Raw genomic sequence first — 125,720 nt, 5'->3', positions numbered from 1 at the left:
CAGGGACGTAGCCAGGATTTTATTTCGGAGGGGGTCAAACCAAAAAAAATAAAAAAATAAAAATAATAATAACTAATTTTAACCATTCTATTATTAATCAATCAAAAATTAAATTCGTAATGACTTACTAGTTACTATATTATGCTAGCTATGTTATGTACATACTACATATTGTAAAAAAAGTATCGTATAAATAAAAAAAATGTAGGTATAAATATAACATAGATATAATAAAATTTATAATAATAATTTTCTTTTTGATTTTGCCATTATATTCAACACTTCTTTTTCTTTCTTTCTTTCTTTTCAGTGCTGCACACTGGTTGATTATGTTCTTGACTTTCATGTTGATTTAAAAGCGCACCAGTAAATGGTTTTTTTGGTTTAGGTTTAAAAAAATTGTCAAGTGCTCCTCTCTTCATATTTGATTATTATAAAACAAAAAACGAAACAGAAACGAGCACAGAAATAAAACGAAATAAAATTTACCGTAGGTACGTTTATATGAAAGTAGACAAACATCGACTGACGACAGACGAGTATGGTATAATATATTTTGCTTTAAATTGTATACACGATACGATTAGTATAACAATAAAAGATAAAGTTTACGATCTAGTCAGTTGATAAAGGACAATCATGATTATTATATTACAAATCTATCTTAACTTAGGTACCTACTAATTAGTACTGTGTCATTTCTTATCAACATGGTTATTATAGAGATTATAGTTTATACGATTATACGTGGGTTTATAGTCATCTACCTCATACCCAGCTATTTGGTATACGTTTAAAAAAAATTTCGTCGATGACATTTCGGGGGGGGTCCGGACCCCGTGGACCCCCCCTCTGGCTACGTCCCTGCATATAGATAAACTGATACAAGGGGGTAGAGTTCAGACCTCCCCAAAATTAACAAATTACGTTTGAAATTTGAATGCTTGCTTGCAAAAAATTATATATATATATATATATGCTATAAGCCCCCACGAATTATTTTTATAGCTAAGGGTTACGGCCTTAAATTAATATAAATACTTATAAATTATTAATATCTTATAATATAAGTACACAAATAAATTTTCTTTGGTCTTCTATAAACTCAATGGGATAAGTACCCTTTTTACTAAATATTTATTTAAATGTTTGTAGTTAGATATGCAAAAATAGATAGTGAAGTGAATTTAGCAGTCTGAGTTAGTTTCAAAGTTATGACAGTATGACATTCTAAAGTTGCCTATGTTAAATACTTCAAATTTCAATGACAGGTTACGAGTTCAAAGATGGGCAGTAACTAGTTAAAAAGTTTAAAGTTACTTTTTTGATAACTTTTAACTTAACTAATTAAAAAATAAATAAAACAACTAAGTAAGTAACTAAGTTATTTATAAAAAGTTATTTACGAGTTTTCCTATTATGAACTGTACCTATATGATTTGAATTGAATTTCTGGGAACTGCCAGGACGGAGGGATATCTACCAACGATTATAGGTACCTACATTTCTATTTATTACTATATTATCGCTTTTGAAATAAAACCAAATATAAAAAATAGATTAATGGGAATTCGTTAATTTACCGCTAAAAATCACATATCGTGAATATTTTAAACTCAAACTCATAAAAAAAACTTTAGGGTAAACTTTTGTTATGTTTAAGGTAGAAAAACTTGAGGGGATACTTCTCCCCCCCCCTTTTAGTATTTTTTCAGTTTACGTAATTACGTAAAAATGTATTATAAAAATGATGACAATTTAAAAAAAAAATTAATAGTACTAATAAAAATAAATACAAAATTAAATTAAGGGAATTTCAGTGTTACCGTCACAATCGAGTTTCGATTAACAATGTACGGCGAGAGGACCGTCGTCACCGAAGTTATTATTTAATAATAATTATTATTAGATATAGGATATTCCAAATTATACTCCATTATATTATAAACTGAAAAATAATTATTTACACAGGACAGATTAAATGGATTGACCATGTTGTCGGTATACCGTGATATTAATTTAACTCCTGAAGAAGTCATTGATGAGTTGGGACAAAAACCCAGGAAAATAGACATAGTTTTATTATGAAAATAAATATTAGTTAAACAACATATTATTTTGATTTATCAATGTATAATATATAAATGTATATAATTTTTTATATGTAAGCCCCCCCCCCCCATTGAAAATAGCTGTGTACGCCACTGCTTAGCATGGAAGTTTTTGAATTGGGTTTTTATCCAGGTACTTATTAAGGGTATTCCAGTGTCGTTATGGATTTGGCGATTCCTCATGAACCATGGTGATTTTAGGGAGATCCTGAAGAATTTGTTTTGGAGAGTTTGGATTTTTTTAATTTTTGTGGGTGAGGCTGCCGCCCAAACAGGGCATGCATATGTTATCAACGGTCTGATTATTGAGGTAAATAGAAGGAGTGATGACTTGATTTGTAGTGTTGATTTGTAGTTTAATAGAGGGTAAAGAGTTCTCATCCTTGTATAGCCCTGTACGAGTTTTCCAAGTAAGTTTTTCATCTAGGTGGACACCCAAGTATTTGACTGCGTTGTCTTTTTTATTCCATTGGATGGTCTGGTTGTTTATGTGGATATCTTTAGGGTTGTTATATCTCTTAAGAGTGAATATTTTAACCTCACTTTTTATTGGATTTAGATTCAGTTTCCATTTCTGGAACCAGGTAGTTGCTTCATTTAGTGAGATTTGTAGGTTTTGGATTGCTAAATCTAAGGAGCTGTCTTGTGTGAGAATTGTCGTGTCATCCGCAAACATTGCTAATTGAGAGTTTAGGGGAATTGGGATGTCATGGCAATATATATTAAACAGAGTAGGTCCCAAGACTGATCCTTGGGGGACTCCAGCTTTGATGTGGTGTAATTGTGAGAAGTCTGATCCTACTCTAATTTTGAAAGATCCAGTATAACGATTGGCTGGACTTAAAGGCGGAATATAATAAGCTCCAATAATACATATAAAATGATTGCATTACGGAATAAAAATTCCCGGGTAAGATTTTTTTAGGTGTTATGGCAGATTGTGTGGCGTAATTTATAATATCAGCAAAGATGGAATAGGAATCTATTGAGGCAAGGTCCTCGGTTAACGAGGAAATCGTTTATTAGATATTAAATGTATAATTACCAGCTTGCCTTATTGGAGTTGAAGTGTATGGGGCATAAGGGCTGGAGGGTTATTATTAAATAGGTGGTGGGAACGATTAAAATTCGAGACTGTTGTTGATAACTGTTATGATATTGGAAATATGGTCACTACCACGAGGTTCGCACAGGCGAATTACGACGAACTCAAATCTTATGTATACCTATCATTCTAAATAAATAATTCTTATTAATCATTAGCAGTACCTAGTAGTATAATAATATAGTAATTTGTACCAGACTCATTTCGATGAAATCAAACATAAACTAGTTGAATATTTGCAAAAACATATTATTTTTATTACTATGCAACTTATTATTTTATTTAATATATATACATCGGATATTCCGAAAACAGCAAACACGACCATAGCAACTTATGCAGGTGATACAGCTTTAGTCCCTTTCAATTCAGACCCCATTCTGTCTCCAAAATCACCTCAATTTAACAAACACCTGGTTGCCGAGTGGAGAATTTTGATAAATCCCAATAAATCTTTCCATGTGCCATTTACACTGCGAAAAACAACCTCCCCTCGCTTCAACTTCAAGGAGCCGATATTCCTACATCGAATCAGGTAAAATATTTGGGAAGTTTACTAGACAAAAGATTGACACGGGGACCACATTTATAATTCAAACGTAAAATCCTTAACAACCACCTTCATCTACTTAGGCCGATTCTTAAATCTAAACTATCAATAAACACAGTCTATATTCTACAAATCTCTACTCAGACCCATTTGGGCATACGGTATGCAAATCTTGGGTTGTGTTTAACCTTCTCAAGTCCACACTATCCAAGCTTCCCAGTCCATCACTCTCCGGCTAATAGCCTCGGCCCCTTGGTGTGTAACAAATGAAACCCTACACTAAGACCAAAGAATTCCGACAGTTGACCAACTAGCTAAATTGAGAGGCGACATTTCAAAATGTACTATTTCCATTTTACACTTTTTTCAGAAAACACGATTTTCTGTTCCGAATTACTAGAAACTCGTGGAAATATCGCAAAAACATCATACAATTTTAATTTTAATGTAGCTATTCATAATTTTAATTACTAAATTGCATCATAACGTCCTATTTCCGACAAATAGTACGTTTTGGTCTGATTTATGGAAATAGTTACCTCCTGTATTGCTCGATGCACAAGGCATTTAGTTCTTGATTTATACATTATAATTATATTATATTATACTATTACAAAGTCTAAGGCCGTGGTTTGAGGTTTTTGAGATGAATAAAATGAATATGATAGATGTTATCACTGACCATCAACACTTTTGGCGCAATTTACTATCAATAATCAATGCTTGGTGTATGATGATAATGTTTTTAGATGTAGAAATAAATAAATAAACCATTCAAATTAATTTTGACAGTTAATTTATATAAATGAATTAATTATAAAAAATCTACAAAAAATATTTTATGTATTTTCAAACAACTGGAAATAGTACGTTTTGTGTTTACTTCAATTACGTTTCCTATCTTTATAAAATAGAACATAGTACGTTTTAAAGTAATTTGGAAATAGTTAGTTTTGTAAAAATATTTGGAATTAGTACGTTTTGCCGCATATTTCTAAACCAAACTCCTATTTAACACAGGAAATAGAACGTTTTGATGCAATTTGTAAATAGTTCGTTTTGACCTAATATTTGACATGGAAATAGTACGTTGTGCCACAATAACAGATTAACAACTTCAATTTAACAAGGGAAATAGTACGTTTTGGTTCAATTTGACCATTCCATTCGATTTCCCGCCTTTTTTCCATAAGAATCAATATATAACTCAATTTCTTAAATTTTGGAAATAGTACGTTCTGAAATGTCGCCCCTCAATTGTACTATAACAGATTTCACTCTAAGCTGCAACACCATCCTAATCCTTACGTCTCTCACCTAGCATCACATACTTTTCCTGACAACCCACTACGCGCCGATTCAAAATAAATTGTTGCCATGACCTATTAAATTAATGAATAAAAAAAAATTACTGGAGGGTACCATCGCTGAATGATTTCCCTCATCTTGTGCTTCATGTGTTACTTTTATTATGTGTGTAGTGCTATGTCAGTCATCTTTTTTACTTATTGTATTATGTATTACAGATTGTACATTTTCTATTAAATAAAAAAAAAATTAGATCAATTTTCAGCTATTTATACCACAATACTGCCCACATAATTCTAAGATTTATTTGCATTGATTTATAATTGAAGTAATAATAGCCATGCATTCAATGAATTTGGCAAAAATTAATTCAATATACCGAATAAATAATAGAAAAATAAATATTAGCAATAGTAATATAAATAAATTATAAAATTAAAAATATAGGCTGTCATACAGTTTCTACTAAGAATCATTTTTCATATGCAATTATGTACCATTGGTTTAAAATTATATTACTACCATTACATTGGCTTACTACTGATGAGGTATAATAAAATCTTACTATACAGCAGAACCAAAACTCCAGTTTTTTTGATAACTAAAGTAAAAGTGTACAACATTTAAAGATTCATCGTTCAAATGCACGCAAGTTTTCAATTTAATATTTAAAAATAAATTATACCTGGTGTTGTTTTTTTATAAAAAAATTATATATTTTACTAATTCTTAATTATATTTATTAATATTTTATGGTTAATTACAATAATAGTTTAAATAACGGATTTTAGAAATGGATTTTAGGTCAATTTGTACAGTTAACGAAAAAAATCATTGTTAACATTACATGCAAGCATTTGTACAAAATGTATGACAACATTAATTTAAAAATTAACAATAGTATAATTATTAATTTTAAATATTTACATTTAAAAATAATAATAAAAAGAAATTAATTAATTTAAATATATATATTTATCAAATAAAAAAAAGTATTTTCAACGAGAAACATGGACATATTTAATACTTAAATAAAGATTGTTTTCTTTAATTTTCAAGGCCTAAATCGTTCCTAAAAAAACCAAGATTACATAAAACGAGCTGATATGTTATCACTTATATGATCACTCCTATTCGCCAAGATCAAGTTCACCGACATTGATACGTTCCGAAGCGACCACATTAAAGCCAAGTACTTTATTATCTAGTGGCACCATCTTATTCCGTTTTTTGTTTTTACTCTGTAAAAATAAACATAACATTTAATTCAATTCTATAGAAAATAAACATTTAATAATAAACTTAAAAGAGTATTCTAGAACAGAGGTTCCCAAACTTCTTATTGTGCGACCCATTTTGAATTTTTTTTAAAATATAGCGACCCACAATATCAATGAATGACCTTTTTTTTTTTTACCATACAACAGAAAATTAAACTATTTTATTACATTTTATGTAATTACGAAAAAAATGTATAATAAGTATAATATATAGTATTTGACACGGCCGCTGGTAAACTCGTAATTGTCATACTCACAGATAAGGATTGACGATAAAACTGAATTTGAACTTTGAACATCAACGAAAAGTAATAGATGATTATATTTTTGTATTATTTAAAAAAATAGTGCGACCCACCAAAAGTATAATCGCGACCCACTTTTGGGTCGCGACCCACAGTTTGGGAACCTCTGTTCTAGAAGGCTTCAAACATTTCAGAATAATTCTCTTAATATTTAAACTCAACAACACTGTAAATTTATTTTTGACACCTTTGGCCTTAACCCACATAACTCCAGGAAACCTCAAATCTTAAAAATATAATTTCAATTTCTAGTAAGTGTTAAAGCAAATGTAATTGCTATTAGTTAACCAAATGTCTAAATTGATTGGACTAATATAACCCAGTTACACATAACCAATACTGAATACTATGAATATAATAACATAATATCTAACAGAAAAATACATTTTACCAATTAGAATTAGATAAATGTACACACAATTTAATGAAAAAAAAAAATAGTTTATTTTAATACTAAATTATTCATAAATAGTGTGTGGTATTTATGTAAAAACATAATTTTATGTAATGTTGATTTCTTAATCATGATTAAAAATGAATACGTTTCATAATAACCCAAATGAAATAAAACATATTTATTTTGACAAATTTTTAATGCATTTCACCTATACAAACTTTTCGGGGAGAGATTTATTCAGAAATGAAAACTGAAGTTACAATTGCGTTATAAACTAGTTCTACAAAAATTAAAAGTACTTTTAATGTGAGGATTTGAAGAAACTTGGGTCATACTAACAAAAAAGCATGGCCATTATACAAAAATTTATTTTTTATCCAGTTATTATTTAATTTTGGGGCATTTTTTAATTTATCAAGGCAGAGAGAAATTTGCTTTTAGGAAACCCCTAAATTAGCTCATAGATATTCAAAATATAATATAATATGTATGCATACATTGAATAAAAGCATAACATTTAATTTAAAAAATAAAACAACATTTATCAGTGTGATGGTTAATTTCATATAGAAATGAGATTTAAAATAGGAATATTATAAAACCAAAGATATCTCATAACTTAAAATATTCAAAAGAATGATTTGTATGAGCACAAATTAAAAAAATAATAACTTACTTTCATTTCCACAAAATCAGAACTTCTTTGTTTATTTTGTATTTTTAAGCGTTTGTCAAAGAATTGTTTACTGAATTCTCGAACTTCTTTATTATCACCCAGATAACTCTGAATGTAGTCCTTTACTTCATACTCAGATTCAACATCTTTTAAAAACGTCACAAATGTTGGTACTAAAAACAAATAATGTTAAGTTAAAACAGATTAAAATGAATAAATTGAATTAATACTCACTGTCAATAGTATTTTTATTGAGAGTTGCTAAATGTTTACAACACCACTGGCTAAATTCGTCAGTACAATTATTATTTTCACCTCTACTTTCTATAGCTTTCTTCATTGCATTTGTTTGCTGTACAGTTTGATTTACAGTTTTTGATACATTCTTTACATTACTTTTATTATTAACTGTCACAGCGGGGGTTTTATTAGATTTTTGAACCATTGGTTTATCAGTATCTGGAAAAAATAAATCATAGATTATAAAATCTATAGAAGATAAAACTAATTCAATGCCAATTTTAAGATTTGGGTTTTTCTTTTGAATTGAATGAGTTATAATAAAAATAAAAATACATAAACATATTTTTTTTTATTTTTAAGAAAAAAACAAGGATAAGGACTCATACACCAATCGTTTTTTAAGTAAAGAAAATTGTTAAATGCAAGTAGACATACTCATTTGATTGGATGATCCCCAAACAGAATTGTTAGCCACGGGAGTAGACTGAGGAACATTTTTAGTGATTACAGTAGACCAAGACTGCATTTTAACTGCAGATCTTGCTTTTTCTTGTTTGGCCTGTTCAATTGCTACCATAGATATCTCTCGCTCAGTGCGTTCACGTTCTTTTTGTTTCATCAGTTGTTCACGTTTTTGTTCTTCAGCTTGAATTTCAGCCATTGACTTTACTTGCACTTGTTTTTTTTGATCCGCAGCAGCCCATGGTGCAGATGCTTCTACACCATTATGTGCCACTGTTTGAGGGTCTTTTTTCTTTTTCTATACAAAACAAAACAGATATAATTTATTCAAAATATAGCAAAAAACCAGTCATATTATAAAAATTATTTTCTTTTTTTTATCTTTGCAATGCTTATTTTCTAAAGCAGTTTTTTTTAAATCAATTAAATTGTTACGTTTATCTGATGATATTATAATAATAATTTTTTATTTATGGTTTTATATAAAATTTAGAAAATTGCTATGGAAGTGTTTGTCATGTTACAACACGTTCAATTATGAAATTTTAAAGTGCTTGTTTTGTTTATTTCAACGATTTTTTTAAAAAAATGAAAATTTCTAGTTTTTCCAATTAAATTTTCTTTTATGCTTATCTCTGATGACATGTTCGATATAAGTCCTAACCAGTGTTTGGAAAGAACGTCGTTCATGAACGCACATTCACGCGTTCACGTTTATAAATTGTGAATGATACGTGAACGTCACTCGTATTTTTAAAATAGAACGTGAACGACGTTTATATTTTGAATGAACTTGATCGATTTTAAAGACGTTTAATTTATTTACCATTTAATAAATATATTTTAAAAATATTTTAATTAATCATATTATAATAATATTTTCCATTATAGTTCCTATAATATCGAATTTAAATTTAATTAGTAATTACTGGGAAAAAAAATTAAATGAACGCCCAATAAACGTGTTTATTTTTTGAATGAACGTGAAAGCGTTCGTTTGAATAAAACAGGAACGTGAACGAGTTCCATTTTTAAATACTGAACGTTCAATTTTTTAGTGAATATTCCGAACACTGGTCCTCACATACATATAGATAGGTGCCACTGACAAAAACCTAAATATTTTTGTTAATTACTGCTTTTCTTCACTTAAAACCAAGAACTAAAAATCATTTTTCTCCTTTGAATCATATTTCCTAATAATAAACACCAGAACTAGTATTTGCTTATCGACTATTCGGTCAAATTAATACATTTTTTCCGTTTTTCAGAAAATATAAAAGAAGTTTAGTTAAAATATTTTCAAAAACTCTTAAAGGATTAAAGTTTTAATTATTTTTATGTTTCTAAGTATATAAATTAAACCAATAAAAATTGTTTTGATAGTTTTTGTCATGCTTTTTTAAATTATTTTAATATTTTGAAGTGCTTATAATGAAGTATTTAAATGCTTTCTTCAACGATTATTTGGATGATCAATCATAATAATAAGCGCCATAAGTCTAGAACCCTGATTATAAATATTAAATTGAAGCAAAGAAGTGTAATCTACAAATGAAGACATTTTTATCACCTACAACCAAAATTCAAATTTTCAGAACATAACTTGATTGTTAGTGTCTATTATGTATGGTGAAGATAGGAATGCTGCATCTGCATGTTTAACTCCAAGTAACACGCAGCACAGTATTGCATTAGAGTTAAGAGCGAGGGGAAATTGTTTAAAGCTTGAGATATGTTGAAACATTTAATAATTGAAATAACTTTTATTTTAAATGAAAGTTGATATAGTGATTTTAAATATAAATACTACAAGAGGGTTAGCAGAACGACAAATTAAATATTCCCCACAAAAAAATTAAATGCCTCTTCTTCCCCCGGTCATATTAAAAAGCAAATTATACCCAAGGATATAAAATACAATTATATAAAAAAAAATTAAATATGTGTAACAACTTACAAGTTTCTAAAGGCTTATTTAATTTTACATTAAAATAATTAGTCTAAACATGAGTTGCAATACCTTTTGTGGCTCAGTAACTATGGGAACAGAACTTGATCTGGAGGTATCTTGTTTTTTTTTATTTTCATCTTCTTTTTTCTTCAGGTCTTGTTTTTTAGTATCTTCCTTTCGTTTTAAATCATCCTTCTTTTTTTGATCATCTTTTTTCTTCTGTTCTTCCTTTTTTTTCAAATCAGATTTTCTAAAATAAGAAAATCAATTGATTGCGTTTTTTTTTTTTTGGTTTTAGCTTTTCTTATACAGAGTAACCAGGGAGGATTTATCTATTGCTATATCTCCTGAGATAATAAATATATCATTAATCTGTGTTTTTCGACTCCCAAAAACAAAGTGTACATATACATTATTTTTAAATTTAATTAATTTTTCTAAAAATTTTGACCTTTCAACATTTTTATTTTCATTAATTTCATGATTTTAAATAATTTTTATAGTTTATAAGTAAAACAGCAAAATAACGGTTTTTCGTATGAGTGCCCCCTCCCCCACCCTCGGCTAATGGGAATATTTTCACAGGCGCCATAAGAACGAAAAAATATTTAAAATTTAAAGTTTTTAATTTATCATAATGCAATAAATCTAACCTTTTTTTTTCTTCTTCAAGAAGTCGTTTTTCTTCCTCTTTCTTCTTTTCTTCCAACAGTCTTTTTTCTTTCTCCTCTTTTATTTTTTTTTCATACTCACGTTTTTTTGTTTGTTCCTCTTCTAATTTTCTTTTCTCATTTCTTTTCTTTTCTGCCTCTTCTTTTAACTTTTTTTCATGCTCTTTGATTCTACGAGCTTCTTCCTGAAATTATGTATCATATTATACAAACATTATATAAGTAAATGTATTGATATTAGCCAAGGGATTAATAATTTGTAATATCTATGAGAACTTATTTTCTACTCCATTTACAATAAAATATCGAATTATGAAAATAAGATTGAATTTGTTATACAGTTAATAAAACATTAAATTGATTATTATATCATCATCCCCCAAAAATAAAATTAAGTCAATTAGAATTTAATCAATGTATGTCAAATAATGTTTCCTAAATTCTGATTACCTTATCATAAGTAAACTTAATTTATCACTTTCAACAACATAATACAATCATAAAAAGGATATGCAAAATACTAAATGTTGCTAGTACCAGTTTCTAAAACGTTTAAAAATTATTTAGTTGAAAGGTTTATCAAGAATGCACACCTTTTTTTTTTCTTCTTCCAGTTGAGCTTTTTCAAGTTCTTGTTTTTTTTTTAACTCTTTTTGTAATCTAGACTTCTCTGCTTCTCTTTTTTTTATCTGTTCGTTTTGTTTACTGTAAATTAAAACAAATTTGAATAGTAAATAGTAATAATTTTAAGATATAAATTTGTAAATAATAATCGAATACATTTCTTGTTTTCTAGCTTCTTGACTTCGTCTTGCTTCTTCTTTTATTGTTTCTTCCTACATGTATATAAATAAATGAGTGAAATACAGGAATGATAAAAAATTCAACGGTCACTAAAATAATTTTTAAATGGTTAACACAAAGATGTTACTTACAATAGCTTTATGGTCAGCCCCAATAATTTTAGTATACTCTCCAGATCCCCACAAAACACCAGGTGTTTGTTGAGATGTTTCATTTGAAGGCCCGGTTTGCCAACCACTAATTCCGATTGGACCATTCATTTTAGGTTTACTGTCTGGACCAGAAAAATCCATACCCCATACACTCGTTTCAGTTATCTGATGATTAACCTTACATTAATAACAATAAACTAACTTATCTAATATCAAAATAAATAAATAATTACTTTGAGAGGTTTATCTTGAGGTGCACCCAATTGCCTTAAAAGATCTGATATAGGATTGTTTTCTGGCTGAGCGCTACTTGGTCGAATAATATTGGAACTTTGATGGTGGTGACTTGAATTTACTGGTGGTGGTGTGGATGTTTTTAGACCTCCCATACTCTGTACTAACGAATGGAGAGGGTCGAGTTGTTGTGTCATTGGTTGAGAGGGTGGTACAGAATGAATGTGTTTAGGATCAATTTGCTATAATGCATAACAATATTATTTCATATTTGTTGGTTTTTTTTTAAAAAATTTGTATCTTACATGGTTGAAATGTTGTTGCTGCTGTTGTTGTTGTTGTTGTTGCATATGGGATAACATCACCATTAAATTGTTATTAGGCGGTTGATTCATGGGATGTATATTAGGTGTCGGCTGTGGTTGTGGAAGAATGGGAGGTGCAAACATCGGAGGAATTCCTGTGTTAGCTTCTACATTTCGAATATGATGCATTATCAACTAAATATAATTCACACAAATATATAATATTATACAATTCAATCAAAAAAAATGTTTTCAATTTAATTATTACCTGTTGTTGTTCAATGGGCGACAGAGTATTCCACCTTTCAGATTGTGATAGTTGATGAACTGCACTTTGAATAGCTAATTCTCTTTGCCTAAAAATAAATAATTCTTATAAAACAACATATTATACTCAATGAGGCACATCCAAACAGAGTAATTTTTGAAGCGCGGCACAAGTTTTATGTCACAAATTCGTTTTTTTGTGACTTTTAAGAATGCTGGGTGGAAAAATTATCTATTGTCTACTACATCAAAAAAAGTCGCATAGCATCAATACTTATTTTTAAACATTTAATTATTTTTTAAATTATTATAATCAAAAAACAAATGTTTCATCATCTGGTTACATATTTGTCACATAGAAAATATCATTTTGTTTTATAATTGCATAAAATAATGAATAATATTAGAACGAATACAAACTTATATTTTTTTTATGAAATATATAATCTACACAATCAAACACAATAGTATTTTTGAGGATAATAACATAATCGGGGTTGCGTGGTTATTGAGCTGTCCATTAAACACACTTTTCTTGGGATTTATGTTAGAGGATCAAGTAAGGTTTTTAAGACCTATTTTTTTAAGCATATGATAAGGGATTTCTTAGGAGTGACGAGATAAAAACATTTTTAATCATTGGATTAATTAAGGTTTTTCAATCTAGTATAGAAACCTTAACAGAAAAATGTAAGTAGCTTCTTGCTCTACAGTTTTAAAGTCTCTGTAAATGGTCGGGTAAAAACAAAGGATGAAGTATTGTTATTTTGCAGAGTTAAATATTTGTTAAGCTTATATTTTGTTTAAATTAAATTTTTTCCCGATCATTTAAGTTGAATACCATCATCCATATGGGCTTTAGGAGTGATTTATATATATTAATAGTTTTCTTTTTCAGGTAGTGAATTTATTAGTTTGAGTATTATTTAATGTGCTTAGGAACAAGCATTGAGTATTAATTGTTTTATCTTAATACCATTTTGCTAAGTTAATCTTTTTTGGAGGTACATAAGTGTTAAACAGTGTCAAGAGAAAGTATAGTGGATTATTTATGATAATATTAGGCAGAATCCATATTTAAAGGTGAAAGTCGTATGAACAGATTTCATTAGCCTTTTCACATAATATTCACAAAAAAAATTTAAATGACTAAATTTGCCAAGGCAGTAAACTTACTTTAAAAATAATTGTCTATATTGGTATTGTTGCTGTTGCTGTTGTTGTTGAAGAACCAAAGATTCATTCATTGTGTATGGGTTGTGTGTTGGAGGAGGTTGTACTCCTATTCGGCTGCTAATTTTTACATCATGTTCCTAAAAATATCAAATACTATATAATATAATATATTAATATAAATTAAGAATAAACAACAAATTTAATACCGAAAATGGAGTGTCTGAAAATGGTACATTTCCTTTTAATCGCACAAGATCACCCAAGGAATAAAAATGTTCATCGCATGCTCTCTTCACCATTAACATGTTGTCATGAAAATATCCCAAGCTATACCATTCTGCCATTTCAGTTGTCAAGAAAGGACCTAAAATGTTTTAACTGTTATCATTGAACTTAACTTTGTTGCATATTATTTACCTTGAACTTCGCCTTGGGGATCTCTATAATACCATTTGTTGTTAGTAAGAGGAGCGAGTGGAGAATGTGAAGAAGGTCCTATTTTGAAGTTATCACTGGTTAATCTAGACACCATTGATTCAGCCTCAGCATCCAATGAATCAATTCGATGGTGAGCATTAGCATTTAAACCTAAAAGCAGTTATACTAGTACTAAATCAAATTTAAATATTAACTTAACAGTATATGCAATAAATTCAACATTTAAACCATAACCTAATTCCAGTTTAAATTGGTATATATTGGGTTTAAAAATAAACCAAGTCAGTAACTAATGGAAGTAAAAAACAATCAACAAATTTATGTAACTAAATTTAATTGTAGTCAATATTTTCTCTTCTTTTAGAACTCTTTTTTAGTCTGTTATAAATGTTTTCTGTAAATAAATACTCACTTGTTGATCGATGGATGGGGTTAATATTAGTATTCTCAATATGATTCCCTATACCAGGCATTTCTCTCAAGTTTTTGATATTTTCAATTTTATTAGGTTGACAGTCAGACATAAGTGGAATTGCTGGACTGCTTTTGCTATGAATAACTGGAATATCTGGAACCTGCTGGATTCTTACAGGTTCAGGATGATTTATCATTACTTGTTCATTTTGTATAAATACATCTTTAGTTATTTGAGCATTTATTTTATGTTGATGCTGTTGTCTCATGGATTTAAAACGTTCAGGGGAAGAAATTGCTTCTTCATTATGCGACGGTGAAGTAGATATTGAAGATGATACAACTTCTAAATAATTAAAAAAATTAGATTAATTGTTATTTCTTACAATGTAATTTGGTGTTATTAATAATTTAATTTGGATATTAAATACCATCATCAAGAAAATATTAAAATATAAATACTTAAAATCAATTTAACCTTTTAGTTTAACTTAATTAAGATTTATGAAAATATAATATTTCATGTTTGATACCTAGTAAAAAAAAAATAAATAAATAAATAGGTATTCAATTGTTTAGTTTATTTTTTTAGTATTTTCAAAACTTCAATTTTGTTGAAGGATGAAGTAGTACTTAATATTATTAAAAGTCAAAAGGATTACAAACTAACTAGTTACCAAAAGATTTCCGTTTGTTTTTTTGTCAAACAAATTTATTGACCTAGCAAGAGGAAAAGACTTACAAAAAACAATTCAAATTAGCCATGCAATTTATTTAAAATCAGCTTCTTGCTTTTTTAATATAGATTCATAAAACACCTAATTGTCTATAAATTATTTAATAAAACACGGGAAAGTTGATCTTATGAGAACTAAGTTGAATATTATATTTACCATTATAAGAAATTCAAATCAAAGAACGTTTTCAGTTTTTTTTTTTTTTTTTTGATTTAAGCTTCGGCAACTGAGGCCATTAGCTGTAGGTTGTGGTACTGTAGGGTTTGGAACTGTAGGGGGGGGGGACACGTGTGTGTTTTTGTTTTGGCAAAATTTTTTTTGGTCACCCGTAGGTTTCTGCCATGCCCGGTTGGGGGATGGCGGCACTTGTTCTCTGGTCACCGCGACTTGTCCGGAGAAAAATGCCGCCCGGTGGCTGAGGCTTGAACCGCGACTGGCTGCGTTGCAGCAGACACGTCAGACCACTTGGTCACCTCGTCCCTCTTTCAGTTTCTTATTGTATACTTTTAGTAAAAAAAAATACTTGTTTACGTGCTACACCTATGCAGTTGTAACATGAATGTGCACGAGCATAAACATAGCACATACTATAATAATTTAGAATTTAAGCACAAACTAAACATATTGCTTATATGTAACTTCTCTAAAACTAGCTGGCCTTTAATTTAATTTTAGGTAATATATATGAAGACATTGAACACACCTTCTTTTTCTCGGCCATTTAACTGTTTATCGTCTATAGGTGAGATATTTGAGCTTTCTACATTATTAACATTTGTATCCCCATTATCATTGTTTTCTTCATATTCTCGTCCCTCCTAAAATTAAATTTTGAATACCAATTGTGTCATTATGAATTAGAACTTTAAAATGTATTTAATTTATCATACTTCTCGAGACAGTTCATCTCCCATATTATAGTGGTGTTCGTCTTCATAATGATTATCATGGAAGGCACCAGATGAATCAAAACTTCCACCTTTTTCACCGGGATTATCAACAGCCCTAAAATATTGTTATTTAATAAAATTACCAAAAAAAATCTCCAATAATAGTTACCATTCCGGCAAGGTTTCTCCCCAATCAAGTTTTCGGCGTTCGTGAGTTGTGGCATTATTAGACCATCTAGATTCACCACGATCCCATCCTTCATCTTCATCATATTTTGATGTAGGCCGTCCTGCAGGCCATCTATCATTGTTATAAGAATCTGTACGAGTTCGTCCCCAACGACCATTAGATTCGTCAGATTGGCCTTGATGTGCTCCACCTCTATTTTTCCTCCACCAATTTGATTCATCTCTTCCTCTCCAATCATTGGAATACTCACCATTGCGATTCATATTTCTTTCATTCTAAATATAATAGTTCATTTATACACTTCAATTGTTTAAGTTTAGTATCAAGCCACATTTCCTGTTTTTTTTAACCAGTATTAATTTCCTAATGCAACCAAGTTGACAGATCAACAGAATATTGTGTACTAGACATTATACAAAACTACATTCATATCAATGTGTTTTGTTCTAGTTAGCTAATGGAACTGATTTCATTGGTTAAAATTGATAGTGTGGCTAATAGCCAGAAATCACAGAAAAAGAGTTAATATTCATAAAGTAAAATTTCAATATGGAATATAGAGGTTGTAGTTGTATGAATTAGCATACAGTTTAGAAGCAAGTTTTTTTGAACATCTATTAGAGTACCTATACGCAATTTTCAACATTTTTACAAAAAGCATATCAGTGTAAGATATTATTAGCAGTAAATGTTTGAGGGGAGTTGCTCCACAGCAGTAACACTCCACAAGATAATTTGTTAGGTTATTTTACATGTTAAGAATTTTTTTTGTTTTATTAAATATTAAATTAAAATACCAGTTTAGTTCAGTCAGTGTCTTTTAAGTCTTCACGGTGAATTACTAGTAACGTCGGCCAAATTAAGTGCAAGAATTAGTGGGTGTGGATGGTTTGTAAGAAGAAGTACTGAAGTAGCCACATTGGTGACAGTCGGTAGTAACTTTTTGTTGTAGTTCCAATATTGAAAAATTAAAAACGATATTCCAAAAACAAAGTTCTTTATATGTGGTGAAAATGTCATTTCTTAGTTATGACTGTAGAGTTCTAAGTTCTTTTCCCGCGCAAACAGTTTTAGGTATGTTTTACATTTGTAAAACAAAAAAGCCAAGTCTGGGTGAAGTGTCCTCTATACGTTATCAGTGTTATCACTTAGCAACTATATTGAAACTATAAGTTAGGCAATAATGGTTTTCAGTAAAATTTAATAACACCTACAAACTTAAGTGAACTATTAATATCAAATACCTATTAGCATTAATTACATTTGAGTGAAAAAAATAATATTTTACCGAGTTAAGTCTTTCAAAAGGTCTGTGAGGACCTCGGTTCATTGGTGAGCCTCCACCTTCTGGGCCTTCTTCATAACCTGGCCGTGTAGTATTATAATAATAACCACCACGACCACCTCGTCCTCTGGCACTTGTACTACCTCCACGAACTTCAATATTAGCAGTACCTCTACCACCAGTTGTTCGAACAGATGCCCTGATAACGGTATCACTATTTATACCTCGATTCCAAAGTCTCTAAAAAATTTAAATTATAGTTTAGTGTTAAATTTAAGTTTTGTACATATATTTAGTATAATAATTATAACATACAGTTTCTTCTTCAGACATTTGTTGTAGAGACAATGGATTTTGAGGTTTGTCATTATACACCATAGACAGTTCCTTAAGCGATTCTGGTGGAATATTACACGACGAGATATCAAATAAGGCTAACATTTCTTCTCGACCATAACGATGTTCAGCAAGCTGAGGTTTTGATATGCCTTGAGACATATTTCTTAACCTATTTCATAAATAGTTACATATGTTAATACTTAATACAATCAAAAAAAAAAAAAAAAAAAATGAACATTAATGAAATACATTTAAAATAAATTGAATTATTCACCAATTTCAACAAATCAACAATAACATAAAAACTATTTTAATCATCTAACAATCTTAAAATTAGTTGCATAATTATGTACTAATTTCAATGAATATTTGTGTTCGTATTTATATATTGATATCAATGAAAAATGTTGTTCATATTTATACCACATATCACTATTTTTTAATTTGATAAACTTGCAAGGGGAGATATCAAATGGTGAATGGTAATCACTGAGATGATTAAGTAAGATTCAGAAAGTGTACATAATTTATTAGATATTTCTGTTAAGAATGAATTAACATGGAAAATACAATAATGTATTTTTAAATATTATTGACACATTGAGTCATAACTCAATGATACAAATATATAACAAACATAAATATGAATACGAATTGAATAATTATAAAATATGGAATATACTAGAAGTTTTAATAAAATGTACCTAATTATGAAGAAGGTAACTAAACATTGAAGCAGAATAATACAATTTATTTCTTATGGTTATTGTTTTTATAGCTTAAAGAAATAAAAATAAAAATATTAAATACTTAAAAAAAATATCAAAGAATGTACAGTAAGCAAATAACAATTAATTGTTTGACATAACAAAACAAATAAAAGGTAAAAAATATATTATTACATTAGCATTACACTTGAAGAAATTAAATAGATGGTTAAAACAAGTTTAATGAATATATAACTATTATGGATTTTTATCAGTAAAGATTTAAATATTTTACCATTGTATACAACTACAAGGTATGATATAGTTTCATAATACTTAAAGATGTATATGACAAACAATGAGACATGAAATGTATAAAATGAAGGTTCTGAATGTTTGCCAAAGAATTACTATTTCCTACCTATAGCCAACTAGTTTTGATAAAATAAAAATCAATTTTGTTACAAATTCTATACTGTGAATATCATAGATGGAGATAGTACCTTTTAGATTTTTTTTAATTTTCAACCTCGAGCAGGTACCTAAGTCCATTGGCATAATAGGAAGATCCGGATAACAGAAAGTGTTTGAACACTAGTCAATTTTTATAGTAGGTTCTTTCATAGAATGAATAAACTAGGTAATATTCAAATAATTAAAAAACCTAATTTTAGAATGATGACTTGTATGCAAGGTAATTAGTTATTATAACAGTTATAGAATGAATCAAATTAACACTAAATAATATTTTAATAAACTAACAAATGAAAAATTACTAAGGGAAACAGTGATTGAGATTGTTACATCAAAATAAAAGTAAGAGCCACATGCACTTCAATAGAATTCGTACTGTGCAATTAATAAAACATTGATTTGTTGAGGGCAATCAACGTGCACAATTGCAAGTGTTGAGAAAATAGAAGATGAAATAAATAAAATAAAAAGAAAACATTAAACATAAAAACCTAGACGTGCTTACCACTCTGGACCAAACTTTATGGAATCTGTCATGATTTCACCTTTTTTTTTAAATTAAAAAAAAAAGTAGTATGAACGCAAAACGCTGGAACAGAAAAAAGGAGGATTCGAACATTAATTAAGAGTTAAGTAACACCAAACCCACACTAAACCTGTTGATCGTTTTTGACACGGCAATAGAGGACAGAGGTATAACACACACACACACACACACGAGTCTAGTCTCTAAAATTCAAGTGGTGTGTAATTCGAGAAAAAGAGAAATTATACGACGAATGGTTTCCAACAAAAGGAAATTAAAATATCACAAGGAAACAACTAGGACACAGTGAACGGCAATAATTAATATTGACGGGTTGCCCACAATAAATTATTATAATATATTATTATCAAAAACGAAAAACGGAGCGTGTAAGGGGGGCGGGGGATTAGAAAAATGGAAAAGTTGACCGTCTAACCTTTGGCTGAGTGCGGCAAAGACGGCGACGGCTGCACGAGAAAAACGATCGGCGAGACGGGTTGCGTACAGGACACTCGGGAAAACAGCGCTGATGTCTGATGGACATTCAAGAACTCATATACAGGTAATGCGGTTGCAACGGCGGAGAGCGCAGTGGAAAAATAAATAATAATAATAATAATAGTAACACACTACACGCAGCACACAAAAACGTACATGTATATACATAGAATATCGAGTGACAACAAAGCAAACATAACCTCACAAACGCGCGCGGTACGGGAAACAGAACGGATCCACATCCACCGCACTTGCGCTCGCCGCCGCCGAAATCTCTTCCCGTTAACCGAGTAACCGACAACCGTTGCAACTTGCAGCCTGCATTCTGCAGTCGGTCATCCGCGACTCGCGAATCGCGAATCGCGATGGCGGGGTACGGCCACTATGGCCGATCGAGAGTCGAGAAGACGGATATCCTGGTCCCTAAACGGCGCGTGTCGAGGACAATAATCCACAATATTAACGAGTAACGACAGTATTCGCGCCTTACGGCAGCGGATCCGATTCGTTTTGATTGCTGGTGTCTCGTCGGTAATCGGTCAATCCAACATTACGACTAGCGACCGCGTCCGTTACTCCCTTGTTTGTTATAATTATTAATTATTATTAATATTATTATTATTATTATCTACACTGCTGTTATTATCGCAAATAATTATGCATTTATGCGTGCAAACGGTAAATATTATACAAGCCGTACCTGAATTAATATAATCCGAAAACGGGACAAATGACAACAATATGACTGACGTAGGTGCACAGCGGTAAAGCGTGTAGAGAGGAAAAAAAACGATTTCGTATTCCCTCTGTGCTTAGTGCCAGCGTATTATGTAAAATAAAAAAAAAAACAAAAAGTTCATCCACGTACGAGATGTATACACATGTATTTACCTACATGTATATATATATGTGTATATGTATTATGTATATTACACGTCCTATATATAAATTGATACTTTTGTAGATCTAGGATGGGATCATGATACGCGAGCGCGTGTGTGATACGTAAAAGGTGCAAATCGTTGGAGAATATCGCGCTAGTGGTTGGTGGGAGGAAAAGCGGAAGGGTCGAAATCATACGACGATGATCTCGTCCTCCAATCGACGCGCGGTCCTTTTGTTTACGTTATAACAGCTGCTCGTGCTGCTGCTGTTCGTCTGCTGACCAGCTCGTGTAGATCGCGCCCCGAGCCGTCGACCATCTACCGAAGAACCACTACAGGATAGAATAGATAATAGGTATAACATTAAGATTGTCCTGTGATAATAATAATAATATTATTGTCGCTGCCGCTGTGGCTGCCCACGGTTGAGGTACTAACCGCGGTATTAATTCAAAATTATTACTCCGTGATACCATGCAGATAATCACAGGAAATATATAATTCTTTATGCAATGGGCATACCTACTACCCTGTGCCTTGATAATGTAAACACCGCAAGCCGTCGTGGACCTGAATGTCTAATCGTATTTTGTGTTTTTGAGGTTAACTCGAACTGCTCGTCGACCGTCGTGTTCTCGCTTGACGGCTCTCTCATTTGTGCGGGTACGTAAGTACCATCCGCATCCAGGCAGTGAGCTTCAGCTTCCACTGTTATTGTTTCATGATTAATAGGTGCATACCTATCTCATCCCGAAGTCCGAACTAGTTGGTGCTGTTCGTTCGTTTTGTCGTGTGCTTAGGTTTTTTGATTGTCAGACTTCGTTCCACAGACCGGTGATACACCATGGCTTTGCCTAAAAAGAGTAAGTTCTACCCAAAGAGCTATAACTTGTTAACTAAAGATTTTGTTTTTCATTACACAATTTTAAAATCTGCCTGTAGGGAAACAGTCCAAACGTTTGAAATGCAGGACCAAGTACAAGGTTGCCAAGAAAGTAAGGGAACACAATCGAAAACTGAAACGAGTCGCTAAGAAAAATCCAAAAAAAAGTGAGTTCCAGGTCAAATAATTAATTGCAGAACATACGTAGAGTACGTAGGTGTATCATATTTTGTAGCTCATGTTTGCTATTTCTGGGGCCTCGATTTGAGTGCTACTTAGTTAAGCGTCGTGAATTACCTTGTGTTAGCTGAAACATTTAACAAATCATACAGTATTTATTTTTTTTGTTTTTAAACTTGCATAATATACTTGTTTTTATTTTTAACAAAATATTTATGTTACATAGGTAATACCTATTTTTTTTTTTTTTGATGAATCAATAATTATGCAGTATTAACTTGAATTATTTGTTATGGTAGAGACCAAAAATAGTATGATAATTGCTCCAAACATGTGTCCATTCAAAGAAGAAATCATTGAGCAACTTAATGAAGCTAAAAGAAAAGAACGAGAGATACGTTTGGCAAATTTTAATTCAATGGAAACAGAACCAGAAGAAGAAACTAAAAAAAGTGCTGAATCAAAATTGCCTTTTAGACAACAGTGGCTTTTAAAAGAAACTAGAGCAGATCGATACATTGAACACAATTATAAAAATGTAAGACTAGTTGTATAAATTCCAACTACCGATATGTATAGTTAATTAATACCTATGAATAAATAATATTTGTTTCAGATAATTTCAATGTGTGATGTAGTTCTAGAAGTTCTGGATATTCGTGATCCATTGGCCACTCGTTCTAAGGAAATAGATGATTATTTAAAAGCCAATCCAGATAAAAAACGTATTATTTTGTTAAATAAAATTGATTTAGTGCCTAAATCAATAGTAACTGAGTGGGTAGAATATTTTAACAAAGTAGCACCAACAGTGCCATTCAGAGCCAGTCGTGAAGTACGAAATACACCAAAAACTAGTGCAAAAGATCCAAATTTTATAGCAAGGATAAAAAAAAAAGTAGCCAACAGATGTTTTGGTGAATCTGTTGTGTTGAACTATTTACAAAGTTGTATAGATGCACCAATTTTAGGTATAACAGTTGGTGTGGTTGGTATGCCCAAGGTGGGAAAATCTTGTGTTGTAGATACCATTAAATGGAAATATACAGTTGGTGATGAACCTGTTCCATCAAAAAAAAACCAGTGAGTTAAAAATTAATTTTTTTATGGTAATAAAAATTAATGGAAATATGTTAACAGGTCTGTTGGAGTATTTCCTTTCAATAATATAAAAATTGAACTATTACCATGGAAATGTACTGGAGCTAGTACTATATTGGAGAAGCCCAGTGATAGTCGTTTATTATTGAGACATGCATTACAAGTAGATCTTCAAAATGTAGTCCCAGCCAAGATATGTGCTTTAATATTACCTTACATAAAAAAAAATCAGGTTTGTGATTATAAATTAATTTGTCTATAACTGATTTCTGTTATATGAAATTTTTTTTCATTTAGTTAAAGTTATTGTATGACATGACTGTAGAAAATACTGAAGATTATACACACGTACTTGAAATGAAAGCAAGGCGACATAGCTTAATAAATAGACAAGGAAAACCAGACCAACTCAATGCAGCTAAATCTTTCATGAAAGATCTAAAGGAGTAAGTGTTATTCTTAATTTGAATAATTTTACTTAAAAATAATACTTGATTACTCTGAGATTTAATAATAATTTATTATTAAAAATAACCTAAAACCGAAAATCACTGATTTATGGTCTTTGATGTTAGACCCATTATTTGTCGTTGATTTAAAACTATAGCAGAAACAATAATTGTTTTGATTACAATGATTATGAAACACTACTGATATAATCTTAGGGTTTTGAAGATCACATAATATGTTGTGTTAATCTTAATGATTTTTGTTGTGTACATTCTGTATTTATTTACTTTGAATTTTTCACTCACACTAGATAAGTGTAATAGCCTTTATTAGAATTCAAGAACATTAATGTTTGTTAATTGTTCTACAAATTTTTTACATACTAAATTTACCTAAGCTGTTAAAGTTTTGTTTCATTTATTTGAGAGAGTTTGATATTGTCTTAAGTCTGGGTAAAGCGTTTTTTTTTTATAATATTTTGATTGTGAAGCAAGTTATAAGCATTTTTAAATTTTATTATCTTTGCTATTACTTGTTTTTCAAACTGCTATTTTTTGGGGAGGGGGACAAAGTAAGAACTGAACCCCTTGAATATCAGATAAAATTTCAGTGCCCATGAGTGGTCTGATATATTGAGGTTTCACTGTATAGAAAACTGCTAATAAAGTGAATCCCCTAACAGACACCTCCCAATAGCAGACATGGTACTAGAAAATAGAGTACCCCCTATGTACAAATCCTTATATATTATTGAAATAATGATAACAAACTAACTGGTAATAATTCATATTTTTTTAGCGGAACATTACTGTATTATACTCGACCACCTGTTAAAGAAGCCTCAGGAACACCAATGTCTATAGACCAGGAAACAAAATTCAATGTTGAAGATATGAGCACAAAAATTAGCAAAGGCCTATCTCATTGCAGAGATAGAGCTAGAACTCTTTATTTTGATATGACCGATTCATAATAGTAATTTTTTGTTAAAATAATTTTTTCATTTTTTGTTATTTTATTATCAATATTTTCAAAATACACATATATATTTTAATAAAGTAACAAATATCTAGACATTTCTTAATTATTTATAAAATTAAACTACATACATGAGCGGAATATTTTCTCCTATATTTTTTATCATTGGAAATTGTATACTATTGGTTGCTGGTTACTAGCCATAATTAATTATTATATAATAATATACTCGTCAGTCTTATAGCTATTTAACATTCTTATTGAATTATTTAAACTAAATCTTCACTAATGATAATTTAAAAAAAACTACAATTTTTCAACTAGATTAAATAAAATAAAACAAGTTCCATAGGACCTACAATTTGTAATTAACATACAAGTCAATATGTATAATAAACATTATTCAAATAATATTAAATGGTAAAATAAATGTTGGCACAACAATGTGTAAATAGGTGGTTATTTTTATCAAAAACTTATTACAATAATCTTAACTATTCTTAATGTTCTAATGTTCACTACACGTCATTGGTTCAAAATATCTACATTAATAAAACTAATAAAATGAAAATAATTGATGTTCCTAGTTACTGTATTTTGTACAGTGTACATAAATATTGTAAACATTTTCTTAAAACTAAAATGCATGACATTTAATTCGACAACAATTAAAAGTGATAACTAATGAATGAATATTATATTCTAACTAGTGTCTATCCAATACTAACATTGCCCAATTTCTGCTCGTTTCACAACATTAAGGCCGCTTATTATGAATATTGTTATGATACAAATATGGCCTATAAGACATATAATACCAAACGTCTTATACATTTTGAATCCATTCGCAGCAGCTGCGATGTTCAGCACGATCACACTGATGATCAAACATATACAGTTAAAAAATAAATCGTTGGTTTCCATCAAGATCGGTCCACCGTTCATGGAGATCGGCATAAGACTTTTGATGAACCACGGCAAGCCCAAGCATAATAGTATGTCCAATGTGTTGGCACCTAACGCGTTGCTGATGCTCATCGATCCCTCGCCTAGTGCATTTAGTACAATATAAAACAACAATGAATACATAATAATATGACTAAACAGTTTGTGGTGGTAAGTCTTACCGTTTCGGGCATTTATTATACCCGAAGTGGCTTCAGGTATACTGCCACCAGCCGCCAAAACCGCTATTCCCATCACAATGTCGCTAATATGAAATGTGTCTCCTGTTTAAAAACAACGGAAAGGGCACGGTGAATTATTATTACTGCGACCAAAACCGTCAGCATACGACTCTAATATTCAATTAAAATAATATGATAACAGTAAAGTGATGTAATTCGGTCAGGTTAAGGAGACATGTCCATTGCCATTGGATACGTCACCAAAATGCCCACCCTCTGCAGTTACCTACGCCACTGCTACTGACACCGTGTACTCACCGCATATCGACAACATCCAAGACACTATGTACGAACTGATGCCTATCCAAATTATGCACATGATGAACGTGTACGGGTACACCTTACGCCTTGTCCGGCAATCCGGCACTGTTACCGACAACATGAATGCCACTGGTAAGGAAAATGCCCACCACATGATAGGCAACACACCAGTGGGTACTTTCCATATGGGGGAGACTGCAAGTATAAGTTTGAATGTTATTTTTATTATAGATAGACAAGCTCGTTATTAGGTACTCAATATCTACTTATTAGTAAGGATACCTAACTAGGTAAAGTAGGTACCTTTGATAAACAACACTCAAGACTACGGTTAAGGGCCAGTGTTATTCAGGGGCGTCATTTATAGATGTTGAGTGGAATAAGTCACATGAGTGGTCTAAGGCTCGGAACTTAATGATCTTAAATAGGTACAAATAAGCTTAAAAAATTATGAATATGCAATTAATTTTGTTTTTTAATCACAATTTTCATGAATACAAATATTTTTATAATTTTAATAAATATTTATTAATCAAAACGGTAAATGGAATGTTAACATCGTTAACTAGGAATTTTAAAATCACGATACAATAATATATAGGTACCTAGTGAAAACTCAAAAACAGGTATTTTTTTTTTTATTACCACATTTTCGGTTATCGACTTTTAAACTTAATATCACACAAAACACGAGTTACAACGCACCATCTATATATTATGTGCTGCACTGCTGTTATGCCTATAGCATTTAAATTAAAGTTTCCTCCGCAGGGGATTGCCTGCCTGTTTTGGTTTTCAATCGAATACGATTTGCCAAAAATAAATTCTGAATATAATTCAAGATACATAGGTACCTAGTTAATATCAAAGTAGGTATAGGTAATTATTACTTTCTATATCAAGTAGTGAGGGGAATTTACATTTTCAAAAAACAGATCGTTTATCATAAAAAATGTCCAAAACTAATAAAATATTATTGTGTAAAATATAAAGAGCACCCGTGAGATGCAAATGCAATAGCATATGCTAGCATCCAGAAAATCGAAAATGACGCCCCTGTTTGAATTATGACGATAATTTTATCACCGTTATCTTAAACTACTAGTAATAATTACTCGGTTCCTCGTTGTCCGTTATTTCGTTGGGATCCTTGCTCGTCTGGCACTTCTTTGCCGGCGGAGGCGGCACGTACTCCGTGAAGTAGAATGAACGGTAAACGCCATATCCAATATCGAACGCCGGTGGTTTCATCGAGTTCGTAGCTATAATATTCAAACATAGGCATACAAGTGAGACGTGAGTCCTAAAGCGTGTAGTCTTCATAATACCAAAACTTGAAGTAGCTCTGTTGTGTAGAATATATGTAAATATATGTATAGAAACTGAAGTGAAGACTTATAATTATTATTAATAGTGGTTAGGAAGGTAAAAAGTTTAACCTATATTAAACATACATTATAAGTAAATAAGAATAATGGAGCTTTCTTCAAATTTTGATATGCATAACTCATGCGCATGCATATTGTTGTCGTTATTCAAAGCGTAATCTTTTAACCAACCCGTTCCGTATTGACATGCTTTTGCACCACTTTCAGGCAATGAAATGCTTCGAGATTCATTCGAAGTAAATTTCCCGTAAAACAATGCATTGATTAACAGCCGTTGAACATAATCGAAAACTATAGACCCTGTAACAATGAATAGGTGTGTTGCTAGGTAGGTAGATTACCTCCTTACCTACTAATACTAACTATACAAGAAGTAGATACGGGAATCTAAAGTTATTTTATTAACTACAGGTGGTATATGCACCTACCTACGTGTTTATATTCGAACTCATGAGTCAAAATATTATACTCTGTAAGTTTTATTGTAGAATTTACTAATTTAGTATGTACCAAAGTGCCTATAAGTTGTAAAATATACCTAAACATTTATATTTAAGTAACAATTTTTAGTTCGAAATATAGGCTGTGCTATTTGAAGAGATAATGATCTTAAAATGTGTATAAAATTTCGTAAAAAAATTTAATTAAAAATAAGGGATTACATTAGAAAATTCTATATATTGGATATTGTACTGTCTATACCAACCTCTTTGTCTTTATCTCTAATTTGATACTGAGTACATTGGACCTCTATATTATGGAATCCCGGAAAAAAAACCAAGGAAAAAAAAACCAAAATGATAATAATATAATCAGAGAATTAGTATAATCACAAAATATAATATTATACAATCTATTGCTGTGTTATCAATATTACAACGAATACAATTTATATATAAATTAATTATACATTCAAATATTATATAATTAATTATATTATGTTTATTTTATCCAATTTTCAAAGCTGAGCAAGTTAGTCACTTTGTGGTGTTACACTTACCCAACTTTACAAGTATCGATTTTATGAGTGATATATCGACTGTAATATAATAATAGAGATAATAATAATACAAAACTGAAAACACTATGTATGCTATTACATACATTTTAGTTTAAGAAATTCCCTGTAGATCATAGACCTATTACCCTATCCTGTAGATATACTATTGGTTTCGAAAATTAAAAATAACTCAACAATATAATCAGACAAGTCTGACAAGTGACAAGTTAATCTGTCAAGATTTATAGTTGAAATTTGGGGAATATGAAGATCATATAAAAATACACTATTGATCATTGTGCTGACTGTGACTTTACTCATTACTGTATTGTGTCTTGTGTCTTGCAAATTGTTTTTTTTTAAGCTCAGGATTTAATACTTTAAAATATGGAAATTATTAAATCAAATAAGGGTGCAGATAAGCTTTGTCACAAAGGTTATATGTATACCTTAAAATATGCGGGAAAACAATATTATACATGGAGATGTACAAATTGATGTACAATATCGATTATATTATCATTTTGGTTTTTTTTCTTTTGGTTTTTTTCCGTTGGTTTTTTTCTTTTGGTTTTTTTTCCCGTGGTTTTTTTCCGTATACCATCATATTATGACAAATGGTGTATTATAGATTATTAACCAATTTAAACCAAATCATACAAACATGATGTTTATATTTAAATTATCATTTACCAAAAGCGGAAGATTCTTATGTTAAAAAATGTTGCTTGCTTGAATTCAAATACAGCTATCTATAATAAGTGCTCGTTTAATCAATAGAATAATATACAGAGTGATTCAACAAGCACGCTCAATCCCCATTTTTCCTTTAATAATGTATATTTAAATAAATGTAAAGACAATAATTTAAAATGTTTAACATTTTTTGTACTACTTAAGAATTGTCCTGTGGGAATAAGAAGTTTGATTTTTTATTGAGAACCTTAATTTTTTTTACTGTTAGTTATTTAGTGGTTAATTTTTTTAAAATATTTTGGTGTAGCCGGTGTAGGTACCTATAATTTCAACGAGTAAAGCAGTTTAGTTAATGATAATAGTCCTTAAATGTATAAAATACATGTAATACTGGATCTAGTATTTATAAACCTCGGGGCATCTTTACAAATTATGAAATATGTTGATAGTAATGATAGATTAATATCCCTGTAGATTACCTATAGTAGTATAGTAGGTAAGTTACGTATCTATGTCCAAAGACACGTGTCTTAAGAAGTCTATATTAAGTTATAATCACATTACATATACCTACCTAACAATGATATTATAATTTTCAGGTTTACCTGTATAATTTTTCATATTAAATTACTGTAGACACCACGGGTATTTTTTCAACTATTATTAAATTACAATAATAACTAATAACTTGATAAGTAATTTACTAAAAACAATATTATATATGAGTATTATGAGTATAGCATATTATATTACTTATAGAGCCACCAATGTATAGGTAGGTAGCATGAAATAATAAGTAATATACTAAAACCTAACTCCTTAAAGAGTAAGGCCAGATTACACAACAGTTATTGGTATTGTACTAGATTAACTCAGGGATTGGCAAACCTACCGCTACTCGCGACTACTGCAGCGTCAATGCAGCCCGTGGGCGCCGTGATCCGTGTGATGAAATACAAACATAATAATTTAAATAATAAATGATAATTATTATAAATAATAATACCTAACCTAACGAATTTAAGTAATGGAAAAATTTGAAGCACCTTAACAAATTCCAACTATCGAGGACCAGTGGCGTCGCCCCCCCCCCTGGACCCCCTTAAACCGGGCTCAGTAATATAATGAAATAATGATATTTTAATTGAAATCTATTTACAAATGTTTTTTGAGTGCAATGGCTTACTTATATTTACCATTGCTTTCAAATGAATGATAACACATTTACACAATATGTCACTGTATTATGCTGGGGTAAAAGAAGCGAGACTATTAATATTGCTTTAAGTTCTGGTCTCTAGATATTGTTTAAGAGTTTAATTTGGCCAATAGGCCATTGGAATTTTACTTTAGTAGTTTACACAATAACTCAATAAAAAAAAATAAAATTAAAACTAAGTACAGAAATCATCCATAACACTTATTATTACCACTGACTATTCAATTAAACTAAACAAAGCCATTGAGGTACAACTGCACAAGGGTATATTAGGGGCCATTAGTAGGTAAGTGAGATACCTATTCAAAATTGTTTTATCAAATGAAGTATTAAAATCAATATACAATAGAATACGTGTTATAATTATTATATAATATAAATTTAAATGTGTTTTACTTATTTACATTTTACAAGGTCATAAATTGTTTGTTTACTTGGTCGTGAAAACATGTAGTGACCTACCTATTCGGACAGGCTGAGTTATAAAAAACAAATACAATAATAAAAAAATTATTATTATAGCCATTGATTTCCTATGGTTGACACGTATTTTCAATGGCACATAGATATATCTACATAATTTAGATTGTATCACAATAACATCATATTATTAATTATTATCTTACCTATACCTAATATACTGAATTCTAATGTAAACTAGTTTATTTCTTTGCGAGGAAATATTTAGAAAGACGTTCAAATGTACAATCATTAATTGATACAAGTTGTTGAATAATACATTATAAGTTATTTATTTACTATTCTACCTGTGTTAATTGAATATTGTGTCTACATGGTATCTATCTACCTATTTTAAATTTACAATCTGTTTTTATAATCACCTTTATAAAGGAATACATTTTTTTCTCGATTTAAAAAAATGAACCCATAGTATATAGTTTAGTATTTTAATATAATATGGGTAGCATGTACAGACAAATCAATCTATAACGAACAAAGAATTGTTTAAAAAAAATTTATTGTTTAGGTATGACAAAGAAAAATCAATGACTGTTAAATTATACTGAAATAACTGCAGATAAGTATAGGACATATGTATATATTTTAATGTAAAGATATAATATTATTATAGTAATAAGTAGTAAATATGCCTATCTCACATTATATTAATGATTCATCTATGTATCTAGGCTTGTGAAAACAAAATATACAGGTAAAAATTAGGTACGCTTATATTTTATTTTGCCTAGTTAGGTATCTACACATATTACAACATATTAAATTATACAATAAACATCGAACAAAGATCTGAATAGGTTATAACTTATAAGTACCTATAGTACCCAATTAATAATAGGTATACCTATGTGGCTATGTATCTAATAACCTATAATATGTGGCTAATAAGGTACTTATGCATGCTGTTTCGATGGTATAAAATATAACCTTATTTTTTTGTTATTATATATACAGGGTGATGTGCATACACCACGTTTTTACTAAGGATAATAGTCCTTAAAAATAGTTGCACAAAAATATAAAATAAATGTAGGTAATATCGGATCTGGTATTTATTATTATTAATTTTTGGACTTACCCCCCCCCCCCTCCCACCGAGGATTTTATCGGAACTGGACATTTCACTTCTGAATCAATACATATTGTTTATACACATAATAATAGTTTGGAAAATAGGTTCTTTTGATTTACCCAAAAAATATGATCATCTATCGACTATCATCATTCAAGTTATGGATTTATTATCCAATTTAATGGGTTATAAACAATGATTGGTAAACCAACATTTTTAAAAGTACCTATTATTGAATTATATATTTTATACATTACCTAATATAACAATCAGTATAATTATTTTAAAAAAATCTCGTAAATATAGAGCATAGACCAACATTTATTAATTATTTGTTTTTGTAAAATGTTTATTATTTTATATTTTTAACATTTATTTTAGTGAATTTTGTATTGGCTGCAATAGTGTTATTTTAACGTATTATATTGAATTATATTAATGTATTAATATTTATTTATATAAATAATCATTAGTAAATTTATTGATTTGAATTGCATATTATTATTTAATATTTTACTTGGTATAATTTTTTGTCCATTGGGGAATCGTCCCGATTTTGGGCCGCGTAGGTGAGAATGTCCGTGGCACGGGGGAGAGGGGAAGGTCCTAGGTTCATTATTCTTGGACTACTTTTACAGATTATAAATGTTAGCAGATTAATATAAATTATTACTAAAATGTTCAAACCACCATAACCTCCATATATCCTAAACACATAATCTTGGACCTATTATCCTCGGTTGTTACTACAAGTTAAACAACTCAAAAACTACTAGTTCGAATTGTGATGTTCAATAAGTTCACATTTTCAGGGAAATTATGCGCTAAATAATTTACAATAAAAAGGAGGACTTTTATTTGAAAAACAGAAGTTGGTTTCTTGACAAAATACTCCTTGAGTATACGTAGATGTACATATGTAGTATGTAGATTTTGAATATTTATTGAAGAAAAAGGGTTGAGCATACTTGATGAATCACCCTGTATTATATGTATATGTATAGTGTATATAAATCTACTAAAGCCCCTAGGCCCCTCAAGGTTATCTAGAAATCTGCCTACCTGCAGTGTCGGTGACTACGATGGTAAACTGTGCTCGAAACTCTCTAATTGTCCAAGTCGTCGCCGACGGTTATAAGTTATAAATTATAATAGGTACATTAGTTATAGTAATAAAACATTACGAATGCCAAAAAATTCGCGTTTCTATCAACTACATCATAAACATAAGGTAGTATAGCCTATAGGCATATAGTTTGCCATTATAATGTACTGTGTAGGTAGGCGGGTACCTATAAATTAGTACCTACCACAAAACGCGTCAGAACTGTCTATTCAATGATCGCGAATCATGTTATTGACCCTTGTTACAATATTTTGACGTAGCTTATACGTATGCTGTATAGCTCACGTATATAAAAACCCAATAATATAGGTATTGCGTATTTTTAAGCCAACTATACCTACTGACAATATATTTTATAGTTCTTCTAGTCTCGCCATTTTGGGTCGGCATAATATTATGATGTTTTTAACTATTATTTTGTAATTATTATCTTGTATTTATTTAGGTCTATGTTATTAAATTTATCGAAATCAATACGAATTACGTTGCAAAAAGGATAACGTACATGGGCAATATATATTACGCCCATTCAATAATAATAATTATAATAACTTATAAAACGTCGGTATTTAAATATTAAAGTCAATCTAATGGCGTCTAGGTACTCGTGTACCAGTTGTATTTACCCGGGTATTTTTTTTTCGATAATTTATTTTAGGAGTTTTTCGCTGACTCGATATGCACTTACTCGCACATCGTTCTCATCAGAATGATCAAAATCGGTGGTCATTAAAAATACTGAGTAATAACATTTTGTATAAATTTCAGTAGAAATAAGACAGCAAATATCCACGGAAAAAAGAACTTTTAGTTGCTGCTCGGATATGCGATCTACAATCAAATACTTATACATCATATCTGAGCAGCAACAAAACCAATTTAAGGGTCAGATAAAACTTTGCCAAAAATCATATATGGAGCATTTTGCATTATGGTCTTAAAACTAGACGCGTTAATTAAACTATGTAATGCAACCAGTAAGTAGGTTGAGATGGGTAATGAAAATGGTGAAACGGACGTTTCACACCCTATCAAAAAATGAGTTTTCGTTTACGTTTTGTCCCCTGAAATTGTTAAGATAGGACTGAAAAGTCCCCGGGAGTTATTAGTCATAACACTCATAACCCATAGGAAGTTTGGCCTTCGGCATATTTTGATTATTATAGGACACTCAGATTTTTAAATAATTATTATTTATTTATTTTTTCAAAAGTTCAATATTTCACTAGCAATTAACACAATGTGTTTTTAATAACTATTTTATAAGAAAGCAATAAATGGTGGTCTGTATTTATTATGCGAATTGAAAGGGTATAGTCTTTAGAAAAATTAAAATAATATAACTCTCGATTAACTATCCAAATCAAATGTCTCTAGATCATTTTATGCAGGATGAGATGTTTAAAAAACTATTGAGTCAAATATTCGACATCGAATGTTGGAAAATAAGTTATTGTCAGCGCGCTACCAATTACCATGTATTTATGGCAGGTACGTAATATTGTTATGTATTATTATTATTATGATAGTGAGCTTATAGATTTGAAGCCGGTCTGTGATACTTATGAGTTAATAGTTTAATACTATGACAAGCGTGATGTTAAATATGCCTATTTAGACCTACATAAAGCTAATTAAAATATACCCAGGATGATTATTTTATCGGTTACTAATTATTATTTATTATCTATTTATTTTGAAAAATATTTATTTTTTTTAGTTATATTTTTGGAAAATATATGATGCGTGCAGCTCTAGCATTTTATGTACCTATAGTGTCTTAGTCCCTATTTATGATACTCTTACAGTCTTACCTATGTGTTATAGTGAAACCAGTACTAAATTTTCATTTTTAAATGGAAATATTATTTTCCTTTCAAGATTTGAAACAGAATGATATAGTATATATTTTAGATATCAAACGATTAATTTTCTTTATTTTCAAGCAATACTTATTTGTTAAGCATTTAAATTTAAGGCAAGTGCAACTTTTCATAGGTACCAACTTATTACTTAAATAAATATTTTATTAATTCTTTCCATTAAAACATCGAGAAAAGTTAATCCTTTGCGAAATGATGAGTGTTCTTTAACATAATCACTCTGTATATTATATTAAATAAAAGAATCATATTGCGTGATGAATGGAATGATGAGGAATAAGGATGGATGATGTATTGATGTATACCGATCACCAAATTGTGTATAAATATATTATATAATATGTAGCTGCGGCTGCGGCTGATGACGAGGCGAGGGCGATGCGGCGGCGATGGAAGTATAATTTTTACAAGTAAAATTAAAATTCAAGCATATTGAAGCATGTCTATATTTTCCCATTTTATCCTTAAATAGAAGTATTTGTTTAAGTTCTACTATAACTCGGAAATTTTTTACAAGTTAAATAATAATTTATTTTATGTTCATGTATACTTAAGGGTATATACCACAGGTTCTAAAATTATACATTCATATAAGTTTACTCAACCATTCTATGTACATATATATTATCGTTGTGCTTACAGTATAATTACTCAGAAACATTATCATTAGTTGTATGTACTTCAATTTCACGATAAATCCAACCAAATTTCCTATTGACAGAAAAATCATTTATTCAACATATTTTATATTCGTGGTTAAAAAGCTTCTCTTTACAAAAATTCAGTGTGTTTGATACTCTTAAACTCACCGTGAAAGTATGGTATACCCATATGTTGATACTCGTATTAAAAGCTTAACATTTCCAAAAATCAGAATTTAAACATTTTAAACAATGTCTACATTAAATTAAAGGATAAAATGGGAACGAGCGACATTTTCGAATTTTCCTGTCCATAATATTATTATGGATAGGTATGTTTAACACGTTAAAGTATGACTGCTGCAGCGGAATTGAAAATACTTACAAGACCGGAACGAATTTTTGTTTTTCAACTTTTTGGCGGCGGTCTTGAGCTTTCCTTGGGTGAACATCAGTAGGAAGTACCCAAAGTACATGCACAGCAGAAACAGTGCCTCGTACCACATGACCACGTCGTCGACTACGATGATGGCCAGCGCAATGATGGACACCAAGTACACGCCGCTATCCCGAAGTAGCGGCCACTTTTCCAACGTGATGGCTTTCCTGGCGGCGAGGCCCGCACATGCCGACACGCCCAGTGTATTGTATATGGCACTGCCTACCACCGTGCCCACCCCGAGGTCAGACTCTGTCAGGAATGTTCCGATGACGCTGACGAAAAGTTCCGGCGCGCACGTGGCCGTCGCCATGAACGTCGCTCCCGCCACGTCCGGCGAGATGCCCAAGTCTGCGAAAAACACGTTTACAGAACAATGAGTAAATAATATTACTAGTTTTACTTTAACTTTCCCCCTATAGAATTTAGACTACAGAGTAGACATTTCGAGTTGCCGATTTTACATTATTTGTCGAGTTCAAATTGTCAGTAATGAAGTTAAAATTCTTAGTTGGCAAGACAAAATTGGCGCTATAAACAGTAACTACAAAAATTAAACTAGCTATTGAAGCTGTACTCTAAGTAATTAGCGTAAAAGTAGCAAACTTCAAATTGTCATAACTTCTTAACTCCTCGACCATAACCTAACAGAAAATGTCGAAAAAAAATGACATAGTCCCCCCCAAAAAAGGCCAAAAAAGAGGTGTCTGGTAAAGTAGAAAAGTTACATACATACATACACATATACATGCACACATACATATTACACAGGTACTAACATACGGAATACTGTCTACAAACTATAATATTGTTATAATGTGTAACTTATAGTGGATACCTAACCTACTTACCAATGTTGAAATATAAACAGTAGGTAACAATATATTGAGAGTCAAGACGCAATGAAATAGATACTACAAAAAATAAAATAATATCTGTTTCATTAGCGTATTGTGTAGGTACCAGGTACCTATATATTATTGTAACTGTCTGTAGCAGACGATTTGTATAGTACAGTTTGGACAATTCATCTAATTCTAATACAAAACAATAAGCAGAATTTTGAACATATATAACTACGTTTGTCTGGAATTTTCTACGGGATAATATTTATAATGATAAGTACGTATAAGAACATTAAGAACTAAGAAGAACTATAAAAACATAAATGGCGGGAGTGAAATCTATTTGTATAATACCGGGTCATTTTTATTGCGTAATGAGTACCTAGGTGTATTGTATATATTTAATAGGTGTTATTTAACATATTACATAAAATAACAGAGGAATCTTAACTGAGACTTTTTTTAAAATTAAGTAGTAATCAATAACCTTAAAAACTTTTTTATATATTTTTTTGTCGATTATTTTGACAACAAGACCTACTGCATACGTCTTATAACATTAAGTTTGGTACCTATTGAAAATCTGCATATTATTATAATCCATTTTTTTATTATTGTGTATAAATATGACATACCTAAGCATATGCAAAACACCGACGGTAGGAAATAATCATTGCAGACGAACGCTATGAAAACGAATCCATAAAAAGCCACCAAGAAGTGAAAGACAACAGCGCCGTGACGTCTTTGATCGTCAGTGAAAAAGTCCGGAGGAAAGTCATCAATAGAACGACTGACATTTTCACATGCGACAGTACTGCTATTACTGAACTCGATGTTGGAACTCGTATCATTCCCTAAAAAAAATTAAGATTTTACTTGGTACAAAAGAAAAATATGCTATTTCCTTGTATTTTGCGTTTTTTTTTTATATTTTATTGTATTTCGTCAATATAATGGTATATTTATTACGTTCTTATATTGTATACAAATTTATTCTTCTACTGTACATACATAATCATAATAATTCATATTGTACCTACAACTGTTTTTCAGTAAATAAATAATTATAGCCAGGCATGTCAAACTCAAAGTATCAAAATGGACCAAAATATTTTGATAGGAGTGCTATGTGGCCGTCTAGTGAGCGAAATACAAACAATAACTTAATTAAATTTTTTTTTGATACTTATATTTACATAAAATAATTATTTAATTGTTATCACGTTTATATCATAAACCTTTTAGTAACCGAACCTCAGTAAACCATCTTACGAAGTCGAAATTTCAGCTTACAAAATTCACGAAAACGATATCAGTTAACAGTTTATTAGCGGTTAGCACCAGTTACTCTGCCAAAACACTGCTAATTTAACAATCATTTTTAATTATGATGTTATTTTGGTATAAGATATTACTTAAATTAAAAATTGTTCCATCATTTTATTTATTTCTGATCCAATTTTTCAATATCTAACATTTATTTTCTGATACTAACTTTTGTATGTCTGAAGAAGTTGGATGAAATCATTTTTATAACCGAATTGAGATGAATGTCAGTTAACCTAGATCTGACTGTAGAATTACTACTATTCATTAGTGTGTATAATAAAATTGGTAAGTACTATAACGAGCGTCTTTATAACTTTGTGTCTTTACGTGTAAATCTATGAGTAGAAACGCAGCACACTTGTAAAAATCAGGTATACCAACCTAATAGAATTTGTTTTTTAAATTTTAATCGCATTGAATGTAAAAAAGAAAAAGTTCTATTTTTATAGGCACTATAATATTTAAAGTAGAAAATGTGTTCATTTTTATTGGTTTAATACGGAAAACGATTTATGGAAAGTGCGTTAAGAAATGTATTTTCTAACAGTTTTCCAAAGACCTAACTGAAAGGTCTTGACATAGTCATTAATGTTTAATACTGTTTGAACTTTTCCTTGTGAATTTGTATTTTAATTTGAAAATTGCTTTGTCCGACCATGAATCATATATCTTGTAACCACACTGGATCCTACAATAGGCTAATGCCATATGATTGAGAGTCCAAAATTATTTTTATTGCAACTTTTAACATTCAGGATCTTTTTAAAACTCCGGAACATGATATACATCGTACTTAATTGATATAATATGATAAACCCGAATACTCGCTCTCTAAATTTTACTACAGTGGATCTTATAAAATTGACTTTATTTTGTTTTATATTTTTGATTATAAGTGTCTTAGCTCATATATTGATCATTTTTTAACAATAGTATACAATATTATATATTATAGCACTATCCCTATTATGATGGGCGTAACTAGTCTTTAATGTTAGGGGGAGGGGAGCTGGAGTTCTAAAAATGTTTTATAGCAAAATAAGGTACTTACGGGAACATAATTTCCCCCACACAGTTAAGAAATTCTGGGAGAAGCTGAAGCCCACCCAAGCCCCCCTAGTCACACCTGTGCCTATTATGTATAATTATTGTATATATGCTTAATCATAACTCGTTTTCTTAAGTGTAAGTATAACTTTAATAATCAAAAAAAAGTCGTAACATAAAAATACAAGATACAACCGATGTATTAATCAAAATATAAACCTAGTTGGTTATTGATTTGGTGCAAACTTCGCATTAAAATGTACCCACTTAGATTCATACTAAAAACCAGGTTAAGTGGTGTTTATGTTTAATAAGTTACGAAAAAAAACGAGTTTTTTAAACGATTTTACTTATAGCATATGACAGACGTACCTAAATACCCGCGTTCATGATCTTAATTAAATACGCCTGTGTATTGATATATTATAAACTATAAATCTTTAAAGCGACACGACAGCCTTCAATCACTATTCGCAAATTATTAAAATAATGTTACGTATGTAGAGAGTTAGGTTCTTACATGTTGTACGCAAATTAAAATACCTACATAAAGTTCAACAATATATACAGTATAAACCCTTAAACTTTATACTTTGGGATTGAAAGTTGAAATAGGTAGTAGGTAAACTCGATAGTAATACGCGTAATATGGTTTAGAAAATTTGAAAAAAAACCAAGACTTAAGTACATAACGATGAAAAATGGTAAACAATATAATTTTGTTTTATAATGACTTCAAATCATGTAAAAAAAATATGTATTTTCAAAAACGTTAATACTTTTAAGTTTTAACAATAATGACTGTTAAGTGTTAACTGTTAAAAAACCACCCAGTACAATATAAAATATATACTATAATATTATTTTACGTACAGACTAATATTTTTTTAAGGTCATATGCATGACAATAATATCAGAATTTTCAAGTTTATTTGTAGCATTAATACTTAATTATATATTATTATAATATCAAGTATGTTGTATGCATTTCAAATGGTCGATAATATTTGCAGGACCAACAATGATTGTGGGTATCTAAATTGCATATTTATTACAATAATAATTAATCTTACTGTAGGTACCAGGTACCTATATACATATCGTAAAGTTTATACTTTATATCTATGACTAATGTCGTACTTGGGTAGGAGAATTTAATTTATTTTAGACAGTGAAATCATTAAATAATACCTATTATAAATTTAAAATTATAACGATTGATTTTCAAGACTCTTCATGTGCCAGTGTACGAGTGGAGGTCAAACTCAAAAAATATTAGTTATACTATTTAACAAAATAATGAAACTGACAATCACGTACTGTTAATAGAATATAGAGTAATAAATAAAATATTATTTGAGAATTCATGAGTAAGTAGGTATTTAAAATCATATGAAATTATTTTTTTTTAATATTCTTATTCGGTAACTTAAAATCTGATTTCTAATAATACTTCAATATTATCTATTATTTTTTTAATTATTTTTTTATTATTTGGTGTATTATTGTAATATGGAATTGAAACTTGTATACAATGACAGATGTATTATTATTATTATGTTCCTTTAATTTATAACTATTTTATGCAAAGAGTTGAGAGTTCTATGAAATATTTTCACGACCAGACATTAAATTTAAAGAAACATTTTGATTATTATTTGATTTTGCTATAAATTTTAAGTTATTAAACTTCGTCTGCTTCATAAATATGAAATAAACTACATAACATGAGATCATTATATTTTTAATACTAGTCTAAGAGCCAATAAAGAAGAACACAATTTCATCATCATAAAAGTTGTCTTATAAAACTAAATTTTTCGTCAAAGTATATTATATACCGTATGTATGTACACTATATTTACAGATCTAGTTATTAATTATTATTGATATTGAATTGCATTCTTCGGTTTGATATTTATATCGTCATACTGCAGGTTTTTTTTATATTATATACAATTAAGTCGAAAACATATAAGTATCAAGTTTAAAAGTATGATTTATTATATTGTTTGTGCATTGAAATTCACAATAAAAAATCTATAATATTGTAATAATAAATATATGTGCCTATTTAATGATATAATATCAATATGTCTTATGTAACTATGTAAGTATAGTTACATATATGTATACGTACTAGTATATATACGTATATGCTTACATATCATATGTGTTTATTATGCAGAGCTGTCATCGCCCATGCGCAAGAAAACATTACTAATAATAATATGATGTACTGCAGGTTATGGGATTATTAAGAAACAATATATTATCATAAATTATAATTTATACATTTGTTATTATTAATTTGTAATTATAATTAATATTTTGAAGAAAGATCATACAATATTATTTTTTGGGTATTTTTTGACAACACATTAGTATTTTTATTAAATTAATAGTGTTTTTATATTTAATACAATTATTAGTAAAATCCTTAAGAATTAGACACAAAAAAAATTTAATTTAAAAAAAAATATGATATTTTATTCCAAATTGCTTTGATGCCGGTTTTTTTATTTATACTCTTAATTGTTAGTTCATTTTTCTAATAACAGTTTTTTGCTTGGTTTAATTAGGTATTTTAATTTTACTCTTAGTTGTTTTATTGGAATAAAGTTGTGTTGTTAATAACTCAATTTATTTCTTGGTTCTACTACAGTAGGTACCTTGGGTTTTGGTTTTTTTATTTTGGTTTTTCTTATGGCTAGATTTAAATGATTTTAAACCATTTTAATGATCGTTTCTTCTGTACCTTCAAACAATGTTTTTTATATTTGTTATTTCTAATTATTTTGTGTAGATTATTTAAATTTAAAGTCTGCGAAGATGTCTTTTTATTTTAGGTTTTTACAATTTAATTTATCGTCGCGAGTTTGCAGGACTGCTATCATTAATTGAGCCATTACTCATTAAGGTATAAAATTAGGAAAATTATACGAAAGTGATCACTGGTAATAATAAATTTTGTTAAGACTGTTCAACTAAGTCTGTAGGCTAGAGACTGGTTGTAAAATGTGGTTAATATTGGAAAACTGTCGTTTTATGATAGTGGGTTCGGAATTATTAAGTAGAATAGGGTTTGAGAAATAGTTTAATTATATTTTGTGTTATTGATTTCGTGGAAGTGTGAAGAAATATTAGAGAAGTCAGTTGGACAAAAAATGTGATAGATGTTTGAATTGGTTTGTTTGTTAAATTACCTATATTATATTTCTGGGTTTCGGTCATATGATATTTTGGATTAGTAGCTGTTTTGTTAGATGGAAACAATTATTATTGAATGGAAGTTTTGAGATGAGTGCCTGTCTTAAAGGTTTTTACTCATATCGATAAATATGTAAATTATATTAATTATGATACATTTATTTGATTATACGAGTATAACGGGTTTATTGTAACAATAAAAGTGCACTCGTGAAATAAAGACGGGTGTTGTTCAATCGTTGGTCTAATACGTACTGCCCACAATAATATTATGACAGCTCAATCAAATAGTAAAAAATATGATTACTTACGTGCATTTTATGAATGAAAATCTACTGGTTATAATAAATGTAATTTATAAACACATTAGCTACTTATTTATATAAACATTCAACATAATACTATCGAACATACACAGGTGCTTAAATAATTACCATTCTATTAAAATTCAAAAAACTAGTTAGGTCAATATTTCTTAATGATTTATATCTTATTATCAGACGTAATATATTATGTACCGTAGTGTCGTTTACCTTGTACGTATTGTGGCATATGTGTTAGTATTATTAAAATATGATTCATAATGGCTAATGGCTAAGGAATAGATTAATAATAATGAATAATGATTGTCTGAACTTAATTATGTATAACAATAAATAATGAAAAAAATTTTTTTGGTGTTGGTAATAATAGTTTGCACGATTTTATTTTCTTAAACATTTTGTGGCAGGTACCTAGGTAGATAAGAAGATTTTGAGAGGAATTAGGAAGTTATCAGTTAAACAAAATGATAAACGAATGTTTTTTTAACAGCTTTTAAAGTTATTTTTGGAAAGTTAGTTAATTTCATGCTGGTGATTGGGTGGTATCTCATTACTTTGAAGTAATACTTCAAGTTATTTTTTTAAATCAATTAACCATTTTAAGATTTGATGGTTTTCTTATACTAGGTACCTACTATATTATCATAGAACAATCAAGTCCTATGAAATTAGTAATGATAATTTTTATACATAGTTAACGATAAACCTAAACTCGTAATAGTGTAACTTTGTAAATTAATACTCTCATAGTCTCGAATATAAATACGGATTCTAAATAGTGTAACCATAATCACTTAAGTTATATAATATCGTACCTGTTTAGTGTTTATTGTACCGGTACAGAATACATATATTTCTAAGAAGCTAAATGTTTCAGAACAAGTAAACTACTTTAATGTTCATTGTTGATAAAGAGTAAAGGTTTCATCACCACTAAAATATTTAAATATGTGTAAATAATATTTCAATATTTGATAGGCATTAATATAATGATATTGAACTAAATAAAAGCAACATGTGTTGCTTTTTAAATAGTATCAATAGTGATGATTGATGTCGGTGAATTTCAAAGTATTTTAAAATTAAATTGGATAGGGTATTCATTTTCAAGTTTTATTTTATTGACACGTAAGTGCATTTTATTTTATAGATATCTCCACGTAAAGTATAAGTACCTATATAACATGATTGTAGTCATATATACAAAGGTGTATGTTCTCATCCAATACGGTAATAAGGCTTATAATAACTATTCAGTATCCAATATAACTTAAAGACTTAAAATAATACAATTTTTAACCGATTGATTCTAGCTTAACATTATTTTGAGAATAAATTGATAACATATTTTGATGACGAGGACATAGTTTCTATTTCATGGTTCTTGATTTTAAATGTATTTTTAAATTGTTTTCCTTTTGTGTTATTATTTAAAATATTTTATTTTAATATAATTAATATCACTGAAACAATTAGGAAAAAAGCCATCATAATAGACTAAAAAGTATATTTAAATGATGATGTATTTTTTATAAAATCAACAATGTACTCACTACAATCATGTAAAGTAGGTAACTAACTATGGCCAGTGCGGGGGCTAGGTATTGCGGGGCCCTGGCATGGATTAATATACTAATTAATATATTAATTCGTATGCCCTGGACAAGGTATTAGCTATTAGGTATCCCAGAGGAGGGTACAATTCTAGCTTTTTTTATATCAGGATTTAGAAAAAAAATATTGTTTTTCTTCGAATTTTAAACATTAAAAATAATAATATTAGGGTATTCTTACCCTTTATTTTTATTATAAGTGTTAACACAAAATTATTTACAAATAATAAAATAATAAATAATTAGGTTCCTACGTACAACATCAATATTATATAAAATTGAAGTAAGAACATTAAGAACCTATGAAGTTTAGATACCCAATCAAATAAATATTTTAAGAATATAGCTTTTGGCCCTTCTATAATGCTGCCATACTGACATACGGCAATACGCAGAAAGCCTTTCCAAATAAAGAACACTAAACAGAGAAAACAATAATTATAGTGATAATAAATATTTATTGTAGGGATCCCATCCGACGGGTATCGTCAAAATATCTTTCGTCGTATCGATAACGATTTACTTTCTAGTTAAAATTAAGCTTGGTTTTTTTTTAGCTAGATTTAAATATCATTTTCCAAATAACTGGTGATAGGAATAATATTAATATAATACGTATTGTGTGATGTGTAGAATAGATTAATACATTTATAGATTTATAATTGTTTAATGTAATTATGTAAAATGTCAATGTGTCTTACGGTAATAAGATGAAAATTAAATATCGAGGGGCCATTTAACAAGCGCGGGGCCCTGGACAAATGTCCCATTTGTCCTCCCCTAGCGCCGGCACTGACTATGGCAACGAAATACGAGAAGAACAGGCACAATGGATATTATGCCTATTCAATAAGTACTGCAGAAAGCTCAAAGCAAATTATCTAATAAAACAAAAGTTTTATCATATGACATAATTGGAATAAAACAAAAAGAAATAAAAATGTACGTATAAGGTTCATAATCAAATTAAACAAATGCTTAATAATAATTAACATACGTGATATTTATTATGTACTTTATACATACAGTGTACTTCATACTTTAACGGTAAACAGTAAAATATGAATAACTCTTAACGGTACTTAATTTAAAAAAACTATAAATCAAATTAAACAATTACTTTTAGTGATTTTATTATATTCTAATTAATTATTACGCATGAAATAATTTTTTTTTTTTTGTTACATAAATAGGTAAGTCTTAATTTATACTTAAATATTTATTCCCAAGTACAAATTTTTCATTTGAAAGACTGAAAAAGTTTTTAATTTATTATGAGTACTTGTATATATATATATTTACCATTATTTTTTAAGTAACTAGTTAGTTATATTTTTAGATTAAAAAAATTATGCTATCAAAAACAAAATATTGATTTTATGTGATAAAAATTAAGTTAATTATTTAAATAAAAACATGTTTTAATCCAATAAACTTCAAAATTTCACGACAAAAAATGTAAAACTATCTCTAAAATGTCTAACAGAATAGAATAAAAACGAGTAGTTTAATTATTATTAAATTCTACATAAATTGTCTTACAAAATAAATAAATATACTTAGGAGTTGGGAGCACAGCACCCAAAGGTTTCATGGTTCAGCATATGTTAAAAATTAAAACTGCATACCTCCAAAATTTAACAACAAAATAATATATAGCTTCAAACTGTAACGTGTGTACATTATTACATTATTACATTAATTACAAATCATAAAACATATTGAATATTTATTTAGTAGGTAATATTACAAAACCATCGAAGCTATGACGTAAAACCAATTGCATCATATAATAATATACAGTATTACAAATAATTTAATTAAAGAGTTAATTAAATACAATCAACATTTTATTGCTCCACTCTAATTCCTTCTAAAGTTGACCAAAATACACGGTTATAACAAAGTCTGTATCTTCAAAAGTATACAAACATTATAAGTTCCGATCCATACCTAATATTTGTAATTAAGTTCGGAGATTCCTTTAAATAATATGATCACTGGTTGTTATATAATATAAAAATCTAGATTATTATTATTCTCATATTTCAGTATTTATTCAATACTTGTTTGAATTGAAGTATAGTTAGGATTTATATTACCATAAACTACAACATATGGACCTGAATGTTACCAAGTGACAAGTTTTGAATAAGTTCAAAAACTTAATAATAAATGAAAAAATAATATTAGCTTTATTCGTAATAAGAAACTTGATGATACATTATTTTATTTTATAGAAAGTACTTATCATCAAGAAATGTATTACAAGTGCTATCCTAGTTTTCATTTTAGAACATTAAACTATTACGAACAAAGAAAAAAATATTGAATAAAGAGAACAAAACAATAATATATGTAGTACCACTAGTACCTACTATTGATATTTCTGTGAACACTCAAAGATAAAAGGTTTTTAGGTAATGCATTCAAATAAAGTTTTAACTTAGGTTTATTTGTATTTCAAAAATGATACTTATATGTATTTTTCCATGCGAATATTTAACGTACCATGAAATTTAAAAAAAATTACTCTTTAATTTTTAATTGTAGCTTCCATTGAAAACTTACACAATGTCACCTATGTGTCGGTAAAACATTACATAATTATTATTAACATGTCCCAGTGGTGACATTATTCAAAAATGACAATATGAAAAAATTAGCACAAATAAGCCGTACTCGCGAAGACGTGTAATTTGTTCCAGAAGAGTATAAATTAGCCGCTTTTGGTTGTACGTATATTATATTATTATGTCGTCCTTGCAATAATGGCTCTAGTTTCCGTAAATGAAAAGTATATTATACGCTTTTACTGTGGCCACCACAATCTTAAAACTTAACAAATCAATTGTCTGCACATTGTTTTTGTGTATTTTTGTACACACCTATAAAGTAATTGAGTTGTTTAAAATGGTAATGAAACAGAGGAGGGTCACATAATTCGTTGCGGTGGCCATGGCCGGTGGGAAAACCAGCAGAAGTAAGTATCACTATAACTGTAGTGTGCACACTGCACATCGATATTTGAAGATCGCAATTACAGTATTGGATTCAAGAAGTAACGAAAATGAATTACAAAAGTACAGAAGTGCAATGATTGGTAAAAAAATTACATTATCACCGAGGAGTGATGACGATGATAATGAAGTGTAGAATAATAAAATAGGTACAATGTACATACATACAAAATAATATATATAATGAGCTTATTCACTTGAAAAACGCTATGAATAATAGATTTTCAATTACTTATATAATGAAAACAAAATAACAGTTTACCTAGTTTATTGGTACATACTATATATTTTTAAATATAGTTTCAAATAATAACAACGTGCAGTCAATAATAAAATAGATGGAAAACAGCATCAAGTACCGCTTTGCCGTAATAGTTACTGTATAATAGCTGGGTTAAATTAAGATTCAATTCCAAATTATTGCAAATATTGAAAAGCTACGATTGCCGATTGGTGAGAACGGTGTAACTACTGTAACTTTTTGGTAACTATGGTTACCAAATAATTATTTCACTCTATTATATATATATTTTGTATATAAATTGCCTCGGAAATCAATAAATAAATAATAGTTATTATTAATTAAATACTTGTTATTAAAAAAAATGTTTGTATATTTTATCTTTTCCAATTTCAAGATGTAAAGGGGCGAAGCCCTAGGGGGTTAGCGTAGGACACAGGGGTTCTCGGCCCTCTATGTGATTATAGCCCCCTAGTAATTAATATTAAAATTTTAATATATTTTCGTAATTTTTTTTAGTTTTTTTTTTTATTAAAAAGTGCTGGGAATGTCTACTTTTGTTTACCCAATGTACAAACTATATTCAATTTTCTACCTCCCTCGAAGTTGATGATTGCAGAATTTTTCTCACTAGAAAAAATTTCTTTAGATAAATAATAAAATAAAAATATGCATCATTGTAAAACCGATGTTATGTTCATCGCTAGAAACAAAAAAATTGGTTGTATAAAAATTATCTTGGGAAAAATGTAATAAAAAAAATATTAAGATTTAATTGAACTAAATATTTTATGAAAGTGAGATTGTAAGTATCTTATCCATACACATTCTCTTCCATGTATTTCTTTCTCCTCTATCCCCCTCTGTCTGTCTCTCTCGTAGATAAAGCAAACATTTTCAAAAATATGAAAGTTGTAAATATTAAAAGTATTCAATATTATACTTTAGAAAGCATTACCTTTTTCAGTTATGCTCAGTATTCTAAAAATTGATCTAAAGATTTTTATGTAGGTATGTGCAAATTATTTAATCACACATTAGTGATAACCGACAATTCATTTAATAAATATTTAAAATACTATGTTCAAACTACAAACCGTAACCTTGTTCTACCCACAGTTGTATTTCTGTATTTTGAAATAAAATATTGAAAATGATGGATAATAATATGGTACTTACCTATTATTATTAACTCAATTCATAGAGTATTTTGTTTAATTTTTTAAATTCTGAATGGAACAATGAATGTGTAGGTATTCATTTTATAATGGTTTGGTTTATTTTTATTTTGACTATGTACTTATGACTATGTGTTCTGGATAATTAAAAATGTTTTATTTTAAAGATGGTTTCTAGTAGAAATTTGGATCTAGTTTATGGTAAGTTGTTTATTTACGGGGTCAAAAGTGAAAATCCCTTGTGGGTACTTTTCTTAATAATCGGAAAAACTAAAAAAAATATATATTTCCGCATACGACATGCCAAATTTATTTTCTAATTGAATTTTCAGAACTTGGTATAACTTTCAAACTATTTTGCTTTTGATTTATAATGAAGATTAAAATTGTCGACGGTTTTTATGAAATGACTAGTACTTGATCAAAGGGCTTGACCATTTAATACAGGGATCCTCATGAGTTCTTATTACTGAAATCAATTAACAGATTTTAGCTTAATTTGGTAAGAGATTTTCAAAATATTTTTATTAATTTTAAGTTGTTTATTACTAAGTACTGCAAATCTATTCACATCGTTTTACGGTAGCTGGCAGGTAACCCAGTATTGACTTATACGCTATAATAACAGCTAACAATACATTAATATAAGGTACTATACATAATATTATAATATGCGATTTGTCGTAGATACATATTAGTTCAACTCATACTATCAATACAAATATAAATAACTTACGTAGTTATGTATAAATAAATAATAAAATGCCCTCAGAAAGTCGGGAATACAGACTGCAGCAGACACACCGTCTCCAGTCATCACAATCGTTTTCCGTATGCAATGATTTATCAATAAATTCAAATTTATTCATTATGAAACTATAGGTTCAACAACTTAATACGAGGTGACACGCAACACCTAGATACTTTATATCAGATAAATTGTTTTGTTATTTTAACTTGTAGCTTATTATATAATACGTATACCTGGACCAATTAAGATGTAGACAGTTGTAAACGTTATTTTTTTACTATACAAAGTTGCTGATGTTTTCATTGGTTAAGTTATTCCATGAAAACTTTCGATTGTACCTAGGTAATGTTGTATAGTTCGATTGGCAGATCACAGCGATTGCTTTGAATTTGAGAAACAAAATTACTTGAAGTAGGGTAGGTACCTACCTACTATCCAATTTTCAATTATTCTTTCTGTGAATTATTATTGTAATATGATTTTTCCAAGCAAACAAAACATTTGATTATATAAAATTCATAAAATATGCATTCAAGTATTAAACTTAACATAATTGTCATACATTAATGATTATATGTTCGAGTTTAAGGTGCAACTTTTCAAGTATCAAGTATTCAAGTGGAACTGTGCATTTTTACCTTCTAAGTTATAGAAAAACGTTCTTTACAGAAGAATTGAATTAAGTAACAACAAATTCAATTTTGAAACATTTATATTGCATTATTTATTTTTAGGTCATTTTTTGCCTGTTTTGGTCATTATATTTTCCTTTTTATTACACTTAACAGTATCAATATTTTTTCAATTGCTCTCAATTAACATTTTTCTTAACACATATTATGAATTGTTTTTTTATTTACACATGCTCTATCTATATACATCTCAGTTAATAAATATAAAGGTCTATGAGTTTGTATAGGGAAGCTCATTTTTTTTTAACATATTGTTAAATGTAAAGCTACGTAAGTTTTTAAAGTAAGTTTGAATTATGAAACAATAATTTGAATTTTACTTATTTTGGATTTTAAAAACAATGGTCTATTATGTATGTATTGCACATCATACACATTATATATAAATATAATTGTTAAGTAATAAGTATCCTGGTTTTTCTGAATCAATGGAACAAGATAAAGAAAGCTATCAATAGCCTTAACAAAATTGTATACAATAAAAAATATTCATAAATTGATTATTTGAGTACTAGCTATTTATGTTTCGTAAATCATAATATTTTAACTATTTTAATTTGAAGGGTGCCAAATTTTTTGAATTAATTTCAAACTAATTGGCTTATTATTAGTGTAATTTGAGTTTATTCAACACTTATACAATATAATGTTAATAAGCACCTAATACTTTTTTTTTTGATGTTAAACCAATGTATCTACGTCATAAATTATAATATAATATAGGTATATACATAATTTATAATCTTACTGATCAAAACCATCTAAACTCTTTGATAGAGATGTTTTTTACGATCTTAACTAGTATGTTTATTTTACAGTATTGCGTAAAATACATGAATTCAGTGCAATAAGGTTTCATTGATTTTCTTTACAAATGAAAATTTTGTTTTTACACACTTTTACAAACGACTTACAGATGCAAAGTAATGTTTAATACACGTTTTTTTAAATTAAGAGGGTTGTGGAAATATGTATTTCATACGAATAAAGGGGCATTTTAAATTATACTTGGTATTTTAGACTTGAATAGTTTAATCTGGAAAATAGATTTATTAACAGTATTACTGCAAAATTAATTAAAATATGTATTTGAAATAATATTTACGAAATTATCATAAAATGTTTATATTTTTCTTACAAAAATTGATTTACAGCAATTACAATATTATTAACCATACAATTAGTAGTCAATGGTACACAGTAGTACGTATTCAAATAACGCGTAGGCCTAAACATTTCTTTGTATATATCGATGTTGGTAAGAAAAAAATGACATAAAACTATAAAATATTTATTAATATCTGCTTCGAACAAACCCTGATATCGTTTATTATTTTAAAACCTCTTGAATCATTATTACAAACATTGTAATTGTTTAAACTTTTGCGTCACACAAATCACACATGTACTTTTTAAGGGTAATCTAATAAAGTTTTTACATTTTACACTTGTAGACTGTGACTATAGATAAGACTATAGAGTATAAGACGGTTCAGTTAACAATTAATATATTATTATATTGATCTATTTTTTTTTTATTTATTATTTCAATTATAAATTAAGACACACGTCATATACCAATATGGCTATACATTATTAATACTAATCTACTTCCAATTTCGAAAAATGCTTATTTCAAACTCTTATCATTGAAAATAGTGACTATAGAGTTTCGATTTTTTTTTTACTGTTGTAATATGTTCAAAGTTTTTTACTTAGAAATAAAAATGGTATCAACATAAAATGAAAAAAAAAGTTAAACATTTCAACTATTGAAACGTTTATATAGCTCTAGAATAATGTATATCATGCAGTAATGAATAGTATGTGGGAATTAATAATAGTTATCTACCCCTGGGTACCTAAACGGTAGGGCGAAAACCTCAAAAAAGATCCGTTTGATGCATAACAGTTGTGGAATACTAAAAATGTCCAAACATTGCTACCACATAAAATAAGCACTTAATTAAAAAGTAAATGTATCACACCCAGCCTAGTAAAGACTTGAATAGTTGTGAAACGTAGGTTAATTTTACGAAAAAATTAAAGATAACATTTCATAAAGAAAAAATGTATTTATATTCTCATAATATTTGCCAATGTACCATTCACATATTTTTTGTCAATGGAAATATTGTATGGACTTAAACATTCGATGAGTTTAAAATGTTATAATGTAACTTATGTAAATTGGCACTAAGCTTCAAAAAGATTATAAAATCGTCTGCACTAGTGTCTGCTATAAGTAGCCTACAACTAAAACTGTACAATAAAATACACTTATTTGTCTTAGTAAGTATTGTTTTATGTACCTATCGCAGTTTATTGGATGTGGTATCTCAACATCGTGTAAGTTTAACTTTTAATTACAATAACTTATACAAGCCCGTTAAATGTGTAATATTCACCAATAATAGAATACATAGTATTTTAATTTTAATAGCTTACTGATTTATTCTTCACCTTAAGTACAATAATTTCCATAAATTATTTGAACAATGAAGTCTTATTTTTGAACTCAGTTCAATTTCAGATGATTTGTTATATTTTAATGCTTTCTAAAATAATGAACTACTTATATAATAATAAATCAAGTTTTTACTATTTTGAGTAAATGAGTAGTTTATCCACTGAATAAAATGGTTCAAATTGTTCAAATGTTTAAAAAAAAAAATCCAAGCATTTAAAAATATCACACTTTGTAAATTGGGCCAGAAGTATAATATACTCGTTCTTCATAAAAAATGTAAAATTCAATACAAAGTCATCTATTTAGAATACTTCACTTTACTATTTATGTGAAACATACTGTATATAACTCGTGTGACGATTTAAGATATTTGTGAATTTGTAATCTGAAAATATTATTTAAGGTTTTTATTTAATTTAAAATATTAATTCATACGCATATAAATTAAGTGAATTATGGATTTTAATATACTTCCCAATACTATGTATTGACGTAAAAACGTAGGTTGATTTATTTTTTCAACCCATGCCTCACGAGTGTTTTCAAACACACTGTTAAAAAGTTTAACTACATTTTTGTAAACGTCAACATAACGGTGTGGTATACAATATTAAAAATTAATGTTGTGTAAATATAATAACTTAAAACGGTTATTGTTTTCCCCAAACGCACCAATTACATTTATTTCATATTAATGATATACAAATACAAATTACAAATAATAATAAAATATATACCGAATTTTTTTTTATTGATTCAAAGCCCGGTAACTATATGAAAATTATCTGCTTGTAAGTGGGGGAGGTTCCGTTGGTTTGGAATACGTTTATGTGTTACAAGGATTTGTCACTAAAAACCCGGGTGGTCACCCCTTCTGGAACTGGTGACACCTGCCGATGCTTGCAATCACGTTTAGTGACTGAATACAACCACCGCGACACACTAGGATACTAATATTTTTATTAAACTACGGGTGAACTGTTTGATTAATGTATCCGAATACTTAAGGTAGTTTTTATTTTAGTTTTGGTACTTAATCTAAAAAAGTATGTTAAAATGCTATTGCAAATTAAAAATATAAGTATAATATACCTAATATTATTTATTTATTTTTATTTTACAAAATATTAAGCAATAATGACTAGGTACCTAATATTATAATATCCACAAATAAGAAAATAACTATATCTAAAAATTTTATTTTAATAAGTGTGATATTTATATTTGAAAGTTGTTAATTATTGTACTTCGTAACTTACATAAAAATAACATATATATAGAGTGATTCACCAAGCATACTCACCCCCTTATTCTTTTTGAACGATGCAGTTATTTAAAATCTGATTTTCGGAATTTTTAAATATACTTAATTAGATCATATTTTTAAACTATTGAGATTTATTGTACCAGGTACTTAGGGAATTTCCTGCGGAGAAACAAACTTCTATTTTTAGAATGAGAACCCTCTTTTTTATTGTAAATTATTTAGTGGATAATTATTTTGAATATTTGTATGGTAGTTACCTAGGTTCAAATTCGAACGAGTAGTTTTTCAGTTATTAAAATGGTAATAATCCTTAAAAATGTGTACAAAAGTATAATGTATAATATGTAATATTGGATCTAGTATACTTACTATCCTTGTCCATTTTTACAAATTAAGAATGTTGATAGATTAATATTAAACACTAAAACAAATCACCATAGAGTCATAGCCCCCATATTGCTCAAGCCAATTATCACGGACCTAATAATCCTTGGTACACAAAAATAAATAACTTAAAAACTATTCGTTCTAATTTTTATTCTGATACTTCAAAAATGTTCAAAACAATTATCAGTTAATAATTTACAGTAAAAAAGTGGGCTCTCATTTTAAAAATAGAAGTGTGTATATCTACAGACCACAGTACACTCCTTAAGTAATACAAAATATCTCAAGCATTTGAAAATATGGTAAATTGTATAATTAAAAATTATTGAAGTAAAAAGAGGTGAGCATGATTAGTGAATTGACTTGTATAATATAATACATAAATAAATATAAGTACTGTGCAAGAAAGAATACAATAAAAAAAATAATGTTCTTAAAGTAATGCACTTCAAAAACCACAGATAAAAATATCATTTATAGGTATCATACGAATTCAAGAGGATAAGACTTATTAATAAATCTATTAGTAGTAAATTCCTGCATATCAGATTATCACATAATGCATAGGTAGTGAATGTACGGGGAATATATTGCATATTATATGACATTGCACTGTTGTAGACTAAATATGTAAAACAGGATTTTTAACAGACAGACAAACAAACCCTGTATTAATGAACATTTTAAATATTCACGTCAAGTTATCAAAATTAATTAGGTGTAATATACAATGGCTTCGTATTCTATTTCAGTCCAGATATTAGTGAATAGAGATTTAAAATTATATTTTATTATAAGAAAACCTCGAACGATCAAAAATAACTACCTATATACTTTTTATTATGTTCTTGAATTTTAAATAAAAATAATAGTGACAAGTGATTAGATAGTGAATAGCATTAAATACGTTTAAAATCGCAATATTATATAATCTGATTAATAATATTGATTTATATTACAGGAACAAGCGTTCTGTGTCTCGGGATTCATATATTTAAAGTTATACTAGTGAACTTTAATTTTTTGATGATAATTTGACTAGGTATTTGTTTTCTTTGGCTCTTTACGAGATTTGTATTGGAAATACAATGTGTACACTTTACATACCTTACATATATGGGGTAATTCACCAAGCATGCTCACCCTCATTTTTTTCTTTCAATAAATAAATAATTTTAAAATTCTGTTTTGGAAATTTTAATTATACTTAGAGACTATATTTATTTATAAATACTTACTTAGAATTGCTTTCATCATTTAAAGAGAATACTATGGCAAATAGCAGTACAAACTTATTTGAAAATCACCCATTTTTTACTTTAAATTGTTACTTAGATAATTTAAATTATTTTGATGGAGTCTAAATCGAGATTTGAACAAGTAGTTTCTGAGTTATTTAACTTTATGTACTAACTAAGAATAATAGTTCTAAATTATAGTTTCACTTAGAATTTAAAGTATATTCTGTAATATTTAGCCTAGCACTTGACACAAAATGTTATTAAATTAATGTTAATTACCGTAATAACATTTTAAAATTATAATCTTAGCCCCATATATCGTCTAACCCTATTATCATGGAGTATTATCCATAGTACCTACACAAAGTTATATTACTCAAGAACTAACTTTCGAATTTTGATTTAGATCATCATATTTTCAAAAAAAAAAGCAAAACAGTAAAAAGGTTAGGATACTCATCTGAAAGTAAGTTTCTATTGTCATATGATTTTCCTTGATTGGCAAAGGAATTTCAAATATATTTGAAAAGGTTGTATAATATAATATGATACTTAAGCATATTTAAAAATTCCAAAAATCATATTTTGAATAAAATTTATTATTATGGGGGAAAATGAGGGCGACCATGCTTAATGAACCACCGTGTATATCCATCGACCACCACCAGCCACAGCCCACGGTTACATATCAAACTGGTACTGGTATTTTGTTTACAATACCTATACATTATTCGTTTGTACTACATTCGAGTATATTACTCATACAGTCATACCCTGACATTATATTAACTACATAGTACATACCTACTTCCAGATATTAAACCGGAAAGAATTTCCAAGGTTTTTAACCTCAAGAAACATAATACTATTTTAATATATCTGACATAAAATGTTTAATTTAATGGTAATCGTTTTCCATCAACACTAATAATAACAATAATTAAATCACAAATGGTATATTTTAAAAGTATAGCTCTACATACATATTAGATAGGTACCTCTCTATGTAGGCAGTACAGTACTACACAGATAAACGTCAAGTATGTAGGTTTTTTATTTCATATTAAATACTCTTTAATTTTTAAATATAAACCCAATGAAATTCCCGTGAATAAAATTAAATTCTATACATTTTACAATTCAACAGTCAAATATCGAATGTTATGTTCAATTTTTTTTCAGTAACTTTTTTACCTATTAAATTTAGGTATCTATACGTATATTTACTTTAAATTAAATATTAAAACAATATATAGGTACTTTCTAAGAAACCTAAATATGCCATACAAATAATTATCCGTCGGTAATTAATTATTATTTGTACTGATACGTTTTCCTATGAACTTTATTTGACATTATTTTCGTTGAATTTATTAACATAAGTACTCTTAAGAAAGCACTTTTTCATGAATGGAACAAGGGTAATATTTTGGGGGTCTCGAACAAATCTTTAAATTTTTTTACGGTTATAATAATTACAAAAGGTGGCTGGATAATAATTATTAATCATTAACATATATATATTATTTTTTACTTTTAAAATTCATTTCTCGCCATTTAAATATGGGTGAATCGTGAATAGGCGATAAAAGTTAATAAAATATGCAAATTAATGCAATCGTAGATACCAGTATTTGTTGTGCACCGTTTACGAGTATTCGATATGAAAACATCGAGGGACGCTCTACAAGAGGTCTAAAGTGCCAATAGTCAATACAATTAATAATATCGATAAGTTTTTATTATTTTTTTTCAATACTTTGCCCCAGGCCGATTTTAAAGGAAGTCGATTTTCTGACTGGTTTTTATTACGTTCTACTATTAAATATTGTTATATGATAGATTTTATGCTAAATCGATACATATAATATAATATACCTACGCATACATAAAATACGGTTGCAAATCTAAAAATGATAAAAAGGTGGGAAGGGCTATAGGATCTAAATAAAAACTATTCACATACATAGACAATAGCCATATAATAAAAAAAAGTCGGTACCTACACAGAGTTTTAAAAAATGATAATCCATAAACATTTAAATTACTGTAAGTTCTGGTTTAGATTAAAGTATTGTATATTTTTATAAATTAACTCATAAACGAGAAAGGTATTTTTGAATGATTATTTAAGGGATGGAAGCACCGATATCGTGCCATACTGTCATAGCACTTATATTTATAAATAAAATAAAATTGTGCTTAGGGACATACAGTAGTACTATGTATATTACAGACCTACTCATACATGTCAGTTTCACTAAAAATGTTTGAACGCTATAGGTGTTGCATAGAATGATTACATGTAACATGTGTCAAAAAAGAAAGCATTGCTCGTTAAAAATTATTATTATTCATTTTTAATAACTCCACCTATGCATTAGATGGAACAACGGAAGATATTTTTACTTATTAAACCCAAGCTACTAAATTGCTGTTTGGTCAAAAAGTTATTACACAAGTAATCACTAGCCTCTACAATTGTATAGACTATACACAAAATTGTGTAGAAACAATAATATTATAATATTATAATGAACAATTTAACAATGATATTATGATGCATGGCACACTAATTTGTTTTATAACTGTAAAAATTTAATAGCCCCTAGCTCATAATAGGATATTAATATACTTTAAATTGTTTTTTAATTTAAATTAGTTTATCCTAAAATATTCTAAAAATATTTGTAACTGTGGTTAGTGGTAGCTAGTAGGTAGGTACGTATTGTAGTAATGTGTATTACAATATCTGTTGATATCATTGCAATCATACTTATCAATTATCATTTATCACCACTAAACAATTCAAAATAATTAGTCTGTGTAAGTAATAAGTAATAAACATAATAAATAATTAACTATAGTTTTTATGCACTCTGTCATAATTTGTAAGTATTAATTCCGTTCTAAATTTATAATTTATACAAACGTACCTATATCAAATATTATTTCGTTTGTTTTTAATAAATATGTTGTTGTGCTAGTTTACTTAATTGAGTGTTACCTAATTGAAAAAGAATATAATTATTTGAACGATATTAATTTTTAAGTTATAATGACTCATGGCCTAAAATCATATTTTTGTTAAACTTCTGTTCAGAAGCTTTTATATATTCAAGATGATGCGAAAAAGTATCGATTCATAAATAGATATTCTATTATTTGCTGCTGAAAAATTAAAATATCAGAAGCGTACGTATATTCGTATACGTATTTATAATATGGTCCAAATTCAACTATACATATTGATAGGTACACAGATGTAAAATAATATGAATGACTATAAAATATCTATGGAAATAAATGTCTTGTAGGTACATATTATATAATTGCACAATTTGTTGCGCATACAATACCTACGCCATTCGTTTAAGACGAGCGTGCGATAATCAAACGTTCTGTGGAAGCGTGAATATTCAATGCTAATCTGGGAGGCGGAACTAAACCTCCGGAATTATAATTCATTTTTTATAGGCATGAATCGACAAAAAAAAAAACACTCCAGTTTGGTTTTTATTATTTTATCGTATTTCAAATGCACACAAAATAATAATGACTTGGTTTATGATTGATATTAAAACAACGAAGTGCATATTATAAATTAGAATCATAGATTGGTAGTGTTTAAAGATGAATGATGCATGATCAAGGGGTATATTTTTACGGTGATCAAAAACAATAAGCAATAAATTACAGTATTTTCCGAAAAATCGGTTAATATAAATAATTATAACATTTTATACTGCATAAATTATCTCAATGTAGTTAATTATACAAATTTTTACCTGAGGACTGTGCTATAATAAATATTGCAATAAAATGATATTATTTCTAAACACATTGCGTGGGATGGACAAACAAATTAAAAAAGGAACAAAATCTTATATGCTGAAGAATAAAAAGGTGGCCAACTAATTGCGTCCCGCGGTAAAAATTACTTCCGAATTGAAGTCTCGATTTTTTAACGTATATATACGAGTTGTAGCTCATACTTTTTCGGAGAAACATACTAATTAAAAATATAAAATATGAAAATAAACATCATATTATATAAGTACTATAGAAATGCATTTTCCTTCCCATTTTCACAAGCTGCCGTCATTATATGGATTAAAAATTATTAGTTTTTCAGTTTTTATTTAAATTGTTGTCATATTTTTTTTGGAAAAAAAATAATATTGCACTGTTAAGAACTGCTAACCCTGTATACCCTTTTAACTGTTAAAAACCCCCAGCCGCAATTCGGATGATACCTTTTTTGGGACACAACTACTACCTATTATAGTATGCAGCCGGAAAATAATATGCTTACCGAGTGGCGACTGACGATCAAAATCAAATCGTGATACACCAATACCTACTCGTCTACCTACTCGTCGTGTAGTAAAACTTTTCATATTATCTAGGTACCTATGGGTCATAGACCATAATATGGTCGTATTGTGAACACATTATATTATTGTAATATACTTGTAAATTAAAAAAAAAACCTAACGTATGACTACAACTGTATAATAACTGTATAATATTGGAAAAAATAATATGATTTGAGAAATTGGCCGATTACCCGATCGGACCACACATCGAATAAGCACCGACGTTGGTGACAACAGAATTTTTTTTTTTTTTGCACGTACCTCGGACTTCGTCGTGTGCCGTGGAATTGTCGGCGGGCGACGCGACGGCAGTATCGGCAGTGGCTGCGGTGGCGTCGTCGTCGGACGACCACGCTGGATGTGCCGAAAACGCGACGAGAACGAACACGATACCCAACACCGGTTTGAACATAATCGCACGTTGGCACAGACTACCGCGCACGATAGTGGCGGCGCAATAATATCGCGTACCTATCGCCGTCGCGACGTTGTTGTTGTTTCGGCCAGTCTCATTAATAACGACGCCTTCCGCCGCACCGTCGCCGTCGTCGCGTCGGGTCGCGCGCGCCGCCGAATCGCCGTGGCAGACCGGTAGGCGCTGTGTCGTCGCGCCCCGCGGTCCCTCTGGCGTTGAGGGTGCCCCCCCCCCCCCCCCCCCCTCGACAGACCACTGCAGTCCGGGGGTCGTTGGCGCACATACGGGGGTGCTTGGCCGACATCCAAGTCCTTAATTAGCACCCCCAGCTTTATTTGAAATTAAATTAATTTATACCCGGTGTACATAACCATGTACGGAGCGAAGGCGAAGGTCCCAAAAGTCACTTTGGGGTACAACATTCTAGCACTCTGGAGTTTAAGTCTCAATGTGCGCCTATGCCGGAGAGCTGTCGCCAATTATGAGCCATCATCGGAACAACTGCATAACTGCAGTCTGCATTGCATGCAGGGGCGCACGCGTCAGCGGAAACTTTGAGACGGCGTCTCCCCGATAATATTACAACACGGAAAAAACAAAATATTTTCAATCACTTATGTAATCTATGTGTTAGGTGTAAATCCAGATTTGTCAAATATATTTAATAATATTATATTTATGAATGTGTGTATATAGATAATCTCTCAATCGTGGTGTGTGTATACTGTATAGTGTAAACGTAGGTACTTATGAATTAACATACGTAAACGTTCCGAGCTATTTTCGGAATTAACCACAACGACGGACAAAGTGGTCGTAAAACGATTGAGACGGTCGTTCGATAGTCTCTGTTCTAACATTATGGGTGGTATATAAAAGTTCAGGGGGGCGGGGGAATCGCAGCAATTATGACTGGTGTTGGCTTTTGTATGGAGCCGTTGAGACTATATTATTATAGTCTCCTCGTAGATTGTATTCACTCACATCTATACTGATCATATGGCTGAGTATATGTGGTATAAACGATAATTAGCATATTATTATAATATGTATAGCCTATATTGGCTATATTATTATATTATGGGTGGGTATGAGTGGTATAATGTACTATATTGCAGGCGTGTATGTTTATTGTTGATATTGCCGGTCATGACACGTGCAGCCACGTGCGGACTGCAGAGACGCCTGCACAAGATCACAGTTGAAGTGGGAAGGGTGGGAGGGGGGTGATAGTCGCTGATGGGTATTATTATTCTCATTTTCTAGTGACTTTAGTGTACTAAACGGAATGCCCGAGTTGTTTTTTTTTCTGCAGATTCACGACCACAATAACATTAACATGTTATTTATGTTATATATTGCGCCGTCCGCATTCTCGTGCCGTGAACGAGTTTTCTGTGTTCTCGTTCAATTCGCATCACAACATACACAAGTTCACAACAATATTATGCGTTATGCATATGGTAATTTAATGTCATGTTCCATTCAGTGGTAGACGACCTTCCTCGCCACCCACACGAGTTATACTGTTGTCTCTACTGCTCGCACCTGTATCACTGCAGTAATAATAGACGACGCTATATCGCGTACCTACTTGGTACCTATCTAGCACTGGATTTTATTTCGGATTTTTACGGTACGAGACTACTTATTTTTCCGGATATGCGGTCCATGAGGTTACGTCTTAATGGGCCTACCGTACAAATTGTGTCGACGAGATCGTATTGAACGCTATTAACCGTTGTCATTTTAAGTGCTTCTATAAGTTCGAAAGATTGAGAAACATACAGCTAGATGCCAGGGTTACTTACGAAACATATAATATTTATTCAAAAATCAACTCTAGTAATTCTCATCAGTTATCATGGAGGGGGTTGTTTTGAACTTTGTTTTTTTATACAACTCTAGCCCCTGTAATTATTAAATCCTAGTTACGCACATTCACAGAGGTATAGGTACATGATGTATAAAATATAATATATATGTATATAAGTGTATATATATGTATAAAATATAAATAAGCCATGTAGGTTTATTATGTATCATACTTATATTACACTATTACAGTAGTTAATACGAATAAAATAAAGAAAAGTTATTAAGATTATAATAATGTATATAATGTACATAATACAACAATGTTGTAAGTATGAAAATGTCCTGCCTTCAAAAAGTGCCAATACTCAACATTAAAAATGCAAATTATTGGCGAATTTGCAAATTGTTGTTAAAAGAAAAATCAATAAATCAATTTCATAAAAACACACACCACGTTCAATCTTTTTGATCTTATTTGTACGTTCTTCAAAATAATGGTTAACTACGAACACTTGTTGCGTTCCAAACTTAATAGATTGTATCTATGGATCTATGATAGACTTTTGTTTGTATTCAAAATTAAAAAAAAAATAAACGTTAATATTTGCTTTGTAATAATATTCTCATTTATTAGATTTAATAGATGCAGCATTCATATGCGTGTGTTTATATTAATTGCTCGTATAATAATGTTCATGTTTATTATTAAACATTTCTCAAATATAAATGAGATTACATAATTAAGTAAAGAGTAATTGATTTAACTAAGTATTTAACTCATTATCGAGGTAAAAAATGTATAAAACTTTTATATTATTATTGGTAAATTATAAAAAATATCTTAGTTCATTTTTTCATGTTTAACTATAACAGTAAATACAATATACATGGGATATTGGATATAAATATAACTTAAAATTATTATACTTAAAGTCACCATCAATGAGATTATGAATACACATGATGGTAAAGTTATGTATTATATACATACACATGAATTTCGGAAATTTATCGTGGAATGAAAATAAATCAATCTTAAAAGTTAAAATAAGTGATAAGCAACAATATAAGAAGAAAAATAAACGATACTAATGTTAAAAAATAAATTTTCCTTATGAATGAAATATATTTACATGTTTTGTCTTAGGTAGGGAGGGAGAGAATTTAATTGGTTCTATACTTAGGGTCTGCTAGTTTCTTTAGTATTAAATGTATTTATAAAACAAATTACAGATTAAATGATTATTTTATTTATATTTTTAATCGAAACATTAATAAATAAATTTATGAAAGTAGTGGCTGAGGATTAAAGTTATTTTTACAAATTAAACAATTAGGTATGTATAATATATATATAAGGTATATTGAATTAAAAAAATATTGTGTTTCTCGAATTTCCATAAAAATTGTCAACTATAATTTATAATACATAAATACTTATTTATTTTCTTTTAATTATACAAATAATGTGTTTTCTGCACAGTACTACTCACTAGCCTATTATTACTTTATTCTAGTTATTTGTTACGAGCTTTGTAGTACTTACTCTTAAGTTGAATTACCATATACATATTAATGGTATTTCCTATTAATTATATTATTATAAATAATAACATCGCAGTATAATACACTATTTAAAATAACAGTTTGAAGCTAATTAAAAATGGTTAGCTAAAGAAAAATATTATTAAGACGTATTAAATGACCATTAACGTAAATGATATACATATAGGAGGTTGGCCATGTTAATGGTGGCCAAATTTTATCACCCAAAACCAAGTATCTGACGCTCAAATAAATTATCTAGCCAATATCCTCTCTCAGCTTACATCTAGAAATCGATCATAGTTTTTTAACTAAATAAACTTTTTTAACTTAATAAACATTTTATATATTATATTCAATATCATAATATTAATTTAATTACATGTATATTATGCAATTACATTGTTTAAAATATGATGTAAGGTGTCAGGTATATATTATAATATTATTTGCTCTGATTACTATGCATAATCAAGGTTAGAAAAAACACTAAAATACATTGATGTAATAATCATACTACAGAAAGTATGTTGTCCTGAAATTACCAAAATCTTTTCTTTTTATTTTAAACATGTTTAATTTTAATTGTACTACCATACTACTCTAATTTGTCTACACGACTACACATACAATTATAGTTTATTTTATGTGGATATGTACGTAGGTGTAAGGTTTTATATTTGTGTAAATAACAATCTTTGGACATGGTTAGTAAGATTATTTATAGTAGTAACTTGTTTTCAATTCTTATAGCATAAATATTATAGTATTTTCGTATTTGCATACAGTTAATAATGAAAATTATATCTATAAACAATTTTATTCCTGAAAAAAATTGCAAAATAAATACATTTTGCATTTGGCATGATAGGTAATGGATTTTTACGGAAATATTAAAAACATAATATTATGTTATATGTAAGTTAACTATTAACTTTATATTTTTATGTCGAAAAATAAAATAAATTTGTTTTAGTTTATACTTTATAGTGGTTAAAATATAATCTATTTTTGTGCACATTAACCATTCTTTATTAAGTCTTAAGTTTAAGATTACTTATTAAACTATGAAAAAAAGAATTACCTAATATGGGTTTTATTTTATGACTTTAAAAAGCTTAATGCATTGATGCTTACTTAAATATTTTAAGAGGTAGCTATTTTTTTGTACATATTTATTTGTGTAGTTAATCTTTATACGACTCGCACAAATACACAGTATGAAAAACGGCACACAAATCTTTAGAGCTCAAGCCATATATCTAGGTATTTTCAAGAACTTTTCTCGCGACATAGTAAAATGTGTTCGACAATCATTTCAAAATTCAGGAAAAGATTAACGATTTTCTCATATGTTTTCATTAGTCAACAGTCGTGACATTACCTATTAATTATGTTTCACAAGATCCAACGAAGACTGCCGTTTTATAGAAAAACATTGCTTAAAAAAACCGTTTTATTTTTAACTATTAATATATGGCAACAGACAATGATCAGAATATTAATGTCTCCGAACAATGCGATTTTACGTACGTTTCTAGGATACCTAATCGGTATTCGTAATCCTCAAAATAATGTAATAGACAGATGACGAAAACCTTTATTTTTAATAAGATAGTAATATCGTCACTATAATAATTATCCCAATCTCCTGACAAACTAAGTGAACTTATGTTTTGGGATGTAAACGGATGTTTTACATTTGAAGATACCTACTTCATATGTTATTTTATAATTTTTTTATTCTCTTTTGAAACCGATTAAATTTGAAGACGTGAAGTGATTACATACACATTTAAAGCAACTAATCGGCACTAGACGCTATATTAGGTGATTAGAAGGATGTCACAGTAGAATTTTTTTTATTAAATAGATTTCAAATTAAATATAAAAATAATTTAAACTTAAAAGGTATTAAAAAACATTTTTAGGTGTTTTCAAGCTTATTGGCAATAACTGTACACATGTTTTGGCACTATCGTCGACTTGCAATGCAAAACCTCCTCAAGTAGGTGACAGGGTCAATAAAAACGTAAATATGTTCAAATTAAAATTATTACAAACAATGCGAGTGGTATTCATTATGATGAGATTAGGTACGTAATACGCGGCCAGGTTACTCATGTTATAGTATTGCTACAATCGGGATGTTTAATCTTATCTTCTACCAAATCTTCTACTTCCCGATTTCTTGTTTTTACCAATCTATTGAGCTTTTGACTCACAAAACTACACATTTGGGGAAAAAAATTCAAAAATATTCTAACTATTTTTTTATTATAAGTTTTGACGGAATCAATTTTTTCGTTCAAGATTTTGACGTTGAAAGTTTTGACGGTAACAATTTTTGTGTTCAATATTTTGACGTTCAAGTTTTTGAATATTCAAGATATTAACATGATTATATATTCAAGATTTTATTGTTCAAGATTTTGACATTCAATTATTTGACATTCAATGTTCTGAAGGCCTCCGACAGAAGAGCGTTATCCGCTATTTAATTTAAAAATGTATAGGTAGAGGTGAAGTATTTATCAATACAAAAAATGTTATTAATAATATTTTATATTATATTTAAATAACCTTGATAACAATAAAAAACAATCATTAAAAAAATAAGTTTTTAAAATTAATTAACTGAAAATAAATTTTAAAACATATCTTAAATGTAAATATTCAATATTATATATAGGAACAATTACCGTTGAGGTACGAAATCCGTTATTTTTTAATGCTTAAAACCTATCTTATTTAATGTATTTACATTAAAATTAAATTAACTCTGTATCTATAAACATTTTATAGAATAACCAGACTATAACCTAACTATTCTTCACATTCCTCACAATCGAGAATATTTAATCATCACACATATAATTAACTAGTTGAAAATTAGATTTACAATTATTTATTGATAGAAAAAAATATTGATTATAATCAATAATAATACTACATTTTATACTTGAAATATTTTGTACATACCTACAACCTACATGTAGAACAAAATGGGAAATCTGGAGATAAAAGTGTTGAAATGTCAGTATGAATAGGAGGTATATGCAATTATTATAAACAATATAAATTATAAAAAAATATTTACAGCAAATTCTACATTTTGTATATTATAAAAATTAAGATTGTTAAGTTTAAATTTGAAACGTGGAATATGTAGAATACCTATTGACTCAGGGGCGGACTGGCCTGGTGGCACATCAGATTTACATTGACTAGGAGAGAACGCGCAGTGAAGAATTTCAGAACTTTATTTTTAATAGTTGATTCACTACTGAACTTTCAAAAAAATCAAAATACATTTTATTGGTGATTTTTTGATGTTTTAAGCTTTAAACCTTTGTAGTGAATTAACCGTTGAAGATAAAGTTCTGAAAATCTTCACTGCACTTTTCCTAGTCAATATGAATCCAACAAGACCCCAAACAACAAAATCTGTTCTCCAGTTTCGAAAGTTGAGGAATACCTCATTTTTTAAAAATTTTATATATGCTCGATAATCTTTTTTAATGAGCTATTGCCTATCAGCTAACTTTCTAGCTATTATAGTTTAGGTCTTTAGGAGAAAAGTAAAAAAATAGAAGTTTTAGGACTGTTCAAGTCAATGTTTTTTTCAAGCAAGGGTTCATCAGAAGATCTCAACTTATGTGACAAATTAGTGTTTTTATAATTTTATGTAATGCTCAAAATTAGGGTCATAATTCTTTTTTTTTCTTTTATTGATTAAGCATCTGCATCACACACAGGTTATTAGCTTTATAAGTGTTACATTTTAACATTTTAATATTGAAGGTTATATGCTACTCTACAATTTAATTTTTTTTTAAATTATATTTTGAAAGTTTGAAAATGAACCAATTGCTTTGTACAGGTTGTCTGGTATGTTGAAATCTTTTCTGGCTTCATTGAAGTTAGGGCAGTGGCCAGTGGGTGATGATATGTTTGATGGAGTAGTTTCTATTACATGTTGGGCATAGGGGTGAATCTATTTTTGCCATAAAATGTCCGTGTGTGAGTTTCGTGTGAATAAGGTCATAACTCATAATTCTATCACCTAGGAAACCGGCGAAACCGCCATTATTTTATTTTTCTCGAATACAAAAAACGCCAAAATTACGATTTCTCTAAGATTATAAGAATCTATTTTTTTTAATTTGGGTTTTCTAGCCGAGGGCACCCTGAAGTCAAGCTCTGCGCAACATCAGTGGCGTGGTGAAAGTATTATATTTTGGAGCAATTTTTCCTTGAAAATTCGAAGGGTGGGTTGGTACTAGATTTAGTGTAATATTGTAAGACAAGATTACATTATCATCAGAATACCTACCATATATTTGATAAGATAACTGAATAATAATCGTTGAACGATTATTCAAATAAAAGCTATTTACCGCAAGCCTTGGGCTAACGTCCCGTGTACGGTTCGTTATAAATTATAATACACTATGACAATTAACAGCCATAGTTCTTTTAAACTCTGAGCGCAAAATGCGATAATTCAGATTCTGATTTTTTGAATTATTAAGTACACTTAAGGATCCACTGAGAACACCCTTTAAAACATTTTTCTACTGAATTTGAAGGTTTCCTAATGATGCTGTGACTACATTTTAAAATTGACCAACGGTAAATCTTAAATATCACGAGTAAACTTTAATAGATGGATAATTTTTTATTTAATTAACACAACCTTTGTATAGTTATTTGCTTTTTGATTTCGTATCGTTTGTTCCTAACCTTATTATCCCCTAAATTGTAAAATATGTTAAGCAATAAAAATTAAACTTTGTTGAAAGACGTTTTGTTAAATTGTCATGTAGGTACGAGGTACTTAAATATTGCATAATATTATTATTTGCAACACATAAATGTTCCAAATAATTTGTTAAATAAATATTGTTTGTTCGTACACGTTGATTGTTATCTAATTGAATTATCACACTTATTAAATTGTACCATTGAATAAAATGATTATATTTTATCATATATATTTAATATTATATTATTTGTTATACCACCGACGCATGAGATAGGTAATTAAATTTTAAGATCGACTGAGGAAGCTATATAATGAGTGATGTAAGATAAAAACTATAGCGTCAAAGCAAACAAAAACTAGGTACTTTTATTATAGGTTTATTATTTTATTGGTAGGTGAAAATTGCGAATTCTGCATATTTTATTTATAACATCAAAAAATGTCTCAGTATATACTTATGATAATAACTGTTATACACTTATTATACCCATTACTCAGGTCTCAGTTTTTTTCACTTCAGAGTTCAGAAACATCAAGGAACATTATATAACTAATTGTTTAGAGCACTTATGCCAAGTTTATGCGTGTGTGGTCATGTAATCCACATGATATATTTATTATAACTCTGTTATACATAATATCCAATATTCAAGTTTCAACATTTAAAGCTAGCTACCTAACATAACTAGGTATGTATTTGAAAATAATATTAATAATAAATAATAAGTAACACCAAATGGATCACATAGGATTATTTTAATTATTTAATTAATTAATACATTTTTAGTTATTGTTGAATCAGTATATTTTGTGATTGGTCCATAAATAAATGATTGTTTTGATGACGTCAAATCCGTCTTATTGATGAATAAGACAACAATTTTTACCTTAAGAAGATTTCAATTTACTCTTTAACATTACAGTGAATCGAATATAATGGTAAGAATATTATCCAGGTCTCTACATAGAATTATTTACATTTTTTAAATTAGAAACAAGTTTTGAGCATTTTTTAATTAAAATGTTTGTAAATTTTAAAATGTTTATAACTTGATTTAAATTTAAAATAATAAAAAAATAAGTGGAGCCCTGGATAATATACTTAACTTTAAATTTGATAAATGATAATTAATCGATTCTCTCTAATATTAAAAATAACAGAGCAAAATGAATTCTTCTTAACGTATAATTTGTTGTCTTAATGATCTATTAACTCATAGTTAGTTAGATATAGAGACAAGCGACAACACATGCTAGTAAGCCGTCCTCCACTACTATAAGAGAAGACGAAGAGATTTTTTTGAAAATAAATAACATATTGTGTGTACCAATACATTTATTTGAACTCCTTTTTAGTTTTACCTTAAAATTCATCACAAGACTATTCATCATATAAAATAAATTGATTTCATTCATTCAGAATATCTTGAAATGATGACACATTATTCAAAAAATAAATTCTCTGGATTTTAAGACCATTGTGTATCAACCAGGACGGCTCTAGATACATCCTCAAGAGGAGGGGACCTAAGTCATAATTTTTAGAAAACTTTCAAAATTATAGTATGTTTTTTCATTTTGTTTTTAACATTATACAATTTTTTCATAAATACGATTTTAGGAGGGGGCCACCCTTAGGGCCCCTTGGAGATACCTCTGGTATCACTGTATCTCAAAGTTCAAACATCATCCTTACAATAATCAAGAAAGTTTATTGGATATTATAATACAATAAAATAAACAGTCATCCACATCATATTATTAAAATATTTTTTTTTTTTTATTTATTTATTTTAAAGAATAACGCCAACCGACTTAACAAAAGAGTGAAAAGATAGATAATATATATGATAATAAACATTACTATACAATGTGGTAACAACATCAACTCAACAATTATGAACATACCTAGATTATCTCGATGATTGCATTCATTCGTTTTTTTATTTTTAAATTGTTTTTTAACGATTTATTTATCACAAGACTTCCGTATTATTTAATGCCTGAACATTACTTATTCTTGCATTAGATACATCTGAAAGTTGGAAATATGCCTACCTAATCACAAAAAAGAACCGCATACTTGATTTAGTGACTAGTGTAAGCAATTGGCAATACACGCTGTTACGAAACTATCTGTTTTTCTTTTACGCGTATTATTGTACTTCCATTTCATAATACATTTTTATTATAAGTTTTATTTTTCTTTTATAAATAATTCTATAGTTCTATACATATGTATAGCTTAGCAAACTATAACATATAACGTAATACTTGTATATTAGTCATATCATACTCGTACCTATACGCATATATAGTTTATTTTAATAAAATATGCTCAGTAGTTGTGTAGAAAATAATATCAAAATAACAAATCGAATAGGTAGGAAGTTTTAATTATTTATTTATCATTTAATCACTGATATTTAGTATTGGAACATGCATTAAAATATGTGAATCAAACACCACCAAACTAACTTGAACACCTATTGGTACATTCCACAAGCGCTTCCAATATTTTAAAAACAAAAATAACTAGATAACCTATAGTGTGTTGATATTACTTATAAGTAATTGGTTTCAAAAGTATAACCGCACCTTCAAGTCAGGTCAGGGTTTATAAGTTTATAATAACAGTAATTTGTTAAAGATTTAATAATTTCTAAAAAACGATGAATAGAAAAAATATAGGCAACTATATCAATTACTATTTACCATAAATATTCAATAATATGTTATCAAAGTTATGAGACGCGCATAATAAAAATAATAATAATATGTTTTTTTTTACTTAACTGAGATTATTTTTTCACCAACCAAATATAGTATAAATGTATAGTACTAAAAAATAAATTATTATATTGTTCTATATTTTCATTGACAATGGAACAAATTTTTTTTTCATATTTTATGAGTAATATTATCATTGTAAAATCAATACATCCATCTCTCTGCTAAGCATCTAAAATAATAAAATATTTTTTACTAGATATAGAATAAATTATATACACATTTATACAGACGTATTATTGTCCATGTTACAACTTAAAATTTAGTCTTACTAAATTGTTGAAAGTTGAAACTTGATTTGATCGATTTCTTGGATTCATTGAACGTATAAAAAATAATAACACGCTATTTAGTGTTGAAAAAAATTAAATGTTTAAATAACCTTACCCTGAGATGAATACGTTCATGTTTCTTTTTGTGAAATGGTAACTTGTAAGTATAATAACTTCGCAAATAATAGGAAAAAAATTGATAAAGCCATTTTTATATTTTGAAACAATATTGTTTTTTTTTTTAATAGATAGGTACTTTTAATTTTAATACGTGTTTGAATACTTAAATAATTTTATCACGTGTATCTATACCAAACGGCAAACTTATATGTGATGACATCGACATAAACAATAATGTTACGTCACAATTAAATATATATGGCTTATATAATATATTATATGTATTATATTATATCATATATGTCATATTATGTCCATGTGTTATGTGTATCTTTAAACTATGTACCAAAATATTGTTTGGTGCAATCAAAGTAGGTATAACCTTTTTGAATCCCATATTTTTTTACCAGAGATTTTGTTATGTAGTTTGATTTAGTTGCTTTGATGTTATCGTACAATATTTACAATTTTTTTATAATTTCAAATTTTTTAAAACTCGTTTAAATTACGAAATTTAATTTTAAGCATTTATATCATGGTCCTATTCACTACCCCGTTCCAACGTACATCGGGATCGATTTACAACTTAACAGCTAATAATATTCTACGAAATTCAATTATAATATGTTTATTGTTCTATAATATACATATGCGATTTGTTTTTAGCAAAAATTAATTCAACCTAATTTGTTAGTTATGTGTGTCTTATACTCTTATTACTTATACTTAGCTCTCGACACCAAAAACTATGAACAGCAGAGCAACATCCCCTGTTTTGTACTATCACAATTTTCTTATTATATGTGTGCATTTAAACAAGTTGAAAGTGTCATCAGTGGGTGGCTTCTTTCCTCAAATTTATGTATCATGTTATTGTTTGTTTCCTTCTTATAGCACATATACTTATTATGTCTTAGTTAGGTATAGATTGTATATTTTCTTCTAAAAATAAAAAAAAAATAAAAAATATGTGTGCATATAAGACATAGATTGCACATTGTTCATTTTCAATAAAAATACTGTATAAAATGTTTCTATATAAATCAAATTTTAAAATGTGTATTGATCAACATGCTAGCTATGCATGCTACTTAAAATTTTTCTTTAACATGTATGTTAATGTAGTTATATGGTAGCGACTAAACGACTAACTACTAGGTATTATATGTCTAATAATCTGTAAGGCATCTAATGTTTTAAATTGTTGTATAAAAAGGTTCTATTTCCTTATGAAGTCCCTAGACATATAGATTATCGCCAGTTTTTGTTTTAAATATAATATTTGTTATTATTTATTAGCTTACCTATTTTTATTAAGGATATTACTTATTATATCATCAGTCTTAATATGAGACAAAAAATGATTATAATCTTAAATAATTAACCTAATTTGGATCACAATAAATTAATATACCACTAAATAAAATGAGTCCTATCATAGTTTACACTAGAAACTAATGATAAGAAAAAATACTATTTATTATATTCTCTTTTTCTATACAAATATTTTTATTTTTATTATGTGTATTCATCATGCAAAGAAATGTAGCACTGCAGGTTCCCTGCTTATATAATAATAATGACAATTATAGACATTTTATTAGATATATTGCCATATTGGTTCCCTGTTTTTGTCTAAATATAACTTATAAGTACCTACTAAGTGGTAGTTGCCACTTTAGTACTATACCTAAGTACAATTGAAAAATACTTTCAACTATCTTAATTGTTTTAGGGTTATTGAATGTTATAACTAATAAACTAATTTGTCACCATTAACCAATTTTAACAGTTCCCACAGTTTCATTATATATTTAAAAAATAAACATTATATATTGGATACAACACTAAATTATATACACAATCTGCGTTATTTAATTTTAATTGAAAATTCTAAAACTGATAATAATAATAATAATGAGTTTAGTTAAAAGTGTGCAAAAATACACAATAGTAGAGTAAAATTTAACCAAGTACTCAAATAACTCTTTTTACAAAACCAGGGAGTTGATAAAAACCACACAAACAAATATGGTATTGAATAAGCAATTATTAGTGTTGCCTATAGTTAACTTAAACGTATTTGTTAAATCATTATTATAACAAAAAACGTGAAGATTGAATACAGCAATTATAATTTTATGTAATAAAATTGTTGCAGGCTGCGACTCTGCGAGCCAGACAAAGTTTATCCACATTCTGTAATTTGATGACCAGTGACCACATATCAATTCTAAAGCGCAAAGATATATCTCCTATGACCTATATAACCACAACTATTTGAAAACATTGAGATACCTATTATGAAAGAAAATAATCAAAAACATATAATAGGAACAATTCAAGGGTATAAATCATTAGGTAAATGGCTACTTGTCTAATAATGTAATCGTTCATTGCAAATAATTTATTTTAGCTGAATAGAAATAGGTAACACAGAAGTATAGAATACACACATTATTGTTACTACTAACTAACAAAATTGAGAACTTAAAAATAATACAATTTATAGCTAAATAAACATAATAGGTTATTATCTATTTATATTTGATATTATATTTAGTTATTATTAACATTGACAAATTATTCTATGAGTATCCAACGGATTATTAAATATTAAAAACATAATTGGGTGGGAAGAGGAAAAGTAGAACGCATTCTACAGACATCAAGATTAACATTCATATAGGTGTTTTCATTACAGTGAAGGTCAATTGATAGTACTATTAATTTGTATATTGTATAAAATTAAATTAAAATATACAACAAAATGTATGATACCTAAATGTCGCTTATTCGATAATAGTTAATACAATCTGGTCTAATTACTTAATTTTAAATCTATAAGCAACTATACACGGGTATCATTAAGAGAGAGGTTAAAAGGTTATGAATAATTTGACTTAAGTATTTAATACATAAGTAACCTCTGTATTTCATTATAATGAGTTAAATTAAAACTGATTTCTAATTTTAAAACATTCACAAAAAAAAATGTTGCACACAAAATTATTCAACATTAAAAATAAAAATATAATCTTTTTAAATATAATAACTTTAATATGAACCTAGGTACATAATAAAAGCTTTATTTAATATTTATTAAAGTTTCTTTCAATAATTTGTGCCCAACACAAGACGTATAACATATTAATATGTCTAATCACAGCACATTATTATATATTATTAAATAGCGTAAACGATCGTATACTAGACACTTATTTATACCAGACATTAAAATTGTCTTAAAAGTATATTTTAAAGATAAGACGGGTCTGTCCTTTTGACGTATAATCAGAGATCCTGACATTTCAGTCTTCAGAACCTAAATCAATATTCCGTGGTCATTTCAACGATGGCATTAGCCATTTACAAATCATCGTTCATCAACTCACGCAAAATGATTGAGCAATTATGCTACATGAATTGTTCTCATTTTGTTGCATACTCATTGTACACCATGGCTGAACAAATGAATAACCATATGAAAACAATAAATCCACCTGACTGTATACGAAAAAAAACTGTTATTAAATCATCTGAGAAGTATTTATTTGTTTATTAAATATTAGGATAATATAATATAAATTCCAATATAATAAGAGTCTTCTCAAAAGACAATTTCGTAAATGTTTCAAATCAAATAAATACCCGTGAGTTGAAGTCGCAGTTCCTAGATACGATTTAGTTGGCAACAGGAGTATTAATGTAACTACGGTGTGCGACATGATAAAAGAGGTTTATATAAATAGTTTCTCGAGGAATATATGGTGATAAAGTGAAAAGTTCATTTAATCTGGCGAGTAAGCGTCTCGGAAATCAATTTGAGCGAAGATTCAAGATGAGGCTATTTCATCGGACAAGAGTTTGGAAAATACAATATAGTTAAATTATAGTACTTTCGTTGTAATGTTTTTTATCAACAAGGTTACTTAAATAAAATTGTATTTATCCTTTTATGGTTTCAAACATTTTTCATTTTTAGATAAAACTAATTGCACGTTTCAATCATTCAAATAGGCAATAAAAAATTGTTTTTCAATCAATGCTATAGGTAGGTACTATTTGTAATTGCATACAACTATAATACCAAGTTGACATTTTTTAGTCTATTTTTGGGTTAGATAGTTTTATAAAAATATTCCTCAAAAAATGTATAGAAAACCTATTAAATTTGTATATAAAATTAAGTTTTTCTTGCAGCGTCTAGCGTCAGCTATTGGTTCTGACACAGATTCGGCGCTCAGTGTCTAGACGCAGCGTCATGACTCCTTGCCATAGGCGGAGATCTTGTGAAATATTGAGGGGGCTCAAATATTTGATGGTAAACAGACCCGCGGGGGCGTTGCCCCCACTCCCCCAACAAACTAATTTTTATATTAAATCACTCTTAAAAAATTGTTCTCGTTAACTCATTATCATAACAACTTAAATAATTACAGACATAAAAAAAAGAATAATTAATAAAAGATTTTTATTTAAATATTTAAAACCTATTTGAACTAAATTATTTATTAAAAATCTAAATCACAATCTCAAAAGAAACTTATTCCCAAGAACATCAAACAATAAGTAAAATATAATTTAGTAAAAAATACGGTAACGGTACGAATACGAATGTACGATACCCATTACAATGTACGAATACGATTTATTCAATCACGATAACTTTACGATAGGTTTAATGGAGCTATTATAGCGATAGTCCTGTAATAGTTATCGCTTCTTGTCTCTTGAGAATTAACAAAAATTAGAAAAGAAATAATTAATTTTCCCATCTATAAATAGAACGGTATAATATGTTATTCAATATTGATGGCCAATTGATACAAAATATGTACAATATTAGGTATATAAACACAATATAATATTATTGTGAATTGCGTCTTAATTGTTCAGTATGTTACCGTAAATAATAAATTGGTAAATAGATGTATGTAATGGACTAGGTACACTTTTATAATTGTAGATATAAGAATATAAAATAATGAAAAAAATTCTACAAACTGTACAAAATTACGGTATTGTTTGTTTAATATTTTTAGGGGGGCTTTAACTTCAAATTATTTATTTGAGAGGGGGGGGCTAAGCCTCCGTAATCCCCCCCCCAATATCCACCTATGCTCCTTGCTATTCCACAGGTAATTTATTTGTGAAACAAAGTAGATGGGCGTGTAAAAGAGTAAAAATATGTGTGTACCTGAATATTTAAATGCCTCATTCATTATGATATAATTAGTAAAAGTACGCATAAATATTTTTTAAAAGAAGAGCATCTCCATACCCCTCGCCCCCTCAATGCAGGCACTATGTTTCTCTTTTTAACGCTACAGGAAAAACGTACCCCGAAGTTATACAAATATAAATCACATATATGAATAAATATTATACTTACTCTTTTAGTTAATACAAATGATTTGGCACACATCAATACCATAAAACCAATTGTACTTAACATTACAGCAATCGCACTGTCGTCGAGACTTTTCGAGTGAATATTTATAGATGCGCTTGAGTTTTCTTTATGGAACCACATACCTTTTATAAACCACGGAACACCCAAACAAATTAAAACATCAAATGTTGACGAACTTAGTGCGGTACATAGAGCCATAGTACCTTGTCCTAAAATTCAAATAAAACATTTATTTTTTGCCGTTTATATTCTATATTTCACAATTTATTGAACCTTGTCTTGCAACTGCTATACTAGACACCATTTCGGGTACACTCATACCAATCGCTAATAGTGTAATTCCCATAACTGAATCAGGAATTGAGAATTCATTTCCTAAAAATGATTCCAATATTCATTATACATTTATACTAATAATTAATATGGTTAATAATATTTATAAAATTAAGTTTGTTAACTGTTATAATTGTTTACTGGTATAGCTTTATAGTGTTGTCGAGCACCTATTCTAACCCAATTCAAATTAGTTATTACAAATTGCCTGCATATTTAGTAATGACAAGTCATTTCTGAAAACAATTAAACCACAAGTACCTTCATTTAATCGTCTTGCAATGGCTCTCGTTACTTTCAAATCAAATGTATAAATTAAACAGTATGATATGATAAACTATACTGTGCCAATAATAACGGACCTATTCAAGATTTATTTATTTCTATGATGGTTTCATTTTGTAATTTTATCATTAAGAGCTGAAAAATTCATTCAAGGTTATCGATAGTTAAAAAACCTCTAATATCGCTGGTCTCAACATGTTTTTTGGAAGTAAAAATTTTAAATTACAAAGAATTAGGGAAAATATTCAATATGGCAGTAATTCAATATACATATTACTCCAAAAATCGTTATAGCAATAATTTATCACCTGACAGTTTTCCAGTATTGTAAACCTATAATTTTTTAGCTACTTAGTATAATTTATTTCAAACATATATTACTATACAATACGCACTAATTTAATAAGAAGTGATTATTTTTTGAGAATTTTTGACTTTCGTATTATTTGTATAGTTTTGATGCTGAAAAGAAGGTAAAATAAATTATGGTAGTCGAATTTGGTTTTGTGAAAAAATTATTTTTGAAACACCAGTACACCACAATATTGTGGTATATGGTACTTAGACCAAAATTATGTGGTTTTTGATTTCGGAAACATGCGTAAGAGGTATGTATTGTCTAATCACCGTTTGTTTATGCATTACGTCCATATAAAGTATAATATTATAGACCCCAATTATACCTTCTACTAACTACCAATATATTTCTTCTATTATTCTAACTTTAAATTGTTTGTACTAAAAATTAGCAGTAACAAAGTATTGCTTTTTATATAGACATATCATGCTTTGGGTTAAGGTTAATACTTCAATAAATAAATAACATTTTAAAAGAGGCTTTTTACTTATACTAGTTATTAACCAGCTAACTCTTTAATAATTAAATGTAATCGGTTTTTTATTATTTATGAAATAATAATACCGATGTTCAATGATATTATTAATTAAATATATCAATATAATATGTATATTTTAAGCGGTTTCTTTATAAAATGCTCACCTATAATAGTAATCAATTCTACAATGATAAATGATCCACATCCAATCCAAAATATACACATAAACATGGTAATCGGTACCCAAAAAACTCTATCTTGACTATTGCAGCTCGGAACAGTCACTTTTAAGATTAAGACTATAGGCCATACTAGTATTTCTTTGATATTTAATAGCTGATCACGAAGTCTATCCTTCCATTTGGGCAAAATAATCTGGTCTTGCACTATAAATCCATTTTCTACAACTCCTAAAGGGTTTTAAAATGTATATATATATATATCTATATTTATACCAATTTACATAGTATTACTGTTTGTCTGTTCATCTACAAACTTCACATGCCAATTTACCATTTAGAGGAAGAATCGGCTGACTCTCACTGCACCCCTCGAAAACTTTGTTGTCTTGTCGAGAAATATATTTAAATATTTTTTCAAGATATGAGCTGTAAGAGAGAACTGTTGGGAATTATTGACAGCCATGAAAATAAGAAACAATAGATTACTTACTTAATAGGTATACCATGTAAACTATAATTAATGTCAACGCTTCGTAAGCATAAACCTTGTTATCAGCCAATGACCAAACTAATAATGATATAGTTAAAAGATACATCGATACATCACGAGTGATGGGCCAGCTTTCCAGGTGTATGGCCTAAAAAATTTTTCATTATGTTGCATTAACAGTTAACATTAATGATCTTGTATTGTCGTTAATTCTAATTTGTATCTATTTTAACGTACTTAGTGCATTATTAAATTGTATATATTAATATATATCGTATCGAGGTATTAGAATTCAAAATGTATGGTTGTGCGTAGCCCATGGGGCATAGGCTATATTTAAAAAAAATGTATACCTTTTGATCAGCCATAAGTATGCAAAGTCCAGGAACTAATAGTATATTAAATAAGCCAGTGCCGACCACTGTGCCGACTCCGACATCGCCCTCTGTAAAAAATGTAGCTAGTATATTGACGAATAGTTCGGGACATGCCACGGCTGCAGCCATTACAGACGCTCCTGCAACATCTTGACTCAACTTCATCCCTTAAAAATTATTGAAAATTATGTCAACATACACGATACAAACACTATTATATCTAAATAACGTATTTAGAATAATTATTTCACAATGAACACTACCAAAGACCAAAATTATTTTATTGTTCATAAGAGCCTATTTGTTCAATTGACAATTGTATATACTTGTACATAAATGTTTATAAACAATTAATCTTCCTCAGACTATTTAATATGAAATATATTTGAATAGGTATGTATTTAAAAATCAAACATTGATAGTGACGTAACAATTTATTTACATTGTCAGGTTGTCTTATGGTAAAGATGACGTGTACGCGTGTGCGTGTGTGCGTGTGTGCGTGTGTGCGTATGTGTGTATTATATTTATATAGTTGTGGTGAATGATATACAATTAATGATGACGTATGAATTTAGGAAACAACTTTAATGGTAGCCATGACCCAACATTTTCAACTATTTTATAGTAATTATTCATATAATAATTATAACAATAGAATTGTCAAGAAAATTTCATATAATTTCTAACTGATTTAACATAAATTTGTTTATTTGTAATATATTTTAGATTCTGAGCAGAGCAATGCTCTTAAACGGAACAACAATATTGCAATAGTGTGTTAAAAAAATCAAGATCAATAAAAAAAACTAAAGAGCAACGAAACTATGAAAATATTTACACCAAATTTAAGCCAATGCACGAGCCTTTTTACACCATTATAATACACTAGTATTAATCTATAAGTTAACAACAATTATTATATATTATAGGTACCTATTAAAAATATATAATAAATAATTAATGATAAAATGTATGCGATGTTTTTGGAAAAATTATTTCAGCCTATCGTATAAGTGTGTGACTAATAAATAAATAATTTACTTATAGGAATATTAAATATTAGTATATTACCTTTGAAAATATTAAAATATACTTAAAAATAAAGGTTGAAATATCAACTCCGCACAGAACTATTTTCGTAAGCAATGGTCTAACAATGAATTCAATTGAATGCATAAATTACAGCGACCTACTCAATATTGAGGTATATATTATACTTTCCAAACATACTAACGGCAAAGTTACTCTTTTGAAGAAAAAACGTATAGATTTTACTTTAAACCCCGCTTTATTATGAAACATAAAGCCAAAAATGGCATTAGTTATTTGTACCACTGTTTGTTCTTCTAAAGTTCTAACCAAAGCCAAGACTATTAACTAATACCGTCATACCAATATAATTTGGCATTATATTAATTAATCTCAGTTTGAGAACTTTTTCGTCTGCTATATTGTAAACTGTCTGAATTGTAAACTTTAAATAATGATTAACTATCGTAAAAAAACGTTAGCGTCATATTTTGATTTGTTCTGTTTGACGAATGCGGGAATGATCAATCAATGAATCTCTCAGAAGTGTAAATGTATATGTACAATATACATATTTATAAAAAATATGAATTTTCATAGTATGTAAAGATTTAAGATACAGTTTTTTTACGATATATCATCATTAATTACAAATAACTTCTTTATAGTATTTAAGTATTTTACATATGAAACCAATGATATCGTTATACCGATATTATATTTTGGTTTTATTTCTTGTATTGTAATTTTTATCAAAAGTACATAATAGTGTTATAAACTTATTTTATTTTATAATAATACCTATAATAAGAAAAGAAAATTGTAACTAATAAATTATTGTAATTATTGAAATGAATAGACAACTACAAAATGTATTGTCTAGAAATCTACATTATTAGAACTTATGAGTTTGTGTTTTTATCTATTTTAGTACATGTTTCATAATCACGATCACGTGATTTTATATAAAGAATTAAGTAGATTATTATTATAGCTTTAAATACCTACAATAGTTTAATAAGTATTAGGTACAGTATAATAGTCAATATCTATTCTATTATTAAAATATAATTATTGCTTAAATTTATAAATAAATGATCATAATTATTTAATAAATATTAACTTCTATTGTTGTTTAGGATGAAAAATAAGTGAAACCATTTTGAACTCCTTTAAAAAAACTATTGTTATCAGTTATGCAATATAACAAACATAGAGTAGGTATCTACCTACTGAGTGATCTTTAATTGCTTTATAAATTGTATAGTCAAAGTCTAAATAAATTGATACCTTCACGTTTAATGTTTTGTTATATATAATAAGACAACAGAAGTACCTACAATCTGTTACTGATTTCAGTTATTACATTATTGTTCAGAATTAATAACAAAAAAATATTTCGGTTTTTACTGCAATGATTTAGCAACAACAAACATAAATAATTTTATCAAGCAGGTAAGAACTCTCATGCAATAGTTTATTTATAGAAATGTGTAATGTTATATTGTGAAGATGAATTTCGAAAACTCAAAATTTAATGTATTTGTACTTTTTTATTGAGAAAGTTAAATAATTTATAATATTTTATATTCTATAGTATAAAAAAATGTGATTATAGGTATTTACTTACTGTGAGAAATTATATGAATGCATGGTACCAAATAACGATTGCATACTACTCCTAAAAATAAGAATAAGTATAAAGCAACAACGGACGTACACAATATAGTAAAAGTGCGTTCCTCGAAAATGAAAATCTCTTCAAACAACGATTTTTTATTTTGACTTTTTGTATTATTGATACTTGATAATAGGACTCTCCCGACGTGTTTAATATCTGAAATTTATAACAAACAATTAATATCCATGTTTATTGTATTTTCATGTTCGTAATTTAGTAAGAATAGATACTTTTTCATTATATCATACATTTTATACCATACCTGATTCGTGTGGAATTCGAGTATATGACTTCAAACAATAAAATATAAGCATAAACAACGCTAAACTAATTGAATATAATTTTGCTTTCCAATTTTTTTGATTTATTACTCGTAAATATTTTCCATATACCACCATATTCATTTATGTTTCTAAATTAAAAAAAAAAATATTTCAAATATTTTAATTTAAATTGTAAAATTCAAGAGTAACATTATTTCTATTTAAATATGTAGCAGTTAACAATGATCAAATGATTATTGCATTAATACATGTTTAAGATTAAGCTAACTATTTTTAATAATTATAAAGGTGCTTAAAGCTTTAGTTATAATTTGTTGTATAACTTTTGTGTTAATTTTCTGTAAAAAAACAATATACGTATTCTAAATTTAGTTGATGAAGTAAGTTTTAGCTTAATATCGAATAATGAATAATTAATCAAAGATAAATACTACAGTCTACAGCTAAGCATGCAACTCAAAAAAATATAATTATTTAACACTATGATAAAAAAAAATTGGCAGTTTTTCAGGTAGGTACATATTTTTACCAAATAAGTTATTTAAATTTTGATATTAATACATATTGTTTCTGCATTACTTTCATTTTAAGATTTGTTTGCTTCTATGAAAATTCTATTGATCTGTCTAAATCGATTTATCAAACGTGATTAAATTTAATAATATATTCAAAAATATGATTTTTAAGAATAATGCATCTATAACAAATTTAAATAGACATACCTAATATAATAATTAATATGGTATCGATTCCAATTAAATAAAATACTTATAAGCACAATATTACTATTTATTAGGCTAAGAACATTTTTCGTTAAAAATACATGAAATGCATATGTTTATTATAGTCCTTTAATAATAATAAATCTTAAAATCTTACCTATATTTCTGATAGTAAATAAAGCTGTCTTAAAAATGCAGGTGGTTAGGTCAAAGCGCAGATCGTCACTGGTTTAATTGCTAATATGAATAATCTATATAAATAATAGAAATCAGTGTCTAACATGCTATCATAACAGAATATACGTCATAACTTGATAACAAATCGTAAATACAATAAACATTAATCAACTATATAAAAAATGTAATAGGGGAACTTATTCACTTGCAATTCATATTTTATAATATGTAAGTGTAATGATAAAAAATATAATTTAAATATATTGTAATTGGTATGATTTCAAATTTAAAAAAGATTAAAAACTTTATAATATATAGCCTAGTCATATAAATAAAAAACCCAACGCATATAAGTATATTATTATTAATTATAATGATTATTTACGTATTGAGAATAAGATAAGGTCTGTTACTACGACGATCAATGGTCATTTTATGGAATTAACAATAGATAAACAAAGAAAATGTTATTATATCATATTAATTGTATTCCGATAAAACATTGTGTTTTGATAATTTATAATAAAAATAATAATTATTGTTGTGTTTTTAGGTGTGTCCTGTATTGTATAACGTGATAGTATATTGGGCAATCTTTTTGGACCTTGTGAGAGCACGCGCTGCAGAGCACGAATTCATATTTTATTGCAGTAACATGTAAGTGCTAATTCGAGGCTGTTAATATATACCTACAAAAATATCACTGATAATAAACACTTGTCTTAAAAATATGTATATATTTTTAGAAATAATTATAATTAGGTGTTGTATTACTTGCAAAAATCATTCATGAATAAAATATAATTTTTAAGCTTATTTTCTCTAAATGCATAAAAAAACAATTATATGTCTACTGCAGTACATTAAATTACATTCATGTTTAATAATATGCAATATCTTCTTTAGACCTTTAGACCTTTTCTTCTAACAGTGGACAATGCAATAATTCTGTAACTATAATGTGGTATAAACAATTAATTTAATATATATATACACAAGATTATGTGTTTTTGGTGTTCATAAATTTAGACAACCAACTGAACTAACAAGATTAATCGCAGTAAGAATTAAAAAGGTAATAAAATTAGTCAGATAGACAATAGTTATTGATTTGATGATCCATTAATTTTTTTTACATTTTAAATAATATCAAAAACATAATTTTAATTTCTTTCAATTAATTTTTATCAAATTTAAATCATAAATTATAATTTGAATGGATGTTAATTAATTTTTATTCAAATAGATATTAAGCAACGATACCAATTATAATTTATCTGTAGTATAATATACAATTCGATGAGGATAACCAAACAATTATAATTTATATCTGTTCAAGCTATCGAAAGTAAATTGAATCATAAAAGGTCTATTTTAAAGCCAATTTACCTGTTTGTTGCTCTATAATCAAGCACAATTGTAAGTGTAGGTTAATAACAATCAATAATCACTGTTTTAATAGCTTGACATTTAGTATTAAGTATGTTGAGGTGTAGATACCTAAAAACTGGTATATGTTAATATGTTACAATGTGCAGCTGTATTATGATTTATATGTTTTATCTAAGTTTAGCTATGGCGTATTTACTATTGATTTATGGTGGAACTTCCTAAAGCCACCTTAAGACCTTTTTTAGCTTGTACGAGTACTACAGTCTTATAAGTGTACATTATTTATTTTAGCATGCTTGATTAAGCGAATGAACAAAATTAATTACGAATGTTCGGTTTTTAATGCACAAAAAAAATTTCATTTATGACCTAAAAAATTCATAATAATCACTTAAAATGATATCTTTTTTTAATATTTTATAATACAATTCAATTATTATTCAATAATCATTTTATTAAATAAATGGGTTGGCATTAATACAATTTACATATTATTATGTATGTAATCGGCTGTTGTACTCATGTGACGATCCGTTAGGTAATTAAATTAAAAATCCGAGACTCGTGTTATTTTATTACCTAATTACTCGAGTTTTAGTATAGAAATAAAATACAATAAATAGAACAAATACATCTTTTTATAAGATCAAAGTCGATTTGTTTTTGTTTTTGTCATTTTCTAAATATAAGTCAAAACATACCTAGTAAATAATACACAGTAGGTAATTAAAGTGAAACGACATATGGCTTTCGTCCTAGTAAATCGACAAATACATACAACTTGGTATTAATAATTATGTTATGGACATTTTCATCATCACTAACACGTCGATGGTAATATTATACTGACTATTCAAAGTCTCAAAATCATTTGACCTTATGACCTATTCTTTCCTTTCTTGGTTGTCTTCCTACTTACACAATCGCCCAAAATGAGTGCAATTACATAGTATTACCTCCAGGCTCCAACATTGTGACTCCGTCTTCGGGTGTTCTTCAAAGATCTATTCATTACTATATAGTTTTATTGCGTGCTAACAATGCAGATGCTATGAAACTCTTTATGGCTCGAGATTTTGCTCTTAATAGGTTTACTAGCTAGAGTCCTCAGTACTTAGGTATAACTCTATAAATATTTTTAAAAATGCAAAACATAATAACCACGTTTTTTAGAATTTTGACCCCGTTATATTTTCAAACACTAGGATCAAAAGAACAACAATTCCGGATTAAAAATTTAATTACCTTTGAAAACTCTATTTTGCTCCTTACTTCACTAGTTCCTCAATTATAGAACTATCTTCTACTTATGTCGACTTTATCAAATCTATCAACTATATTATGTTTGAAAGCGTTCAACGAAAATCTTATGCTGTGTTTCTTACTCACTAAATATACCTTCCCCTCACATAACCATACGTCGGTTCTACACTATCTAAAATTTTCTATATCCTTACTGACTGTAGGAGAACAGAAAATCTCACATTTCAGGCAGGGCGCTGGGGATAATGTAATAAAACAATGTTTAATTTCTGAATAAAAATTTGAAGTTAGTAATAATAATACCTTAGGTGCTTGTGATAATCCAGAAACACATTAATTTATCACTGTAGAGTGTAGACGTTGGTTCCATAGTTTCTTTAGCACGTGACTTATATACTGTAGTACTATAACATTTTCAACTTTGGAAGTATCAGAATCAAATTCATGACTTATGATCATTATTATTTATACGCTCAGCAATAATGAAGACGGTTTTAGCAATATGTTAAAGATTTTTGCATTGTTTTTCATATCAGCATCGTAAAAACTATTTAAACCATCCGAACGAAAAGTATCAAATAAGTGAAACAGTCATCAAAAAAAAAAAATATCACAGTCGCGATTCGAGTCAATTAACTCAATTTTACTCAAACACAACTAACACGATTAACTATTACAAGTGTTCTTTCATATATTCCCGTGTTGCGATAAAGTGTAATATAAATGATTGTAATAGGTAACCAAAAAGGTATGCCTACATTCATAACAACCTTAAAATGTGGTAGGTGTTTATCTACTATACGTAATATATAATAATAAGTAATTACGTACGATACAACAAGATACGATTTTGATACCTATTTTAATAAATATATAAAATATAGGTATATTATATAGGTATATTAAACCTAATTTTGATACCTATTTCACTTATCTAATTAATATTATAATACCTATCAATTATATTATTTTTATCATTTTTAACATTTTAGTTTCTGAGCGGAGAGATGTATGTATTGATTTTACAATGATGTGTGTTTTAATATAAATATATTTTTTTTTTTTAGTTTTGTGTCTGTTTTCACGGTTTGGACAGTAAAAGTGCTTCCATTTTCTTCAACAACAATTTTCCAGGTAGGAAAATAAATTTAGTTTGTGCATTCAGGAGGACAAAATTTGAAATTCCAAATAGTTTTCAAAAGTGACAGGAAAAGCGAAAATTTTTACACAAAACCAGTTTTTGAAAGAGTCGATTTTGGTTTTTAGTATAATTCTAAAAAAAAGTGGCATAACATTTTCACTGATTGTTTGTGTTAGCATTTTCTATATATCATAATATTTTCAAAATATTTATACTAGTGTTGAACTATTTATAGGCATATAAAATGTTCGGTTATTATTTGTTTTTTTTTAAAACTAATGTCGATAAAAAAATTTTCGCTCCATCAAAAAACTTGTAAATATAATACAAGGTTCCTCTTTAGTGGAAATTAAAAAAAAAGTTGAGCGTAAATCCTCAATGGTTTTTTATGAGCGTTTAAATTTTGACAAAATTTGTAAAAACCATAAGAATGTGCAAATTATATTAAGTTAGAAATACAATTTTTTCTTTTTATATCTAAGATTTGAATATGAATACAATATTTCTAATAATTTTATCTACTTTCATGAAAAAAAATTTCTACCCGTAAGTCAAATTAAATTTTCATGGGCGTTTTAAAAATATTTTGTTTTGTTTTAACCTGTTGAAGGATATTTTCAATTTTCATTTTGTTTAGTTTTTTTTCATACATTTCAAAAAAATTTTATTTGTTGGGTCAAAAAACATGAAAATGTAATACAAGGATTTTGATATTTTGTTAAAATTTCAATTGAAAAATATTTAAAATACATAGTCACGTTTTTTTTTATAATCATTTTAAGTTCAAATTTTTACAACATTTCTAAAATTGAAAATTGAAAAACAATTTTGTAATTAAAAATGTATTAAATGTTCAACTTCTATTTCTAAGAATTGAAAATTTAAAATAAAGTTCTACGTAAGTGGTTAATTCTGTAACCAAAAAATCTAAAAACAAACATAAACACAGCTTTTTTTAATAATTATTTACCTAACCTTACCCAAAGAATAACCGATTTTAGTAATTTTGTTGTAATTTGGTTCCAAAATAGCCCAATTTTACAAAGTATATTTAATATTTTCCCACCATCACTGATAATCTAAGAATAATATTATGAATAATACTAATTTACTTAATTTAAACTTAAACTGGCTACCGCATTAATAATAACTGATAACAATATAAAATATCATAGACTTACATACCGTCTTCGCTTAGAATCGTTTTCCGTATACAATAGTATCATATCATTGAATTCTAATTGAATACCATCCATTACAGCTACCTTCTAGGCACCTAATGTACAGCAAAGCTATCCACTTACCCGCTTTTTAATTTGAATAACTAATATTTTTTCAAACGTCCTCATCCAATTAGGCAATAAGCTACGTTCATTTAACCCTATTCAGTTTACATTTATCCTTCAGGTAGTACCAAACTATTTCATAAGTTCAGGAAGAGTTTTAAGTCAATAAAATCTGGAGAGCTTACAACTGCCGGGATTAAACATAGAGAAAATAAAATTATTTTTAAGCTCCATGACACTATTTATTCTTTATAAAGAAAATAACAATAAGCTTCCATGGCTAAAATTATTTTTTCATGAGTTATTACATTTATGAGTACATTGATTTTGATTTTATACAATCTATTCATATTCCGGATATTTTACATACCAATAAAATATCGTTATGTCATAGTTCTAAATTTATACATTTCACATTTTCACGTAGGTAAGCAAATTTAAATTTGATAGCTACTTAAAATATTTTACATTAATACAGTAATAATTTTCTTTTAAAATATTTTATTTTACAGTTGTATCTACAATTATTTGTATAATTATTACCTTATTTACACTACCTATCTGGTAGGAAATTGGAATATTTTATGTAATAAAAATAAAATCATAATTTGGTAGCTATAAACATATTTTAACTTAATTTTATGTAGTATTACCTACGTGCATATATTTTGTTCAAATTTGTACCTATTCTTAATCAATATTTGTCGGTACCTACCACCTGCGCTACCAAATTTTTAAATAATTAGTATAATTTTGAATAAGTTGTATAATATAGTTAATTATAGTCTCAATTTTATATCCATTAAATTAATTTGATTTAAAAGATAAAAACGAAGTTGTTTTACAAGTTAATGTAGTTATACGAAGTTGTTTTATTTTAAGAATTTCATTTTTAAATTAAATCACTTAGTTTTGATAATATTTACATAGGATTTAAAAATTTTATCAGGTATAATTTTAGTTTCTGAACAATTGTTTAATGTTATGCAAAAAATAGTATCACTGCTGCAGGGTGGTTTCTCCTTATCAGTTAATTAATTCATGCTAACGCCTACAGTATAAAAAAATAAATAAAATAATAAATAAATAATAACAAATATTATAATAATTAATAATAATAATAAAAATTAATAATAATAATATAATAATAATAATATATAAATATAAATATAATAATATATAATAATATAATATAATATAATATAATATAATATAATAATATATAATATAATATAATAATATATAATATATAAATATAATAATAATAATTTATAATAAATAATAATAAATAACGCCACTCATACGGTTGTTGTGAAAAAAAAGCATTTACATATTGTGTATATTCTATTTAAAAAAAAGAGATTCTGAACAGAGAGATGAATCATGAATGTATTGATGCAGATATTAATTTTACAATTATGTGAGTTTTTGTGTCTGTCATCACTTTGTTTTTAAAAAACAAAGAACCGTAGATGATTGAAAACTATATAAATTATATTTTATATTATAATTTTATATATTATTTGGTTGTATAACTATGGCTCTTTTTGATATATTTATAAACATTTGAAGTTTTCTTTTTTTTTAGTTTTTCTAAAAATGTCGATAAAAAATGATTTGATTAGTCAAAAAGCTTAAAAACGTAATATAAGGTTCCTCATAAGTTGTGGTTAAAGCTATTAGCAAATATTTAAATATTAAGATACATAGGCATGGTTTTTTTTTTTAAGCAATTGAAGTTCAAATTTAAACAAAATCACCAAAACAATAATAATAAATGATTTATATATATACTTTTAAAATAATTAAATTATATTCTGGCAATCTGTCACATTAATCACTTATACATTTAATCCATACCTAATAATTGATACAATTTACATTTACAGGAGTTGTATACAAATATATTTTATAAAAAAAACTACACAAATGAAATATTAAGGAGAAGATATGATTCCTATCTCGTCATTCGATGTTATAGCAAAATCGTTTAAAGTACGCAATTACAGACCTGTGATTGACGATTGTATATTCCAATGTCATTATAAACTAACCACAAATATTTTATTAACGTTCTGTTTATTGGTTTCATCAATCAATTTAATAGGTTAGTACCTACTTATTTTTAAATTATTAAATTGAATATTTGAATTATTGATTGATGATTTTATTACCAAAATAACTGTTTAATTATTCAGAATAGATAAATATCATATGGGTAATATTCATTTTGTGCTTAATATTTATGTTTATGAAGGAAATCCGATAGAATGCATAACAAACTCAGCAAAAAAAACAGAAATGCATAAAGTTATAAATAGTTATTGCTGGATGTCGAATTTATACACATCTAATGTGAAACAAGGATTCGGTCTTCCTTATACAGGAAATAATGAACGAAATATTAGATCCCATTCATACTATAAATGGGTACCATTTATGTTGTTCTTCCAGGCTATGACATTTTATGTGCCCCATTGGATATGGAAAATATGGGAAGGAGGAAAAATACGAATGATCACAAATGGTATGCGTGGATTTTGTGAGGGACCTGCTAAGTCACGACGTATAAAACAAGATAGATTGGTTTGTATTTCAAATTTTGTAAATAAAAAAGTAAAAAATAAATTAAAACTTTAATCATTAATATATTAAAGTCATAAGTATAACGTATCAAACATTAGGTATTACATTAATTTATTGCTCTATATTTTCTTAAATGTACCTACCTAATATTTTACCCTACCTACCATTTAGTTATATTATCAAGCCTTAAAAATTATATAATTATTACAATGCCTACATTGCTATTTTGTATTTATAAAGGTATAATATAATAATTAATAATTTTAATTCAATCATAATTTTTACTATGGAGGATCTTAAATACATACCTTTCACATTAATAATATTATATAGACATCATTTCTTTACGGGATTACGGTTTATGGCGGATAGTGATAACAATTCAATTCCAAATCAATTTTTAATACTGTACAATTAATTTTTTAAAATAGCCTTATGCCCTAAGCCTAACCTTAATTTTTATTTCATTGTTCAGAAAACAATAAATACATTAATTAGTGAATATTTAAATGTACACAATTTTAAATTATGTATTTTTATAAAACATTACAGTGATTTTTTAATTACAGGTACAATATTTCATTGAAAGCTTTCATACTCATAGTACTTACGGATTTGGTTATATTTTGTGTGAAATAATGAATATATTCAACGTTGGTTTCAATATTTACATTACTCATAAATTTCTTGGTGAAACATTTTTAACCTACGGAATTGAAGTGTTAAAATATTATCAACATCCTAATTATTTTAACCCAATGGAAGATATCTTTCCTCGACTTACAAAATGTAATTTTTTCAAGTATGGATCATCTGGCACTATTCAAAACATAGATGCTATGTGCATTCTCGCTCAAAATGTCTTAAACGAAAAAATATACTTATTTATATGGATTTGGTTCTTAATGCTTGCTATTATATCCATATTTACATTGGTCTATAGAATCACTATTATTATGCAAATAGTTTTGAAGAGAACATTATTGATAAACATGTCCAAATTCACAAATAGTAAACGAATCATTTCAATGTTAGTTCGTAAATTTCAAGTACGTATAATCTTAAATTATAGTCTATTTTTTTAGACTTAAGGTGTAGTAGTAGTATTATATTTCATTTTTTTAGACCTTGGACATCATAATTGTTAGAAAATGTAGATTTCTTTTTTTAGTTATATGGGTTGAGGGAAGCAGAAAAGCAATTTAAAACCACGTTATTTATGGCCATCTGTTATTTGTATGAATATCTATCTATATACATACTATAAACGGGTGGCTTATGTTTGATCGAGTTTGTAATAATTGCAATATACTTAGGAGAGTTGAGAAGATGTTGTCAAGTGGTTAGATTCGCCAAAAACATAATTTTCCATCAAAATGCATCGTTTATTTCATTTTGTAGTAAAAATATTTTCAATGTTGAGATCTATATTATTTGGCATACTATATATACGTAGTAACCAATAACTAACACTAACTCCCAAAACTTGTCTCAATAATTGGAAAACAATTGAGAAAAAACAAGAGTTTTTATGCAAAGCTGGTTTTTTGCAAAATCAATATTTGTATTTTGTTGTAATTCAAAAACGAATAACTATGTATAGGTCAATAAATTTACAAGTGAATTAGATTAATCAAAACATTCAGATAAATTTTAAGTTATTGCCTATTTATACCATACACATATATTCACACTGTTCTATGGTAAGTCGGTATGACTCAACAGTTAATAACAATTATACATGATATAAATATCTATATTATTAAAATATTAAAATAATATTAATATATTCAATGCAATAATGTTAAAATTTTTTAAAAATTATATTAAATCAACTTATCATAATACTGATACCGAGATAAATTAGTTTAATAGTTTAATTTCAATATAAATAATTATATTTTAAAACACATTTAATAATATAGGCTGACTCGCCCAAAATTGTTTTTCGTGTTTAATGATTTATCATTGAATTTGAATTTGACAAGTCATGCATTACAGTGGCTTACTCCAAATTTAACAGATTATTATTAAAATTTCAACCTAATCATTTTACATGTAATCTATATTTTTAGGTAGGAGATTATATACTCCTTAATTTCATTGAGAAGAATGTACATTGTGTTCAATTTAAAGAAATAGTAGAAGAAATATGTACTCAAGTTTGAATGTATAAAACTACAACAAAATTCACTTATTTTCAAATAACTTAAATTTTAAATAAATAATCATAAGTTATTATCAGATAATTTTTAAATTTTTAATTAGAGGTATAGATGTTACATTCGTATTTACACATACATTAATATTTATGTATGATACTAGGATGAATCAGTTTTCATACCTGGAATACCGCTGTTTCCATCAGATTATCTTTCTAGTTTAAAAGACTACAGTTTTCTCTTAAGTTATATTTTGATAAAGTATCAACAAATCGCAAGGACAGACTTGACAATTTGCAGGGTTGATAAAGAAAAAAAAACTCTTGTAGGTATTTGTTTTAAGAAAATATCTTTATTTGAAACCACAAACTTCACTATTTGATGCATTTTTCTACCTCATATGCCCGAGTAAGCAATGTCACCAAATACTAATTTCTTCTATTTCTAATTTAATCTGTAAACTGTGATAAATAGCAGCCATTTATTATCAAAAATATCCATCGTAAATCAAAAAAACCTTTTCTTAAATTATAAATAAAATATTGTATTCAATGATAGGTATGATATACATATCATTGAAATATTGAGTTCTAATTTAACACATCCAATCACTGTGACCCACGTGAAACCCAATGTACAGCAGAGCGATATCCACCTTGATTTAATTTGTGATTTTTCATTGGCTTTTTTCAGACGCTTTGTACATATAATGGTTATAATCCACAATATGCGACTTCTGTAAGTGTTAGTTAGATAAAAAATGTACTTACACTCACATTTTATTAAATTACAAGTTAGAGAATTCTTAAAAAAAAAAATGTTTTCTGTCGAAAATAATTATTATGATTTTATATTCATGGTAAGGCCTGTCACAGAATATAATTTTCCGAGCCAAATTGCATGGCCGACCCGCCACTGGTAATATAATAGGTAATTAATAACTAAAAGTTATATATACCTGCACCTGCACATAGCCACTATGTACTCGTATGTTAATTTATTATTTAATTAATTAAAAGGGGGTAGATGGGTAATTGTCAGTTGTGTATGTTAATTACCTAACTTACCTATAAGTAATAGTGGTATTGTACAATTGTAACATCTCATTGATAAGTGATGGTTAGGTGATTTTCTAGGTCAATGAAATCCAATTCTCCAACAATCAGTATTCACATTGTTTTAATGCAATTAATAAAACAATTTATTTATATACATAAACATAATACTAATCTGACATAATAAAAAATAAAAATAAATATAATAATACAAACTTAATCCAGTTAATAATAAACTAATCCAATATTATTATCGTTGTCAGCTTACTGGGACTTTTTTAAAAGCCACTATTTTTTTGATCGAAAAATCGGGTATCGACAAATGGGAGTCGGTAAACTGGGAACAAATCGATGATTGTCGGTTTATGAGTGTTCTGTAAGGATACAAACTTCTGTGTTTTCGAATGAAAGCTTCCTTTTCTACTTAAAATTATTTAATGGATAATATTTTTGAAAATTTTTATGCACCCAATTCAAAATCTGAACGAGTAGTTTCTGAATTAATAAAATGTTTATTGGTACTAATGATACTAGTTCTTAAAAATAGTTTTATAAAAATATGAAACACATGTAATATTGGATCCAGTATTTATTACACTTGGACATTTTTTATAAATTATCAATGTTGATGGATTAATATCTATCACAACATTTTTCAAACCACCATAGATAACCTCCATATCTCCTAAACACATTATTATAGACCTATCATCCTTAGTACACAAGGTCAAAAATAACTCAAAAACTACACTTTCGAATTTTGAGTTTGGTACATTAAAATTTTCAGAATAAATATCAGCTCAATAATATCTTCAGTAGAAAAGGGATGAGGGATCTCATTTGAAAAACAGAAATTTGTATCTCCACAGGACACTACTTTATAGTAGTACCTAGACAAAATCACAAGAATTTGAAACTGGTCTTTAATTCTATTTTTTAAAAATTCTAATAATCAGACTATGAATAAATGCATTATTAAAGAAAAATAGGTGAGCCTGTTTGATGGTATACCCTGTATATATTTTAATTTTTTTTATTAGCTTTCAACAAAAAATTAATTATAATTTATTATAATTAGGGTCAGGATTTTTATGACCTCAAAAACTCTAAACAAATGCATGCAAATTTGCCCAATAAAAATCAAATACGACATTTTAAAACTTTATTAAAAATATACTCTAAATTAGTACAAAAAACCTTCAACTAAAAAAATACAAATATGCAAAAACAATATGAACTTGCACTTGTAATAATAATATATTGTGTAATGTGCATTTTTTTCAAATGTAAGTTTTACTCCACATAGGTACTTTACAGAATGGTATTAAAACATCTGTTGAAAATACATCCTCCCCTAACTCTAAAAACAACTTTGTGTAGTCAAGCAGCGGTAGTGCGGGATAGCAGGGTAAGATGTATACACAGATATTCTATATAATATAGATATATGTGGATGTATACTATATAAGTATATAGAATATTGTATTTTTTTCTTAAAGAAAGCCTACATCACTGCGAGATGTTCTTACGCCGCTCGTAATGCTATAATTGTTATACACAGTTCTTATCTAGTAGTATAAGGTATCGTCCATGTAATAAAAGCATAGGTAGTAAAAATTACTGATAAATGAGTAGTAAAGATAAGGTTATTAAGAACTACACGTTTCATATTTTCTAGTTTACGTTAGCTGTGAAACCAACAATCTGAACAATGCCTATACCTATGGGTACCTATTTGTTTTTCTGATTTATATTATGTACATTTATTTATTTTTGATCAAAACATGCATTTATTTATAAAAATCCTTAAATACAAAAAATAAAATGTAATGTATCTGATTCTATGTCATACGAAACGAATAATAATAAATAATAATAAATTAAAACTTTTTCTGCAACACTAAAAGAAAAAATATAACAAAGTCATAAGCATCCTAACACTAAGTTTATATTATATTATTATTATTGGTATATATTTATTAAGGTATATATTTTGGTAGTTTAGTTTGAATATTTTGATTGTTGGATATTTTGACCTAGATTCGCCGAAATGGACTAGTCGTTGATAAGACGCAATTTGCCTGAGTGGCTTAGTAGTAAGTTATAGTACCAAGTGTGAATAGTTTTTTCACGTCATTGCTAAAGTATGTATCAATTAAATTGTTCATTTTAACAATTAGTGTAACAGCGTAACACATCCAAAGCGAACCGACAACATAAATGTAAAAATACGTTGTTGACAAACCAGTGTTCACTTATTTAACTCATTGAAGACAAATAACAATATAGTTATGTATTGTATCAATTTTCAAAAATAATCATCTCAAAATCTGAAAATCAAATTAAAATATCCCATAAATTGCATACTATAACTCAATCAATCAATAGGAAATATTGTACTTATTATAAATAAAAAAATGGATTTAATCTACGCGGAGATATTTTCGTATAACTGGACTGTAATTTAATATTTATACAGAATAATCATTAGGTATCAAAAAAAAAATAATCATTTTATAGTCGATTATTTGTACTTTTGAATTTTTTAGACTTGCTTGTCAGCAGTACTTTTATGAACAGATTAATCTAAATTTTTCTTAAAATTAGATGACACATTTACTAAAGCCTATGGGCCGCAAAAAACTTATTCTGGCTTTTTAGTATGGGTACCTACCTAGTGTTTACTCTTAACTGTTTAGGCGTTAGGTCACAATATCGTTCGTATACAGCAGATATAATATTATTATTCTTCAAAAATCGTGGTTTAGGGAATGTTGTATGAAGAAATCTATGACAGGTTTATAGAATGTAGCTGATAATTTTATTTTGTTTGGCTAGCTCTTGGATTGCTACCATAGAATAACACGTTGGTCGCGCGGCCATTCACCTTCGCAGCACAGTACAAATGACAAATTGCCATTATCAACTAATATTGTGAAGTACTTAAGTGTATATTATGATTAATAATTATTATTAACACTAAAGTATTTGCAACTATTTACCTACAATGGAAGATGTACACATGGCTATACGAACAATTATTTGAAATAGAATAATTTTTTCGAGGTTGAAATACAATTATAGGTAGGGGCTAGATAGGGTAAACGGACTTTACGTGCCGGCATATTTTGATTCTAAGACATTTTATGCTCATGTTTTTTAAAATCACTATTATTTATTAATTTCTTCAAAAGTTAATTATACTACTAACAATATTTGCCCGTTGTCGGGAAAAATGGTATGGAATCCTGGAATCCTGGAATCCTGGAATCATTTTTCAGCCTCTCTAAATTGTTTTTTCTTGTTTGCATCAAACAACTAAACCCAAATCTTGAACTTTTATCATTAAATGTTCGAAACTGATTCAAATTTTTATTTTATAGCGGTCAATAATTCAATATAAGTTTCTAAAATAATTATTTTAACTCTAGAGAAAAGCATACAGGTATATAGGTAGTAGGTACACCTCATGGGAATAATAAATAATAATATTTTTTATACTTGAGTGTACACTTGATACAATTTGGAGGGGCAAGTAGAAAATGTTCCGTCCATATAATTAATTTTGTTTCTAGTCAATTCACGTTTGTGAAGAGAAAATTATAATACGTTTTTCATTATTTTTATTGCAGTCATAAAATAAAAATGGTTCTGAATTTTCTTCACCGGTCATACTCCCTCCAATGTGTCTACCAGTAAAATGTCATCTATTTTCCAAATTTTTGGATAATTTATTTATATAAATATAAATAATATAAATAATATGTAATATAATAGGTCTTATAATCAAAATATGCCGGGGACCAAACGTCTTTTCTTAATTATTTCTGGGAACGAAACGTTCGTAAACTCATTTTTGACGTTTTGGCGATTCACTAGACATAATCTGTAATCCACCTATATGTCTATAGGCTATAATCGTGGCCCGTGGATTAAAAACTTGTAACCACGTTTATGGAGAAGTGAAGAACTAAAGTTGTAAGCTTTTGTGGTGGTTCGACGGTTACATTATTACCGTGCTCGTTTGCGCCGACATTTCGGTCACGTCACAGTGGTCACACCGACACCGGGATCGCGGCGACTCGTGACGTCATCGTTGTGTCATTTTTGCGTGTGGATGATGTGTCGGCCGCACCGGACCGCGGGGAAGGGCATCCGCCGAGCTACCAGCTCGTTCGCCGACGCCGCCGCCGCCGCCAGGTCGCCAGGATCGTACTCCTACTCCAACTCCGTCCGACCGCCGCCGTTGCCGACGTTTCCGTTTGGCGTTCGGCGTATGGCTCTTTTCACGACCGACCCGCTCCGCAGCTCAACGCCTATTTACCGCCCGCTCTTACGACTGGTGCGCATGTTCGAAATCAAACACGCTTAAACGCTTTGATTACAGTTTTCTGTACGTAAGGTTTTGGAGAGCGAACGAAAACGGCAGTTTTCGACGCACGTTTTACCGTGGTTTTTATTGATTTGTCTTTTGCAATTCGTTTTTCTAGCTTGTTCGACATCACCCAGCCGCAAAAATGAGCCTGTTCCGTTCGACCGCCTCCAAACTCTTGGAAATCAACCAGGTACGTTTTGAAACTTTCAAAGGTTTCGTTTTCGGTTTCCCCCCCTCCCACCACCACTCGCGTTGTTCGGGTGTTTTACACGGAGTAACGACTTACCAGATTTTCAATTTGTCAACGTTTTGTGAACTTTGCTGGACATATCTGTTTATGTAATAATGCATACGCGGATGTACATCTCTACATTTTACCTTAAGACAACTTATTATTTCCGTAAAATGATGTGTCAGTCGTTGGATAGGTAACCTTACCTACCGAATACTCGGTAATAGTGTAATACTGTAGGTATAATACTGTAGGTTGTGCATGTGTGAGTCAAGATGTGGTGGGGTAGAGTACTATTTTTATGTCAGTTTGTTCAAATATTTATTTTCTACAACCTGCGTTATCAATACACCTATCTTAACCTAGCAGTTTTGAGTTATTAGGTAATAACCAATTTCATAAATGACCTCCATCAACCTTGAGGTGGTTCCCTTCAAACGGCATTAAAAAATTGGCAACATATGCTAATTTATTTTTTATTTTAATTTGATGAATGGAAATTACTTACATTTTTGGGACCATATCCAAATTTTATTTTTTAAGTATTGGGTCATGGTTGATTTATTATTTATTAAGTGGTAAAAACTAATCAATTTGTCAATAACTTAATTTTAGTTGATGTGGATCTAGGCAGGTATATATTCTGTTTCTAGTCATTTTTTATTACTATAAAAAGCTTATAGCTTTGGTAATAATCAGCTTCAGATAGGCAAGGGATCCTTTGGTATCGACCTACCGATTTTTAGAATTGCCAACGTTTGTTGACTTCAACGACAGACACTGTACGGTTCAATAATTTGATAAATTCACTAATTTCTCATTATCATATAAAAATAAAATTATATTCGAACACTCATGACCAGCCATTATTTTAAGTGACCCATCAAGGTTATCCCTGATGCTTACTGGCCCAATTCGAGGCTGGTTACTATAAAGTGACACAATTAGTATTAAAGTTCTATTACAAATTAAAAAAAAAATATTTATCTTATTACTTAAACTGTAATCAAGGCCCAAAATAATTTCAATAAGACTTCAAGAGACATTTAAATCATGTCTATATAATCAATGTTTGGAAAGAATATCGTTCTTGAACTCACATTCATACATTCATGCTTATATTTAGTGAACATCACTCGATATTTTGAATTGAATGTGGATGTTCTTTTATATATTAATGAATTTGAACGGTTTTTAAAATTCTCAATTTATTTGCCATTTCATAAATAAATGTTTAAAATATATAGATAATTTATATTATAATATAATAACATTTTCTTATTATTATGATTCCTACTATAATAAAATGTAAAAAACAACTGGGTGACAGTGAATAAGTTCCTTTTTTAAGGACTGAACGTGAATGTTCCGAACACTATATAATAGAACATTGATTAAGAGGCACTAGGTACATATTATTTATAAAACTATTATTAAGTTAGTAATATTAATCTATTTTATTTTAAAGTAAGCTTTAGATTTACTTATGTAGTAAAACCAAATTTTGCTCAATCCTTAACAAGTCAACTGGCATACGACTGCATTTCGGTGACATGGCTGACCTTCTATAGGGCCACACTCTATTTTCAATGTCATGCATTTTGAATAAATTCGGGTTTTCTTTCTTATTTTTTAGGTAATATTTGATACGTTTTTAAGTGAATAATATTTTAATCTATTTAAGGGGCAACTAATATATCTTCCAATGCAAATTTTTTTCTTCTACACCATCATCAAACATTTTCATTATTAGTCCAACCCCACGTAACATATTCCATTGACAAATAAATGTGTTTATGGCAGCCTGCGGTCATATAGCGTGTAGGTTATAACATATTTAATCAATTTTATTTTCAAGTTCTTTTATATCCATTTATTACGTGTGTTGTATTGTAGTCATTTTGTAGTACTTCTTAATTCTCTGTAAACATTTATGGGTAATTGTATTTAAATACGAAGGAGGGGGTTATCCACAAGGAAGAATTATGCCTAATTTCCAAGACCACATAGTTTTAAATTATTTGTATACTGACTTTCGGTACCTAGTGAATAACTCTTATATTTACACATACAAATTGAAACTTACATATTATTTTATTTGTAACAGAAAATAAAAATTATATTTTATATAGTTAAATATTTTTTCGTTTAGGTATCAGATAGAAAACCTATTCTTTTGTAAACCTATATATTTTAAACTTACAGGTGTTAATGGTGTTATCTTATTTAAATAATAATTTTCAATGTGGTATTTTTTTAAATGTTACACATCATTAAATTATCTAACATATAGTACCTACTACCTATATCAGCATCATTAAAAAAAATAATCAATATTTTTTTATGATAACCTAGTTAATATTATTCCATACCTACGTATATAGGTCTAAACTTTTTTTTTTAATCACTTAATTGTAAATTATTTTTAAAAATTAAATCTTAAAGTTATTCTTATATTATCTTATCATTAAAAAAAATATTCTTTCTCTTAATACCTATGTAGGATCTTTATGATTACAATATTTAAGTACACGACATATTGGTTAATTTTATTAATTATTAATTAATAACTTGATGTAGTCTGGTATACCTCCTAAGTATAATATTAAGATATTAAAATTATAATGTTACAAATATTTATTAAAAAAAACTCACAAAATAACCATTTTTGAAGGAAAAAGGGATTTCATAATTTAGTATTATTTTTACTTTTAAACATATACCTAAGTGTATTTTTCAATTTATTTTGTACTATTTTGAAATATTAAATATATTAACTATTAAATATGCCTGTTAGGTAGCTGCTCCATTATGGACTGCTTCTCGATCAATGGCATGTGCAACCACCGATCTGAAATCTGTAGTTGCGGAAAAATTGAAGCAGAGTGGAGAGGAAATCAAAGCCTTCAGAAAGCAACATGGATCGACAGTTGTCGGTGATGTAACTGTAGACATGGTAATTAAATATTTATAATTTCAAATAAAATAAAAATACTCAAATAAATTAAATGTTTTGATTTGAATAGATGTATGGTGGTATGAGAGGTATCAAGGCTTTAGTCACAGAAACATCTGTATTGGACGCTGATGAGGGTATTCGTTTCCGTGGTTATTCTATTCCTGAATGTCAAAAATTATTACCCAAAGCACCTGGTGGTTGTGAACCTCTTCCCGAAGGATTATTTTGGCTATTGATAACTGGCGAGATTCCAACACCTGAACAAGTTAAATGGGTGTCTAAAACATGGGCCGAACGCGCAGAATTGCCATCACATGTTGTCACCATGCTTAACAACCTGCCCAACACTGTACATCCCATGACACAATTAACATCCGCTGTTGCTTTGCTTAATTCAGAAAGCAAATTCGTACAGGCCTACACCAATGGAGTCCATAAGTCACAATACTGGGAGGTAAGTCCTCTTGGCTTAAGTTTTTTATGGTTAATTGTAATTTTATAGTTTATAATACTTTAACATAATATAGAAGACGCTGGTTAATTTTGTATAATATTTCTTCATTCCCATACTAAAAACATATTTATTTAATATAGATCAATCTCATAACTATTAGGGCTGATGGAGCAGCAATCCTCCCCAAAATGTCAGTAAAAGCTAAAAATGCTTTCTGTGTTCTGTGAATGTATTACATTGGGCTCACCTTACCCATACATTCAAATTGTAATTTTTATGAACATTGCTGCAAAAGTCCCTTAATAAATTGTCATATCATTTGACAATCAATCTAATCACTGAATTACCAATAAAATATAATCTATTGATAAGAAAAACACTATCCAAAGTTATTCTTTGATTTTCAACAAGCGTTGTACCGGTATTATGTAACTTTAAAGTACTTATATAAAATCAATGTTGAAATATCCCAAAGAGACATTCCGTCACCTATCTAATTAAATATTTTCATCGAAGAAATATTAAGATAGCGTCCATGCTTACATTTTTACCTGAAATAAATGTATAGGTAATTGGTCCAATAAATATTAAATAGAAAATCAAGATAAATAAATGTCAGTATTTCACCTTTAGTAGAAACAAGCCCTCAAGTATCACTGTACAGTACTAAAGAGTTATACCAATTCAAAATGCAACTAAATACTTAGTAATACACTTGGACAAAACGCTTACTTGGACCCAACTCACGGAATACAAAAGGAAACATATACCTATATCTCCTCTCACTACTGCCATATTCGATGAATTTAATAAATAACAATAACATTTTAATATGCAAAATAATATATAATAATATTATATATATATTATAATACTTTTGGTCTTACAGCATTACGATATGTGGTCATGCTAAGCCCACCATATAAAACCTTGATAAAATTTTCAGAATATATCTTTAAACAGTGTTTCTTAACCTTTTAATTTTACAACAAATCTATATTTTAGGCTCTAATATAGATCTATAAAAATGGCAAAGCAGTTAAATCATTAATGGATTTCTTGATCATTTTTTTTTTTATAAATCTGTTTAATGCAAAAAGAAAATTTGTGTTCTAAAATCCATTATTTATAAGTTATTCAAACTTAAAAACTTGATATTAAAAAACAAACGGTTGATCGATTTGATATTTTTTTTTAGTTGCATATGTTGTGTACAAAAATAACAATTTTTTTTTGTTCGTTTTATCAACGCAACATTTTAATTCTATAATTTTATTGATCTAGTATACATATGAAGACTCCATGGATTTGATTGCTAAATTACCAGTAATTGCAGCAACAATCTACAGGAACATTTACCACGGTGGAAATCAAGTTGGCACGATTGACTCTGAACGCGATTGGAGTGCAAACTTTACATCTATGTTGGGAGCTAATACTTCTGAAGAATTTGTGGAACTTATGCGATTATACTTAACTATCCATTCTGACCACGAGGGTGGTAATGTATCGGCTCATACTACCCATTTAGTAGGGTCTGCTTTATCTGATCCCTATCTTTCATTCAGCGCTGGTATGGCTGGTCTTGCTGGTCCATTGCATGGACTTGCTAACCAAGAGGTAATTATCTTTAATACTACACATTTTATCAAACACTTGATTCTGTTAAAATAATGAATTCATAATTACAAATCATTTAAAATAAATGTCTATAAATTCCATCTTTAGGTTTTAATATGGTTACAAAAATTACGTAAAGAAGTTGGAGATTCAGTGACCAAAGAACAACTAAAAGAATTCATTTTAAAAACATTGAAAAGTGGACAAGTTGTACCAGGATATGGACATGCTGTATTACGTAAAACCGACCCACGTTACACTTGCCAGCGGGAGTTTGCTTTGAAACATTTACCTAATGATCCATTGTTCAAATTAGTATCACAAGTATTTGAAGTTGTGCCCCCAGTACTTAATGACCTTGGCAAAGTCAAGAACCCATGGCCAAATGTAGATGCTCATTCCGGAGTTTTATTACAGGTAAGTGAATTTACATAGATGTACACTATAATACATGTATATAATATTATACTGTCTCAAATCATTAATACATTTTTAATATTATTTTATAGTACTACGGCTTGAAAGAAATGAACTACTATACAGTATTGTTTGGAGTATCCCGTGCTCTAGGAGTATTAGCTTCTTTGGTTTGGGACCGTGGTCTTGGTCTTCCCATCGAACGCCCCAAATCCTTCTCTACTGAAAAAATGAAGGAATTGGTCAGCAAACTTTCCGCAAAGGCTGCATAAATTGTGTACTGATAATTTTTATTTTTTTCAAAAGAAAATCCTGCACATAACTTATTTTGTTTTGATTTCTTGATACCCCGTCCAATTAATTTCTTACCTTGTCAATAGAATTAAGTCAATATACCTGTTTTTTTTTTAAATACCCTTTCGTTCAAAATTAATAATAGTATACTTTCAGTTATTTCAATATTTTGTTTTCATTATTAAAGTAAAATCTTAAAACCTCGTTATGTGAATTGGTTTGTTTTGAAATTTCCCAAACACAATATGTATAATGAAGAATAAAGTCCATAATGCATCCTCCTGAATTACTTGGAGTATAACATTGCTGTTGTTTATTAGTATTTATGAATTATTAAATAGATGATAAATAATTCATTTATTAGATTTTGTTGATTATTTATATTTGACAAATGCATTGTAGTGCATTGGACAATAATTATTTTGTACATGCTTGTATTGAAAACAATTTTATTGTAAAATAATGACATTTTGTAGTTTTATATAACTGTTCTTTTAAAAATGTATCGTTGATAAGTTATATATAACATAAAATATTAACATCACATCATTATGAATTATAAAATGTTATTATGCTTATAAAGTAATAATGTCTTACTTGTAGTTTTAAAATTTAAAATTATAATTATAATCTGAACTTACTATTTAGTAAAGCTGTATACAATTACATGACATAAACAGTGAAAATATAAAAAAAAATGTTTATGTTTAGAAATATACTATTATTTATACTAGTACAATAAAACAAATTAATACCTATCAAGGGACGTACCGGTCCGAGGTACTACAAATCGAGTGGCACCTGGGACCCAATTACCACCTTTGGGTTTTTCTTAAATTTAATTATTATTGTAATGTAATAATGTACAATTTTCTTAATTTTAGTAATTTTTAAAAAAAATAATGTGAGCCTCTAATTAATTTTTCGCCCTGGACCAAAAATAACCAGTCTGCTCCTGTCACACATTTTAAGGTTTGAATAAAATCATTTGTATGCGGTTTCATAAATGGAGTTAATCAATGTGTTGTATCTTAAAACAGGTTGAAAATATCCTTGGCTATTTAATTTAAATTTTTACATTAAAATTCTTAAAGATCCATTGATTCCTTCTTTTAGGAGGAATGAAACACATTGAATAACATATTTTACTGGGTTTTTGGTGTAAGTTATAGGACACACTTAAATCATCGGTATAGTATGTGTTGAGTGTACTTTGTCATTGAGGAAGGTGGATGTCGAAAATTTATATCTTACCATGAATTAGCCATAAGGGATAATATTTAGTACTTATTTGGTATACTTGAATCATTTTGACAAATAATAAAATGTTATAGAATATATAGATTAATCTTAATTAGATGCTACTTTTTTCAAATCACTACACCTAGTAGGTAGGTACGATGGACTAATAGTATGTATCTAGTTATACAATATACTTTTTAGTTTAAAATATTGCTCGCTAAATAACATAAGTTATTGTTAACATGTGGAGTGAATTGCATATTTTTTACATTTTAATGCATAATAATATGAAGGGTACCTACTACATTTGGTACAATATATTGTGGAGTAGGTATATTTCTTTTTTTTTTGGTTCAGGGACATGGCATAGGTTGTAAATGAGTAAGCAGTGGTACATTATACTAACTTACTCCCCCCCCCCCCCAATTATTACTCCTATTCTTCTTTTTCCTCTAGCACTTGGTACTCTCTAAGAGTTTTGGCCGCCATCACAATAGGTATCGCTCCATTTTTCACGGTCCTGAACTATTTCCACCATTTCCTGGGTCACCCTTGAGGTCTGTTTCCCATTGGTTTCCAATTTAGGATTGTTCTACTTATATCGTCTTCGCATCGTGTGTCCTATAAAATTGGATCCTTTGCCCTCTTATAAAGCTGATAACTGATGCAATTCCAGTTAATAGCTTCACAGCCAAAGGTGAGCGTCGGCCTTATTATTGCTGTATATGTATAGTCTAGTTTTAGTCTTCTTTGAAAATAATTTTGATTTTAAAAACTCATTTAAGGAAAATGCCGCTCTTTCAGCCTTTGAGATCCTCACTCCTATTTCCTTCTACCAATCATTTTTAGCACTCAGTATAGCTCCTAGATACCGAAAGTGAGGGACCCTATGTCAGGGTTGTCGTTGTCTCCATTTTCTAGCAACTCCATTACTTTAGTTTTTTCGGCATTGATTTTCAAAACTGTTTTGCTAGCTGCTTGTTCAAGGGCCTCTCGTTTTTTTAGGTCTACGTCTAACTATTATTACTATAGTAAGATACCATCAATTTTATGCTTTTAAATTATAAAATATTTACCAACATTTTTTTTTCAAATGTCGATCTTAAATCATAATATTGGCTCGGTATAAGGTGGACTGAGTACCTATTACTATTTACTGGTAAACCCTCATGAGTTTTGAGTTTTGTATTAATTATTAACGTTTTATCGTACAAATATTATAATATTATAAAAGGAATACCTACCTATTGGCTATTGGCTATTATTATTAAGCATATTTTGTTTTTACCATTAATATAAAGTATGTTAAAATGTGTATAAATAGTTTTCAGGTATCAATTATTATTCGGTAAAAAAATCTTTATTAAAATTTAAAACTGGTTATAGGTAGGTACATAAGAATTAATTTTTAATTAAGTACATGGTTAATTTTACATTCAAACATGTAACAAGCAAAGCTATAAAATTATATTAATTATAATGTTTACTTCTTAATTTACTTATGTTATTTTTCGCTGTGATTGTCATGTAGTTAGTATGTATTAGTTAGTCATAAAACATAATAATATAATGCCTATTACGCCAGCTGCGAATCTTATAATAATAATAAATTTAATGTAACATCAGCAAATTTTCAACATAAAAATTACATTTATGTGAACAATATGTCAATCTCGGTAGCATCCTCGGTAAGCAAAGCTTGTACTGGGGAAGCAGTTCTTAAAAATATAAATAAGAGATAATAAATTTAATAAAATATATGAATAGTATTTAGAGACAAAAATAGGCGTGATGTGCGTATCTGCCGCGACGCTGATTTCGGAATGAGATTGAAACCGTTTTACACAGTGTTAACAGTTCAACTATTTATAATTTTATGTTCAAAATAATTTTTATCTACTAATGTGATCAATTGTAACTGTTAACCATCAAACAGCGATAAAATATTTGACGAGAAGCTTTCAAGTTTTTTTTTTAAAATCATTTTCAACGGCTTGTAAGCGGTTAGCATTTAGCGGGTCATCCCAGACTACATAATATTATTATATTTTATAGTTACCTACGTGCTCACACGTCTGTGTAGGTATCGTCTCTTGTATACCTTGTAGATTCTTGTTTTCAGTATTTTTTTTTACTGATTAGTATTGATTAGTATGAACACATTTTTGGTGTACATTTAAAACATAAAAATGTATTTTTATTTATACATTTTTTTACGTTTGTATACAATTTTAACTACATATTTTCATTCAGCTTTATACTGATAGGCAAGCCTGGGCATAAGCCTGAGCACGAGTTAAAAAGTTAATGTTAAGCTAATTTTAACTTTTTAAAATTGAATTTTTGACTGAACTGATTTTTATTGACTTAAACTTAATAAATAATGAGTTACTTTTAATCAAATCCAATTTCGTTGATTTATAAATAACTAAATAATAAGTAGGTATAATACTATAATACAATATTATTATTGATGATGCAAATTGCAAAAACTTTTACTTTTTATTATTTTAAACCATATAATTCGCTATTTATATATTGGCACATAAATAAATAAACAACTTACCTTAACTTAATAAGTTAATTAAGTTTTCTTGTAACTTTTAACTTAAATGAGTTTAAAAAAATTAGGATAACACTATTAAGAGAACGCCACACGGGCGTTTGTTGTCTCCGTCTTATAAAACATACAACATGGCAAATATTACGTTCACAATAATACTTTATTCTGTAATCTATAAAATCAGAGTGAATTTACTTTAAATAAAATTTAAAAGCAAGAATATTAGGTGGGGCATCTCGAAGGATTTTATTGATATTATAATTTGTGATTAAGTTGAAATTGTATGTACATTTTAAAATTATCATAACTTACTTAAAAATAATCATATGAATACAATCTTCCTAGATGCTCTAGGTAATATTCTTGCCTTCCAATTGTATACGAGATAAATTCACTCTAATTTTAGACATTATAGAGTAAAATGTATTATTGTAAAATTTGCCATGTTGTACGAAGAAGACAATAAATGCCCGAGTGCGGCGTCCTTTAAACTTTTTAAAATGTTTTCTATTAACTTGACTCGACTCAATTTAAAAGTATCATTAACTTGCCCAGGCTTCCTTATAGACACAACCTTTTGTTGTGCATATTTTCATGATTTTCAATGCTAAGTATAATCCCCGTGCAGTGTGCACTACCTACCTTATAGAATAATAAATACCTGTATGTATTATAGAGGTAGGTTAGGTAATTAGCTTAGTTTAGGTTAAACTACCTGTCAATGCTATTTTTATTATCAATTGTTATCTAACCACAGCAACAATAATTATATGCTATAACTATTTAGTGTTTAAGCTATGAACGTTGTTTTTATAGATTTATGGCATTTAGTGGTGGAGCCAAGTGCAGTGTTAACTAACTAGGTTTTTAGTTTTATGATAAAAATAAATTAATATTCATAGATTGATATTTTTATTGATTCATATTGATTAGATATTTATTTTATAGAAGTTATAGAAACATTTAATATTATAAATAACCTAAAATTATCTATCCAACGCTAACATTTTACTTATCAAACAAAAATGATTTTGCTAGTTGACAATTACATACCTATTAATTAATTAAAATTTATGCTGTAAGATTATGTTTTAACTATCTAGTATCTACATAATATACTGGTATAAAATATGTAATTCATAAATTATTGTTACATTCCTTATCTATATGAAAGAAAACTTGACACTACCGTAGTACCGTCTAACAATGCCTTATCACTACCTAATCAAATATAATGAAAGAAAAAATTGAAAAATCTTAATATTCCCCCCTTCTTGATAAATGCTTGCGGACATCCTTGGTGACTATCACCACATCTCTTTAATTTATGTAAAGTAAAAATAGTATTCTAAATTCTAACACCAAACACTAAACATATTCCCATGGGCGCCCATTGGGGGGGGGGCAAGACAGGGCACTCGCCCCCCCTGGAAAAAAATATTATGAACTTGTAGCTCAATAAATATTACCACAATATTAGGTACCTTATTACCGAAATTTTTTATTTTGACCTCCCCTTAAATGTTACCTATGGGCGCCCATGCATATGCCCGTAACAAAATTACGTCACCTAAAATTGTACACTCTAAAATCAATCCCTGCCACTCTCCCCCCCCCCTGATGCCACCCCTACTCCCTTTTATCTTTTAATAAACTTCTTCTCTTTTTTTGGTTTTAACTGTTATAAGTAATTACTAATGGAGAGGCCTGGTGTGGCGCAATCGCTGAAGTATGCTGCTGTGAAGTATCGTTCGGCGTCATTAGCCCCCGGATGGGTGACCACTGACCACCCAGATTTTTATCAACGAATCTTCGCCTCACATACAATCGAGCTACTGAAAACCAACCATATCTCTCCCCCGCACAAAATTCTAATGGCCATAGTTGCCGATGATTCAAAAACGAATAAAAACAAATTACAAATTAGATCAATAAATCTGATATTGTTTGTTATTTCAATGCTCTAATTTGTGTATTAATCGGCCTGCCGTATAATTATATAAATAAATACATTTAAATGAACAAATAATAAGTATTTAAATACTACGAACTGCTGTATAAATAAGTACCTAGTTTGTAGAGATAATGAATATTTTACCAGCGTTGTTTCATAGTATTTAATATTCATTTAATATATATTCATATTATGTTGAACGAGATATGTGTACCTATATTAATAACAATTGTTATTTCCTTTAAAATTCCTTTAGTCCGATTTCAAGGGCACACACTATTCTACATACCTACCAGGCTACCTGCATTGTATATCTGATTGTTTATATGTACACGCTATAACGTATATGGCTGTACAATATAGGTAATATTAAAATATAACAACCCAAAATATTATTGTTATTTATAAAAATATAGTAAAAAAATCTCTTCGTATAAAAGACTTGTTTTTATAGACCAATATAATATATATATATACTATGTAGCCATATAGGCAATAAAAAACAACTGTATCTATATACATGTGAACACGATTGTGGCCATATAATAATGCATCGACTAAACGACAAGGATATGAGATACCTAATTATAGTAAATACTTGTAATTTTGAGCAAGGTTTTTAGTAGTAAACTAGTAACTATTTAGTATTTATACAACATCCGGACACCATGGATCAGATATATTATGTACAGCATAGGTTCAGCAGGTATATATAGGTACACTAATAGCATGTATGCAATATTCATGTAGTGCGAGTTATAGTAAATAAGTATGTGGCTATGTATAATGTTATATTCGTGACTTCTGAAATAATCAAAGTCAATATATTTGGCCACTATAAACACATTTAGTTTACCTGCCTATTATAATACACGATTGTAGATTTGTATACAAATTCCTATACAGGTTAGGTACGGCTTATCGTTCTCCTTGACGAAACCGTGACATTGACCATCGTTTGCTCTTATTTGAAGGTCACATAATTTTTGTTTTTTTTTTTTTTTAGACGTTCAATTTGTTATGTTACATTTGCCGTATATTCTATGAGATGTCTATTATACATCATACGTGTAACAATATAGCATAACACTATGTGGAACATGTGGTGAGTATCACTGCAATACCTAAGCATTATTAATAACTATTATTGGCTATTACCTGCAAGGTTCTAAAGTTCTAGCAAACGCTTATCTGTTTTTGGAAGTCTTAGAACATCCAAAATATGTATATACAAATGTGTTTCACACTTCTCAAATGTATACGAATTTTAATTTTGCTAATTTTTGCATATCAGCCTATTTACGGGTTTTACTGCTATTTTGCTTTTTTTTGAATTTTAAGTGTTATCATATTGATATTTTTAGGTATATTCTCATACTTCGAATGAAGTCAAACACATTTTTTTAATTTTTTTTTTATAATTGTCCATTGACAATGTCAACTAAAAGAATTTGAATTGATCGAAATTTATCGGAAACTCTCGTATTATGAAGTGGATTATATTTTAGTAAAGGAACAGTTAGCCTATGTTTCCTGACTAGTGACCTTATACATACCATATATTTACCATTTATCTATACGGTATAATTATATATTAAATTTTTTAAAACTCAATTTTAACTAATATACCATTATACTACTATAGAAAAATTATGATAAAAAATTATTTATTTTAAAGAATGTAAATGAAAAAAATGTAAATATATTTTTTTTAAATTTTATTTTGCATACGTATTTCCTAATCGTTAGTGAATTCAGAATTGCAATTATTGTGCATATTTTTACGTTTTTAAATTGCATATTATTAAAACGCTATAAAGTATATTGTTATATTATATTAATTAGTACCTACTTCCTACCTATAATTGATATCCTATATTAATTTCATAATTTCGATGTTAAATTAGGGTAAGTAGTTTAAGTATAAAATATGTATACTTAGCTATTAGTATATAATAATATTAGGTATAAATACATGTATAATACATACTTTAGTGAGTATCCGTTTTAATGTTTATAAAGTGGTATGTGGTAACATATAACATTGTAAAACACAGTGGTCATGATTCAATATATTTGGTATAAAATAATGGGTGTACATATCGTACATGTAGGGATTCGGAAATCAGAGCTTTAATGTATACTTATAGTGTATAACATATATATATATGAATGAGGTAAATGTTATGTTTAACTTGTTTTAGTACTTATTACTATTTACTAGTGGTTAGTGCTATAACATATATTGGTATATGAGGCCACTCAACGTGAAATAAACGTTTGTTAAAATGTATAAAATTGTTACGTTCTTGTACATAGCCATATGGGTGTATAATATGTGCACTGTGCATGTATCTTTGTGTAATGTGTATATGAGTATATGTGAAAACAAAACATAAAATATATAACAATGAACATCAACCCGAAAATTCCCCACGGCGTTCCCTCTGCATGTAGTCTCAATCAAAAAAGTCCTTTATCGCTTTTATGATTCCATCCATAAATTGTTTATGAAATATATCGATGGTTATTTGGGCTACGTGGGGAAAAATGATTATTTTAACAAAATGCATTTATCTTACATAATTTGAAGTTATAAAAAGTATTTACTATTTAAAAAAATAATATTAATAGTTTATTTTTATTTTTTATCATGCAGACCGTTTTGGAAAACATTGGTAAATACCTAAAAGCTAAAATCATTGTACTTAAATTAAATTAAATTAAATTTGTATCACATATCTTAATTCTTAGCATATTTTAGGTAGGTATTTTTAACAAATGAAATGTATAATTTATTACTTTTAGATTCTAAGCAGAGCGACGAATGTATTGGTATTTGGTTAGGTTAAGTATACAATGATGTTTTTTTTCTGACCATCATCACCGTTTGGAGCAGTCAGATGACTCGATTTTCAATTGAATAAAACTTTAGTTTTAAAATTACTTTTAAAAATAATCAGGCAAAAAATATAAAAATTATAGAAAAACAGTAACTTTTAAGCAAAACCAGATTTTGAGAAAAATCAATTTTGATTTTTTGTTAGGTATAACATCGAATTTTTTATTATAAGTGATTAAAAAATGAATAATTGTAGACGCTTGAAATGTTTACAAAATATTCACATTAGCTTTTACTAGACACGAGTCATACATAGTCATTACCTAATGGCTAATACTTATGGATACTACGAACCCATCCACACCGTTCCATGCGGTAAGCCGGTAATCGGTGTTGACAAACAACTAACTAGTTATTTCAACTTATTTGACAATAATAAATTATATAAGCATTTACTATTATAATCGTTAATAAATAATAATTAACTAATAATAAATGCGATGTTTTTGACAAAAATTAATTCAATCTACCGAATAATTCATAGTAAAATTAATTACCAATAGCAATATATAATGAAATATACTTCGTAATATAGACTGTCAGACCGTCCCTGCTTAGAATCTATTTTCATGACGTTATGCATAAAAATCCAAGTATAATTTATTGGTATGCACTTGAAAATATAGTCATTGACGGAAAGTCTTTTTTTTAAGGAATAAATAAGGATGAACACTGAGCAATAATATTCTGATGAATCGTCCTGTATGGCTGTATGCAATATACATACAAATATACAACAATTCCTATATTATGTTAGTGGTTCTTTACAAATCACGGAACACTTATAATTTCATTAGATCACAGTCGTAATATAAAATAGTAGGGGGGAGCGTTGGGTAAGTAGTTGACGTGTAGTGCAAGTCGATTAATTTGGTTCTAAAAATGTATGTACTCAGACATTTGGTGGTAATTATCGAAAACATTAATAAATATGTTGATGTTTAGATGTAAATTATTTCAATAGAAAATATTATCTAATAATACGTGTGCTTGTGTTATTTGTTTGTTTATTTCATAACATAAATGTATTACAATGTGAAGGACGTTAACAATAAGGCATCTACAGTTTTACAAAACACTAAGTAAAACAACTATTGCAGTATAGTGTTATTTAAATATTTTATATGTACTAAATAGTGTTATTTCAAAAGGTTTATTTGAAATTTACAAAAACGTATTCAACAGAACTTAAATAGTAATCCATTATTGCCTCATTTAAATGTCATCTTGTCCCAACCAGACAGAGGCAAGATTACGAAATTGACAAAACAGCATAAATTATATTTAAAACATAAAATACTGAATATTAAGAAGCCAATACATTTCCATTTAATCTTGGTTAACTCAAGAGCCAAGATTGTCCGTAAAAAATATCAAGATAATTTACCTACTGTCGTTGTAGCAGTATAATTATTGAAACCTTGAGGTCAACTTGCCACGTTCTCAAATTTAAAATTATATACATAACAGTTTACATATCAACCAATATACAATTATATAATTTTATAGTACAACAAAAGGCGGAGAAACTAAAAATTATTATTCTCAATAAACGTTCTTAATTTTTCACTGATTTTCAAAATTTAAAAAAGAACACTTTATTTTAGTTCATGATGAAGCATTTCACTTTCCATTGGTTTAAGAAGAAGAACCACCGCTCTATATAATTTCCGGGCAACACCCGTGTTACATACAACGTATGCTAAAAATTCACTCCCCCCTCCCCAATTTTATTCAGAGTGGCCACATATTTTATTACCTAATAGAAAAGGCTATTTAAACAATTTATTATAGGTACTTATAGTGTTTTAAAAACAATCAAGTCAACGAACTGTACAGTGTTATTTGTGTTATAATTATATAAACTGTGCGCTCTGTCCGTATTATATAGTTATACAACTAACTGCAATATAATGGTATATGTTGTAATTATTAAACTAATGTACAATGCCGGTCATTTTTATACAATGAAATCGTTTAAAAAATGTTGAAAAAATATTAAAATAAAACTGTTGTCTTTGTAATATTATACGATAGTGTTTTAAGTAATACCTAATTATTGTAATATTCTCTTTTCTATAATATTGTATTGCATGATGACATAAAGACGACACTAAGGGCTTATATTACGATGCCTATTATATGTCAGCGGTAATCTGCATTATATTATGACATGTTGAACGACGATGGATTGAATGTGTTCGATAATATTATATCTAATATGGTAAATAAAATAAATAAACACAGAACATTAGCTCTTCAAATAACGAACGTTTAGACAGTTTAGTGGTTAAAATTATAATCATTACAATTATTATAATCCATCGTCATCCGTGCATTGATGTGAGCGTCACCATATAGGTCATATCAATCATAATAATGATAATTAATTAGGCATTAAAAAATATCATAAGCTCGGTGGCAACGAATACAATAGGCAGCCGAAGAATATGCAAACGGTAACAGTACAGGTATCTAATATTATAATATATTGTTGAATAAACTCATATACTTATGTGTCTTAAAAAACATACCACAAAGTGATGTAGCTTAAATGTTGAATACAATATTTCAATAAAAACCTTGTTATTTTATAAATTATAATTTATAAATAGTAAAATAACTAAAAATGAACAAATGAGAATTTATTAAAGTAAAAAAGGCATCAAGGTGATATTACCTTGGTACTTCTCCGTCCCCCGGATACACTAAGTTATGTATAAAAAAATAAAAAAAATTAGCCCATTGCTGTAAATACAAAACATTTATTGCTATGCTTTGAATCTAATATTTTAAGTACAACTAATAAAATTACTCACATATAGAATACCCTAATCGCAAAAATATCAAAAACTCAACAATCATTCATTTGCGGTCTTTCAATTAGGGCCTTGGGTGAAATTTCCAAGTTGCCAGGGCACCCTAGGCACCCCTCGTGCCCACGGCTATGGTGTGTTTGTAATGTCAACTTAAAATTTTTATATCCTATACAGTCAGTTGGTATAGGTAGGTCGTAAATACTGCAGAAAGAAGCCATTCTTCTACTGCTTCTACTGCGTGTAACTGTGTAAGGTCGATTAATCATTAATATTATTCAGTGTCACAATAATTATTATATAATATGATGGGTAGTGTTATTTTCGTATGCATGTGTACACTGTATGCGTTTATGATGATTTAAGCCTGCTGATTATTGATTATTGGTCACCTTTCTCAGTGCATATATTTAAAATATTGTTCTATTAATTAGTATTTACTATTTACTATTTAGTAATTAATCTTTAATGATAAATGATGAAATATATTTATTAAAATATGGCCACACGATATAATATTATTATGTACTTAATTCACTATTTCAGTATAATTGTTGTAGATTTAATACACTCATAAGCGATTTATTGTCACACAATTTTTTAATAATTACTAAATTACTGTTAAAGCCATAAGCCGTACAGTCGTATACAATACACTGCTATAATAATAATATTATTATAGTACTCGTAATCGTACGTGTCTGAGCATTCAATATTTTTATGAAGACACATTTTGCATTATATAATAGCGATTTATCACCTTGGTGTAATAGGAGCAATATTTTTTTGGCATGTTCAATACAATAGTTTGGCATCCAGAGAACCTTGTTCTTTTTTTTTTTAAATTTACTATCACGAGGAAAGTAGTACGTTAAATCGATCTTCCTCCCCCCCACTTATACTTAAACCGTATGAAATACAGATTAATATTATCATTATAGTGTCTGAGAAACATTCTAATGAGTACCAAATTAGTATGTAAATGCCAAACAATTGTATAAATTATTATTAAGTTGGTAATTTGATTTATTAAAAGCTTAGAAGCTTTATTAAAATACTTTATTTACTGTCTTAATAATTGTAGTATTTTATATTTATGTACAATTATCATAAACCTATATTAAAATAAACGTGGTAAAACTATCCCGACTTTTGACCCCTTCCCCCCCCCCCCAAAAAAAAATACCATCTAGATCAAATTTGTTACCAAAAACCATTCTCAAAGTTTAAGATTTTAGCAAATTTTCTGCTACAAAACATCACTTCATATTACAAGTATCATACACAAAAAATAAGTAAAATCAATATACCTACATTTCCTATAATGCTCAGAATCTAAAATTGTAAATTAAAAGCCATACAAGTATGCAATGTCACCGCATTGATTAGAAACAAAAGGCCGCAAGCCACCAGCCAGGTACTAGCTGCACTGGGCGTCACCGTTTTCCGCCAAAATCGACCTTACCGTTTACCGCCAAGTCCGTTTACCGCCAGTGCAATAATATATATTTCCTTTTTCCGCCACTACAAATTTCAGTTTTTATATTTTGGTAACCCCTGATTGAAAGAATTAAAATGTAGTATTATATCGTTTATTTTATCACGTAGATAATATATTATGTTCACAATCATATTTTTTCTCCATTAACTGTGTAGGTCAAACATTTAGGCATTTATTTATTATAATTAGTAATGATTTTTTTTGACAAAAACACATTCAAGTGATACTTAAAATTAAAATTATATAGTATAATATATTACAAAAAAGTCAATATTACTACGTAAAATACGATATCACAGTCAAACATTTAGGCATTTATTTGTTATAATTGGTAATGATTTTTAAAATGACAGAAATAATTAGGTAGTCAATTTTTAATTAAATATATGATCCTTTATATATTATTTGATATAGTTATACGCTATTGATTTTACAAAGGTATATCGGCATATTTCTCCCCTTTTATATTGGTCAATTAAATTCTGGTTTTTTTTTTGTCGTCTTAAAATTTGGTTTCGCGGTGTTTTTTGTTCATCGACGCTTCTTATTTTACAATAAACGTCAGTTTGAACTTCATCGACTAAAACATTTAACCATTGTAAAATAGATGGCGAATGTCGATAAAAACTATTTTTAAAATGTGCATGAAATGACTCGCAGGCATTTGTTGTGCGTGTAAGTTCTGAAGATGCAAGTGCCCAAAGTTTTGGAGGATAAATACAATCTTCAGAAATATATGTTTCTACAAAATAATCAGCAAACTTTTGCAGCCTTTCATCGATCGGACACTCGCTCATAAAGTCGTCGGTGAAACAATCACTTACATCTTCCGGATTTAGAAATAATAAGCCAAATATACTACGTAACCATTTACCAATTTCAGACGACTCGTCTTTATACACACTTGATAAGCCAATTTCTTGTATTTTACGGTACCAAGACTGGGTCAAGTGAAATCGGCATCCTGATATTTTGGTTTGCGTCCACATTTCAGAAACTGCATTAATTATAGCCCTTTCAAAGTCTACAGTTATATTGGTGGGAGAAAAATTTAACCCCAAGTCTTTGCACTTTTTACTTATTGCACGAAAAACATAAATATACGTTTGTTTACATTTATTTGGTAATAAGCAAAAAACTAATGGAACATAGTAACCATTAAGATATCCATGAATCGAAAAAAATTGTAAAAAAAACCGAGCACTATAATCAAAAGTTCCGTCCATATAAATATTATCAACTGTAGATAAAAATCGAAGATTTGTTTCACACGAAAATATTATTATATTTTCTTTTTCGTCATTGACCAACAAAAAATTTTCATTTTGTTTGGTTTTCACGTCAATTGAATTAAGTACGATGTGAGCATCAGATATATTAGTAGGATTTGGGGGCATAATTTTCCGTCGGTTTTCATAAATATTCTTTCGGATTCTATTTATATCGTTAATGGTTATATCTGATGAATTACTATTTTGTGCGATTTCAGTGAGTATAATTTTTTTTGTTCTGGTACTTACATTTTCAATAGCTTTTCTTTTACATGCTGTGTTTAGCACCTGCTTCTTCAATGCTTGGCTGGAATATTCGCCATGATTGTGCAGTGGTGTATCTGTATTGTTAATACAGATATTATTTTCATCTGTATAAACTTTTGCGGTACAGTTTTTAGTTGTACACCGCCAACGAATAAGTCCTTTATTACATGAACCAATTCGAAATTTAAAATTTTTTAAAATCAACTGCTTTTTACCACGATTACTTTCAATAATATTTTCCATTGTGCGGAGCGTACTTTTTTTTCGCGAACTTTAACACAAACTAAAATTTTATAGGTATCGTAAAATCTATAAAAGATCAAACCAGACAAGCGTTATCTTTATTGTCAGTTGTCGCATGAATTTCGAACATAATCTTTCCTCTCTTTTGTATTAATAGTGAAAACCCATGATTGTGAAATATTATCTACGTGATAAAATGTTTTTTCGAGTTATCGACGACGACGCATTATATCGACAGCGGCTTTGATGAGCCAACATGGCCAGTTGTTAACCAGGGGTTACCAAAATATATAAACTGAAATTTGTGGTGGCGGTAAAAGGAAATATATATTTTTGTACTGGCGGTAAACGGACTTGGCGGTAAACGGAAAGGTCGATTTTGGCGGAAAAGTAGATCACCCGCTGCACTAAGCCACTATATATAATCACAACACATTTTACATAAGTATAACTTATTATAACCTACCCCCACGAAAATAATTAATATCATGCTTCGACCGCTGTGTTACCTACATATTATATTGTGAGATATCGAGACATACACAGTACACTTGTATAACTATGCCACTATGGTACGATAATATTCGAATAATCACATATATAAACATTATAAACCACCTATAAGTACAAGGTTATATTTAGAGTGTGGATTTTTAAGTTCAAAAGTTGATTGTCGAAATATTATTATGCTAATGTTGTCTAAAAATACCAAAAAAAGAATATTTTTGGTATTTTGAGACGTCGTAATATTCTTTTTTTTTTTTAAATAATCAAAGATTATCAAAACATTATGCTTTAATGAGCATATTTGTATTATTATTATTTTTTTACCAAAATATACACTCGTATTTGTAACCTTTTCAAAACCAACATACTTTATACTGGTATTAATTAACAGCTTTCCACTGGTATAAAGTATAAATCATTAGTCATCATTATCGTTTTAGTCATTACTCATAAAATTAGTGAATTAGTCACAAATATATTATTAAACCGTACTAGCATAGGTAAATATAACCTAATATTAAGTAGGTACCTATCCGACCACCATCCATAATATATCGTTGATTTTAAAATAAACTAATAAAATACTACTATACAGTCGCGGGGGTTTGATTTTTACAGCTATTTATACTATCATTAATGACCTATGTATATAATATAATATATTATATTATGTTATATCTAGGTATAGATAACGTTTCATGCCTTCATCTGCTTGTAAATAAATGTAATTCGTACCTAATTTATGTATATAAATATGTTCATATGCGTGTACACTGTATAATGATAGAGAAGACACATTGTGGATAAATAATTCGAGTGACGAAAAAAAATAAAATGTCCAAAACACGAAACCTTGAGCAGCGCCTTCAAATACCATCATGATATATAATATACGGAAATGGTTTAAAATGAGTTAGGCTTCTATGTGATTTAAAATTTTAGTACATTATCATTTTCTATTTTCTTTATATATGTATTACCACATATTATATTTATATATAAAATTTCATCATAACGTACCTATATAGTAAAAGTAGGTACAAAAAATAACAATAGTGCAGAAGGTTATAATATTATACATTAAGAATAGATAGATATTGTGGTGGTGGGTATTTTATACCCAATTACTAGGGGCGGAGTGAGACCCATTCGGCCCACTATTGTTGAAAAAAACCTGAAAATTTTAGACTTTGGTACTTTATTTTTGAATTTTGGCTATTCGTCAATCACCATAATAAATTAATAAACAGGAAATAAATCTAAATGTTTTTATAATTAAAATGTATTTGAAACAATATAAATTTTTTGTTATTTATATTGTACTTCAAATGACAAATCATAGATGATATTTAGAGTATAATGCCCTAAATAGTATGGTGCCTTTAGTACCTAAGTGATGCACTAATGCCAGCATAATGCCCCTTTTTGAAATTACCATTTAAATTTAATCTAAAATATAAAAATGTACCTAAATCATGTATAAATGTGGACTAAGAATAATCAAAAATAACTTGAAAATTGTAATAGTAATTGTTCAAAAAACACCAAAACTGATAAAAATGCAAAATAAAAGTTAAGGAGTTATAAATTCTCTGATCTACGAGTATGAAAGGAATCTTGCACTTAAAAAGCATTGCCGGGAACTTTTCCCCAAAAAAATGCATTTTGCATTAAAGTACGTACTCTATTTCGTTATAACTTATAACTTATAAGCATTTAAGGTTGAGTTATGACTTATGAGAGGAGTGGATTATGTGGTCTAAAAACGTGTTCTAGATAGAAGAGGCCCTGAAAAAAATGTCAACAATAATAATATTATACCAGGTGAATTATTTTGTACCGGCCCGGGGTACATTAGATAACACCAGCCCACTGTGCAATTGATGTGATTAAATTAAGAAAAAGTCAACGGTCTGCAAAAGTGACCATACAAAAATTGGTTCAGCTGAACGCAGTTTCGCGGTTGTACATAATTTGTAAGAAGGAATAAGAGCACAATATGTAGGTTCGGCATGCTCAGAATTATTTTGTAGTTTTTCCCGCGAATTGGAATTCGAGCCGAGAACACACTATTACTATAATTATTAATATCCATATTATACGCGTTTGTTATATTTTACATTATAATATAGTACAGCCATTAGGTACATCACTTTCACAGTTTTCCACTTTCTCGCAGCTCCAAGAAACCGGAACCGCGTGTTAGATACTAATATTATAATATGCTGATAATGGAACAAGGACACTCCGCTAAGTCATAGTGTCATACACATCATAATGTAATGCAATTTGTATCATCTTCAAAAGACGATCAAAGACAAATGAACCGAATTCGTTTGACGTGTATGCCGTATAATCGTATGGATATTTTATTTTTGTAACCGAAAAATAGTCAAATTGGTTAATTTTTTCGATATTGTGATTTACTTAGGTAAACCTACCTATATAGGTACCATATTATATCCACGACTACTTTGGCGTGGCTTAAATCGTTTTAAAGTGAAAATTATATTTGTAAAAATTAAAAAGAAAATAGACTTTCATATTTTAATGTTGTCAATTTAATGCGACCCAATAACATTAAATTTGACGTAACTATTAAAAATAAAGAGTTAATAAATAATAAGTACTAAGGCACCCGCATATACAGAAGACCTATTAGTTTTCCTGTTGCCAGTTGGCTATTAGGACTCAGTTACAGCAGAGCATAGAGAGTCTAGATAATCATATACAATTAATAGTAAGGCTCTCAAGCAGAGCGGTTAACTACTTCCTTCAGTTCCCTCTTTATATCATTTGATAATGTATTTATTCAAAATCAGATAATTGGAGTTTTAAAATAGGAATACCAACTTAAGGGACCATATTTTAAAATACTTGGATTTTCCCTGATGTTTAAGAAGTGCTCTGTATTGATAGAAACCTTTTTTCATATGATACCACTCTTTTTACTGTAATTTGTCAGGCAACTGATGTTTTTGATGTATTCATCAAAATCGAAATTTGAACGAGTGGTTTTTCTGTTCTTACACTTTTTGTATTATCAGGATAAATATTGTTTATAAATTATAATGATAAATTAGAAATATATGGGGGCTATAATTTGAAAATTTTTTTATAGTCATTTCTTATTAGTAATATTAATATTAAATTGAATTAGCTCGATAATAAGTACTATATTCAATATTAAATTTACTTTATATTTTATGTGAAACCATTATTATGGATTTCTATCTATATTAGTTCTATCTTTAGTGGGTTAGTATATAATACAATAAGTGAAATAAATCAGAAATAACTCGTTTGAATTCCGAAGTCGTCAACATTTGCAAAAAAAATAAAAATTATGTAGGCATACAACAATTTTCTTTTTGTCATATTTTATAATTCGTGTAATCTGTATAAAATATTTTACAATAAGTATAATATATGAAAAGATACATAAGATGGTTTGGTTGGGTTGCTTGAAGAGACTATTCAATAATAGTACTTCCATGACATGGGTATAGTAGACAGTAGTGGTTAGTCGACTAGCAAGTCACGGCATCAGGAATCTAGGAAAAAAAGGCAATTGAAAAAAAAGCAACGGAAAAAAAAGTAATGAAAAAAAAGCAAAAGGAAAAAAAAGCAAAAGAAAAAAAAACAAATGAAATAAAAGCACAAGGAAAAAAAAAGCAAATGAAAAAAAGGCATAGGTACCTACAGGCATAAGTGTATAACGTATAAGTATAGCAAAAATGTACACCTAATAAGTTAAAATAAAATTTCAAGTATAAAATTAAATGCATATTGGATTAATATTGCGTCAATATAAAACATAAATTTATCATAATATAATTTATAGTGTAAACCTTGTGGTATGAGATATGGCTAATAAAAAATTTGGTAGATCACGTTGCTTATCTCTATACTCTTCACATATTTTTTTTAAATTGAATTGCATTTTTTCATACTTCTTAAGTTTTTTTTTTGGTTGCACTGTGCCTAATAACCGTTGCTGGAGTTTTGTCTCATCGGCTGCAACTTCCAGTGTCATTTTCTTAATGAGGTTCCAAATAGAAGGGTGCTTATGGCTTACCAACTTAGAAAATCGATTATTGAAACCTTCAGTTTGGTTATTTGTACGCTCGATATTATGTAATGTACTTTCGTGTACATTCCAAATTTCAGGTGGAAAAAGAGGTGGTACTTTTCGGAATTTCAATTTATTTCCTTGGCCAATACGTCTGTATGTCCCATTTACGTAGGTTTGATCAAAATATTCCACCAAGTCATGTGCTTCTTCGGGCATGATTTTACGTAAATGAGACATTCCTTCAAATATGTCAGATACCGGCAAAAAAGCCAAACTATCAACTTGTCCACAAAATAACATGAACTCATCATTTTCACGGTACAAATTTTCCAAACCAAGCTGCTGGATTTTCCTATGCGTGCTTTGTGTTAAATGGTAATAACAACCTTTAACTTCTGAATGTTCACCAAAAACATTACGAATAGCTTGAATAATGGCCTTTTCAAAATCTACATGAATATGAGATGGATCAGGAAAAATGTCTCTCTTTTCACACTCAGAGATAATGGCTTTGAACATTACTTCGTAAGTTGATTGTGTTTTTCTTTGAAGTAAGCAAAAAGCAGATGTAACAAATATATCATTTATCTATATAAAAATAAAGCTAAATTAATTTAAGTACCTAATAATAAGTACCACTATAACACTACAAGCTTAACATATTAATATATTCTATTTTGTAAAAATATGTTTATATTAAATTGGTTTATATTAAATATTTTATGTGTGACTGTCGATTGAGGATTTACTTTATAAACAATGTTTTGAAGTACTATAGTTTCTATAAATATTTAAATTAAAACAAGCCCGGATTAAGGGGGGGGGGCAAGGGGGCACTGTCCCAGGGCCCATTGATTTTGGGGCTTATCTTTATCCCCAAAATATATAATACAAAATTATTCTCAATCTTATACCACGAAAAATTACTATAGATAATGAACTAACTATGTTTTCCAACAATTTTGTTTTTTTTTTTTTTTTTTTTTTTAATCCAGGCTTGAATTTAAATTTAAATTGAATATTATAAAAATATTATAATACTATAATATAAATATTTACCTTTACTCTTATAACATAAAGTTGTTGAAAAATCACTGGGGCTAGAGCAAAATTTCCATCCATCATCCAAGTTGAAGACTTAGCAAGATTTAATAATACTTCATCGGTTGCAAATATGACAATTCTTTCATCAGCATTACATTTGCCATTTTCGTCAACGATTCCATTGTCATACAATA

The 125,720-nt window shown here is 28.4% G+C and overlaps 7 protein-coding genes across 12 annotated transcripts in view; 3 read left to right on the top strand and 4 right to left on the bottom strand.

Annotated features, from left to right (window-relative positions):
- Positions 1–6,106: 6,106 nt before the first annotated feature.
- Positions 6,107–21,052, bottom strand: LOC111036553 (GRB10-interacting GYF protein 2). The gene is made up of 23 exons (XM_022318610.1): positions 20,437–21,052; positions 19,980–20,063; positions 18,270–18,462; positions 17,958–18,194; positions 16,649–16,944; positions 16,480–16,594; positions 16,293–16,407; positions 14,851–15,198; positions 14,418–14,588; positions 14,207–14,364; positions 14,001–14,137; positions 12,826–12,913; positions 12,558–12,752; positions 12,252–12,494; positions 11,998–12,195; positions 11,843–11,898; positions 11,656–11,767; positions 11,045–11,247; positions 10,461–10,641; positions 8,411–8,735; positions 7,967–8,191; positions 7,733–7,905; positions 6,107–6,315 (listed from the first exon to the last, which is right to left on the bottom strand). Exons 2-23 carry the CDS (start codon positions 20,009–20,011, stop codon positions 6,205–6,207), a joined length of 3,912 nt encoding a protein of 1,303 aa, XP_022174302.1. The 5' UTR covers positions 20,012–20,063; positions 20,437–21,052; the 3' UTR covers positions 6,107–6,204.
- A 934-nt stretch (positions 21,053–21,986) lies between these two features.
- Positions 21,987–25,387, top strand: LOC111036552 (guanine nucleotide-binding protein-like 3 homolog). The gene is made up of 7 exons (XM_022318609.1): positions 21,987–22,245; positions 22,325–22,432; positions 22,745–22,983; positions 23,062–23,528; positions 23,586–23,778; positions 23,844–23,992; positions 24,795–25,387. Exons 1-7 carry the CDS (start codon positions 22,227–22,229, stop codon positions 24,967–24,969), a joined length of 1,350 nt encoding a protein of 449 aa, XP_022174301.1. The 5' UTR covers positions 21,987–22,226; the 3' UTR covers positions 24,970–25,387.
- On the bottom strand, positions 25,107–60,852 carry LOC111036551 (sodium/potassium/calcium exchanger 5-like). Of its 2 annotated transcripts, XM_022318607.1 has the most exons (8): positions 60,624–60,774; positions 37,847–38,068; positions 36,313–36,717; positions 27,982–28,110; positions 27,538–27,684; positions 26,420–26,617; positions 26,102–26,203; positions 25,107–26,023 (listed from the first exon to the last, which is right to left on the bottom strand). In XM_022318607.1, exons 1-8 carry the CDS (start codon positions 60,772–60,774, stop codon positions 25,698–25,700), a joined length of 1,680 nt encoding a protein of 559 aa, XP_022174299.1. In that variant the 3' UTR covers positions 25,107–25,697. The 2 variants fall into 2 exon arrangements, with proteins under 2 accessions (XP_022174299.1, XP_022174300.1); XM_022318608.1 differs by lacking the exon at positions 27,982–28,110 and having other exon boundaries at positions 60,624–60,852.
- Positions 60,853–69,415: 8,563 nt separating this feature from the next.
- On the top strand, positions 69,416–95,988 carry LOC111036535 (innexin inx3-like). Of its 5 annotated transcripts, none has more exons than XM_022318578.1 (7): positions 69,416–69,597; positions 84,459–84,562; positions 87,628–87,694; positions 90,877–91,094; positions 91,245–91,573; positions 92,143–92,622; positions 94,429–95,988. In XM_022318578.1, the coding sequence occupies exons 4-7, from the start codon at positions 90,938–90,940 to the stop codon at positions 94,486–94,488; spliced, it is 1,026 nt and encodes a 341-aa protein (XP_022174270.1). In that variant the 5' UTR covers positions 69,416–69,597; positions 84,459–84,562; positions 87,628–87,694; positions 90,877–90,937; the 3' UTR covers positions 94,489–95,988. The 5 variants fall into 5 exon arrangements, with proteins under 5 accessions (XP_022174270.1, XP_022174269.1, XP_022174273.1 ...); XM_022318577.1 differs by lacking the exon at positions 69,416–69,597 and adding an exon at positions 82,169–82,496; XM_022318581.1 differs by lacking the exon at positions 69,416–69,597 and adding an exon at positions 82,169–82,496 and having other exon boundaries at positions 93,649–95,988.
- Positions 75,115–87,254, bottom strand: LOC111036534 (sodium/potassium/calcium exchanger 4-like). Its single transcript, XM_022318576.1, has 11 exons — positions 86,864–87,254; positions 83,886–83,979; positions 82,985–83,134; positions 82,672–82,878; positions 79,986–80,176; positions 79,633–79,780; positions 79,474–79,581; positions 79,125–79,370; positions 77,780–77,881; positions 77,486–77,715; positions 75,115–75,597 (listed from the first exon to the last, which is right to left on the bottom strand). Exons 3-11 carry the CDS (start codon positions 83,124–83,126, stop codon positions 75,523–75,525), a joined length of 1,449 nt encoding a protein of 482 aa, XP_022174268.1. The 5' UTR covers positions 83,127–83,134; positions 83,886–83,979; positions 86,864–87,254; the 3' UTR covers positions 75,115–75,522.
- Positions 95,989–99,047: 3,059 nt separating the features above from the next.
- LOC111036512 (probable citrate synthase 2, mitochondrial) lies at positions 99,048–105,855 on the top strand. The gene is made up of 7 exons (XM_022318541.1): positions 99,048–99,183; positions 99,281–99,355; positions 102,195–102,353; positions 102,424–102,810; positions 104,095–104,430; positions 104,539–104,847; positions 104,940–105,855. The coding sequence occupies exons 2-7, from the start codon at positions 99,308–99,310 to the stop codon at positions 105,117–105,119; spliced, it is 1,419 nt and encodes a 472-aa protein (XP_022174233.1). The 5' UTR covers positions 99,048–99,183; positions 99,281–99,307; the 3' UTR covers positions 105,120–105,855.
- An 18,210-nt stretch (positions 105,856–124,065) lies between these two features.
- Positions 124,066–125,720, bottom strand: part of LOC111036536 — a 3,370-nt gene continuing 1,715 nt past the window's right edge. The window contains exons 3-4 of the mRNA XM_022318582.1: positions 125,542–125,720; positions 124,066–125,070 (exon numbers count right to left, since the gene is read on the bottom strand). The exon at positions 125,542–125,720 is cut by the window's right edge and continues 36 nt beyond it. Coding sequence (XP_022174274.1) covers positions 124,246–125,070; positions 125,542–125,720 — 1,004 coding nt within the window. The 3' untranslated portion in view covers positions 124,066–124,245. The remainder of the gene's footprint in view (positions 125,071–125,541) is intronic.

The sequence above is a fragment of the Myzus persicae genome, unplaced genomic scaffold (assembly GCF_001856785.1).
Source record: "Myzus persicae strain clone G006 unplaced genomic scaffold, MPER_G0061.0, whole genome shotgun sequence".
Taxonomy (NCBI): Eukaryota; Metazoa; Arthropoda; class Insecta; order Hemiptera; family Aphididae; genus Myzus; species Myzus persicae.
This window is presented reverse-complemented; position numbering and strand designations above follow the sequence as displayed.

Bases quoted from the DNA above. Each gene is read 5' to 3' on its own strand.
- LOC111036553 (XM_022318610.1), bottom strand. From the start codon at position 20,011: ATGACAGATTCCATAAAGTTTGGTCCAGAGTG. The intron at 18,195-18,269 runs GTATGTTATAAT...TAAATTTTTTAG, and splicing joins AAATGTCTGAAGAAGAAACT to AGACTTTGGAATCGAGGTAT. The intron at 11,899-11,997 runs GTAAGTAACATC...ATATACATGTAG, and splicing joins GGGCTGACCATAAAGCTATT to GAAGAAACAATAAAAGAAGA.
- LOC111036552 (XM_022318609.1), top strand. The intron at 22,433-22,744 runs GTGAGTTCCAGG...TTGTTATGGTAG, and splicing joins TAAGAAAAATCCAAAAAAAA to AGACCAAAAATAGTATGATA. The intron at 22,984-23,061 runs GTAAGACTAGTT...TATTTGTTTCAG, and splicing joins TTGAACACAATTATAAAAAT to ATAATTTCAATGTGTGATGT.
- LOC111036551 (XM_022318607.1), bottom strand. From the start codon at position 60,774: ATGTTCAAACCGGTGTTGGGTATCGTGTTCGTTCTCGTCGCGTTTTCG. The intron at 28,111-36,312 runs GTAAGTATTTTC...TCATTGTTACAG, and splicing joins CAAAAATTCGTTCCGGTCTT to GGTCTATAGTTTTCGATTAT. The intron at 27,685-27,981 runs GTTGGTTAAAAG...TGAATATTATAG, and splicing joins AGCATGTCAATACGGAACGG to CTACGAACTCGATGAAACCA.
- LOC111036534 (XM_022318576.1), bottom strand. From the start codon at position 83,126: ATGAATATGGTGGTATATGGAAAATATTTACGAGTAATAAATCAAAAA. The intron at 80,177-82,671 runs GTAAGTAAATAC...ATAATTTTTAAG, and splicing joins CATTCATATAATTTCTCACA to GGATGAAGTTGAGTCAAGAT. The intron at 77,882-79,124 runs GTGAGCATTTTA...AATCATTTTTAG, and splicing joins AGAATTGATTACTATTATAG to GAAATGAATTCTCAATTCCT.
- LOC111036535 (XM_022318581.1), top strand. From the start codon at position 90,938: ATGATTCCTATCTCGTCATTCGATGTTATAGCAAAATCGTTTAAAGTA. The intron at 91,574-92,142 runs GTTTGTATTTCA...TTTTAATTACAG, and splicing joins GTATAAAACAAGATAGATTG to GTACAATATTTCATTGAAAG. The intron at 92,623-93,648 runs GTACGTATAATC...CTATATTTTTAG, and splicing joins TGTTAGTTCGTAAATTTCAA to GTAGGAGATTATATACTCCT.
- LOC111036512 (XM_022318541.1), top strand. From the start codon at position 99,308: ATGAGCCTGTTCCGTTCGACCGCCTCCAAACTCTTGGAAATCAACCAG. The intron at 102,354-102,423 runs GTAATTAAATAT...TGATTTGAATAG, and splicing joins GTGATGTAACTGTAGACATG to ATGTATGGTGGTATGAGAGG. The intron at 104,848-104,939 runs GTAAGTGAATTT...ATTATTTTATAG, and splicing joins ATTCCGGAGTTTTATTACAG to TACTACGGCTTGAAAGAAAT.